This window comes from Salvelinus fontinalis, chromosome 2 (genome assembly GCF_029448725.1).
Source record: "Salvelinus fontinalis isolate EN_2023a chromosome 2, ASM2944872v1, whole genome shotgun sequence".
In the NCBI taxonomy this organism is placed as follows: domain Eukaryota; kingdom Metazoa; phylum Chordata; class Actinopteri; order Salmoniformes; family Salmonidae; genus Salvelinus; species Salvelinus fontinalis.
Window position 1 is genome coordinate 30,928,168 of NC_074666.1, and position 139,814 is coordinate 31,067,981.

General features: G+C 43.3%; 4 protein-coding genes and 1 pseudogene across 12 annotated transcripts; 2 read left to right on the forward strand and 3 right to left on the reverse strand.

Annotated features, from left to right (window-relative positions):
• Nucleotides 1–14,562: 14,562 nt before the first annotated feature.
• LOC129816471 (myotubularin-related protein 2-like) lies at nucleotides 14,563–26,630 on the reverse strand. Of its 6 annotated transcripts, none has more exons than XM_055871040.1 (17): nucleotides 26,374–26,463; nucleotides 23,123–23,267; nucleotides 22,451–22,556; nucleotides 22,312–22,335; nucleotides 22,125–22,185; nucleotides 21,953–22,047; nucleotides 21,736–21,840; nucleotides 21,397–21,501; nucleotides 21,214–21,297; nucleotides 20,992–21,141; nucleotides 20,682–20,870; nucleotides 17,774–17,959; nucleotides 17,426–17,632; nucleotides 17,073–17,165; nucleotides 16,778–16,891; nucleotides 16,405–16,581; nucleotides 14,563–16,059 (listed from the first exon to the last, which is right to left on the reverse strand). In XM_055871040.1, the coding sequence occupies exons 2-17, from the start codon at nucleotides 23,164–23,166 to the stop codon at nucleotides 15,895–15,897; spliced, it is 1,905 nt and encodes a 634-aa protein (XP_055727015.1). In that variant the 5' UTR covers nucleotides 23,167–23,267; nucleotides 26,374–26,463; the 3' UTR covers nucleotides 14,563–15,894. The 6 variants fall into 6 exon arrangements, with proteins under 6 accessions (XP_055727015.1, XP_055727024.1, XP_055727005.1 ...); XM_055871049.1 differs by lacking the exon at nucleotides 26,374–26,463 and adding an exon at nucleotides 26,155–26,367; XM_055871030.1 differs by lacking the exon at nucleotides 26,374–26,463 and adding an exon at nucleotides 23,442–26,142.
• Nucleotides 26,631–26,853: 223 nt separating this feature from the next.
• LOC129816519 (cGMP-dependent 3',5'-cyclic phosphodiesterase-like) lies at nucleotides 26,854–67,707 on the reverse strand. Its single transcript, XM_055871092.1, has 30 exons — nucleotides 67,495–67,707; nucleotides 57,009–57,072; nucleotides 45,546–45,635; nucleotides 45,213–45,304; nucleotides 44,979–45,088; nucleotides 44,767–44,816; nucleotides 44,479–44,538; nucleotides 44,224–44,377; nucleotides 44,033–44,085; nucleotides 43,852–43,926; nucleotides 43,710–43,751; nucleotides 43,530–43,598; nucleotides 43,274–43,404; nucleotides 43,039–43,150; nucleotides 38,512–38,551; nucleotides 38,352–38,415; nucleotides 34,558–34,639; nucleotides 34,253–34,427; nucleotides 33,619–33,731; nucleotides 33,365–33,442; nucleotides 33,121–33,243; nucleotides 32,837–33,030; nucleotides 32,649–32,736; nucleotides 30,275–30,322; nucleotides 29,912–29,986; nucleotides 29,712–29,811; nucleotides 29,497–29,609; nucleotides 29,308–29,346; nucleotides 29,073–29,179; nucleotides 26,854–28,909 (listed from the first exon to the last, which is right to left on the reverse strand). Exons 1-30 carry the CDS (start codon nucleotides 67,563–67,565, stop codon nucleotides 28,618–28,620), a joined length of 2,904 nt encoding a protein of 967 aa, XP_055727067.1. The 5' UTR covers nucleotides 67,566–67,707; the 3' UTR covers nucleotides 26,854–28,617.
• Nucleotides 67,708–68,455: 748 nt separating this feature from the next.
• LOC129816501 (arf-GAP with Rho-GAP domain, ANK repeat and PH domain-containing protein 1-like) lies at nucleotides 68,456–84,683 on the reverse strand. 4 transcript variants are annotated; one of them, XM_055871070.1, is made up of 29 exons: nucleotides 84,496–84,683; nucleotides 81,904–82,794; nucleotides 81,614–81,699; nucleotides 81,329–81,463; nucleotides 81,134–81,203; nucleotides 80,737–80,857; nucleotides 80,410–80,627; nucleotides 80,193–80,299; nucleotides 79,914–80,113; nucleotides 79,225–79,310; nucleotides 78,828–79,007; nucleotides 75,666–75,840; nucleotides 74,865–74,990; nucleotides 74,168–74,303; nucleotides 73,873–73,975; nucleotides 73,569–73,764; nucleotides 73,138–73,353; nucleotides 72,771–72,986; nucleotides 71,982–72,087; nucleotides 71,603–71,750; nucleotides 71,388–71,465; nucleotides 71,136–71,210; nucleotides 70,888–71,005; nucleotides 70,603–70,716; nucleotides 70,204–70,334; nucleotides 70,012–70,094; nucleotides 69,830–69,880; nucleotides 69,638–69,701; nucleotides 68,456–69,547 (listed from the first exon to the last, which is right to left on the reverse strand). In XM_055871070.1, exons 2-29 carry the CDS (start codon nucleotides 81,913–81,915, stop codon nucleotides 69,503–69,505), a joined length of 3,396 nt encoding a protein of 1,131 aa, XP_055727045.1. In that variant the 5' UTR covers nucleotides 81,916–82,794; nucleotides 84,496–84,683; the 3' UTR covers nucleotides 68,456–69,502. The 4 variants fall into 4 exon arrangements, 3 of the variants coding, with proteins under 3 accessions (XP_055727045.1, XP_055727036.1, XP_055727056.1); XM_055871061.1 differs by having other exon boundaries at nucleotides 70,204–70,337; XR_008753564.1 differs by lacking the exons at nucleotides 68,456–69,547; nucleotides 69,638–69,701 and having other exon boundaries at nucleotides 70,275–70,337.
• Nucleotides 84,684–107,350: 22,667 nt separating this feature from the next.
• LOC129866958 (DNA excision repair protein ERCC-6-like) lies at nucleotides 107,351–110,016 on the forward strand (annotated as a pseudogene).
• Nucleotides 110,017–115,250: 5,234 nt separating this feature from the next.
• On the forward strand, nucleotides 115,251–137,308 carry LOC129816538 (long-chain-fatty-acid--CoA ligase 4-like). The gene is made up of 15 exons (XM_055871113.1): nucleotides 115,251–115,354; nucleotides 121,187–121,740; nucleotides 122,015–122,192; nucleotides 122,313–122,422; nucleotides 128,440–128,578; nucleotides 128,881–129,031; nucleotides 129,350–129,473; nucleotides 129,586–129,657; nucleotides 130,909–131,048; nucleotides 131,758–131,930; nucleotides 133,510–133,584; nucleotides 133,945–134,133; nucleotides 134,365–134,479; nucleotides 134,656–134,813; nucleotides 134,981–137,308. Exons 2-15 carry the CDS (start codon nucleotides 121,390–121,392, stop codon nucleotides 135,136–135,138), a joined length of 2,133 nt encoding a protein of 710 aa, XP_055727088.1. The 5' UTR covers nucleotides 115,251–115,354; nucleotides 121,187–121,389; the 3' UTR covers nucleotides 135,139–137,308.
• The last annotated feature ends 2,506 nt before the right edge of the window (nucleotides 137,309–139,814 follow it).

Genomic DNA, 139,814 nt, shown 5'->3' on the forward strand with positions numbered 1-139,814 from the left:
GCGTAGGGCCTCATGAGGTTGGGTCTTAAAGGGAAGGCCTCGTTGCCGACGAAGACGTGGGGAACAGGTCCCAGGTATTTAGCTCCAGGGAGTGATGCAGGTGGTGGAATCTCCAGGGTGCCATCCTGAAGTGCCTGGCCGAAGGCAGAGTCCCGGAGGGTCCCACCATCACTTCCCTTGCCGTAAGCACCAACATCGGAAACAGATGGCATCTACTACAGCCAAGAGTATAACTGAATATGTACCCTTGTAGTTGTAGAATTGCGAACCTGAGCACGGTGGAGCCTGGATTACTACATGTTTCCCTTCAATGGAGCCAAGACAGTTGGGGAAATTCCACCTCTCCAGGAACTCGGCAGCGATGGCCCTCCCGTCTTCCTCCTTGGGGACAGGCATGTATTCACCAACCAGACAGTCTCAAATGGCTTGTGCCACAGAGGGGACAATGCCTGCCACCGAGGACCGTCCAACTCGGAAGCTGAATCCAATGGTGCTTTAGGAGTCCCCTGTCGCCAAGAATCTGTAATATAATTCAAAATAATTATCAATATTGTGTCTAACTTGAATTCCACCCACATATATCTACTCATATAGCTACCTCATTACTGTTTATTATGCTCTACTAATTATATTGTAATACTCATCAACCATCATTAACAATGCCTTGAAACAGTACAATTCAGTCAATGCCTATATCAATAAACTGTAGCCCAGGCCAACTCTACTCTTAGAAGAAATGGTACTATCTACTTAAAAGGGTTCTAAGGCTGTCCCCATAGGAGATCCCTTTTTGGTTCCAGGTTGTACCCCTTTTGGTTCAAGGTAGAACCCTATTGGGTTCCATGTATAACATTTCCCCCAAAGGGTTATACCTGGAACCAAAAATGGTTATCCTATGGGGAAAGCAGAAGGACACTTTTGGAACCTTTTTCTCTAAGAGTGTATGTGAGTCCAATAAGAATGTAATGAATGACTGTAACTGTCTTGAACAACAATGGGTCCTGGAGAAGACTAGCCTACCTTCATCAGGGCAGAAGGCACCTCAACTTTCTTATCATTTGGTAACATTGCATAATTAAAAAAGGATTATAAACCAACTTTGGGAAAAGTTATAGTCCTAATGAACATTCTGTAAAAGTACATCTGATGTCAAATAGGGACTATTAAGAGAGCCCTTTAGCTAGCTAGGTTGCACATAAAAACAATGTATCAATCAATTATGGTGTCAAAGGCTTTAAAAATGTACTAGAAGGTAGCTTACCGGAGACAAATCGCCAGGCGTTCAATTGGGCTGATGGACTCCCGGTAGTTGGTGTCCATCCGGGCGATCCTGGCTCCAACCATCTGGAGCAGGTGATCGAACTGGCTTCGGTCCAGACGAAAGTAACTTCGGAATTCCTCTCCAAACATTCGAAGCTCTTGAATGAGACGGTGGAACTCCCCTGGCTGCTTTCGGGACTTTAACCAACTCTGGAACCACACAGACCTGCGCATTCGGCGGGGCTGGTCCCGGCCCAACAGCACGATCAAGACCACCTTCCTCAACGTTGGTCTCATTGTTGAAAGAGCCTACTCTGCTATCTTGACTATTTATTGTTGCATTTCGCTCCAAAACTGCATTTGAGGGAAATTATATTATAGGCTCTCACAATTAATTTGTGGATGTCATTGAATAGATAATATACTTGGCAAATAAATGAATACAAAAATGTAAAGAAATTCTCCGGTCAAACTGTTTTTATTATGTTGTCCCACATTTTTTTTACTGGATATGTGTGCTACAAAAATTCACCATTCACATTTTGCTACTTTCTGTCAAGTCTACGCATATAATTTGAACGCACTGTAACACAGAACGCACTGTAACGCAATGCTGTAAGGCAAACGCAGCGTTCCATTGGAAATTTATGTACTTCTGGTGTGTCGAAACGCAAAACACATTCGGTGTGTTCGAAGCGTAAACCTGCTATGAAAAGTTTTGACAAAAGCTGTATCCCTTCTAGACAAAACCCTACCAAGCCCCCAACAACTGAATGTTCCGGTTTTCAGGGGAACTGGAAAAAGACCTTGTGACGCGTGTTCAGCTTTTGGACAAATTCATGGACACTAAAAATAGCTTTTTGGTCTTAATTTAAGGTTAGAATTATGCATAAACTTAGCAGCATGGTTATGGTTAGGTTTAAAATCAGATTTTAAGAAGATAAATCTTTGAAATAGGCAAGGTTTATGACTTGATGGTTGTGGTAACTAGTGACGGCCCATTAACAAGGCAACACTCCATCTTAACTCCACCTCCACATTTAATGGATTGGTTGAACAGTACACGAGAGAACCTCCTTGTTAAGACCAGTATGCAGGGGATCTAGTTTCAGGCGTTTCTTTTACGCCTCCTACGTTAGGTTAGAGTTACCTCAATTTGTATCACTTTGTGATAAGAGGAATTTGGAAACTAAGTAATTGGTATTTGGACATAAATTATAGACTTTATGGAACAAATCAAACATTTATTGTGGAACTGGGATTCCTGGGAGTGCATTCTGATGAAGATCATCAAAGGTAAGTGAATATTTATAATGCTATTCTGACATCTGTTGACTCCACAACATGGCGGATATCTTTATGGTTGTTTTAGGCTCTGAGCGCTGTACTCAGATTATAGCATGGTGTGCTTTTTCAGTAAAGTGGCTCTCTGCAAAATCACCAGATGTTTTGGAGGCAAAACATTACTGAACATAACGCGCCAATGTAAACTGAGATTTTTTTATATAAATATGAACTTTATAGAACAAAACATACATGTATTGTGTAACATGAAGTCCTATGAGTGTCATCTAATGAATATCATCAAAGGTTAGTGATTCATTTTATCTCTATTTATGCTTTTTGTGACTCCTCTCTTTGGCTGGAAAAATGGTTGTGTTTTTCTGTGAATAGGTGTTGACCTAACATAATGATATGTTGTGCTTTCATCGTAAAGCTTTTTTGAAATCGGACACTGTGGTGGGATTAACAACAAGTTTATCTTTAAAATGGTGTAAAATACTTGTATGTCTGAGGAATTTTAATTATGAGATTATTGTTGTTTTGAATTTGGCGCCACTTTCACTGGCTGTTGTCATATCGATCCCGTTAACGGGATCCCAGCCATAAAAAGTTAATGATTAACACCCTGGATAGGCAGCCATTGGGCACAGGCTTCATTAAGTACCTGACACAGAGCGTCACCCTCCAGATTGGAGTCTTCCACACAGAAACCATTCAACTCATGGAACTCTCATCCCCCAAACAGCCACTCCCCTGGCTTTGTCATCACAACACTGCCATCTCGTGGCGATAAGGTGAACTACTGTCCTGGTCTTCTACCTGCTTCACCAGTCGTCTCAGCCTACCCTGCAAAGCCACCATCATTGAGGACTCTGCCTCTGAAGTGGCACCCACCATACCATCTGAATACGCCCAGTACAGCAATCTCTTCAGCAAAATCAAGGCCTCCACTCTGCCACCACATCACCCAGGGGACTGTGCTATTGACTTACTCCCTGGAGTGTCCCCACCGAAGGGCCGTGTTTACCCCCTATCTATCCCAGAAAATGAGGCAATGGAGAACTACATTGATGAAGCACTCAAACGGTTTCATTTGTCCTTCTTCTTCCCCGGCTGCGTCCAGCTTCTTCTTCGTTGGAACTTTGAAATGACATAAATGAACAGAAGATAAAACATGATTAACATTTTCAGTTGATTTGTATGTTTGCACCTCCGAGACTTATGACCTCTGATTTATGATCACGCTATGCACACTAATTCCCACTCCTATTGTACTGATAGTGACATTTCAGCTGGAGCTTTTGACTTTATCAATTTCCTCTTTCGGGTTCCTACGAGAGTGATGGCACAATACTTGAAAAGCAAAAGGAAACACAAAACATAACAAGTATTAATAATGCGTTAAGCTATGCATAATTATATATGCAAAGAAAAAACGAAGTTTGATAACATGATTCCCACTCTCTATTAGCCTGACTCTATACCTTTGGGATACTGTTCTGCTGGGGTCCACAAAAATGAAGATCCTAAAAAAAAACTCCTCATGCTTTCACCCAATCTTCCCCCGTTAGCCACAGGTTACAAAAAGTGTTCTAACGCCATATAATTTTCACTTCGCTCACAATCTACTTCTTCCTCCATGGCCACCTGATATACACGTGCAATGGCCTTAATCAACTTTACCTCATCTTGAGGTAAATCAGCACTCTATATACGTTTCAACATCAATGCCTTCAGAAGGTGATATCCCAGCAAGGTAACTCCTGCTACCACTAACACTGCCCATGATGCATACTTCAAAATACTCCTCATTTGCACCGTTGTCCAGTTCCATGCAGTTACTATAGCATCCTTCACCACTACTACTGCTTCTTCAGTTACTGTCCCTACAGCGACTGCCGTGAGAATAGCTATTGCATTAAATCTGTCTTTTGCTCCTGATCTCCTGTTGCCTTTGTGGTTCACTGATAGATCTAGGACTGAATCTTTCAGATACTCCCTCCCAACTCATACCTGGTTTTCTAGCCACCAACATCTCCAATGACATTCTATGTTCAGCTAGTCGGTATCTGTGGATAATAGTTCCCTGTGCTCAGGTTAGGTACACATCTCTCATCTTGAGGCCAATCTCCACCCCACCCCTTTGTGAACACCCTCGTTACAGTGTAAACGTTGGGTCCCAACGGTCGATAAGCCGCAACCTTCTGACACTTTCCTGTTACCGTCACTCGGCCCCAATGCTGGTGGTTAGGAATGAGGGAGAGATTAGTGGCGTTGGAAGAGTATCCAACCTTACAAAACTCTGAGTCACATGTTTCTTAATCACACCCTGTGATGCTATTATTATAGTGAACTTCCCTTCCGGTGAGGTTGCTTCCTGTATTACAAGGATCTGTGGCTATTCTTTCAAGAGTTGAACCCTTCACTGAAAGTTGACAATGGTGTCTAAAATGACACTAGCTCTGCTACTCCCACCATGATCTGGGTATGCGTGACGTTCAACTTGTCTTCATAGTAGTCTCTATATTGTACATAGTTAGCTGTCCTTCCTCTACTAAGAGCTATCCCCTGTATCACTATACAGAGATGATTTTATTATTCCCCAGAGACTCTATTACCCAGTTCCTTAATTTATGAGCCACACAAATCTCCACACCAGTCATATTCCATTCCACTTTCCCAATTCCCTGTAACTTTATCGCTATGGTTTTTGGGACTCCTTAGAATGCACTGATGTCGGTCCTACCATGTCCCACACCACCTAGAAAACACATTGACTTGAACAGGGAAGAGAGAATAAATGTTTAATAATTTCATACACACTTGATGAGAATGATTGAGGCAAGGACCGTCCATCCGTTCTGTTCTATGCCAATGGGATGACAGTCTCCATGCCAGTCTTCTTCATCCTCATCCTCGGGTGTCAAAGCAAGATGCGAGCCTTGTAAGTAATTAATTGTACAGTATCATCCAGAAAGCCATATGTATTGATGAGCTTTAACATTAGGATTCTGATGACATGGTAAAACAAAACCCCTACTATCAATGTCCCCATCATGGTTAGCCCAAGCTAGTGGGTTCTCTGATAACCTCCCTCTCAGAGGACACTAAAAGACAAGTTTTTGGGGGAGGAAATCCTCCCTAGACTCAACAGATTCGAGCAGTGCACCCTCCCCTCACTTTGCGCTCTCTCTCCTTGCCTTTCCGAGTCATCCTTAGAACTATTGATATCTTATCCAATCCAAATTTAGAATGACAGTGCTTCACGTTGAGTCTATCACTCGAATTCAAGACCCTCAACTTAGTACGCACCGACACTAGCAGAATGTACATTTACAGATGGGAGAAAATGTATATACAGTATGTAGTACTCATATTACACCAGCATGACATTTTCTCATCACGGCCACCGTTTATCCCTGTCGCGTGTGGCATGTTAATGACAAATCGGTATCTCAATGCATTTCTAGTCTAAATTACTACAAATATCCCAGTGTGCAGACCCCCTCAATCGACCTGATACCCCAAATAAACAGTTTAAATCAATTTACAGGCAGTCTGGCGTCTCTTCATTTTCTTTATCGATAACGTTACAGTTCATCCTCACAGTGGCACACATGTAACTCGTGGATGTCCCTTGATAATGTCCCGATTTCAATATCTGGGAAATAAATCAGATTTTCCCAAGCAAACTAATCTCTCACCTGAGCCTCCACCATCATTCTGTACGATCCATTCTGTCCTGTCCATTTTCCGACCAGTACACCAGCAGCATGAGGAGTTTGGACGGGNATAGAAAGAGAGAGAGATAGAGATAGATAGAGGAGAACGAGAGAGAAGTAGAGATAAAGAGAGAGAGAGAGAGAGAGAGAGAGAGAGAGAGAGAGGTAGAGATAGAGGTAGAGATAGAGATAGAGATAGAAGTAGAGAGAGATAGGTAAAAATAGAGATAGAGATAGAGAGAGAGGTAGAGATAGAGATAGAGGTAGATATAGAGATAGAGCTAGAGGGAGAGGTAGAGGTAGAGATAACGCTAGAGAGAGAGGTAGGATAGAGAGAGAGGTAGAGAAAGAGATATAGATAGAGAGAGAAGTAGAGATAGAGATAGGGGTAGAGATAGAAAGAGAGAGAGATAGAGATACAGATAGATAGAGAGATAGAGATAGAGAGAGAGATAGAGGTAGAGATAGAAAGAGCGAGAGATATAGATAGAGAGAATGAGAGAGAGGTAGAGAGAGAGAGAGAAAAGAGACAGAGACAGAGAGAGAGAGAGAGAGGTAGAGGTAGAGGTAGAGGTAGAGGTAGAGATAGAGAGAGAGAGCTAAAGCTAGTTAGCGAAGTAGATATAGAGGTAGAGAGAGAGAGAGAGAGAGAGAGAGAGAGAGAGAGAGAGAGAGAGAGCAGACCAGAATAGTTTAGGGCATTTCTGATTCGGGAAATCCAGACAAACTATTCACCGTATGACAAATTATTACATAACCAATTTTCTTAATACAACATTTCTAAGACGAATGTCAAAGAGAATAACAACACACTGCTGAAACCATTTTGCAAATTGGCTTATACTCCCGTATCATATTGGCAACCTCACTGCAGAGTTACAGGGTCAGGGAGTTAGAGGGCTAACCATACAGCAGACCCAATCTGGTGAGATTAGTATTGAAACAAAGCCAAAAACAAAACAACACTTCTTCATATTATACTTAAATCTCATCCAATGTCTATGTGAAAATGCTGTTAATTGACTAAAGCTCAGCGTTCAACACCATAGTGCCCACAAAGCTCATACACTAAGCTAAGGACCCTGGGACTAAACACCTCCCTCTGCAACTGGATCCTGGACTTCCTGATGGGCTGCCCCTAAGTGGTAAGGGTAGGCAAAAAACACATCTGACACGCTGATCCTCAACACGGGGGCCCCTCAGGGGTGCGTGCTTAGTCCCCTTCTGTACTCCCTGTTTACACTCTCTCTCTACACTCGAAATATATAGATATTTTTTTTAACACAAAAAAAATGATTTTTTAAAAATCGGCCGATTAATCGGTATCAGCTTTTTTTGGTCCTTCAATCGTTATCGGCGTTGAAAAATCATAATCGGTCGACCTCTAATTGGTACATCAAAAATCTCTTCCCAATTATTTTGCTATCTGTACGGCACAGCCGTCAACATCCTGGTCCTCAAATTAAACTGGTATACTTTCCTATTTATGCTATTTTTATTCCTCCGACAGTTTTGATCCTTTATATTGGGAAGACAGACCAGTTCCCTACCTCCTCCCACTGCCACCTGGGGTAATGCTGTAATCAATTGGATGTACTCTTTGAGCAGACCTTCCCGTACAATTCTGATAACTCCATGAAGGACATAACTCTACTATTACAATATCATTTAAGAACAAAATACCCCTTTCAAACATCTTTCCCATAAATACAGGTATTTTATCAACCAGCACATTTGAGTTCAGCCATAATATTTGTTCTATCTTTTCAGGGGGATGTAATTTAAATCGTAGCCAGCTCTGCAATGCTTGTTTGAAAATGAGAGATACTTTGAAAGAAGTATCATTTTCAATTACCCGGACTATTTGCATTGACCTCAACCCCCCCACCCCTTTGTTTTTACACTGCTGCTACTCGCTGTTTATTATCTATGCATATTCACTTTACCCCTACTTACATGTACAAATTACCTTGACTAACCTGTACCCCTGCACATTGACTCAGTACCGGTACCCCCTGTATATAGCCTCATTATTGTTATTTAGTTACTTTTTTCCCCCACTTTCTTTTGTTTATTTAGTAAATATCTTAACTCTATTTTCTTAACTGCATTGATGGTTAAGGGCTTGTAAGTAAGCATTTCACGGTAAGGTACCCCCCTCTAAGGACGCCACATGGCGTTCCACTTGGGCTCATACTTGGTTGACCGGGCTGCAGGCGGTGGAACTCAATGATAAGTTCACTACTGTAAGGATGACGGTGTTGCCATCAGATGCGGGAAGACCAGTGACAAAGTCCAGGGATATGTGTGACCAGGACCGATGAGGAACAGGAATCGGTTGAAGGAGAGCAGCCAGAGCTTGCAGAGGAGTTTTATTCATGCAGGCGGCGACAAACGCGGAGAAGTCAGGGACCATGGTAGGCCACCAAAAGCGTTGTCGCACAACAGGCCAGGGTCCAACGAGAGCCCAGGTGGCAGGCAAGCCTGAAGGAGTGTGCCCACTCCAGGACCGAGGGGCGGAAAGCGTCATGAACAAACATCCGGTTATCTGCCCCCTCCCCCCGGGGTCTGGTTGGGAATGTTGCGCTTCACAGACCGGATTCTCTATTCCCCAGCTGAGTGCCGACAGGATAGTCTCGGGGTCCGAGGGAGTAGCCACGGGGCTACAGCGGTGTGAAAGTGCATCCGGTTTGACATTCTTGGATCCCGGGTGGTAGGAGAGGGAGAAGTTAAACCCACCTATCTTGCCTGGAATTGAGACGCTTGGCGGTGCGGAGATATTCCAGGTTCTTGTGATCAGTCCACACAATGAAAGGATGTTCCGCCCCCTCCAACCAGTGCCTCCACTCCTTCAATACCATCTTCACCGCGAGAAGCTCACGATTCCCCACATCGTAATTCCTCTCCGTGGCGTTAAGAAGATGGGAGAAGGCGGCGCAGGGATGCAGCGTGAGGTCCAGGGCATAATGCTGGGAAAGAACAGCCCCCAATCCGACATCTGAAGAATCGGCCTCCACCACGAACTGACGGGATGGGTCAGGATGAACTAATATGGGATCTGTGGTGAAGTGGTGCTTGAAATCCCGGAACGCTCGGTCAGCAGCTGGGGACCACGTGAACGAACCTTGGGAGAGGTAAGTGCAGACAGGGGGGAAGCCAGGGCGCTCTAACCCCGGGTTAAGCTGCATTTTTTTTTTTGAAAAACCCAGGAAGAGTTGCAGCTGCACTCCGGATATAGGTTGAGGCCAATCCACCACCATTCTCATCTTTCCGGGAGCCATCGGTACATTCCCAGCAGCGATGATGTAACCGAGAAAGGGGATGGTGGAGCGATGGAATTCACACTTTTCCCCTTTCACAAAAAGCTGGTTCTCCAGGAGGAGCTGGAGGACCTGTCGGACGTGGATCACGTGTTCTTGGGCTGAGCGGGAGAAAACAAGGATATCGTCGAGGTAGACAAACCTGTTCAACATGTTGCGGAGAACGTCATTAACCAGAGCCTTGGAACACAGCTGAAGCTTGGTTAGACCAAATGGCATGACCAGATATTCATAGTGAAGGCTGGCCGTGTTAAAGGCAGTCTTCCACTCCTCCCCTTTCTGTATCCGCACCACGTGGTAGGCGTTCCGCAGGTCCAACTTGGAGAAAATGGTGGCCCCCTGGAGCGGCGCCATGGCCAAGGCGATGAGTGGTAGTGGGTAGCGGTTCTTAACCGTGATGTCATTGAGGCCCCGGTAGTCAATGCACGGGCGCAGGGTTTTGTTCTTCTCCACAAAGAACCCTGCACCGGCGGGGCAGGCAGAAGGACAGATACACCCTGCAGCCAGGGAGTCCTCAATCTAGGTCTCCATTGCCTTGGTCTCCGGACACAATAGTGAAAACATTCGTCCCCGGGGTGGTGTGGTGCCCGGGAGAAGGTCGATCCCGCAGTCATAGAGTTGGTGCAGAGGAAGCGAAGTGGCCCGGGCCTTACTGAAAACCTCCCGGAGGTCCTGGTACTCTGTGGGAATGGAGGAGAGGTCCAGGGCAACTTCCAAGCCCACAGGAAGATGTCCCGGGAAGATGTCCCTTTTAATGGACATGCTATCTTCGAGCAGTCCAAGGGGAAGGAGGAGGGCTGCATCTCGAAGATGAGGGAACACTGAGCGAGAAACGCCCGACAGGTTCCCGACTCTCCAGCGAAGCGTTCCGAAGGAGGTAAGCGAGGTTCTTGGGAAGCCGGGGTGGCAGGGAGAGACGCGTTGCTGACAGCCAGAGTACTGAGGGGATGGGAGGTTACCGTCGTGGTAGGCTGCCTAACAGACAACCCGCAGAATTGCTCCAGCAATGTATCCAACGCGCAGTCATGGCGTTCGACCAAGGTCTGGAAACCTTCCATAAGGCCACGAAGCAACTCCTTGTGCCTTCCAAGGGTGGCTCCGGAGGAGACGGTGTTGCGGAGCTGTTCCGAGTCTGCTGGGTCAGTCATGGCCAGTTTGTACTATCAGACATTAGGATAAGACCCAGATGCAGACAGTTCGAAACAACAAATGTTTATTTATGAAACGGGGCAGGCAAACGACAGGTCAAGGGCAGGCAGAGGTCAGTAATCCAGGGCAGATTCCGTAAGGTATAGAACGGCAGGCAGGCTCAGGGTAGGCAGGGGTCAGTAATCTAGGGCAGTGTCAAGAGGTACAGAACGGCAGGCAGGGTCAGAACAGGCAGAATGGTCAAAACCGTGAGAACTAGAAAATAGAACTAAAACGAAACAGGAGTGCGGGAAACCACGCTAGTAGGCTTGACGAGACAAGACGAACTGGCAACAGAAACAGAGAACACAGGTATAAATGCACCAGGGATAATGGGGAAGATGGACGACACCTGGAGGGGGGTGGAGATAAGCACAAAGACAGGTGAAACAGATCAGAGTGTGACAGGCACGTGACAAACACAATTTGATTTGATGTCTCTAGCCTTTCTAGTGAGGGTCATCAGGCCCCACCAGAAAGTCAGAACTGTCATTCAACACCATTAAGTATTTTCTTTCCCTGTACTTCAGACTAGTTATATAAAAACATTTCTATCATTCTGCTTACCCGGTTTACATTGGTTTTTTCAGTATCCTTCTTATCAGGAGAATTTACATGGGTAACCACCACTAACAAATATTCATAAATGGTGTGTTGCATGTGCTGGTGTGTGTGGTAAAACGTAGTGCATAAACAAACAAATGGCCAGGCCTTACTTAATTGGGAGCTTCCTTTACGGCCGGATCCAGGTACCTTTATACTTTATAAAACTGCAGAATTTCACTAACTGCTCTCCCAAGACAATAGCATCGGGAAACATTTCAAAGAGAGAGATAGGGACATCCCATCCTCTCCTGGAAGAGAATGTGTACATTTTGCACTATGCTAAATCTTAAATCAGCAAAACAAAAGTTTTAATTACAGACAAAACAAAACATAACTTCTGGGAGCCCACTGTCCTCCCTCCACTCATCCCAACGTTTACGTACCCTTTATGTAGCCTGTACTACACTTAGACATGGAGACATTCCTCTCGCCACTGAGTCTAACGATTTACTCCCGTACATGACTGGTCTCTCTTTTCCCCATGATTGTGTCACCACTTCATTACAAAATTGGTAATTTTAGGTTTGGTAACCCCAATGCTGTCGCTTGACAGAATTGCTTTATCAAAACTCCACAAACAATTACTCACAATATTAACTCCACTCTAATTTTTTTGTGAGGACCCCTCCTTCCTTTAGTCAATTCTATTTCAGAATAAAGTGTCTCACGAGATTAAACAAAAACCAAGGTTTTTAGCCGTGCCAATTTTATCTTGTTACCTTTTAGAATCCATTCCCCTGTCATTTCGCATAGACTATAATTTTCCCTTCGCAAATTTCTCATCATAAGGAATCAGAGATATCTGAGCGCCGATATCTATTAGAAAGTTGTGATATGTGGCCTCCAACGGCCTCCTACATCCCCCTCCACATAGAAACCGTCAAACCACAATCGACCATAGAGGCCAGCCAGCCCTATGTGAAGTTTTCCTGCCCCGCTGCTTTAGAGAGAATTTGCTGCTGCTGTCTAGTGCGCCAAATGTCTGCATTGCAGCGTTCCCTCCAGAAGAAGCGGGTTGTTGGTTTCGGGGTAAACTTTGAACATTAAGATATTGAAGACATGATAGATCAGACTCATGGTGTATAAGGAGTGAAAGAGACTGGGTTTTATGTCAGGAGGTAATGGGTCTCTGTAGAAAGACAGATGGCTTTGGAATGTGTGGGGCAAACTGGAGGAGATCAAAGGATTGCTATAGGGGAAGTGGATGGACATCTGTGGATTAGGCGAAGGAGGGGTTGAGGTCTGGAGGTCAGGTCAGATCCCCTGAAGGGAGTAATAAGGGTTTATTATCCTAGTACCCTCTTCCTGTGGAACCATAAGATGTTAGGATTGGAGAGAAGGAGGAGTGTTCAAAGTGGAGTATATATACTTGTGATGGTGAGAACATGTTTTTGTCTGAATTACAACTGTAACAACCCTTTGGGAAGAATTAAACTTGGTTAAGCTTCTCTAGTGTCCGTGAGTTATTTACTCTGAAAAATGAAAACGTAACAGAGTGCAGTAGGCTCCAGTACACTCATTCTACCAATGACCGACGGTCCCACATTTAAAACAGGGATCTATCGCCCTACGCTTCTGTATTTTTTCGCTACTTTTCCTTCATCTTACTTGGGCCATTAAAACCACTGTTAGTGACTTTCACTGTAGCCGTATTAACCACTCGCACGGCTGCGAAGTGAGCGGAATTAGATTCTACTCTCAAGGCTGGCTGTACTATTTCATCCCAATGAGAATATTGGTCCACTACCCCCGCAATAGCCGTTTTGATAACAGGTTTCAAACTTGCCATCTAAGCAGAGGTACAAATAATTATATAAAAGGTACTCATATACCCAGCCCTTTCGATGCTGAGTACATCTTCAAATTTTGGTTCCATCGGATTTGCTTTTCTGTTGATAGAACGCTGAAATCAAAACACTGGTGTATTGAGATTCAGATTTATTTTCTGTCATTGTGCCAACTCACAATAGCATCTCTGAATTCTTTATTAGATTGGAATTTTCTGTCAGCAGGGAAATGCGGACCAATTTTATTCAGTTTGCAAACTTTTTCCCATATTCGAGCCGAATTGGTAGAATGCTTGTGCACTTTTTTAGCGCCTCTATGGCTTTGCTATAGTTTTCTTCTTCTATTCCCCCTTTTACAGGAGTTTCAGAAAACACGGGTGCCATTCTAATAGTGGCTACTTCTGCGCCTCTCTCGACGGTGTTTAGATTTCCTAATTCACTACTCTAACAATTTTCCAAGGTAGTGATACCCACTTCCCCTGAGAGTAGGTATGGTGTTTATACTTATTAATTGGTCACGGCAACTGATACCCTGTATTAAAACCAATACTGAAGCGTCTGCCAACTTACTACTGGACAATACGGTATAAATATCATTGTTAACGACACACATAATCAAAATGATTCAGTTGTCTTCCTATTTCCACATAATCTGTCACGGTTCCCCGCCCCAGTAGGGCATAAACCAACCTCTCTCCTTATTGATACTGCTAATACACTCAAATCATGTTCAAACAACGTTTGAATATCTTTTTGCTTCTCTAACCATAGATGAGGCTCTCCTCCAGAACTTGTAGGCAACCTTTTATCACCATCCATATTCCCACTCACAATGTTTTATCTTTAAGCACAGATATTCTCAGATATCTCCTATTCTCCACTGTATGCATTTCCTTCCTTTGTCCTTCTACATGGACTACTTCTCTACAACCTTTCATATTAGTACACAAGCATGACAATTTATCCATACACACACACTACTGCCTCCTGGCCACCGCGGCTACATTTACAGATCTCGCAGGGGGAACACCCCCACTAGGGACCTATCCTACACTAAGTTAGCGATTGATCTAGGGACCTATCCTAACGGAACCTACCTCAAACTATATATTTATATCCTTCTATTAGGCGGAGTCTCCTCCTTGCACATCTAGACAGCCAATACATCTTTGTTGCTAGGTAGGAACTTAGGTGGTGTGTGTAATAAAAACTCACTTCATCTGACCTGGGCCCAAATTCCTCACTAATCCACACCTATCCAACCAGGTGATTGCCTTTTCCCTCACTCATTAACTTTCCAGACCCCTAGTTTTTATCCACCCTCCATTGACCCCACCATATACATGTAATCATTAACTTCTAGTATAGCAAGTATTTCAAGCTAGAATCCAACAATACATATGCAGCATTTATTAAGAACCTGTGAGTTTGACCTTTCAAGAAGCACTTGGTTACATTTCATTTTAAAACCCTAACTAAACCATTAAATGCACATTATTGTCAATCCTGACTATCCATTTTCTGAGTGAGCAGTCTGCAACGTGATATTATCGCAGAAATCACCACAATATACACATAAGCAGATAACAGGGCCAAAGTTCTAACATACATTCATATAGCTACCCTCTAACACTATCCATCCTCCCTATACATGATGCACTGCACAGCATAACTCTAGCTAGACTTGTCTAGACTAGTCCATATCATAAAGATTTCCACCATCTTTGCTGTAGGAGTGAGGGATGGTATACAGTACACAGATCAGTCTTCGTGCTTATGGTTAACAATATTTAACTGAGTCAAGATGACCACTCATTGCAACAATTCAATGTATTAGATGATTAACTGGTCTTTGCAGTCAAAAAGCCCTCAAGTTATAACCTAATCAATTAGGAATGAGACTCAGAACTCAGTGTAAGCATATAAGTATATGGTGTACTGTAAACTATACACACAACCTACGAGACAGAAAATAATATGCAGTTAACTTGCTAATAAAAGGAATTCGACAGCTTAAAAACATCAACATACTGATCAGATGAAATGTCATACATAACTAACAATACACCCACCCATGCCCACATTGATTCATTCACACCTATTTGGTCAAAATGTGTCCATTCAGTAACTATCTTCTCAACTCCAAAACCATTAGTGGAGACAATTCTGACCTCAAACCCTATTTGGATTATGTCAAGTAGAAATAAACATACATTGTTTAAATAGCCTGCCCTTTTGGAATAATTCTCCACCCTGCTTTAACAATGGAGGAATTAATTGAGCTTTTACTTTTAGTGTGTTGCTTGTTTTATCCTATTAATCGATTAGTGTACTTATCACTTAGAATAAATGTAATACCTACATACAGTAAGCTGATGTGATATTTTATACTTATTTGATGATAATATGTTACAGTACTCTTGACCCTGGCAGCAGAGGTCAGTAGAGTGTAGTATGGCTGTAGCAAGGTGGTTGGAAACAAAGGCAGCTCTGTTTGGTGCAGCAGAAGGTTCTGACCATAGAGATATAAATTAATGGTCTTATTCTCATTCTACGGTTCTGACTCTATACGACCTCAGCTGTTGAGGTGGAGCAGCCAAAGGCCAATATGCGGTTTCTACAGACACTTGTTGGTTGCTTTGCTTCCTATAGGTGTTGGGCCTCTGTCCTCAGCCGTCTACTGTAAGCTTCCGGTCACCATCCCCCTGGGTTTTGTCTGTCTGCTTGTCAGACAAAGGTCTGAACTGGAGTGATGGAGCGGGTGGGAGAGCCCGCCCTCTCCGAGGATGAGGAGGCAGAGCGATTGTTCACCTCTCGCTGCAGCTCCTCCACCCTCTTCTGAAGCTCCGCCCGCTTTGCCAGCAGCTCCTTGTAGCGCTGGTGAACAGGCTCCTGGGAATAAGGTAGACAAACGGTAATGGTCAACACTAGAATATAACTATGCTATAACAAGCATACAAACAGCTATTTATATGAATGGAAATGTACATTTACCAGTGGAGGCTGCTGAGGGGAGGAAAGATCATAACAATGGCTGGAACGGAACAAATGGCATCAAACACAAGGAAACCATGCGTTTGATGCATTTGATACCATTCCGCTCGAGTCCGTCCTCCCCAATTAAGGTGCCACCAACCCCCTGTGACATTTAGTCATACTAATTATACCAGATAGCATAAATATTACTACCATTAACTTCCTTACTCCTGCTATGAAAGTGAGGTAGTTTTCACAGACCTGTGGCCTCATGCGAGGGTTCCAGCGGATGTAGTAGCCCACCCAGAGCTCCAGGTGGCGCATGCTGACCACTGGGAACAGCACATGGTTGGAATAGTTGACATACAGAGGGTTGGTGAACTCCTCTGGCTGGCTGTTGATGTAGGCCCACAGGGAAACTGTCTTCTTGGGCAGCTCCTGCAGAACAATACAATGTATGACATGTGGGTGTTAACATAAGCAAATCAAATATATCCCTTAGCATATTCCTATTAGCACTGTTAAACAACTGTATGAAATGTTATCCATGACAGACCATATTTAATTTAGTTTCACATTTCTGCATTGCACTCCATGCGTTTGTCGTTAATCTAACGCCATTGTTGGCACTCACCTCCTTCACCCTCTGCTGTTCACTATTACACATGAACGTCCCAAACAGGCAGCTGTACAGATGGTCCAGGATGGTGATCAGGAAGTATTCGTTGAACTCAAAGGCTGCAAGAAACTTAAGACGACAACAACAGTTAATTTACAATTCACACGTAATAAACACAATCCAAGGGGACGTTTGTAAAACATGACCCGTGTACTTTTTACTAGGGCCCAGAGCTTTTCCTGGTCAGGTCATATGGTTAGGAAAAACTCAGGGCCCTAATCCATCAGCACCAAACAGTGATGTCACTCACCTGGCGGGTCATCTGCCACACACAGTCTATGAACTGCAGGAAGACAGGCGAGCGGTCTGCGTCTGTGTGGTTCTTATCCCCATGACCGATCCTCTGGAAGGAGAAGAACAGGGAGTCATGTGACCATAATGGCTGAACAAAACACAAGAAACAGGAAAGGGTGAAGTTGTGCCATGGGCCATGGTTGACCCATGTGACCCGATTCAGGAAATGATGTAGCCATCCAGAGTTTTAAACCATTTCAACTTCTCTTACCACATTAGAATGTCCAAAGCATTTCCAAAATGTGGCCCAAGTATTGAGGCTTGGTATAAGGAACACAACACAGTGAGAGAGAGTAAAGGCTTATTTACCAGCTGGAAGCGGTGGCCGAAGCTCAGCCACTCTTTCTCCAGCAGCACCTGGAAGCCGCGGATGGTGCGGTAGTGTCCGTCCAGCATCAGCATGGCCAGGGAGGTGAGCTGGGCAGTACGGTCCCACCCATCACTGCAGTGAACAACCACTGACGTCTTCCCTGACTCCACCTTGTCTGCAATACGCAGCGCCCCAGCCAGGATCAGCTACGCAGGGCACAGACAGACAGGTTAACATGGGCTGGAACAGCATCCAAGACACACCTTCTCCCCATTTTCTGCTTCCACTCTAACTCTTTATGTACGAAACAAATAATCTCAACCTTGATTTATTTTCTCTCCCCTCACCTTGATGTGTTCCAGCCAATGAGTGGACTCAAGGTTGGAGAACCAATGGGACTCCTTGATGTTGGGATAGACTACCTCCTTCAACTTGCGCAGTGACTCCCTCATCACGTGGATGTTGTGGATGTCCAAGAACACCAATTCTGCATTCTGATAGGCATCCTCACTCTCATAGCCACCCCCTTTCATCTGAGGACAACACAGAGAATGTAGTCATCTCTTGTAATTTAACATTGTTACAGGTTTTTTTTCATTTATGTTTCAGAGTAGCGATGCTGTTAAGCAGCCAGTGAAGATACTGCGAGACACTGGGGCAGCCCAGTCCTTCATTTTGTTTTGCCTTTGTCTGACACTTCAGCAACTGGTTATAGTGTGTAGCACAAGGCAAGGAGATGGGTTGCATGGAAGCTCCTTTGTATAATGTGGAACTCGAGTCTGATCTTAATTCTGGTTCCGCTGTCGGTGTGAGGCCTAGCATACTGGTGAAGGGGGTCTCATTCATTTTGGGAAACGATCTGGCTGGAGAAGGTTGGGCTAAATCCTGTCATTTGTAAGGAACCCAGAGTAGAGGAACCTGATGGGTAATCAGAAAAGTACACTAGCGTGTTCCAGGCGTGTGCCGTTACACGTGCTATGTCTAAGAAAGTCACTGCGAGCAAGTCTAGTGTTGAGGAAGATGCCTGCAATCCCACCATGGTCGATCTGTAAAGATGTCTCCCTCTCCCCTCCTTTTTCTGAGATACGTCCAGAGGAGGAGTTTGATAAAGTTTGTGTGAGTTACTTTGACAGAGATGGTATTCTGGGGCCTCCCAGGTGGCGCAGTGGTCTAGGGCCCTGCATCGCAGTGCTAGCTGCGCCACCAGAGTCTCTGGGTTCGCGCCCAGGCTCTGTCGCAGCCGGCCGCGACCGGGAGGTCCGTGGGGCGACGCACAATTGGGCTAGCGTCGTCCGGGTTAGGGAGGGTAGGGATATCCTTGTCTTATCGTACTCCTGTGGCGGGCCGGGCGCAGTGCGCGCTAACCAAGGGGGCCAGGTGCACGGTGTTTCCTCCGACACATTGGTGCGGCTGGCTTCCGGGTTGGAGGCTCGCTGTGTTAAGAAGCAGTGCGGCTTGGTTGAGTTGTGATTCGGAGGACGCGTGGCTTTCGACCTTCGTCTCTCCCGAGCCCGTACGGGAGTTGTAGCGATGAGACAAGATAGTAATTACTAGCGATTGGATACCACGAAAATTGGGGAGAAAAGGGGATAAAAAAATAATTAAAAATTAAAAAAGAGATGGTATTCTAATGACGAAATGGCATTCTCGCGCTATTTCTGGGCAGGACGATTGGCCCAGTGCATCTCAAATTGTCATTCCAGTTACGCTTCGATAAGAGATACTGAGGTTGGCTCACAATGGTAGTATGGCAGGCCATCTTGGAGTCAAATGTATGACTGATACAGTATGACTGTATCTTGCGTAACTTCTTCTGGCCTGGTCTGAAACAGGATGCCGTGTCTTACAGTAAATCCTGTTATGTTTTCCAGCGGATGAGTGTACCAAACCAAGCTGTGGTGGTTGCACCTTTGCAGCCTATTCCTGCTTTTGACAAACCTTTCAGCAAGGTTCTGGTGGATTGTGTTGGTCCTTTGCCCAAAGCAAAGAGTGGTAACCAGTTTCTCTTAGCCATCACGTGTGCTGCCACTCGTTTCCCTGAGGCCATTCCACTGAGAAAAATCACGAGAGGAAAGTTACTATGGATATTACAGGAGTTTCCAATTGAAAATCAGACATGTCGGTGGTAAGGACAACTTGGTTGCTGATTGTCTTTCAAGGGTGGGCAGTCAATAAGTTTTGTGTTTTGCATTTAGCCAGTGTGTTGCCCTGGCTCACAATTTGTTTGACTGCACGTTTTGCTGTTTTGGAGATGAGTATTGTTTTGGTTGAGCTCGTTTCAGTGCGATGAGAGTATAAGAAACATACTTTATTTTACATGTTTCTCAAAACTTCTGCGTTTTATGCAACTATATAAAAATAATAACATTTAAAGGGGGGGTGTGTTTTGTCTTGTATTTAATTGTTGACAGTAGACACCATGATTATATTGGAAAAGGCGACGCATAAGTAGCAACGCATTTAAGTGAAATTAAAGTTGTTTTCTTTTGGTGGTGAACAAACTTGTCCAACAAAATATAGGATATATTTGTTGTCATAAGAAAGAAGGTGTTACAGGTTTTGGTTTTCCCATTTATGTATTGAGGTTGGACTTTTTGCCACGTATAGCGCGTTAGTACATAGGGTGCGCCGATTGGCGTCCTCTCGTTAGTCAGTATGTGTTAGTCAGTATGTGTATGTGTTACACATGTTCACCTGTGCTGGCCCAGATGCTATTTAAGTGGCTGGCCCAGTGTTCCAGTTGTCTTGAGAGATGTGGAGGATCAACACCTTTAGTTGGTGCACCCTATTTGATTTCTAGAAAAAAACATTCCTTTGTCTGATCTTCACTGTTTTCGTTTCACCTATATTTTTGCTTTGCTTCATGTCTAAGTTTGGTGTGGGTTTTAATTTTGTTTCCCTGTTCTTGGGCAAATTTAGTGGGCGCTCATGGTGGGTGTCTTAAGTTCCAGTTGTTGTTGCTAGTCAACTTCAGTGGACAACGCCATGAGTGTCTTTCAGAACCCCTCTTAAAACCCCACCTGTTTTGGTTGTTGTCAGTGACTTTATTGAATTTTTTTGGTTTTCTTGCTGGAGAACGTTCCCATATACCCTGAACGATAGTGAATAGTTTTCATACTTACAGAAGATCTGTGAGAGGAGATCAACATCAATTCCACAGCAAATAACGCTATCGGTTGAGCATTGAACTGTATTGGCATTGAGTATGGGAAACGCACTTCGCACTCATAAATATTATTATTACTAATAACATACCTTGTTGGCAGCAGCATTGACGCTAGGCCTGGCATCGAAGATGAAGAGCTTGTGGGACTGAGCGTTGGCATCCATGATGGTCTGGAGGTACTTCTCATCGTCTTTGCTGCGCTTGCCGTTGACCCCAACCATGGGCTGACTACAGCGGATCACTGTGGCCTGGCTCTCTGGGTGAATCCATGACAGCACCTGCACCGCACACAGCAGAGGCATTGGTATGGACAGGAACACAACACTGGACCACAAGTACTACATCAAGGTACTACTACAGAGGTACCGCAGACAGTGTAAAGTGTAAATATTAACTCACAGGTATCCTGCCCTTGGCTCTGAAGGCAGCCACTCTCTTCAACTCCTCATCTGGGATGTTAACAGGCACCACCAGGGTTGATGGGTAAGTGTCACACAGCTCGTAGTGATCATTCACTTTAGTTATCCTCCAGCTCTCGTTGGGTAAGCCCTACACACACCCCACCACAAGTGTATAAACAGCTTATAACCAGAGCCCAGATTTTCAGAATCTTTCAAATACCTGTCTTTTGTATTCCACTTGAGCATCATACACTTTCCAGCCATTTTCAGGATAGACCTGCCCATACACAAAGGCAAAGATTGTCTGTGGATGATAAACGGAAAAATAGTCAAGTCAGTTGGGTCTGTACATACAGCACACAGTAACATACCAGGGGTAGCAGAGACCTAGTGACTCACTCACCAGACCATTAGAAACAGGAAAGGCACATTTCATCAGGATTTCGAAAATGGACTTCCTGAGTGAATCCTCCATCTGCTTGTGTGCAAACCGCAGATTACGGATATCCTGAGGAGACCGGTCACTGTAACCACTGTCATTTACACTCAGAGAAAGAAGTACACTAGTGCAGTGATTGGAGTCACGTTTAAACAGATGTATCTGAATCAATCATGGTAATTTCATCAGGGCACAAGAGTATAAGAAAAATGCTTGTTCTCTTTGAGAGCGTCATAGATGATATATTAGGACAAACATCAGGTAAGGGATGTTCCAGGCATTTTTGTGGTGGTCACTGCTCACCTTGCAGACCAGCCCGTAGGAGACCTCACCACGGCTAGATGCACCTCCTATCTTCTCCACCCGGCTCACTACCCCCAGGGGCAAGTCCAGCACAAACGCTGGTTCCTAGGAGACATAGGAAATAATAAAAACAATGATTTGACATCCCGAAGGGTGGAATGGAGACAGATGGAAAGCTATTTTGACTGTTATATCAGTATAACAAAAGCCTACATACCCTGTCCATGCATTTGAAAAACAATCTGTAGTTGGTGACAGTCAATGTCCCCCTCACTGCACCGATGTAAGGACAGATGTAGGTGACATCTTTGGCTGTTAGAAAGTTTAAGCAGGTCATTACATTAAACTCAAAATAACCGATAGATGGCCACAAAAGGGGGGTGACATACCCATGTCTTGCACACTTTCCTTTGGTAGTAACTGTGGTTCTTCTTTTGAATCCCTGAGCACCTGTATATAAAACAAGATTCCATTGATAGGTAAAACATACAGAGAAGCCAATTGAAAATAGAAGTAGATTATTTTAATTAAAATGCCAACACAAATCTTTAAGGGAAGAGGGATTGAAGAATATACCTTGGCAACCGCTTTAGGTCTGCCCTGAAATCAATAGAAGAAAAGCAAGAGGGACAAAGGCAGACATGTTTTAGCTGTTACTGCTACATTAGTAGACCTAAATCTACGTAAAGTTGTAAGTGAAGAGCCATGTACCAACCCGTAGCTCTGGGGAAAACTCTGTTGAGATGGACACATTGTCAGAAGACATTGCAAAGGTGGGCTTGGCAGCGTGAGTGGACCAGTCAGAACGAGAGGTGGAGGTACTGTGAAGAGAATGGCAGAATACATGTTCTATATCTTAGGATACTGAGCAAAAATATCATACCTAGCCCAGGGGACTGGAGAATATATCCACTGTCTGTTAGACCCTCTGTTTTTCAGTGCCCTGGGCTACTTAAGTTTGCCCAGACTAGATGGCTGTGGAATCTGCCATTGTGTCTAGCTAACTACACTGAACAAAAATATAACCGCAACATATAAAATGTTGGTCCCATGTTTGATGAGCTGACATAAAAGATCCCAGAAATGTTCCATATGCACAACTTATTTAGTTGTATGCTGCGAACAATAAAAAGCCACTCAAATGTGTAGTTATCACAACACAACACCACAGATGTCTCAATTGGCATGCTGACTGCAGGAATGTCCACCAGACCTGTTGTGAGAATTGAATGTTCATTGCTCTACCATAAGCCACCTCTAATGTAATTTTAGAGAATTTGGCAGCATGTCCAACCGGCCTCAACCGCAGATCACGCGTAACCACACCAGCCCAGGACCACCACATGCAGTTCGGCGTCGTAACCGACTTCAGTTGGCAAATGCTCACCTTCGATGGCCACTGGCACGCTGGAGGAGAGGTGTGCTCTTCATGGATGAATCCCGGTTTCAACTGTACCGAGCAGTTTGCTGATGTCAACATTTTGAACAGAGTGCCCCATGGTGGCAGTGGGGTTTTGGTATGGGCAGGCAAACTACGGACAACAAACACAATTGCATTTTATCGATGGCAATTTGAATGCAGAGATACCGTGATGAGATCCTGAGGCCCATTGTCGTGCCATTAATCCACCGCCTTCACCTCATGTTTTAGCATAATAATGCACGGCCCCATGTCGCAAGGATCTGAACATGGCCTGCATACTCACCAGACATTTCACCCATTGAGCTTATTTGGGATGCTCTGGATCAACATCCACGACAGCGTGTTCCAGTTCCAGCAACTTTGCACAGCCATTGAAGAGTGGGACAACATTCCACAGGCCATAATCAACAGCCTAATCAATTCTGCGAAGGAGATGTCACGCTGCATGAGGCACATGGTCACACCAGATACTGACTGGTTTTCTGATCCACGCCCCTACCTTAAGGTATCTGTGAACAACAGATGCATATCTGTATTCCCAGGCATGTGAAATCCATAGATTAGGGCCTAATGAATTTATTTCAATTGACTAATTTCCATATATGAACTATAAAATCTTTGAAATTGTTGCGTTTATATTTTTGTTCAGTATAGTTAGTACTACTAGTAGAAAATAAGTCTACTTTCCAGTGGTGGAAAAAGTACAGAATTGTTATACTTGAGAAAAAGTAAAGATACCTTTTTTAATAGAAAATGACTCAAGTAAAAGTGAGTCACCCAGTAAAATACTACTTGTATTTTGGTTTTTGGTCAAAGTATTTGGTTTTAAACATACTTAAAGTATCAAAAGTAAATAATTGCTAAAATATACTTAAGTCTTGTAAAAAGTAAGTCACTTCAAATTCCCTATATAAAAATAAAAAAAATGGCACCATTTTTATTTTATTTTTTTTACAGATCGCCAGGGGCACACTCCAACAATTTACAAACATAGCATTTGTGTTTAGTGAGTCCGCCAGATCAGATGCAATAGGGATGACCAGGGATGTTCTTGATAATGCGTGATTGGACCATTTCTGTCCTGCTAGCCATTCAAAATGTAACAAGTACTTTTGGGTGTCAGGGAAAATGTATGGAGTAAAAAGTATGTTTTCTTTAGGAATGTAGTAAAGTAAAAGTTGTCAAATATACATAGTAAAGTACAGATACCCCCAAAAACTACTTAAGTAAAAATACTTTAAAGTACTACTTAAGTAGAGGAGAGGGAGGGAAATTGTCACTGTTCATACCTCCAACACTAGAGGCGCTATCTCAAATCAAATAGCTATTTTGTGTGACCATGTTCTATGGTGAATTTCCTGTGCACGAGTCTCATCTGTCCATTGATGGACTCAACTATGCCAAAGAAAATGGCATAATTATGCTGTCATTCCCACCCCATTGCTCTCATCGGCTTCAACCCTTAGACAGGTCTGTCTATGGGCCGCTAAAGAGGCACATCAACACCACGTGTGATGCCTGGATGAGGAACAATCCCGGGAAGACATTGCCACAATCCCAGGAATGTCATAAATTGGCAATCTTCTATCCTCTGGCTGCAACCCCCTTGAACATTCAGGCTGGCTTTAGGGTGGCTGGGGTACAACCTTACAACAGGGATGTATTTCTGGAAACCGAGTTTGCTCCATCCTACGTTACAGCCCCATTCAGAACCCTACCAGGACCAGCCCTGCCACGCCCCAGCAACATTCCAGCCCTGCCAGGCCCCAGCACTATTCCAGCCCTGCCAGGCCCCAGCACCAACCTCCCAGGCCCCAGCACCATTTCATCCCTGCCAGGCCCCAGCACTAACTTGCCAGGCCCAACACCATTCCAGCCCTGCTTAGCACGAGATCAGACACAGACCTGCCCAGTTCTTATGCTAGCACCAGCTCAACCTTGCCCAGCAATGCCATTGCTGACAGCGGACTACCAACTCCAGAGGACATCTGGCCATATCCAAAAGCTGGCCCCTGAAAACCAGCTTGCAAAGGAAGAAAACGGCACAAAACAGTAATTCAAGCAGCCACTAGAAATGGAAAAGAATAAGGCACAATCTAGCAAATGCTGTTTCTGAAGAAAGGGAAGCAAGGAGGGGGGATGAGTCAATCTGGATCTGCCAAAAAAATGGCATCTCAAAAAAGAAATCGTAGAAAAGTCATCATCAGATGAAGAGGAGTGCTTCTGCCTCATCTGTGTGGAGACATTTTCAAACAGCTTTCTAAAGGTGACTTGGGTGAAGTGTGTGAGATGCAGCAAATAGGCCCATGATGCTTCCACCTCAAGCCAGGCAATTTGTGTGCCAGAGCTGACTGAAGATGAGTGATTAATCAGATATGGATGTATGTCGTATAGCCTGTTACAAAACTGTGCATTAGTGTTTAAACACCACTTCTGTTAAGACTTGAGACATTTACGCAAGTTTTCTGCAGCATTCCATTCCAACAAGTACCGTGGATCCATGTGCATGCCAGAGAACTTTCGATTTGTAAAGTGGTCGTGCCACTTAATCTGTGTTCTGCCAGCATTGTTTTGATTTGAAAAGGCATGATTTGCCAGATTCTCTAGGCATGATTGTTTTTATTTTTGAATTCTTCAATGAAGTTGAATTTGGTTTTGAATTTGAAATTAAAATCAATATTCACAATTAACTAGTTGTGTTCTTATTTGTTGATAATCCAATATGACGATTTACCCGACGTAGTGTCAATTTACCCGCTGATTTGGCAAATTGTCACAAGTGCACACACTCTTTAACTGTCTACAACTCCGTACTGAAATAAGATATTTAGATGTAATGAATACAATATGTGCCCAAGAATTCCTCCTTTCATTTGGTATGACATTTATATCATTGTGATGCATTGTGCCCAGTAAATGTTAGACAGTGTGACAACATACATCGCTCTCCCCTACTTTACACCACTGCTGCTTTTTTGGGCAAACTGTTAAATTACCTTCTTGAGCTGCCTCCCATAGCGACTTTTGTAACCCTAATCCCAGTAAGGTTCAGATAATACTTAAACATCTTTCATTGAATTACAGTCGTATAATGACATACAGTATCTTCACTATCGAGAATGTTTCGACGCATTTTATACAGCGATAGGTAGCATAGTCAGTTATACAAGCACCTGTCAATCGACTACACAGGGAGCTAGATGTGCGAGCCCCACCTAGACAATGAATCAACACTCGGCTGCCTTGACGAGGATCGCTTCGAGCCTAGACTGTCGATGCTCCCGGTGTTCTCCATGGTAAATCTTGGTAAAGTTTAAGTATATTAATTATCAGGTTGAGGCGATAGGGCAGATATCTACATGCAACTGTTTTGATTCCGTCCTTGGTGAAAAGTAAATCCGAGGTACAGACAGGAAGCTGCCATCTTTTCCCAGAGTTCCTTGACCCTGTCCATAATAACGGGAGTGGTTTGTTTCACTTCTCGTTTGTTTGGAGCTATTTTTTAACAGTCCATCTATGGTTGGGGTTGCGCCCCCCGCAGCCATTACTGGTTATTACATGTAGCCCACCACATCAACACTATCAAGAGATAAATGCTCCAGTATTAGAGATTTTTGTTAAAGAGAAATATGGGGAGAGAAGATGAGGATTGAGAATGGACAAGTACTCAACACATTGTGTGCAAAACATTTTATTTGTGCACAGATATTAGGAACAAATATAAATATCCAGTGCATCATGTTAACATGTACATTCAAGAATTCACAGAATTATCTATATTTTTGGTATTTGGAAATTGAAAAAGGCAAACAGACACATCAACATAAGAACTTAATATAGTTAGCTGTTACAAAAACCAAAATGCATATTTCTACATGCCATTTCTACATGTCACAAATTCAAAAAGCAATGTCCAAATCAGATCAGATTTACACAAACTCTGAAAACAGTGTTTGGAGGGGATACAGGGGAGAAGAAACATGTTAAGAAAAATGTGTGCTATAAACTAGTAAATTGATAACTTAAAAAATATACACAGTAGGCCTACATTGTACATTCCAATCACCAACATTGTTATATATACACAATACCACAAAGTATATATATTAACAATGTTACAAACGGGTTGAAAATATGGTCCGTTATGGCATCCTGGCAAAATAAATAGTGGGGGTGTGCTTACCGGTAAAACGTGAGCCTATCACAATTAATACAACATGCCCCAAAAAACTATAGGTTATTACAGAAGTATTTAACATTACTGCATGTTTGCCACATCAAATTGTGGCTGCACAGTGCACTGTTGGGTTTTGGATGCTGAAATGATTTTGTGAGTGGACGTATGTGCGCGGGTAGCCTACAAGGAGCGTATTTGATGAAAACATCATGACTGGTTGTGTTCATGCCACATTAAACGGCATAGGCGGCGTGCCATAAGGCTAGGGGAAGCTTTCCCTAAAGTAAATTGAATTAAATTGCCGAAAGGATATGGCCTAATTAGCTTACTCCTGTCTATATATAAATAAAAGCATTTAAAATAGGCTATTACACCAGAAAGCATGATTTGGCCACAGAGGATTATTAGTTAAAAACAAACAACCTGTGGATTGTTTTCAATCGCATCGCCTACAGTCGGAAGGGTCCGACATTTGGACAGTGCAGGCTGCAAATAACAAAATAGATGATTGGGTTACTACTGTCAGTGAAAAGCAGAGACCCAACCAGGCATATCGCAATATTTAAAAATACAATCGCGGAAAAACTGTTTGGAAAGCAAATGGCTATTGCTGTAAAAAGATGACAATTAAAATATCTGTCTTTTAATTATCAAAAAATTCTTATGCTACTGTTCGCTCAATTAAGTTACCTTATTGGCACCAGCGGAGAACATCGGCCATATCCCGGTGTGTGCATATTCACTGTATTTGTCAATGGGTCAGTGCCACTTTTAGTTTTTATTGGTCTGTTTGTCAGTGTTAGCAGAGTAGGCTACCCTGTACTTTATGTAGGATTTAAAAAATGCTTGCTCGCACCTGGGTGTCCCATACCGGTAAAAATGTTAATCTACGTTCACCCCTGGTTTACAATGTACATGGTTCTATCTGATAACTCTCAATACCTGCCTTTAAAGATTCACACAAAATTCAAATGTCATTGTGAGAAACTCAAGGCAAAAGACAAATTATAATTTTGTAAAATGAGTTTATAGCCATCGTAATATTCTTCTCTCCAATTCTATGTAATCAATCATTTTCTGTGTCCCCCTGCTGTCTGCATTGTGTTCCACACCTGCTGCAATGTGAGAGAATTATAATTTAGATTGTTGTGCACAAATCAGCCACAACACTACATCCTGTAAAATAGGTGTCTTTGCAGGGGGAGGTAATAAAATAATGATTGAGCCACAATCCATTTTGGGTATGACATAATATAAAATCAAAATCACTTTGATGTAGGTGTTAGTTCTCCATGACTCTTGGTTGTCTTGCTGCGGCGTAAGGCTGTGCTGGAGGGCTACCATTGGTCTCATCGTCCATTTCCTGCTCTGTCTGTCTGTCCTGTCCTCCCTGTTCCGTCTGTCCGTTTTGCTCAACCTGTAGCTGCTCAAACTCTGCATCTAGGTAGTCCAGAGAATCGTTGCCGGGCCACCGCTTAATGTTGAGCTTGTGAGAGACCCTACCCCACTGTTCTCTGTTGCTAGCCACGGTTTCATACAGCTCTGCCGACCTGGGGAACAGGTCCTGGAGGAGTCTGTAGGAGGAAGTAGAGGAAAGCCGGGGGGGTATAGTCAGACAAGCTAAGGAGGGTCCACTAATATGCATTACAACAAAAAACAGTTCTCATCTCATTGTCTGAGAACAATTACACCCATCATCTCCCAGATTTTGGGGTTAGGGATCAGTCAGAGGCTCACTTATAAATGGGCATGGCTATGTGCTCCATGAAGCTTGTCTGCAGCTCTGGGATGTAGGCCTTCTCCCTGTCCATCATCTCACTGGGACGGTTCCCCATAGCCTTCTCCTGCAGCCACAAGCACAGGTACACACTCTCACACAGAGGAAATCGTAAAAGTCCCTGTACCACATGGAGACAGAAAACAATATGAGGCATACCATGTTGGGCATTCAATAAAAATATTCCATACATACCAGATCTCCTTGAGAAAAGAATTCCTTGTAAATAAGTCCCTGAAACAAAAACAGACATGCGTTTCATGTGAACATACTGCATGGAGGCCTACACCATCTTACTAAGACCAATAAAAGTGATCTAAATGTGATAAAGAAGGTAAAAACACCATTGGTTATTAAAGGAGTGAGATCTGAGTGGGTTCTTACTGCGATCTTCCAGGTGGTCTTCCAGTCCTTGGTCTGGTCAGAGAGGTCACAGGAGGTCATGATCAGGCACAGTAGCAGGTTATGGTGCTGAGGGTCTTTAGTGTTGTAGCCCACTGGAAGACACAACAGACAGTATGATTATAATAAGAAATGGAAGAGAAATGAAGTGCTATCTTTCATAAGACACTGAGACAGGATGTAGGGGGATAACTTACCGTCGGCCATTTTCTGCAGATCCTTCACGATCCGTAGGTGATGAGCCAAGTCTGTGGCTAGGATGATGTCCCTCATCAGGTCAAGCATCCTCTGGTAGTCCTGGCAATCAAAAAACAATGTGGAAACAGTCAAAATAGTATAACACCAACTAAAAAACCTTGAGAAAAGAGTACAGTCCTTACATTGCCTTTTGTTTTACCTTTCTAGATAACTTTTCAAAGATGTTGCAGCCCTGGGTGTTGAGTATGGCAATCGTCTGAGCAAAGTGGTGCCTCTGGAAATGAGAGCCAATTCAATGTCAGTGGTGAGGTTGCAATTATATTTCATATCCACTCGAGGGCAGAAACAACCCAGTGCACCATCGAGCCATGGTTTTGCCTAGGGAAAACCTAGTCAGCTGCACAACTGAATGCATTCAACGGAAATCTTTCGTCCACATTTAACACAAACCCGCTGAATCAGAGAGGTGCGGGTGGCTGCCTAATTGACATCCATGTCATCGCCTCCTAAGGATGAGGGACATGCATAATACCATTCTGATTCATTAAGTATTTGTGTTTACCTCCAGCACAGATCCCTCAGAACTATACAGGCCAGCCAACACAGATTTCTGGAAAAAAGAAGACAGAAGAGCGTGTTTGTGTAATATACTTTTCTGTGGCAGTTGGTATGATATACAGTGCATTTGGAAAGTATTCAGACTCCTTGACTTTTTCCATATTTTGTTACGTTACATCCTTACTCTAAAATGGATTAACAAACAAGTATCCCTCAATCTACAAACAATACCCCATAATGACAAAGCAAAAACAGGTTTTTAGAAATGTTTGCAAATGTATTAAAAAGCACCTTTGGCAGGGATCACAGCCTCAACTCTTCTTGTGTATGACACTACAAGCTTGGCACACCTGTATTTGGGGAGTTTCTCCCATTTCTTCTCTGCAGATCCTCAAGCTCTGTCAGGTTGGATGGGGAGGTTTGCTGCACAGCCATTTTCAGGTCTCGCAAGAGATGTTTGATCGGGATCAAGTCCGGGCTCTGGCTGGGCCACTCAAGGACATTCAGAGACTGGTCCCGAAGCCACTCCTGCATTGTCTTGGCTTTGTGCTTAGGGTCATTGTCCTGTTGGAAGGTGAATATATGCCTCAGTATGAGGTCCTGAGCGCTCTGGAGCAGGTTTTTATTAAGAATCTCTATAATTCACTGTTCATCTTTCCCTCGTTCCTAACTAGTCTCCCAGTCTCTTCCTCTGAAAAACATCCCCACAGCATGATGCTGCCACCACCATGCTTCACCGTAGGGATGGTGCCAGGTTTCCTCCAGATGTGACGCTTGGCAGTCAGGCAAAATAGTTCAATCCTGGTTTCATCAGACCAGAGAATCTTGTTTCTCGTGGTCAGAGAGTTGTTTAGGTGCCTTTTGGCAAACTCCAAGCGACCTATCGCACCTTTTACTGAGGAGTGGCTTCTGTTTGGCCGTTCTACCACAAAGGCCTGATTGGTGGAGTGCTGCAGCTGTAACAGTACTCTTCTTGCGTTGTGTACAATCAATCCTCGACACGAACTCCAACGTGTAGCACCAGTCATGGAGATTTATTCTGATAGGAACAGCACAAAATTGCACGTCATGCAATGCACGGCTCACCATCCAACTCTGCACTCACGCACGCTGGTTTGGTGCTTGTTCACTGGGCATGTAGTTACCAAAATAATACAATTACAATATACAATATAATATCTTTAACAATGTACCTGATAGGAACAGCACAAAATTGCACGTCATGCAATGCACGGCTCACCATCCAACTCTGCACTCACGCACTGTACAAAATATATGAACTCCCCCCACCAGACACAGTAAGTTGCTAGCTAGTACTTGCGGGAATTCTTTACAACCAAAATGCACAACCAATATTCTCTAAAAAACACTGCATCTTATGTGTGATGTTCGAATAACATTTACAAACAAATGTATATAAATTGTACATTTAAATCATCACTTGGGAGTATAAAAATCACTTTTGATGTACAGTGCTTTGCAACCAACAACTTACCGCTGGTTTGGTGCTTGTTCACTGGGACGATTCTAACTGAAACATCCTCCCTCGTAAGCAAGCTACGCAAACCAGCCAATAAGATGCCATGTTGAGTAGGTGAAGGCAAGACAAAACTAACACCAAAAACCCATTGGCTTAACAATAAAGTGGCAAGGGGAATCACCAATAAAACCCTGTTACACAGCGATGGTTGTCCTTCTGGAAGTTTCTCCCATCTCCACAGAGGAACTCTGGAGCTCTGTCAGTGACCATCGGGTTCTTGGTCACCTCCCTGACCAAGGCCCTTCTCCCCCGATTGCTCTGATTGGCCGGGCGGCCAGCTCTAGGAAGAGTCTTGGTGGTTCCACACTTCTTCCATTTAAGAATGATGGAGGCCACTGTGTTCTTGCGGACCTTCAATGCTGCAGAAATGTTGTGCCTCGACACAATCCTGTCTCGGAGCTCTACGGACAATTCCTTTGACCTCATGGCTCTGTTTTTGCTCTGGCATGCACTGTCAACTGTGGGGCTTTATATAGACAGGTGTGTGGCTTTCCAAATAAAGTCCAATCAATTGAATTTACCACAGATGGATCAATGGAAACCGGATGCACATGAGCTCAATTTCGTGTCTCATAGCAAAAGGTCTGAATACTGTAAATAAGGTATTCCTGTTTTTTATCTGGAATATATTTGCAAAAATTTCTAAACCTGTTTTCGCTTTGTCATTATGGGGTATTGTGTGTAAATTCAGGGGAAAAAAATGTTTTAATACATTTTAGAATAAGGCTGTAACATAACAAAATGTGGAAAAGGGGACGGGGTCTGAATTCTTTCCAAATGCACTGTAGATATACATACAGCACAGGATTCTGTGTGTTTCTGGTATGTGGGATCTTACCGATGCCACCTGGAAGGAGTTGTTGGTCCCTCTGTGGTCCAAGTCATGACACATGCAGGACACAAAAAGAGCAAACATCTCGATGTCTCTGAAACAAGAGAACGCTACGGTGTGAGTTTAGGTGTTCATGAGTGTGTTTCACTTTGCTGTAGCAAAGTTTGTAAATGCTTATCTCTGTGTGTTCATACTCTAGGTAGTTGGAGAGCTCCAGGTTCTTGCAGAGGAGGTAGCAAAAATGAGAGACTGAGAATGCGTGCATCCAGTTGTGATATGGGGGATCCCTGTAGCCTCTCTTCACCATCAGACAAAACCTGGCCAGCATGTGCATGTTGATCTTGTAGGTGTTTATGAAGCCCATGTCCTCAAACATGCTGATAATGGCCTGAAAGCAGGAGGCATGATCAAGAGACATGAGAAAAAATAAATTATACTACCAGTGTATTTCTCCAGAAGTGTGTGTTGATTGTCTCACCGTGGGTGTGCTGTCGTCTGACAGGGAGCGAGGTGTGTAGGTGAAGCTGGAGAAGCTGGGGTAGATTTCCCCTACAGGCTGGATTCCCACAGTCAGTAGCCGGGTCACTTCCTCCTCTGACACCTGGCAGACAGGTTCAAAGGTCAGGACATTAACTGCCAAACATTACAAACTGACTGGATCTGCATTCATAGGTTGAAGAGATTAGTTGAATAGGTTGAAGAGCTCTGATTGGATGCTTTACCATCATGTGGTACTTCATCATCTCATTAGCCAGCTGACTCCTAAACTGGGCTTCGTCGACCCTCTTATACAGGAGGGACTGGGGGAGGAACAGAGAGCACAGGAGTCATTCATCATGATGACAACATTGTTGTAGATGACACTAATGTGTCATCAACAATCTATCAATATCCTTACTCTATAGAAAAAAATATATGAGGTAATAATCAGTTGTAAGGTCTAAAGGATACGCAAAGGGGATGCCTGTGCACTCACATGAGCGATGCTGATGCCACAGTATATGGAGAAGGCTGTGGCCAAGTCCTCATCCAGACGGGTGAACCATGGTCCATTAGTCTTGTTGACCAGCTCAGCCACCCCAATCACTTCTGAATCCACAGAGAAAGAGAGGGAAAAAGAGAAAGATGATAGATGTATGTGTATAGATATAGATCAGAAATAGGGAGAGGGGTCGCGACCGGGAGGCTCATGGGGCGACGCACAATTGGCCCAGCGTCATCCGGGTTAGGAAGGTTTGGCCAGAAGGGATATCCTTGTCTCATGGTGCACTAGCGACTCCTGTGGCGGGCCGGGTGCAGTGCACGCTGACCAGGTAGCTAGGTGTACGGTGTTTCCTCCGACACATAGGTGCGGCTGGCTTCCGGGTTGGATGTGCGTTGTGTCAAGAAGCAGTGCTGCTTGGTTGGGTTGTGTTTCAGAGGACGCATGGCTCTCGACCTTCGCCTCTCCCGAGTCCATACGGGAGTTGCAGCGATGAGACTAGACAGTAACTACTACCAATTGGATACCACAAAATTGGGGAAAAAAGGGTAAAATAATACAAAAAGAAAAAAAGAAATAGAGAGAGGGGGAAATGGAGAGAGAAAGACAAAGAGAGACAGAGACAGACCTCCGTGTTCATCCTTTATTGGGAAGCAGAGGATGTTGCGTGTCCTGAAGCCTGTGCTGTCGTCCACGGCGCGGTAGAAGAGAGGGTGGGAGTAGGCATCTATGATGTTGAGGATCTTCCCTGTGGTGGCCACATGGCCTGCTATGCCCTGATCAGCAGGAATACGCAGCTCTGTCTGAGACGAGAAGAAAAAGGCAATTATACTATGGAAATAACATCCATTTACAATTAAATGTTATCTTTTACTAAACTTAAAGTCTGTGGATTAGGGCTTTGATGTGAGTGAGTTTAGGATAAAGACCCACTTCCTCATTGATAACCACTCCTCCATCAAACACCTTGGCAACCAGCTCATGACTGACACTGTCCAACAGGAACACAGAACAACTGGAGGAGAGAAAGATGGGCCATATTAATCAGTGATACTAAGGCTGTGCTCGAATACCCATACTAACATACTGTATACTACATACTTAATGAGTATATATACAGTCGTGGCCAAAAGTTTTGAGAATGACACAAATATTAATTTCCACAAATTTTGCTGCTTCAGTATCTTTAGATATTGTTGTCAGATGTTACTATGGAATACTGAAGTATAATTACAAGCAATTTATAAGTGTCAAAGGCTTTTATTGACAATTACATTGACAATTACATATTGATACAATATTTGCAGTGTTGACCCTTCTTTTTCAAGACCTCTGCAATCTGCCCTGGCATGCTGTCAATTCACTTCTGGGCCACATCCTGACTGATGGCAGCCCATTCTTGCATAATCAATGCTTGGAGTTTGTCAGAATTTGTGGGTTTTTGTTTGTCCACCCACCCCTTGAGGAATGACCACAAGTTCTGGGGAGTTTCCTGGCCATGGACCCAAAATATCAATGTTTTGTTCCCTGTGCCACTTAGTTATTGCTTTTGCCTTATGGTAAGGTGCTCCATCATGCTGGAAAAGGCATTGTTCGTCATCAAACTGTTCCTGGATGGTTGGGAGAAGTTTCTCTCTGGGGATGTGTTGGTACCATTCTTTATTCATGGCTGCTTTCTTAGGCAAAATTGTGAGTGAGCCCACTCCCTTGGCTGAGAAGCAACCCACACATGAATGGTCTCAGGATGCTTTACTGTTGGCATGACACAGGACTGATGGTAGCGCTCACCTTGTCTTCTCCGGACAAGCTTTTTTTCCGGATGCCCCAAACAATCAGGAAAGGGGATTCATCAGAGAAATGACTTTACCCCAGTCCTCAGCAGTCCAATCCCTGTACCTTTTACAGAATATCAGTCTGTCCCTGATGATTTTCCTGGAGAGAAGTAGCTTCTTTGCTGCCCTTCTTGACAACAGGCCATCCTCCAAAAGTCTTCGCCTCACTGTGTTTGCAGATGCACTCACACCTGCCTGCTGCCATTCCTGAGCAAGTTCTGTACTGATGGTGCACCGATCCCGCAGCTGAATCAACTTTAGGAGACGGTCCTGGCGCTTGCAGGACTTTCTTGAGCGCCCTGAAGCCTTCTTCACAACAATTGAACCGCTCTCCTTGAAGTTCTTGATGATCCGATAAATGGTTGATTTAGGTGCAATCTTACTGGCAGAAATATCCTTGCCTGTGAAGCCCTTTTTGTGCAAAGCAATGACGACGGAATGTGTTTCCTTGCAGGTAACCATGGCTGACAGAGGAAGGACAATGATTCCAAGCACCACCCTCTTTTTGAAGCTTCCAGTCTGTTATTCGAACTCAATCAGCATGACAGAGTGATCTCCAGCCTTGTCCTCGACAACACTCACACGAGAGAATCACTGACATGATGTCAGCTGGTCCTTTTGTGGCAGGGCTGAAATGCATTGGAAATGTTTTTTGGGGATTCAGTTCATTTGCATGACAACGAGGGACTTTGCAATTAATTGCAATTCATCTGATCACTCTTCATAACATTCTGGAGTATATGCAAATTGCAATCATACAAACTGAGGCATCAGACTTTATGAAAATTAATATTTGTGTCATTCTCAAAACTTTTGGCCACGACTGTTGTGGCGGATGAATCAGAATTAGTTGGGTAACATAGATAAATAATATGTTTTATTTACGTAATATGCTTATGTGAGATACTTGTCATTAGAATGTATCCGTTTGGACTATAGTGTTGGCAGTTGCACATTTTTCTAAGCTGGGCCTCAGTCATTTGGGGCCCAGAGAGGGGAGAGGTCAGGCTTGTCTTTTACATGTCTCTGGTGCTATGCAGAATATCAGAAAGGGAAGAGGACAGGATGGAACATTGTCTTCATATGTGAATGTATCTGTTAAACCATGTGAAAGGATGGTGTGATTAAGTGTGATTAAAGGGGAACCAATTACTTGTCTCCACAATGTCTGTGCGCAAGTCACTCCCCTCAGTGAGCATGTCCAGGAGTGGGGTCAAGAGGGGGTTTACTTGAGATGGGAGTATCTAGAGTTGACAATTGAGTTATGCCATTGGATAAGGTAATAGTTTTGTACTATGAAGTACCAGGAAGGAGATTAGAACCTCGTCTTAGAGACCAAACTGAACAATAATTTATAGCGAATGCTATCTGGCTATGGGATACTCCTCTCTCAAGTAAAAGTATTTCTTTGTGAACTGTTCCTAAGATCTGTGGTTCATCATGTAAGTTGAGAGGGGTGTATCTTGGCTATAAAAGATCTTTGCATTCTTGCGTAGGGACTCTCAGAATTCATTATAGACACTGAATTGATCTGAGAGTCAAAGGGCTATTGTAAAGCTCATATTATTAAAGATGAAGTTTAAGTATAACTCTGACTGGTGTGTGGTTTGTAACTCTCCTCATTTGGTAATACAGGAAATTGCCACGATACTATTAGATCATTTTAGTATACTGTAAGCGAACGGTATCATTTCAGTTGAGCGTACTAGAGCTTTGCTTGTCTACCGGAAATTGATGCTGTTGCTATGCAACCTGTTGCTAGCTTGTTAGTATAACAAATGACTAACTAAACATTTTATGATTTTGGTTGTGTGTAAATTCAATCTGGAGTGCCAGAGTGCGCTCTGGGCGTTCGTAAGTCTGTAGAGTGTTGTCAGATTGTCCATTCGTAAATTCAGAGCGTTTCGCTTTTGTAGCATTCAATGGTAGTCAAGCACCCAAGCTAACTGGCTAACGTTGGCTAACTACTTCCAGACACAAATGAGAACACCTCACTCTGACCATTTTACTCACTCCAGCACAGCTGGTTAAGCTGTTTTCATGTTATCCAGAGCGTTGGTGACTGTAACTGTACTGCTGGCAACAATATATATATTTTTTTAAATTCTTATTTACAATGACTGCCTTAATTCCGCTTTTTTTGCCGACGTTTACTGACACCGGCCATATTCAACGGGTGTTGAGCGTTAGTAAATTCATCAGTTATTCTGCGGGAGAGTGCTCTGAAATCTGAGTAGATTTCCAGAATGAACAATGTCCATTGAAACACACAATGACTCTACCACTTAGCTAAAAATGATGTAAATAATCAAGTCAATAAATATTGGGTGGTTAGTTAGATAGCATATAGTTAATATACTGCCTGGCAAGTTCAATGTATTAGTAGCCAACTAACGTTAGGTAACTGGCTAACATACCGATACATTCTGCTGTAATGCTATGCAGTTCATAAGGATAGCGTATCTAACAAATTGTCAAATTATTAGAAAAGTCATTACTTTATTACATTGCTCAACATTTTCTTAACATTTGTCATAATTAGTTAAATTAATGAATTTCTATCCACTCTCGTCCGACTTCTTTGCTTCGGCTGCATATTTTCCGCCATTTTCTTCAAATCTGAAAATGTTGTGAAGCCACGCCCATTTTCTGAAGAATTGTATTATGGACCCTAAAGCACGGAAATAGTGTCCAGTGCATTTATACTTCGTATTTTGGCGAATTTAGTACGGCATCCGGGAACTTTGGCATACTAACTATATCCATACAATGACCTATAAGCATACTATATACTCAATTCACGTCACAAATAGTGCGGTTAGTATGAGTATTCGAACACAGCTTTAGGCTTTTGTTACAATGCTTGTGATAGCCTTGTGGTAATACAGTACTTACATTTCTGCACTGGTGAGACTCCGTGCTTCTGCAACGATCTCTTTTAGCAGGACTGATACATCATCTGGAGACCGAGATATATAAATGTTGTTATAACAGCAAAAAATGATGCCTCACTGTGCTACTAAAACAAGGATAATAGGTAAAGTATAATACTTACCCAGGTGTGTGAAAAGGTTTTTGGCGACCTGAAGCAGTGCCTATATGAACACAGACAAACACAGGAAACAGTTGAGAAGACTAGAAGCGTATTTGTGGGCTAGCTAAAGATTCTCACCAAGTTAGGGATCGTGATGGACAAAGGGCAGTCACTCCGAGCAAGGCTCAGTAAATTGGGTGGTCAGTCCCTCAAAGTACTACTGAATTACTACATAAAACCTTGTCGCGCAGTAGTGACTATGTAGAGACTTGTAGGGATTGTAAAGTGAATGTGTAGTTTATGCATTACTCAAGATACACAAGTAGAGTTGTGTACTTTTCAGTAGGAAACAGTAGTGTTTCCAGTAGTAATCAGGTAGATTTTCACTACTTGATGTTAGTAGTAAATAAGTATCACAACACTACAGCCAGACTACACCGGCTTTTTGCGACCACAGAAGTACACAACACAAGAAGTAGTTGGTTGTTGTTATCTAGCTACTTTTTGACAATCCTGAATGTAATCATCTTGTCACGTTCTGACCTTAGTTCCTTTGTTTTGTCTTTTGTTTTCGTATGGTCAGGGCGTGAGTTGGGTGAGTTGTCTATGTTAGTTTTTCTATGATTTTCTATTTCTGTGTTTGGTCTGATATGGTTCTCAATCAGAGGAGACCTGAGCCAACTCCCCGTGCTTACCGTGGAGAGAGAGGGACCGGGCAGGCACCGTGTTATGCTGTGAGGCGCACGGTGTCCCCGTTGTGTGTGCATAGCCCGGTGCGGTACATTGCAGCGCCTCTTATCGGCCGGGCTAGAGTGGGCATCGAGCCAGGTGCCATGAAACCGGCTCTACGCATCTGGTCTCCAGTGCGTCTCCTCGGGCGGGGGTACATGGTACCAGCCCTACGCATGGTGTCTCCTGTACGTGTACATAGCCCAGTGCGGCTATGCACTGGCATGCACTGGCATGGCTATGGGGAGTATCCAGCCAGGTAGGGTTGGGCAGGCTCGGTGCTCGAGATCTGTAGTGCGCCTCACGGTCCGGTCTATCCGGTGCCTTCTCTAAGAACCAGCCTTCCTGTGGAAGCCCCACGCACCAGCCCTCCGGTGGCGGCGCCACGTACCAGGCCTCCAGTTCCAGCACCCCGCACTCGCTTTGAGGTGCGTGTTCCCAGCCCGGTACCACCAGTTCCGGCACCACGCACCAGGCCTACTGTGCGCCTCCAGGGTCCAGTATGCCCTGTTCCTGCTCCTCGCACTCGCCCAGTGGTGCGTGTCCCCAGCCCGGTACCACCAGTTCCGGCACCACGCACCAGGCCTACTGTGCGCCTCAGCAGGCCTGAGTCTCCCGTCTGTCCAGCGCCGCCTGAGCTGCCCGTCTGTCCAGTGCCGCCTGAGCTGCCCGTCTGTCCAGCGCCGCCTGAGCTGCCCGTCTGTCCAGCGCCGCCTGAGCTGCCCGTCTGTCCAGCGTCGCCTGAGCTGCCCGTCTGTCCAACGCCGCCTGAGCTGCCCGTCTGTCCAACGCCGCCTGAGCTGCCCGTCTGTCCTGAGCCGCCAGAGCCGCCCGTCTGTCCTGAGCCGCTAGAGCCGCCCATCTGTCCTGAGCCGCTAGAGCCGCCCGTCTGTCCTAAGCCGCTAGAGCCGCCCGTCTGTCCTGAGCCGCTGGAGCCGCCCGTCTGTCCTGAGCCGCAGGAGCCGCCGTCAGTCAGGAGCCGCCGGAGCCGTCCGTCAGTCAGGAGCCGCCGGAGCCGCCCGCCAGTTAGGAGCCGCCGGAGCCGCCCGCCAGTCAGGAGCTGCCGGAGCCGCCCGTCAGTCCGGAGCTGCCCTTCAGTCCTGAGCTACCCCTCAGTCCTGAGCTGTCCTTCAGTCCAGAGGCGTCCTTCAGTCCCATGGGCCCATTTATTAGAGTTCCCAGGCCAAGGTCGGCGGCGAGGGTTGCCGTTCCTAGGAGGCCACAGAAGCGGACTAAGACTATGGTGGAGTGGTGTCCACGTCCAGCGCCTGATGTCCACGTCCCCTATAGGTTCAGGTTTTGCGGCCGGAGTCCACACCTTGGTGGGGGGGGGGGGGGGGGGGGGGGGGGGGGTACTGTCATGTTCTGACCTTAGTTCCTTTGTTTTGTCTTTTGTTTTAGTATGGTCAGGGCGTGAGTTGGGTGGGTTGTCTATGTTAGTTTTTCTATGATTTTCTATTTCTGTGTTTGGCCTGATATGGTTCTCAATCAATCAGAGGCAGCTGTCAATCGTTGTCCTTGATTGGTTATTTTCAGTCTTTGTGTGTCTGCACCAGACAGAACTGTTTTCGGTTGTTTCTTTGTTATTTTGTTATTCAGTGTTTTGATGATTATTAAACATCATGAACACTTACCACGCTGCACCTTGGTCCTCACCTTCTTCCACCGACGACAGCCGTTCCACATCTTTCATTCTTCGTCATCCTGTCTTTCATAGCCCTTGTGCTGTCACCATATGTACGTTTAACTTTCCTTTATGTTTTATGAATACTTTCATGTAGTTGTTCAGCCATTTATATAACTTTTTACCACATCAAAAAGATTACTAGACAAAATGGTCTTAGCCATTAGCCATCATCCCAAACCATCTCAATTGGGTTGAGGTCGAGTGATTGTGGAGGGCAGGTTATCTGATGCAGCACTCCATCACTCTCCTTATTGGTCAAATAGCCCTTACATAGTCTGGAGGTGTGTTGGGTCATTGTCCTGTTGAAAAACAAATGATAGTCCCACTAAGCGCAAACCAGATGGGATGGCGTATCGCTGCAGAATGTTGTGGTAGCCATGCTGGTTAAGTGTGCCTTGAATTCTAAATAATCACCAGCAAAGCACCCCCACATCATCACACCACCTCCATGCTTCACGGTGGAAACTACACATGCAGAGATCATCTGTTCACCTATTCTGCGTCTCACAAAGACACTGCGGTTGGAACCAGAAATCTCAAATTTGGACTCATCAGACCAAAGAACAGATTTCCATTGGTCTAATGTCCATTGCTCGTGTTTCTTGGCCTAAGCAAGTCTCTTCTTATTATTGGTGTCCTTTAGTAGTGGTTTCTTTGCAGCAATTTGACCATGAAGGCCTGATTCATGCAGTGGCCGCTGAAAAGTTGATCTTGAGATGTCTGTTACTTGAACTCTGTGAAGCATTTATTTGGGCTGCAATTTCTGAGGCTGGTAACTCTAATGAACGTATCCTCTGCAGCAGAGGTAACTCTGGGTCTTCCTTTCCTGTGGCAGTCCTCATGAGAGCCAGTTTCATCATAGCGCTTGATGTTTTTTGCTACTGTACTTGAATAAACTTTTAAAGTTCTTGACATTTTCTGGATTGACTGACGTTCATGTCTTAAAGTAATTGACTGTCATTTATCTTTGCTTATTTGTGCTGTTCTTGCCATAATATGGACCGTAATAGGGCTATCTTCTGTATACCACCCCTACCTTGTCACAGTTAACTGATTGTCTCAAACGCATTAAGAAGGAAACTAATTCCACAGATTAACAAGGCACACCTGTTAATTGAAATCCATTCCAGGTGACTACTTCATGAAGCTTGTTGAGAGAATGCCAAGTGTGCAAAGCTGTCATCGAGGCAAAGGGTGGCTACTTTGAAGAATCTCAAATAGAAAATATATTTTGATTATGTTTAGCACCTTTTTTGGTTACTACTATGTGTTATTTCATAGTTTCAATATCTCTACTATTATTCTACAATGTAGAAAATAGTAAAAATAAAGGACAACCCTTGAATGAGTAGGTGTGTCTGAACTTTTGACTGGTACTGTAAATACTATGCATGCCAGTCTCTCTTGGCTAAGAGTTTAGGAGAGACTGACTGCATCCCTTATTTTATAATAAACGTGTTAAAGTCCAAATTGTTTGCATAGTCAACTTACACACAGCTCTGACACACACTTACCCCACCAGACATGCCACCAGGGGTCTTTTCACAGTCCCCAAATCCAGAACAAATTCAAGAAAGCATACCATTATTGCATGGAACTTCCTTCTATCTCATATTGCTCAAAATGAACAGCAAACCTGATTTTAAACTGATGAAGCAACATCTCACGACACAATGCCTCTCCCCTATTTGACCTAGATATGTTTTGTGTATGTATTGATATGAAGGCTATGTGTACCGTTTTTAAATTCATGTAGTTCTGTCCTTGAGCTGTTCTTGTTTATTAATGTTCTGTATTATGTCATGTTCCATGTTTTGTGTGGACCCCAGTAAAAGTAGCTGCTGCTTTCACAACAGCTAATGGGGATCCCAATAAAATACCAAATACCCAAAAGCTCAGTAGTTACATAGTCATTAATGAGGAATTATGTAGTGATTTGGGAAGGAATAATCTAGTGTTCTCCGGTAGTGAATTGTCCCAATTTACTACACAAATCACTACTGGTTTACTACACATCTCAATAGCAATCAAGTAGTAAAACAGTACATTTTGTGCAGATCTTGTGTAGTAGTGATGAGTAGTAATTCAGTAGTACTTTTCATGAGGGGTGCAGTCAGGTACCGTCTCCTTACCTGGCATTCATACTTGAGTCTCTGTTCCTTTTGGAAGGCCAATGTGCTGGTCAGTACTGAGGAAGTGTAGCAGAAACAGTGCTGCACTATGTGTTCATCCACTTCTGTGTGTCTGAAGAATGACAAGCGCACACACATTGTAAAGCAAGACACGAACCTATGCAGCTATGCATGCACGTACGCACACACTCAGACAGAAGTTTGCATGCTTATGCTAACACACACAGCTCTATACCTGTCTGCTCCTTTTTTGTTGAAGGCACAGGCAAGGGCCACAACCTTGGTGGTGGCCCGACACTCAACAGGAACACACAACATGGAGAGAACTTCAAATCCCAGAGTGCTGTTCAGCTGCTGGTGTTCCTCCTACAGTATCAGCCCAGAGAAGAGGGAAAAGGGGCAGAGATGTAGAGGACAGGACCATCAAACATATCCAAACGTACTACTGTTAACACTACAATACTGATCAGGGGACATTTCACTGTTCTTACTTGAGTGACATCTTGCAGGGAGATGCTCTTCCTCTTCTCCACAGCCTGACCAAGGTTGCCAAATGTCAGCTGGACCCCAGACAGACAGAGGGAGGGAGGGAGGGTCAGGCACACAGAGTGAGGGTCAGGGGTACAGGTGGTAATGTCAGAGGGATAGAAGGGCTGTGTTGTATAACTTACAGGGAAACTGATCTCCGCCTTCAGAACCTTGTCTCCAACTACCTGAGGAATAACAAAGACATCTAACAAACTTGTTTTTGTTTGAATTTTTGCACTTTTGCTTCATTTTAGAATATTGAATATTGTGTGTGTACATGTGTACCTGACAGAACAGCTGTTGGTTATCCTCTGATACCAGAAGTAAACAGCAGCACAATGAATGAGTCTGCTCTTCCAGCTGTGAAAACAACAATACAACCGATTCAGTCAAACAGTCACTCTGTGTATCAATCAAATGATCAACCAGCTTTTATAAATCAGTTTATTTCTGGTTCTGGACTCACATAACGGATTACTTTTAGTTGGAGGGTGGCAGCGTCCAGGTCATACAGCTCTCCTATAGTAGACAGTGAAAGAATCGACAAAGTCATTACACATAGTAATATATTCTTACCTACTATTGTCCAATAGACTCAACAATGATGTGTCTATAGACGGCAGAATACAAGTGCTGGGCCCCATCGCACTATCATACCACAAAGCCTCAGGATCTGATGGTCCAGTGCACTGTAGTCCACATCAGGTGTTGTCCTCCTGGTCAGGGATAGATATGATTTCCTGTTGCCCTCTAACCCCTGGGTAAGCCTTTGATCCTGCATGGCCTGGACTCTCTTACAGGCTACGGTGACCTGTGAGGAAAATCAGAGTTGTACCAGCAGTAGGCCTGCTGTCTCAGAATGTGATCGTATTAAAGGACTGGTGGGTCCGGAGAAGGACACTTCAGACTCACATGTCTCTCCAGGACATCAAGGCTTTGTTCCTGAGCTTTAGTGAGCTGTGTACAGCAAACCTTTCAGAATAGAGAAGACACCGTGTAAAAGGCAGTCATATTAAAGTGATATCTTTGATAATGTAAGGCAGCGCAATGAGAGGGTTATGAGGGCGGTAGGTAGCCTAGCAGTTAATAGTGTTAGGCCAGTAACAGAAAGGTTGCTGGTTCGAATCCCTGAGCCCACTAGGTGAAAAATCTACCGATGGGCCCTAGTCGCTAAATGTAAATGATGAGGAGCATGCTCACCAAGAGGAGGGCGGTAGTTACACTCTGGTCCAGGATTGGAATTATCAACACTGTGGTGGAGGTACAGAAGATGGATGGAAAAAGGATTGGGTGGAGAGGAGGAAAGTATTAGCCAGGAGGAGGACTGGGGACTGTTTTGAACTCTGTCGAATCTTTTAGAGTATAGTTGCTGTTGCTCACCCTGCAACACAGCCAGATACAAAAACACACACCTCTTTTGTCCTGCTGCAGTGGCTCTGTTAGTCTCTCTCTCTGTTGCTCCTGCAGCTCTGAGGAAGGAAGTCCTTCACACTGTACTCTCCTCTGCTGGACAACCACATCCCTTAGAAAGACAGAGATTTTATTGATTGAGGAACATCACAATGTCACTAGAGGGAAAATGAAGACTGAATTATCACGGTCTGAAGTACAGGTCAACTGGGCACCACATCAGCCCTGCCCATTACCTGAGTCTCCCCTCCTTCGGTAGCTCATGGGGTGGTTCTTCACACCACAAGCGTCCTGTCTCTGCATCTAATAGATAGACGTATACACTGTCCTATAATAGAGAGGGGGGAGGGGCAGCCTGTTAGAGGGGGGAGAAAATGTGGTTGTAAAAAATTTATTGAAACATTATTTGGTCAAACATGTACAAGTGGGTGGTCTTTGATCTGTTTTGTACCATTCACTCTGTTTCCTGTTTCTCTGTCAACCCTCCCCCAGGGAGAATACAGTATGTTGCTGAATAGGATGGAGACAGACCATATATATAAATCATGATGGAGACAGTAGATACACACCACTTCATAAAAGACAGTCTGGAGAGCCTCTCTGATGGCATCCTGCAGGGAAGAGGAGTCTGTGACTGAGGCCAGTTGGAGCAATGCATACTGGGAAATAAAAGAAGGGGATAGAATAATTAATACTGTGGTGACTTTGATGCACAGGATACACAGAGAAGAAGGAGGAGGAGGAATGGGCTCTGGATGTTACTCACACAGAGCTGCCTCTCCAGTAGCTCATATTCACTGGAGACACATGCACTGTAGAGTACAGCCAGACCGACCAGTGACACTTACAACACACTCACCATTACATCAATCAATGCAGTATATTAGGCCTTATCTCAAAGGATGTAGCTGGGTCAATTCTCTAACTGTCAAACTGTGACTGACAACCCAACACTCAGCCTCCAGAAATTGTTAGACATGATATAAAGTCAATTAATGTAGACTATGTTATATTCATTGCATTGCCAAAGGACATCCTGTGTTCCTTTATAATTTATCTAAATTATGGAAACTGGTTTTAATATTGTTTGATAGATTAATTTTTTTCAATGTCAACAGTTTAATGTTCACAGTGAATGCCCTGGAGAGGGGGCCTGTTTGATAATGCTTTGTATCAGCTCGCACACACATGTACACATGCTTACATACACACACTTGTCACACAGGCAACCTTCACTTGCCTTAGAGTATATTACAAACAGGTGTGGAGAAACAACTTCATCATACACAATGATACTCCTTAATCCCAGAAACCAGCGTGTGCACAGTTAAACATCAAAAAACTCAAAGCATTGTATTTGGGACAAATAATTCACTAAACCCTAAACCTCAACTACATCTTATAATAAATAATGTGGAAATGAAGCAAGTTGAGGTGACTAAACTGCTTGGAGAACCCTGTATTGTAAACTGTCATGGTCAAAACATGTTGATACAACAGTAGGTAACAATGGGAAAGGTCTCTCCATAATAAAGAGCTGTCCTGCCTTTTTAACAACACTATCAACAAGACAGGTCCTACAGGCCCTAGTTTTGTTGCACCTGGACTACTGTTCAGTCATATGGTCAGGGGCCACAAAGAAGGACCCTTGTAAAATTACAATTAGCTCAGAACAGGGCAGCACGGCTGGCCCTTAAATGTACATATGGAGCTAACATTAATAATATGCATGTCAATCTCTCATGGCTCAAAGTGGAGGAGAGATTGACTTCATCACTACTTGTGTAAGAAGTGTTGACATGCTGTGTGCACCGAGGTGTCTGTTTAAACGACTAGCACACAGCTCAGACACCCATGCATACCCCACAAGACATGCCACCAGAGGTCCCTTCACAGTCCCCAAGTCAAGAACAGACCACGGGAGGCGCACAGTACTACATAGAGCCATGGCTACATGGAACTCTATTTCACATCAGGTAACTGATGCAAGCAGTAGAATCACATTAGAAAAACAGATAAAAATACACCTTATGGAACAGTGGGGACTGTGAAGAGACACACACAGGTTCAGACACACGTACACATGATAAGACACGCACTCTACACACACATACACATGGATTTTGTATTGTAGATATGTGGTAGTAGAGCAGTGGCCTGAGGGAACACACTTCATGTGTTGTGGAAAGTGTTATGAAATGTAATGTCATGTAATATTTTAAATTGTATATAACTGCCTTAATGTTGCTGGACCCCAGGAGCTGCCTTGGCAACAGCTACTGTAATGGGGATCCTTAATAAATACAAATACAAGTACAAAAACGGCATCCCTTTTATAAAATGCGCTATGCTGATTGAGCTATGCTGCTGAACCTGATTCAGCAGTGTCTTGCTTGGCAACTTCTTTCAACACTATCACTTTTCTCAATAGCCCTTCGGAGGAGCAGAGCAAACATGACCTCGCCCTCTAGTGTCTGTGGAATGTACGTCATATAGGGTGTCTCAGGTAAATAACAGCACAGGAAGTAATAGTGTTCATGCTTGTATAGCAGCATCTGGTGTTGACCCTCTTTATCTTATAAGTGTGAGGAATTTCTGATGCAAATGCTACTGACGTTTGAGTTATTTTACAGGCAGCAACACGTACCTGTGCACTCCTAAACATTGTGAATAAGGGAGGAAAACACATGCACACAGATGCACATGCACACACCCAGGGTGAGTCAGACAAAGATCATCTGAACCACCCCCAGCACCCATTGCGTGTGGAGTCATGTGTCTGCTGGTTGAATTGATCTATGCTAAAGTTCACAGTAACCTTATGGAGAATATAAGCACCAAGTAATCACATCACCTGGAATCAATAGGATTCCTCCTACACTATATGGCAGGCCAATCTGCTTTACAATACACCCTCCCTAAGTCTGCCCTAGTTTTCTGTGTCCCAGTCTTGTTTCAGTGTGTCTCATTTATGTATCATAGCCTATTTCACACATCCCACACGAACAACTTCCTGACATGTGACCTATTTTCAGTACATTTCTATACACACAGTACCAAACATAAAGCAGATACAGAGAACAAAGGCCCAATGACGCCAAAGCAGGAAGACGTGTATGAATCCTATTATATACAATATAATCCTATTTCTCCACCAGAGTGGAGACTAATTGGACCAAACTTACAAGACACCTCGCTACTGTTTATAGGACCAAGTCTGAACACTGTCTAAAGATAAACACTAAGGTGGAATCATTTACTTTGTGTGCGTGGGTATGTGTGTATGTGTGTATGTGTGTGTGTGTGTGTGTGTGTGTGTGTGTGTGTGTGTGTGTGTGTGTGTGTGTGTGTGTGTGTGTGTGTGTGTGTGTGTGTGTGTGTGTGTGTGTGTGTGTGTGTGTGTGTGTGTGTGTGTATAAAATCAGGAAGGTAATGCTCACTCATTCGTTGCAGTAGGTCTTGCCTGCATGGTCTTGTTCAGTAATTTTCTCATCCAACACCTTTACCAGCCAACTCTGGCTCTAGAAATATGATCAGGCTTATGTTGAGATTTCCTTTCCCCCATCTTTTTCTTAAAGGATTTGAAGTGTGTTTGCCAGCAATGATACTGTTAGTATTGCTTATGAAATGACAGAGGAGAGACTTTCAATTCTGCTCAAACTCAGACAAAGACAGATGTCACCTTCAGGCTGGCCTGCCATAGCCCCAGGTCAAAGGTCAAATGTTAATAACCTCAGATGAGGCAGCTCAGGAGTTAAAGCAGCACTGTATTGTAAAGCAGATTGGCCTGGGAGTGACAAAGAAGGGTCTTGCTTGTTAAAATTGACAAAGTTGGGGGAAGGAAAGCACATGTGAGAGACGCAGCAAGATCAGAGAGAAAAAGAGTGAGAGAGGATTACGTACATAGCTATGATAACATCATTTCACAGTCATTTCAGTGCATTAAACCCATATCTGAATGCGTCACAAGGAGGGTAAATAGAGGGAAATTCACAGTATCACCGTCTGCCTACATAGGCTACTAGCTTCTTAATCTCATGCAAAGTTTCTGTAAACGCCATGTTTAGTTTAATACAGAGACCTCTTTCATCACATCAAGATAATGATAGTGGCACACAGACATGCCAAAACATCCACACCCTCCTCACAGGAGTGTCAACACTATTACTCTGACCTGTATTCATTTGCTTGGCAGATACACTTATCTCTGGAGTCAAACATCTGTCTTTTAACCTTTACCTATGACAGGTATCTCACTCACAATCTGCTATTTTCATCAGTTTATTACACATGGTGCTATCTGCTGCTAATATGGTACAGTGTGTTAGGGGGTGTTCAGACCTTTTGGTTCAGCATTAAGCTATTGGAGGACTGCCTGAAAACACTGTGACTGAGCAATCTGAGGGGTTCATATAGAAATGTACAGTGCATTCGGAAAGTATTCAGACGCCTTGACTTTCCCCCCCCCAAAATGACGTTACAGCCTTATTCTAAAATCTATTCAATAAAAAATGTTCCACATCAATCTACACACAATACCCCATAATGACAAAATGAAAACAGGTTTTTTGAAATTTTGGCAAATGTATTAAGTATAAAAAAACTGAAATACCTTATATAGGTAAGTATTCAGACCCTTTGCTATGAGACTCGAAATTGAACTCAGGGGCATCCTGCTTCCATTGATCATCATTGAGATGTTTCTACAAATTGATTGGAGTCTACCTGTGGTAAATTCAGTAGATTGGACATGATTTGGAAAGGCACACACCTGTCTATATAAGGTCCAACAGTTGACAGTGCATGTCAGAGCAAAAACCAAGCCATGAGGTCGATGGAATTGTCGGTAGAGCTCCGAGACAGGATTATGTCGAAGCACAGATCTGGGGAAGGGTACCAAAACATTTCTGCAGCATTGAAGGTCCCCAAGAACACAGTGGCCTCCATCATTCTTAAATGGAAGAAGTTTGGAACCACCAAGACTCTTCCTAGAGCTGGCCGCCCGGCCAAACAGAGCAATCGGGGGAGAAGGGACTTCGTCAGGGAGGTGACCAAGAACCCGATGGTCACTCTGACAGAGCTCCAGAGTTCCTCCAGAAGGACAACAATCTCTGCAGCACTCCATCAACCAGGCCTTTATGGTAGACTGGCCAGATGGAAGCCACTCCTTAGTAAAAGGCACGACAGCCTGCTTAGAGTTTTCCAAAAGGTGCCTAAAGGACTCTCAGCCCATAAACAAGATTCTCTGGTCTGATGAAACCAAGATTGAACTCTTTGGCCTGAATGCACCATCCCTACGGTGAAGCATGGTGAGGGCAGCATCATGCTGTGTGGATGTTTTTCAGCGACAAGGACTAGGAGACTAATCAGGATTGAGGGAAAGCTGAACATAGGAATGTAGAGAGAGATCCTTGATGAAAACCTGCTCCAGAGCGCTGAGGACCTCAGACTGGTGCGAAGGTTCACCTTCCAACAGGACAACGACCCTAAGCACACAGCCAAGTCAACACAGGAGTGGCTTCAGGCCAGAGCCCAGACTTGAACCCGATCAAACATCTCTGGAGAGGCCTGAAAAGGGCTGTGCAGTGACACAACCCATCCAACCCGACAGAGCTGGAGAGGATCTGCGGAGAAGAATGGGAGAAACTCCCCAAATACAGGTGTGCCAAGCTTGTAGGGTCATACCCAAGAAGACTCTAGGCTGTAATCGCTGCCAAAGGTGCTTCAACAAAGTACTGAGTAAAGGGTCTGAATACTTATGTAAATGTGATATTTCAGTTGTTGTTTTTTATATAAATTTGCTAATATAAAAATAAAAACTTTTTTTGCTTTCATTATGGGGTATTGTGTGTAGTTTGATGAATATTATATATTTTTTAATCCATTTTAGAATATGGCTGTAACGTAACAAAATTTGGAAAAAGTCAAGGGGTCTGAATACTTTCTGAATGCACAATTTGCCGGCACTCGACTTTGTCTCGGGCCAACCAACACCTGTGCCATTATATCCTCCAAACACAGCTTCTCTGGCATAATCACTTAAATATAGTATAGTAGTAAAAGTATAAGTAGCTTGTTTGAGTGGTTCTCAGCCTCATTCCATGTGAATAAGAGAGAAGATCATAAGAGAATATACCCTAGTACGGATGGATATAAATCAGTCATACTCCAGCTATGCAGATTTAGGAACTTCATCTAAACAGGAAAGTCTAAATCTATATAAACAATGTTGTCAAGGGCTTAATGGGATGACAGAAGAGAGACAAACACAGTGCCTCTCGCCCCCAGCCTCCACTGTAGTCAGACAAACACTGTTTGTTGGTATCATTAAACAACAGGTGGGTTAGATGCTAAATACCAAAGGTCTGAAGGATGGCCTGCTGATTCAGCTGTATATGAATCGGCCCAGATTGATTAGCAGCATGTTAGTTGTGGCCCAGAAATACCTTCCCTATTTTTACACAATTGCATGCGCACAGAGTGCGTCAGAGAGCTGACACTGACAGTAAAAAACACTGATTGACACCCTCACCCCAACTGTGCTTTGACAAGCTGCTCAACTGCCAACACCAGCCTTCCATCGGACCTGTCTCCATTTGCAAACAAGGCTCTGTTAGTTAGAGCTGAGCATCACCCACATTAAGAGGCACCCCACTGATAAGTGCTGTGGACAGACAGGAAACGCATCACAGAGTTCAGGGTTGTGCACCACTGTGGTATCACTAATGAGCAGACTCAACATGGGGTTCTATGGGCTTGACACTCAACAACATCCCTGATTATCTCTGAGGCTGAGCAGCCATGACGCCATGCATAGACACAGGCCTGCCTGCCTGTCTGTCAGTTAGCATGGAAGAGCAACTGAGACCGTCAGTCAGAGTACTCATGGGAGGATTACTGTGGACATAGTCAGCTGTTACAGAGCTGAGTGAGGAGAAGGGAAGTCAATGATATGAGTTCTACACTCTCCCAAACAAAGATTAATCCTGATTAATTAATTTAATCATTAATTAAGATTAATTAAGATTAATTAATTGCTCTGTTGACTTTCTGAGAGACTTCAAAAGAGAATCAATACACATTTGCCCTCAATACACATTTCAATTGATGATGTGGTTGGTGACACTTTGCTTCTTGAAAGTCCTTTAACTTGAAAACTTGACTGCTGACATACAACATATTTTGGGACTGTATCAACAACGGACTAATGAAAAAAATACTAAAGGAAAGTTTTGAGTGAATTTTCCCTTAAATATCAAGTCTAATGTGGGGTGGCCCTCATGTCATTGCTGCTGTACTAAGTATGCTGTTCTTCCTGGACAATGAGCTCTATCCTGTAGGGAGAGTAATTTTCAAAAAAGCTTAAAGATGGCGCTGACAGAGAGGGCTGCCTCGCTTCTAGTTTTTAGGAAACTTTGCAGTATTTAGCTTTTTTATATATTATTTCTAACATTTTTAGCCCAGAAAATGTTATGTGTTATTGCATACAGCCGGGAAGAACTATTGGATATCAGAGTGGCGGTACCTCACCAGCACTACCAGCATTACGACCAGGAATATGACTTTCCTGAAGCAGATCCTTTGTTCGCACCACCCAGGGCAATTTAACTGATTCCAGAGACTGGCCCAAAACAACACCAGTGAATGAGAGGTACTCGGAGCAGTCTTCTAGCCCGATTATGGAGGTGCGCAAACCACCCACCGCTTCCGAGTATATTACTCACTGTTCAGTCCCTAGATAATAAAGTTGATGAGTTCAGGGCAGGGGTTTCTTTCCAGAGAGACATCAGGGATTGTAAGAATACTCTGTTTTACGGAAACATAGCTCTCTCGGGATATACTGTCGGAGTCTGTCCAGCCATCTGGATTTTCAGTTCATCGCGCCGAGAGGAATAAACGTCTCTCTGGGAAGAAGAAGGGCGGGGGTGTAACGGTCGTCATAGTCGTTCTCCTCCTCAGACGGGGAGGAGCATGGATCGGACCAACACGCAGAGTGGGTAATGCTCATAATAATTTATTAAATCGAAACTGAACACTAACATGAAACAAAATAACAAAATGAATACAACCGACAACAGTCCCGTGTGGCACGAATACAAACACAGAAACAAACACCCACAACACACACGTGAAACCCAGGCTGCCTAAGTATGATTCTCAATCAGGGACAACGATTGACAGCTGCCTCTGATTGAGAATCATACCCGGCCGAACACAAACATCCCAACATAGAAAATCACACATAGACAAACCCACCCAACTCACGCCCTGACCAACTAAATAAATACAAGACAAAAGAAAACAGGTCAGGAACGTGACATGATTAACGACTCATGGTGTAATTGTGATAACATACAGCACAGGTGTCAAACTCATTCCACGGAGGGCCGAGTGTCTGCGGGTTTTCGCTCCTCCCTTGTACTTGATTGATGAATTAACATCACTAATTAGTTAGGAACTCCCCACACCTGGTTGTCTAGGGCTTTATTGAAAGGAAAAACCAAAAACCTGCAGACACTAGGCCCTCCGTGGAATGAGTTTGACACCCCTGACATACAGGAACTCAAGTACTTTTGTTCATCTGACCTAGAATACCTCACAATCAAATGCCGACCGTATTATCTCCCAAGAGAATTCTCTTAGATTATAGTCACAGCCGTGTATATCCCCCCTCAAGCCAATACCACGACGGCCCTCAAGGAACTTCACTGGGCTTTATGCAAACTGGAAACCATATATCCTGAGGCTGCATTTATTATAGCTGAGGATTTTAACAAAGCAAATTTGAGAAAAAGGATGCCTAAATTCTATCAGCATATTGACTGTAGTACTCGCGCTGCTAAAACACTCAACCACGCTGGTCTGACCAATCGGAATCCACGCTTCAGTGGAGACAGTGACTGAGTTTATCAGGAAGTGTATAGGAGATGTTGTAACCACTGTGACTATTAAAACCTAGTCTAACAAGAAACCGTGGATAGATGGCAGCATTTGCGCAAAACCGCTTTTAACCATGGCAAGGTGACTAGGAATATGGCAGAATGCAAACAGAGTAGTCATTCCCTCCGCAAGGCAATCAAACAGGTAAAACATCAGTATAGAGACAAAGTGGAGTCGCAATTCAACAGCTCAGACACGAGACGTACGTGGCAGGGTCTACAGACAATCACGGACTACAAAAGGAAAACCAGCCACGCGGACACCGACATCTTGCTTCCGGACAAGCTAAACACCTTCTTTGTCCCTTTGAGGATAACACAGTGCCACTGACGCAGCCCGCTATCAAGGACTGTGGGCTCTCCTTCTCCGTGGCCGAGGTGAGTAAGACATTTCAACTTGTTAACCCTTGCAGGGCTGCCGGCCCAGACGGCATCCTTAGCTGCTTCCTGGCTGGTGTGTTTACGGACATATTTACATCTGGCTGGAGTGTTTACGGACATATTCAATCTCTCCCTATCGCAGTCTGATGTCCCCACATGCTTCAAGATGTCAACCATTGTTCCTGTACCCAAGAATGCAACGGTAACTGAATGAAATGACTATCGCCCCGTAGCACTCACTTTCGTCATCATGAAGTGCTTTGAGAGGCTAGTCAAGGATCATATCACCTCTACCTTACCTGTCACCCTAGACTCGCTTCAATTTGCTTACCGCCCCAAAAGGTCCACAGACGATGCAATTGCCATCACACTGCACACTGCCTTATCCCATCTGGACAAGAGGAATACCTATGTAAAAATGCTGTTCATTGACTATAGCTCAGCATTCTACATCATAGTACCCTCCAAGCTTATCATTAAGCTTGAGGCCCTGGGTCTGAACCCCACCCTGTGCAATTGGACGAGCTGCATCAAACACTCAAACTGGACAGTTTTATCTCAATCTCTTCATTCAAAGACTCAATCACGGACACTCTTACTGACAGTTGTGGCTGCTTTGTGTGATGTATTGTTGTCTCTACCTTCTTGACCTTTGTGCTGTTGACTGTGCCCAATAATGTTTGTACCATGTTTTGTGCTGGTACCATGTTGTTGTTATGTTGTGTTGCTACCATTCTGTGTTGTTGTCACGCCTTGGCCTTAGTATTCTTTGTTTTCTTTATTATTTTAGTTAGGTCAGGGTGTGACATGGGGAATGTTTGTGTTTTGTCTCGTTTTGGGTGGTTATATGGAAAAGGGGGTGTTGGGTTTAGTGTATGGGTTTGTGTTGAGTGAATGTTTCTAGGTATGTTTATGGTTGAGTGAATGTTTCTAGGTATGTCTATGGTTGCCTGAGTGGTTCTCAATCAGAGACAGATGTCTTTCATTTGTCTCTGATTGGGAGCCATATTTTAGGCAGCCATAGGCATCATGTTTTGGTTGGGTCATTGTCTAGGTCTGTGTCTAGGTTACATGTTTGCATTTTGTTCGGTTATAGCTTCACGGTCGCCTTTTTGTTGTTTTGCTTCGTTCGTTCATCTCCTAAATAAAGAGAAGATGTATTTTTCACACGCTGCGCCTTGGTCCTCTCTCTCTCCCTTTGACGATCGTGGCAGTTGTCATGTGTTGCTGCCTTGCTATGTGGTTGTCTTAGGTCTCTCTTTATGTAGTGTTGTGTTGTCTCTCTTGTTGTGATGTGTGTTTTGTCCTATATTTACAGTTGAAGTCGGAAGTTTACATACACCTCAGCCAAATGCGTAAAAACCTAAAAACCTTGAACATGCCTATATATAGACAAGGACCTGTCCTCCAGCAGCTTTGGAGCCTGTGATTTGTGTGAGGGTCCAATGAGAATTTTTTGTGAATCCTCCTACAACGAAAATAGCATCAGAGGGCCAAAGGTCACTTGGCAGGGGATTCCAAAATAATAAATGTTCCGATTCTGTCTGGCTTACATCACAGGTGAGTGAAAATATGAAACATTATGTCAGTCCTGTGCAATGTTTCCACAATGTCTGTGTTGTTGGTCCATGTCCCACTGTTAACTTAGAATTCATGCGTGCTCTATCTCCCTCCTTTCATCACATAAACACACAGACAAAGACACAGATACACACATATACACTCCACGTTGCCATCAGTAAAGCATGAATTATTTGACCAGCCAACTAAACAGCACAGCCAATCCAGAAGCATCTACAAATCAGCTGAGAATTGAACATATAAATACTTCCAACTCCGAACATGAGGGAACCATCTCTCTCTCACAGTGATTTGCTCACTACTGCATGTCAAATGATTTCAGCTGAAATGTGACTGACAGCTGTCACTATGGTGTCCGATCATACAGTATCTCACAGACACATAAGCCAGTCCTATAGTTTTCAGAGTGCAGACACATGCAGTGGTGTAAAGTACTTAAGTAAAAATACTTGAAAGAACTACTTACGGTAAGTATTTTTTTGTGGTATCTGTACTTTATTTTACTATTTATATTTTTGACAACTTTTAGTGTTTTACTCCACTACATTCCTAAATAAATTAATATATGTTTTACTCCATACATTTTCTATGACACCCAAAAGTACTTGTTACATTTTGAATGCTTAGCAGGACGGGACAATGGTCCAATCCATGCACTTATCAAGAGAACATCCCTGGTCATCCGTACGACCTCTGATCGGGCGGACTCACTAAACACAAATGCTTCGTTTGTAAATTATGTTTGAGTGTTGGAGTGCGCCTCTGGCTATCCGTAAATTAAAAAAATAAGAAAATCGTGCTGCAGGTTTGCTTAATATAGTGAAATAATTGTTCTTTTTACTTTTGATACTTAAGTATATTTTAGCAATTGCATGTACTTTTGATACTTAAGTATATTTCAAACCAAATACTTTTAGACTTTAACTCAAGTGGTATTTTACTGGGTGACTTTCACTTTTACTTGAGTCATTTTCTATTAAGGTATCTTTACTTTTACTCAAGTTTGACAATGGGTACTTTTTCAGCTACTGGACACGTGGCAGGAGACAGTGTGAGGCTGGAACACTTTTTACTACTGTATGTCCTGGGGCTAGAAGAAGGAAGATGAGGGAAAGGAGAGCAGAGTCTTACCTGTACGGAGTTTGAATATGGCCCTCTTTCCTCCACCGGCGGGAACACCTGCCGTCCCCCTCCCCTGAAGAAGCGAAAGAGGGCAATAAGAACCCCCTGCAGCATACTGCCTACCTGTGTTTCTATAGCGCCCTCCTCTCCCTCTTTATCTCTTTCTTTATCTCTATGTTTCGTTTTCTATTTGTCTCTCTCTGTCTTTCAGCCACTAACCCTACGTCTCTATCAGTCTCCTTGGCTCTCTTCCTCTAATACTCTCCTGGTTGTCAGTGGAGACAGAGTCTCAGTACATAAACAAGCCTACCCATAACTACACATGCTCCAGGCTTCTCACTCTCTCTTTTCCCTCTCTCTTTCTCTCTCTCTCAAGGCTCTCTTCAAATCTCCTCCTCCCTAACTCTCTCTCTACTCTGCCCTGCCCCCCTTCTCTCTGGTCCTCTGTAGCTCAATTGGTAAATTATGGATCTTGCAATGCCAGGATAGTGGGTATGATTCCCGGGACCACCCACACGTACAAATGTTGGCATTCATGTCTGTAAGTTTCTTTGGATAAAAGTGTCTGGTAAAAGGAATATATATTACAGTACTGTGTGTGGTTATTATGTTGTGTGTGCCTGTATGTACATGTGCATGTGTGCATGTGTGTGGTTTGGGCAATCCAGTATCTGCACACTGGTATGGAAACTGAGTGTCTGTGAATATCTCTAATGCCATCTCCACCTGCTCCAGAAAAACTGCAGGGCTCCAAAAACAGATAGAGAAGCAAACACTAGTCTCTCTCTCACTCTCACTCTCACACTCACACTCACAGGGATATCGATCTAAGTGCCAACGAGTGAGAGATATTGTTTCAGCCCAGGGTCAGAGAGGCTGGCTCAGTGGGGGTGGGTGTTCCCTTTTTGCAAGCTCCGGTAACACAAGGCTTCATGGAGCAACATTCTATCACATGCACAAGCCTATCAACATATAATAGCACTGTCAGGTTGGTCTGTAGTGTACCGTACATAGCCTATGGTCATATTTATTTTGGTCATATTTATTTTTTCTGTTTTAGTTTTAATTAAATTAAGGGATTTATATTTGTATTACATTCTAATAATCCAGGAGGATGTTGTAACATTAATGTGACATGAATAATGGTGTTTGGTCCCGTGTAAACATCCCGTTGAAGAGTCATCTTTATTGACATAAAATCCATTTGACTCAGTCATATTAGCAACTAAACAGCCATGAAGTGATAGCATATGACTTTCCAGTTAAAAGGTTTTGTTATTGATAGGCTAAAGCTGAACACAGAACATCCGGGGAATAATATGCAACGCAATCTCCTTTGTATGATAATGAGAGCAAAGAACAAAGACCCTGATATCAGAACAGGCCTGTCCCCTGTCAAGAGTTCAAAGCTGCTGCATCTGCTAAAAAGCACAGCAAAGAAAACAACCATAAATACATCAGCATATGCATTTAGCATCATTGTGAAATAAGACACAGATAATAAGACAAAGGAAACTTCATAGGCTTGTGTGATTCTATTAGTTGTGAATAAAATAAACACAATCTCTCACAATCTCTCAAGCATAAAAACCTAATTATATCTGAATGATTTTTTAAATCGTGTACATAATTATACTTAATCAATTACCTCTGAATGAGAGCTGACTGGCAGAGAGTTAATAAAAAGATTCACTTGAGCATGTAATAGGCAATTTATTGACATGGCCAAACATGAGTTATACAAATGGTACAAATTATTATAAAAACTAGGAAAACTATTTTTTTTAAATGTTAAGACCTCAGTCCATTTTTTCCTTCATAAAGCCTTTAAAGATTCATGACACCAGAACACCACCGGGAAGATATTCCCTCTTTGGTTTCTAATCTAGTTCCATGATGGACCACTGAAAAAGTTTTTCTAAAACATTTTGTACCAGTAATTGGCATGCAAGTCTTCTCATTGCGAGAGCACCACTTCCATTAAATATAGACAAATTATTCAGTCTATGTCAGAAGGTAATTAAATGACAGACCAGTCAGCATGTCACGACTTCCACCGAAGGTGGCTCCTCTTCCTGTTCGGGCGGCGCTCGGCGGTCGTCGTCACCGGTCTACTAGCTGCCACCGATTCCCTTTTCTTTTTCTGTTGGTTATGTCTGTATTGGTTTCACCTGTTTCTTGTTTGGGGGTTGTTTCAGGGCTATTTAAGTATTCTATGTCCGCCTGCTTTTGTGCAGGCTTGTTCTCTGTTCTGTTTGTGGATGGTTGTGTTTTTGTTATTTCTTGGAGATTTTAGTGTCCTGTTTGGGTCGGTCACTATTTCGCCTGTTGTTTTTGGTGTGACCATTACTTACCGGAATAAATACGGTTTTCCCTAAACCTCTGCTCTCTGCGCCTGACTCCGCACCCACCACTCCTAGCTACGTGACACAGCAACATCTAAAGGTCTGCAAGATGGGAAGTGAGAAAAGCTGCTGTAAAATGTGAGATTCCATAATGAATGTAGAATTTTTGTGTCAAATATGCAGGTTCACATTTGTCACGAGTTTTGCCCTGGAGGCAGAACTGAGCAGTTTCCGCTCAATGGGCCAGCTGCAAAGTCAAAATTGGCTTTATTGTAAAAATGTATGAAAACAAAATGATATTTTTGGTCTTAATTTAAGGTTAGGGTTAGGTATTACCTCCCTAACCTTACTACATTTGCACACACTGTATATAGATTTTTCTATTGTGTTATTGACTGGACGTTTGTTTATCCCGTGTGTCACGATCGTCGTAACATGAAAGAGAAGAGGACCAAGGCGCAGCGTGAAGTGAATACATAATCTATTTATTTAAGCGACGTACTGAAGAACACTTAAACAAAACTACAAAACAACAAACGTGAAGCTATACAAAACAAATAAGTGCAGACACTGGCAACTTACACATAGACAATCACCCACAAATTACCTAATGACTATGGCTGCCTAAATATGGCTCCCAATCAGACAACGATAGACGGCTGTCTCTAATTGAGAACCAATCTAGGCAACCATAGACATACAATCCCCTAGACTAGACACTGCCCCATAAACATAAAAAAAACCTAGACAATACAAAACACATACATCCCCCATGTCACACCCTGACCTAACTAAAATAATAAAGAAAACAAAGATAACTAAGGCCAGGGCGTGACACCATGTGTAACTCTGTGTTGTTGTTTTTGTCACACTGCTTTGCTTTATCTTGGCCAGGTCGCAGTTGTAAATGAGATCTTGTTCTCAACTGGCCTATTTTTAATTTTTATTTTATTTCACCTTTATTTAACCAGGTAGGCAAATTGAGAACACGTTCTCATTTACAATTGCGACCTGGCCAAGATAAAGCAAAGCAGTTCGACACATACAACAACACATAGTTACACATGGAGTAAAACAAACATACAGTCAATAATACAGTGAAAAATAAGTCTATATACAATATGAGCAAGTGAGGTGAGATAAGGGAGGTGAAGGCAAACAAAATATATATATAAATAAATAAAAATATAAAAAGGCCATGGTGGCGAAGTAAATACAATATAGCAAGTAAAAAAAAGTAAAAAAAGTAGAGATAGTAGAGATAGAAAAAAGTAGAGATAGAAATAATGGGGTGCAAAGGAGCTAAATAAATAAATAAATAAATAAATACAGTAGGTAAAGAGGTAGTTGTTTGGGCTAAATTATAGATGGGCTATGTACAGGTGCAGTAATCTATGAGCTGCTCTGACAGCTGGTGCTTAAAGCTAGTGAGGGAGATAAGTGTTTCCAGTTTCAGAGATTTTTGTAGTTCGTTCCAGTCATTGGCAGCAGAGAACTGGAAGGAGAGGCGGCCAAAGGAAGAATTGGTTTTGGGGGTGACCAGAGAGATATACCTGCTGGAGCGCGTGCTACAGGTAGGTGCTGCTATGGTGACCAGCGAGCTGAGATAAGGGGGGACTTTACCTAGCAGGGTCTTGTAGATGACCTGGAGCCAGTGGGTTTGACGACGAGTATGAAGCGAGGGCCAGCCAAAGAGAGTGTACAGGTCGCAGTGGTGGGTAGTATATGGGGCTTTGGTGACAAAACGGATGGCACTGTGATAGACTGCATCCAATTTATTGAGTAGGGTTTTGGAGGCTATTTTGTAAATGACATCACCGAAGTCGAGGATTGGTAGGATGGTCAGTTTTACAAGGGTATGTTTGGCAGCATGAGTGAAGGATGCTTTGTTGCGGAATAGGAAGCCAATTCTAGATTTAACTTTGGATTGGAGATGTTTGATGTGAGTCTGGAAGGAGAGTTTACAGTCTAACCAGACACCTAGGTATTTGTAGTTGTCCACATATTCTAAGTCAGAGCCGTCCAGAGTAGTGATGTTGGACAGGCGGGCAGGTGCAGGCAGCGATCGGTTGAAGAGCATGCATTTAGTTTTACTTGTATTTAAGAGCAAATGGAGGCCACGGAAGGAGAGTTGTGAAGCTCGCCTGGAGGGTTGTTAACACAGTGTCAAAAGAAGGGCCAGAAGTATACAGAATAGTGTCGTCTGCGTAGAGATGGATCAGAGAATCACCAGCAGCAAGAGCGACATCATTGATGTATACAGAGAAGAGAGTCGGTCCAAGAATTGAACCCTGTGGCACCCCCATAGAGACTGCCAGAGGCCCGGACAACAGACCCTCCGATTTGACACACTGAACTCGATCAGAGAAGTAGTTGGTGAACCAGGCGAGGCAATCATTAGAGAAACCAAGGCTGTCGAGTCTGCCGATGAGGATGTGGTGATTGACAGAGTCAAAAGCCTTGGCCAGGTCAATGAATACGGCTGCACAGTATTGTTTCCTATCGATGGCGGTTAAGATATCGTTTATGACCTTGAGCGTGGCTGAGGTGCACCCATGGCCAGCTCTGAAACCAGATTGCATAGTGGAGAAGGTATGGTGGGATTCGAAATGGTCGGTAATCTGTTTGTTGACTTGGCTTTCGAAGACCTTAGAAAGGCAGGGTAGGATAGATATAGGTCTGTAGCTGTTAGGGTCAAGAGTGTCCCCCCCTTTGAAGAGGGGGATAACCGCAGTTGCTTTCCAATCTTTGGGAATCTCAGACGACACGAAAGAGAGGTTGAAGATGCTAGTAATAGGGGTGGCAACAATTTCAGCAGATAGTTTTAGAAAGAAAGGGTCCAGATTATCTAGCCCGGCTGATTTGTAAGGGTCCAGATTTTGCAGCTCTTTCAGAAAATCAGCTGACTGTATTTGGGAGAAAGAGAAATGGGGAAGGCTTGGGCGAGTAGCAGAGGGGAGGGCAGTGCTGTTGACCGGGGTAGGGGCAGCCAGGTGGAAAGCATGGCCAGCCGTAGAAAAATGCTTATTGAAATTCTCAATTATAGTGGATTTGTCGGTGGTGACAGTGTTTCCTATCTTCAGTGCAGTTGGAAGCTGGGAGGAGGTGTTCTTATTCTCCATGGACTTTACAGTGTCCCAGAACTTTTTTGAATTTGTGTTGCAGGAAGCAAATTTCTGCTTGAAAAAGCTAGCCTTGGCTTTTCTAACTGCCTGTGTATATTGGTTTCTAGCTTCCCTGAAAAGTTGCATATCACGGGGGCTGTTCGATGCTAATGCAGAACGCCATAGGATGTTTTTCTGTTGGTTAAGGGCAGTCAGGTCAGGAGAGAACCAAGGGCTATATCTGTTCCTGGTTCTAAATTTCTTGAATGGGGCATGCTTATTCAAGATGGTGAGGAAGGCATTTAAAAAAAATATCCAGGCATCCTCTACTGACGGGATGAGATCAATATCCTTCCAGGATACATCGGCCAGGTCGATCAGAAAGGCCTGCTCGCTGAAGTGTTTCAGGGAGCGTTTGATAGTGATGAGTGGAGGTCGTTTGACCGCTGACCCATTACGGATGCAGGCAATGAGGCAGTGATCGCTGAGATCTTGGTTGAAAACAGCAGAGGTGTATTTGGAGGGCAAGTTGGTTAGGATGATATCTATGAGGGTGCCCGTGTTTACGGAATTGGGGTGGTACCTGGTAGGTTCATTGATAATTTGTCACGTTCCTGACCTGTTTTCTGTTGTTTTGTATGTGTGTGATGGTCAGGGCGTGAGTTTTGGGTGGGCAGTCTATGTTTTCTGTTTCTATGTTGGTTTTGGGTTGCCTGGTATGGCTCTTAATTAGAGGCAGGTGTTTTGCGTTTTCCTCTAATTGAGAGTCATATTAAGGTAGGGTGTTCTCACTGTTTGTTTGTGGGTGATTGTCTCCTGTGTCAGTGTCTGTATGTTACGCCACACGGGACTGTTCCGGTTTTTGTTAGTTCGTTCGTTTTATGTAGTCTGTTTTCCTGGTTCATGCGTTCTTCACGTTGAATGTAAGTTCGTGTCCAGGTCTGTCTACATTCGTTTATTTGTTTTGTAATTATTCAAGAGTATTTCGTTTCGTGTTTTCCTGTCTTGTCATTAAAACATTATGTATTCATCACCCGCTGCGCCTTGGTCAACTCACTGTCCGAAAGACGACCGTTACATAATTTGTGTGAGATTGAGGGCATCAAGCTTAGATTGTAGGATGGCTGGGGTGTTAAGCATGTTCCAATTTAGGTCGCCTAGCAGCACGAGCTCAGAAGATAGATGGGGGGCAATCAGTTCACATATGGTGTCCAGAGCACAGCTGGGGGCAGAGGGTGGTCTATAGCAGGCGGCAACGGTGAGAGACTTGTTTTTAGAGAGGTGGATTTTTAAAAGTAGAAGTTCAAATTGTTTGGGAACAGACCTGGATAGTAAAACAGAACTCTGCAGGCAATCCTTGCAGTAGATTGCAACACCGCCCCCTTTGGCCGTTCTATCTTGTCTGAAAATCTTGTAGTTGGGGATGAAAATGTCAGAATTTTTGGTGGTCTTTCTAAGCCAGGATTCAGACACGGCTAAAACATCCGGGTTGGCAGAGTGAGCTAAAGCAGTGAACAAAACAAACTTAGGGAGGAGGCTTCTAATGTTAACATGCATGAAACCAAGGCTATTACGGTTACAGAAGTCATCAAAAGAGAGCGCCTGGGGAATAGGAGTGGAGCTAGGTACTGCAGGGCCTGGATTCACCTCTACATCACCAGAGGAACAGAGGAGGAGTAGGATAAGGGTACGGCTAAAAGCTATGAGAATTGGTCGTCTAGAGCATCTAGAACAGAGAGTAAAAGGACGTTTCTGGGGGCGATAAAATAGCTTCAAGGAATAATGTACAGACAAAGGTATGGTAGGATGTGAATACAGTGGAGGTAAACCTAGGTATTGAGTGATGATGAGAGAGATATTGTCTCTAGAAACATCATTGAAACCAGGTGATGTCATCGCATATGTGGGTGGTGGAAATGAAAGGTTGGATATGGTATAGTGAGCAGGGCTAGAGGCCCTACAGTGAAATAAGCCAATAAACACTAACCAGAACAGCAGTGGACAAGGCATATTTACATTAAGGAGAGGCATGCTTAATCGAGTGATCAATAAGGGTCCAGTGAGTAGAGGTTGGTTGGGGTCACGGCGATCCAGACAGCTGGCCGGGTAGATGGCTATCGGTAGCAAGATAGCATAGGATGGAGGTCTATTTTTAGACACCTCGTGCGTTTCCGTCGGTAGATTAGTGGGGTTCCGTGTCTTGTAGAGGGGATCAATCCAATTGGCAAAATAGATATAGTGACCCAAGAAAAAAAAAAAAAAATGTCCGAAATACTTATTAAGATAGCAGCCGATAAGACAGCTAACGATTAGCGGGCCCCAGGTGAGCGTTCAGGTAACGTCGCGACGGAGGTGCCAGTTGGATAACTCCCTCGGGCAGATAACGTCGGCAGTCAATCGTGAAGGCCCGGTGGGGCTCCGTATCTGCAGCAAAAAAAAAACGGGTCCGGATAGGTGACTGTAGCCCAGGAATGGCTGATGGAACTCCTCAGCTGGCTAGCTCCGGAATAATTTAAGTTTGCTCCGGGATTGACGTAAGCCAATAGTCACACGGTTTGCAGCTAGCTAGCTGCGAAATCAAGGTGCAAATGTCCAGAGCCTGCGGCTGAAATCCGGGGAAACTGAGAGAAAAAAAAGGCCCGGTATGCTCCGGTCCGAGTCGCGTTGCACAAAAGTGCCGGTAGATTATCGAGCTAAAGGAATAGCTGATGACCACAAAACGTGGGCAGCTGAAACACCAACGCTAGCCAGCAAGCCGGCTAACTTCTGGGCAGCTGTAACGGCTTTCCTCCTCCTCTTCATCAGAAGAGGAGGAGCAGGGATTGAACCAAAATGCAGCGGAGTTTGTAGACATGATTTATTAACGAAAAAAAACACGAACTCGACTAATACACTAACAAAACAAATAAACGGTGTAGACAGATCTGAACGATGGACTCACAATAACACACGAGAACGCACGAACAGGGAAAAAAGCCTACACATAAATGACACTGAACAAACAAACCGAAACCAGTCCCGTGTGGCGTAACAACATACACAAACACAAGAGACAATCACCCACAACGAACACTGTGAAAACACCTACCTAAATATGACTCTTAATTAGAGGAACGCCAAACACCTGCCTCTAATTAAGAGCCATACCTGGCAACCCATAAACCAACATAGAAACAGAAAACATAGAATGCCCACCCAAACTCACGTCCTGACCAACTAACACATAAAACAAACTAACAGAAATAGGTCAGGAACGTGACAGCAGCTTCAAATTAGCTTTCGGCTAGCTTTCGGCTAACTTCTGGTTAGCTTTCTGGCTAACTTCTGATTAGCCCCTGGTTAGCTTCACTGTGGATTTTCAGATTTGAGGTAAATAATACTTTTTTGTTGTAATTGGTGAGGCGGGTTGCAGGAAAGCTTTTGTAGTTGAGTTCTTGGATAATAAAAAAATATAAAAGATATGCGAAGAAGGTGTAAATATATATATACAGGACAAGACAGTACGAGGACAAAAATGACGTCTGAACTGCTAAGCCATCTTGGAATCTTGGTTAAATAAAGGTGAAATAAAAAAATGACAGTTAGCAGTGTGGTTAAGGTTAGGGTTAAAAACCGATTGTATGACTTTGTGGCTGTGCCGGCTAGTGATCACTCTGCAGAGCTGCCTCCAGTACATGAGTCATCTTAATAAATGCCAATCTGCGTCAAATATGAGCAGGTTATGGTAATGTGTGAAGCTTAATGGGGGTAGTGATGTAAGAACTGGGGGTGAATGGAGTGCATGGTTGTTACTAGGGTGACTGAGCCTCTTCAACAGCCCTGAGTTCCTAATGTAAAGCAATTACCCACACAGCCTCACAGCTAATGACAGACAGCTGAAAAATAAAAGGATATTAGAAAGCCCTTTTATTGAGCGAAAGGCACTTAGCCCCACAAGAGCACCAATAAAACTTTATGGGAGATTGAGAGTGGTGGGGGGTCTAATGTGCTGTAGCTACACACAACATGCCAGAAACCCAGTCCTAAACCCTTTATGTTACATCAAAATGACGATATAAACCTGAGAAAATTATAATGGGGTGGCAGGTAACCTAGTGGTTAGAGAGTTGGGCCAGTAACCGAAAGGTTGCTGGATCGAATCCCCGAGCTGACAAGGTAGAAATCTGTCGTTCTGCCCCTGAACAAGGCAGTTAACCAACTGTTCCCTGGTAGGTTGTCATTGTAAGTAAGAATTTGTTGTTAACTGGATTGCCAATAATAATAGAATGTGGGAAAAACATTGAAATTGGGAACAGCAGGTGTGTGTGATCTGGTGTGTAAACCTAACCTATGCTTTGTTTTTTATGAAAGGCAATGTGCTAGCATGTGCTAGCATGATGGTGAATGGAAGCAACGTTGTGAATGGAAGCAACGTTGTGTGGATGATTCATGTTGGTGCATGTTCTCATTTACCACAGGCACTTAATTTGCTTTAATAAACAATCAAAGTCTTGAACTGTTTTGATTTATGACAAAAATGGACTGTGATTGCCATTCAAATAGTCTAGACTCTAGATACAGCGGCAGTGTGAAGAGACTACCTACTACAGTGTTTTAGGCGAGCCATTTTTGCAAACACATCCATATCAAAGGCTACAATAAACAATTTACCGTCAGAGATCTAGGGTGTAGAAATAATCTACTTCTCTACCTCTTCAGACTTTTTTTTAATTTTGAAGGAGAAATGATCGAACACTGACAGGCCTTTTATTTCTATGCTTCTTCTACAGTAGAAGTGGATATATTACATCGGTAATGCTTTTGCTTTGAGCCACCGACCAAGTCAAAGAGGATTTCTAATGGCCACAGCATCCTGACCTCAGACATAAAAGGAACGGTGGGATAATGATTTTAAGAAACACAAAGTAAACTTTGAATGATATACAATGATATCAACATTTCTTTATCACAATCAGGTACTCAGATAATGATGTATAATCAGCATATTCTGTTGTACTTCAGACACAACCACCCAGCAACCCAGCGCATCAATATTTATACACTTACATCTCTGCTGTTGTCGATGGCTGGAACTGCTGACTACGGCACAAGAAGGAGTTTCCACATGCCTGGCCCATCGCTGTCACCTGTCAGTCACAGTCCCTAACAGCTGGAACAGGGCCCCGTCTTCACAGCTCTAACCCCAGTCCACCCTCTCAGTACAGCGGAATACTGTTATGGTGTCTATCTTAGCAGCAGCATCTCTGCAGCTCGTGGAGAGGAGATGGGTCGTTCCACAAAAAGAGTGGCATTTGCATCCCTTTGATATTTTAAGTAGAAATTGTGCACCAATATGTAGTGTTTATAGCTTGGTATATGAAATGAAAGGCCTTTTAAAGATGTACTCTCTAACTTTTGTATAATTTCAGCCAGTAGTTTTGAAAGTGGTGCTCATAGCCAAAAGTGGTCCTTGTTATTTTGTGTACTACGTCGTTCATTTCGTGTGATATGTTACAAATTTTGCAATTTGCATGAAATCATATGTATTTTGCAATTTTGTGTGATATGGTACAATAATTTGTGCAATATGTTACAAATGTGTTATGCTTATGATCCCTGAGTGCATCTTTAATATAGACAACATGAAGAATTCAATAAATCAAATGTTTTTATATGAATAAAGACTTGCTAAAGTTCTAAAAGTCAGCTTTTTGACAGGTCCTTCTCTGACATCTAGGAAGATTTTAACCAACTTAACACCAACATTCCTCCCAAGTTTTCACCATCATTGTAAAGCCCTAGTTATTTTCTTGCTTTGATAAAGTAATTTCAGAAGATAAAATAAATAATTATGTGATTAGTGATTCATTTACGTCTGTCCTTCATTTCAACCCTGCTACGTGAACTGAACTCTCATTTTAATATGGTGAAACTATTCCTTTAAACATGTTTTAATTACTTTTAAGAAACATTGAACATATAATAGTCAAATCATAGAGTAAAGTCAGGTGAGCTGGTTCTGCACTTTTTGGCCCTTTTCTGGTGTTTTGTGGTGGAAAACCAAGTGGGTTGTCCATAAAACTTCAACCCTGTTACCCAAAGATAGATAGGCTACACATTCTTTTCAAATATTTTAGTTGATGTTGTGAATATTGCATTCAACTGCCACTCCCTGTTGCATACAACAAGCTTCCATTCCCTCTGTCACAAGGGGATTTCTGGCTTTTTTTTATTTGAAATCATCAACCCTGTTACGGTCAAATCTGTTACTTTATTCGATTTTTTTATGAAGATGAACATGTGCTCTTCACAACAATGTTAAAATAAAATATATATTTTTTAAAGTTACACTTCTCAATATCCACCGACTTGGTGGAACGACCCAGATTTAGATACAGAGAGAGAGAGAAACCTCTGGGGCTTTGACCAGCCCGGCACTGGATCGATGCTGAATCTGCAATAGCAACCGGATCAGTCTCCTTTCCCTGCCCTGGCTGCTCTAAGGGTGCTGTCTAGCTAGCCTTACAACTCCGATTCCTTTTCGTGTTAAGGTACTGTTAAAGGATGAGCTAATGAAATTAATAAAAGTAATATAAACTGCACATCTTTGTGCAGTGGTCTTGAGTAGTGACAGCATAGAAATCCTACTCTCCAATCATTACTGACCACCACTGTTACCATAATGACATGAACAGAAAGCACTGTGTCTCATCTTAGATGGCTTTACGACAGCAGATCTCCAGCATGGTCATTATGTCCCCATAAAAGGGAACCTCAAAGTCAACATAGCGTTTAGATTATATTTCTCATGTGCCTCTAATATTATTGTTACTACTTTTTAGAAAGGGAGTTTGTTGTTATAGTGTAGTTCTATACTGCCTCCCCTATTATTACCCATAGCTGTGGGTTATAAATAGATTCAACCAAATATTGACAGAGAAAATATATACTTTGAGGTTATTGATGTACAGTGAAAGCGCATTTCTTTCCAGAAAAGACCTGAAGACTTGAAAACATCTCTAGTAGTAGATGGGATGGGAAGGCAGGATCAGGTTATTTCCCCTTCAGCCTCAGATCAGGAATCTAGCCTGGAAGCTGCTGGCCACAGATCACCATCATGCTATGAAAATGAATAAATACAAAAAAAAGTGATGAGAAAAGCTAAAGTAGAAAAAAAGCAGGACATTTTATTTCACAAAAAGATAATTACCTGGAGGCTCATAAAAGTGGCCAGCCACTCGATCAGCTCGTTCTTTGATTCACAGCACAGGTACCTGAGAAGATTGGTAGTGGGCGAGGGTGAGTTAGAGAAGGGCTAGATCTTTACCATGATCCTCAGCAGAGCTTAAGTGCTCTAATTACTACTGTTTAACGATCTTCAGTTGCTACCCAAGATACTCACCATTGCTGTATGTCTCGTACTGCCTTCTCACACAGTACAGTCATCCCCCAGCTAGAACACAAGATCATAGAGCCCATAAGAAAGGAGAGCAAGGGCATGATATGGACAGCTGATATGGACAAATGATTTGAAATGGGAGGTTGCTGGTTGAAGCCCCAAGTGGGACATTCAGAGATTCTCACCATGACGGTGGCTGTAACTTCCTCTTGATACCACAGTAGACCTTCAGAGCATGGACTGGACACTCCCTCTCAGGCTGAGAACTCTACAAGATGGGCAAACAAGGCTGTTGTTACACAAATACTGCATATACATTACAGGAGTCTCACACTGTCACAGAAAAACAACACACATCTCCTTCCATCCTCTCTTACCTTCACTTCTTTGTACAGTCTTAGAGACAAGCCACTGAGCACACAGAGGCGTCTGCTGAAGGTTCCCTTACCCCTTTGACCTTTCTCTTCACAGAACTTGGTCAGTCCGTTTCGGGACACATCTACCCTGCCTGCTGTGAAAGGGTACATCCAACTCATTTACTTTGTATACATTTTCTACCATATCATTAACACATCTCCTTCCCCCTTTTCATTGGACTTTCTCTTCAGTTATCAATGCTTTAAAATATATATATATATGCAATTGTATATATGCAATTGTGTAAGTATATTCATGGTATGTACAGGTCATTCAAAACTCTATGTAGTAAAGTTGAACTTTGTAGTCAATCCAAAACTGACTATGTAGTCATTCAAAACTCATTCAAAATACTGTACCTATGTAGGTAAGAATGGCCTCCATGTAGCAGTTCTTTTTGACCACCAGATGACAGTCTTTACCCAGAGAGAAATAGATAGTCAGTGCTCGCTCCTGATAGTGCAATGGACGCTCTGTTGGGGGAACCAGAGAAGACACCATATATTTTACCACTAGTTTACAGTTGAGCACCAGCTTTCATTATAACAATTTAAGATATTTCACACATTACCAACAGCTGTCCAACTCCTCAAACATTTAAGAAGAGACTTTGCAACTATAACTGAGGTGTTCTAAACCATTACCTATCTCCTGGTTGTCGTCGACCAGGAAGCAGCTCCAGTAGTCCCCCTGCTGTGGATGGATATTCCTGCGTCTCAGGACCTTACATACCAGCTCCTCAGCACTCACTTCCTGGGAGATCTGAGAGAGGGGAGCAGGCAGGGGAGCTTATGATTATCTGGGCACAAACAAATTGCAGAAGAACACCCTGTACTGTAGCCTATGGATTCTAGAGTCAAAGGTGAAAGGTGAGAGTGCACATGGAGCTGACCTGAACCAGCAGCTCAGAGCCCTCCTCCTTCCTCTCCAGGTAAACCCCACAGATGGTGAGAGGTGAGGGGCTTCCCTACAGAACAGTATGAAGAGAGAGACGCAGCAGGCCAACAGCCATCCTTAGTCCAGCAAATAGTAAGAGATAGATAGTATAGGTCAAGGAAGTCAGGATTTAATCATTTCAGTTGGGTGGCAAACAAATGCTGCAAGGGGTTCTGAAAATGTCATCATGCCATGGGTGTGTGCTCACCTCCTTTGTGTGTTCCTTCTGTGCTTTGATGACATGCGAGATCATGTCCAGCTGCCTCTGAAACTGCTCTGCATCCACCTGCCACACAGACAGACCATCTGATCATCCATCTGATCAGGCCATTTCATTTGTCTTCTTGTGACAACACAGTACATTTCTCTCTCTTTGTCTTCTATAAATCAGTGATGTCATCAGTGTGAGACAGACACACTCACATTGAAGATGTCTTGGTAGTTCTGGATGAGATCCTCTACCACCTGTCCTGCGCTGTTATCAGTGCCGTCCATCTGGAAGAGCGTGGGACCAAACACAATGGCCAGGTTGTGCATGTTCATCTGATTCTCATCTGCAAAGCACTGGACGCTTTGGGAACAAAATCGCCAGATTTGTACAACAGCGATGCATGTCTTGAACTTTCAAAGACAAATGAGTCAATTCCTTATATATAAACTGTATAGAAACTGTTTTTATTCTACTTATATGTGAATAAAGGACAAATGTCCTGTGGGAAAGAGGACAATTTTTCCAGAATGGAGGTAAAGAAATAAAAAGAGAGGGGAGGACAGACAGACAGAGGTAGAAATTGAGGCTCACCAGTAGAGGTGGTTGATGACAGCCCCCAGAGTGGCTCTGTTGACTCGGGGGAGGCTGTGGAGGAGGGCCTGGTACTGGGACACTCTCTCACTCATCTCACTGATAGCTGGTGGACATAGAAGAAGAACACCTACATATTACAGCACAGCACACAACTCCCTATCATGGGGCTACCACTGAGTATATTTACATGCACACAAATAATTCTATATTAAACTGATTATGGCAGAAGACCGAGTATGGAATTTGTCATGTAAACACCTTACTCTGCTTATCTTAATCGGTGTACGGTCATAATCAAAGTAAGCATACGTCGATTAAAACACCTTGTTTTCTGAGCCATCTGTAGAATTATTAGGACATGTAAACAGCTTAATTGGCGTTCCAGTGGTTTATTTTATCTGCGTATATGCAAGCACCTGGTAGTGCAAACCTCCTCTTATGCACGAGTGAAGTGAGTTCAGAAAAACGTATAAATAGTTTTTACTTACAAACTTTATATGACTGAACTCAGAATCAATTAGCCTTTGCAAAAATACCACGGTCACTGTGGTAGAACGTTCATTTTAATTGACGATTTTCTGCATTTATCAAAAGTCCCATCAGAAGCCGGATTTCAGATGTAAACGTTTTAAACAAACTATTATATTAACCTGACTTTCCACAATAATAACATTATTGTGTGCATGTAACCGTGCTCAATGATACGACTACCAAGACGACCAGTGAAAAGCACTGGTGTGGTCATTGTGGTCCACCAGTATTAGAATGAGGGTAGGCCAGACTCACTAGTGGTGTGGAGCCATGGCAGAGAGGCCTGATGGCCATTAAAAACCCCCTCTCCCACTTCCCTGAGGAACCTCTTCAGGACGTTTGCCACGTCATCCACCTGGCGCTCCTCTTCACTCAGACGGACCTGCCGGGCATCATGGCGGAGAAAGAACAGCAGGGCGGCGATCTTGGAGTTCACACCACACCTCCGATAGATGCCCTCTGACTTCAAACCTGGAAAGGAAATCTCCCATAAAAAAACCCATCAACACTGAACCATTAACACAGACTTACAAATACACTGATAGTGAAATGAGTGAAGCTAGTAAGAGTTTATCTTTTGTTAAGTATCTGTCCCGACCGATGCCATGCTAGGTCCACCCACCATGCTGTGTGATGTAGCTCATGCAGCGGTCCACGATGACAGGGACGTCTGTGTCAGTGAGCTGCTGCTGGTCCAGGGGGCCGTCTCCTCTCCCTGAGCCCTGTTGGAGCCCACTCAGCCAGCCCTGGAAGTCAGGCCTCCTGTCCCCCTCCACACGCAGGCTCCTGCCTCCGTCCACCAGCACCACAGCACCAGCACCAGCCTCCTGCTCCATGGCTAAAACAGGGACACAAAACAACATACAGTGTCATGACTCACACAATCAAACACTATCTACATCAGCATGTACGTCAACGTAGTAGCTGTTTTATTCTGTTGCAGCCAAAAAATATATCACTCTTACATCATTAGTACAACAACACACACTAAAAACTTCTCCGTCTACAGTACATCCTAATACCTCCACTGTGGCAGTTTCAGGAGTGACTCACAGAGCTCCTTTATTTTACGCAGGTCGATGTTCTCCACTCGATCTGCTCCTTGGAGGAGTAGGAGCAGTCTGGAGCCCCCCAGGGAGAACCAGCCCAGGAGGGGGCTATGGTGGCTCTGGCCCTCAGTGTAGCGCAACCGGCCCACCCTCTCAAAGGGCCAGCACACCAGGTCCTCTGCTGCAGAGGGGACCAGCGCCTGACATACAATAAGATAAGGCAGTACGTAGCTATATACACTAGCAAAACTACTAATTACCAGTCTATCATGATACTCAATTAAATCTAGTTTTAAAGAGGTGGTTACCTTGGCGATGGCCTTGATCCACCCTTTCACTTTGTCAGAGGAGTCTTCTCCAAATAGATAGACTCTCCCAGAGTCATGGTACAGCTCAAAGGAATGGGCATAACTGAGTCAGGAAAGGTACAGTGTGGTAAGAAATATATATATCAACATTTTACTAAAGCCTACACTGATAGGGTTTTATAAATTCCCAATTATACCTAAATGGTATAAATAACGGCATTTGCTACACCCTGGAAAAGTACATTTGATCTGCTCATGTCATTACTGATGGGGGTGAATGTGTTGCCTGTCTTACCCATGTTTCCCTGGGGGATTGACCAACAGACACAGGACATCACTCATCTTCAACCCGCCGCTCTGACTGGAGCTCTTCTCACTCTCATAGTAGCTGAAGTTACCTTGGTTCAGAGAGCACCATCGACGGCTAAAATCTAGAGAAAATCTATCAATTTAACTGATGGTAACTCTATTGGCATTAATAACACTTTCCTAAGAGGACTGTCCAAGTTGGTCATTATTTTACCTGACCAATAGACATTCAGATCTAAACAAGGTTGGGGAGTAACTGTAATCTGTTTACAAAAAACTGTAGCTGTAATCAGTTATATTACCAGCAAAAATATTGTAATCAGATTACATATACTTTTGAAAAACTAGATGATTACTTCTTAGATTACTTTAAAATTCAGAATGGATGTTTGCTAAATAAAATTATGACACCTTTCTATTTTCTCAATGAAAAAGGCACAAGTTTAAGTTCGTTCCACTAATAGTCAGACCACTATTATGACACCAAATGCGTTTGAAGGATCCTTTGTGTCTTCTTCTAATGCCTATTAAGGGAAAAGTAATCAGATTACGTTACTGAGTTTGGGTAACCCAAAAGTTATGTTACTGATTACAATATTGGATTGGTAACTAGTAACTGTAACAGATTACATTTAGAAAGTAACCAACCCAACCCTGGATTTAAAGCATGTCCAATCACCCACCTCCTTTTGCTTTGCACTCTGTTACTGGCCGTATTGAGGAAGCGGTCTTGAAGAGATAACCAGTGTGTGAGACGGGGAGAGCAGCCTCTAGGAGTGTGTGATCTCCAGCCCTAGACCCTGGCAGATCTAGAGAGGAAAGACATAGAACTACTGATGTCTCCTATACTGAACAAAACACAGTACAAGTTGAATGTAAAGTTGGAGATGAGGGTTCTCTTTCATATATTTTATTGGAGCTTTTCTTTTTTTATGTGCAAGACAACACAAAACATGCCACCTGGTGGCAGAAAAGCCACACAGCATCCATAAACAACAATTTCATACAATAGGAGACAAAACAACACCCACAAACAATTGACAACAAAAACATGGAGCAATAATAATGATAGAGTTGATTCGGGACCTTTACGACACCAGCTACGTTGTGGTCAAGAGCTTCGGTTGCGAAAACTAAATAAAATTAATCAAATGTATTTATAAAGCCCTTCTTACATCAGCTGATGTCACAAAGTGTAGTACAGAAACCCAGCCTAAAACCCCCAAAAAGCAAGCAATGCAGGTGTAGAAGCACGGTTGCTAAGAAAAACTCCATAGAAAGGCCAACACCTAGGAAGAAACCCAGAGAGGAAGCAGGCTTTGAGGGGTGGCCAGTCCTCTTCCGGCTGTGCCAGGTGGAGATTATAACAGAACATGGCCAAGATGAGGGGTGGCCAAAAATAGGTGCATTGTTCCAGACCTGTAAATGCACCCAGAAAAAAATATATAGAAATGGAGCAGAGGGTTGATTGAGGAGACTCCTACCTGTGTTGTGGTTGTGAGTTAAGAACTCCACCTGTAGTATCTGTCCATAGTGTTGGGCCACGGACACAGGGCTGGGCAGCTCTGGATCACCTGTATAACAGTTCACATCTGCTCCACAGAACACCAGAGACAGAGTCTCCAATACATCATCCGTCTGAACGGTACTGTACAGAGCCTGAGAGGTAGGCAAGGAGGAGGGAGAGGAAGAGAGAGAGGGAGAAAGAGATGAGAGACAGAGAAGAGAGAGAGGGAGAATCAGAGAGCAGAGAACACATGTCTGAACTTTTGAGAGTATGGGATGGAGAGAGAGACAAAGAGAGAGAGAAATATATACAGTTGAAGTCGGAAGTTTACATACACTTAGGTTGGAGTCATTAAAACTTGTTTTTCAACCACTTCATACATTTCTTGTCAACAAACTATAGTTTTGGGAAGTCGGTTAGGACATCTACTTTGTGCATGACACAAGTAATTTTTCCAACAATTGTTTACAGACAGATTATTTCACTTATAATTCACTGTATCACAATTCCAGTGGGTCAGAAGTTTACATACAGTAATTTGACTGTGCCTTTAAACAGCTTGGAAAATTTCAGAAAATGATGTCATGGCTTTATAAGCTTCTGATAGGCTAATTGACATAATTTGAGTCAATTGGAGGTGTACCTGTGGATGTATTTCAAGGCCTACCTTCAAACTCGGTGTCTATTTTCTTGACATCATGGGAAAATCAAAAGAAATCAGCCAAAACCACAGAAAAAAAACGTGTAGATTTCCACAAGTCTGGTTCATCCTTGGGAGCAATTTCCAAACGCCTGAAGGTACCAAGTTCATCTATACAAACAATAGTATGCAAGTATAAACACCATAGGACCACGCAGCCATCATACCACTCAGGAAGGAGAAAAGTTCTGTCTCCTAGAGCTGAATGTACTTTGGTGCGAAAAGTGCAAATCAATTCCAGAACAACAGCAAAGGACCTTGTGAAGATGCTGGAGGAAACAGGTACAAAAGTATCTATATCCACAGTAAAACGAGTCTTATATCGACATAACCTGAAAGGCGGCTCAGCAAGGAAGAAGCCACTGCTCCAAAACCGCCATAAAAAAGCCAGACTACGGTTTGCAACTGCATATGGGAACAAAGATCGTACTTTTTGGAGAAATGTCCTCTGGTCTGATGAAACAAAAATAGAACTGTTTGGCAATAATGACCATCGTTATGTTTGTAGGAAAAATGGAGAGGGCTGCAACCCGAAGAATACCATCCCAACCGTGAAGCACGGGGGTGGCAGCATCATGTTGTGGGGGTGCTTTGCTGTAGGAGGGTCTGGTGCACTTCACAAAATAGATGGCATCATGAGGGAGGATAATTATGTGGATATATTGAAGTAACATCTCAAGACATCAGTCAGGAAGTTAAAGCTTGGTCGCAAATGGGTCTTCCAAATAGACAATGACCCCAAGCATACTTCCAAAGTTGTGGCAAAATGGCTTAAGGACAACAAAGTCAAGGTATTGGAGTGGCCATCACAAAGCCCTGACCTCAATCCCATAAAAAAGTTGTGGGCAGAACTGAAAAAGCGTGTGCGAGCAAGGAGGCCTACAAACCTTACTCAGTTACACCAGCTGTGTCGAGAGGAATGGGCCAAAATTAACCCAACTTATTGTGGGAAGCTTGTGGAAGGCTACCCGAATCATTTGACCCAAGTTAAACAATTTAAAGGAAATGTTACCAAATACTAATTGAGTGTATATAAACTTCTGACCCACTGGGAATGTGATGAAAGAAATAAAAGCTGAAATAAATCATTCTCTCTACTATTACTCTGACATTTCACATTCTTAAAATAAAGTAGTGGTCAGAAACCTGGCCGGGTGGTGCCAGAATAACAACCTATCCCTCAACGTAACCAAGACTAAGGAGATTATTGTGGACTACAGAAAAAGGTGGACCGAGCACATCACCATTCTCATCGACGGGGCTGTAGTGGATGGAGCAGGTTGAGAGCTTCAAGTTCCTTGTTGTCCACATCAACAACAAACTAGAATGGTCCAAACACGCCAAGACAGTCGTGAAGATGGCACAACAAAGCCTATTCCCCCTCAGGAAACTAAAAAGATTTGTCATGGGTCCTGAGATCCTCCTAAGGTTCTACAGCTGCAATATCGAGAGCATCCTGACTGGTTGCATCACTGCCTGGTACGGCAATTGCTCGGCCTCCGACCGAAAGGCACTACAGAGGGTAGTACGTACGGCCCAGTACATCACTGGGGCTAAGCTGCCTGCCATCCAGGACCTCTACACCAGGCAGTGTCAGAGAAAGGCCCTAATAATTGTCAAAGACCCCAGCCACCCCAGTCATAGACTGTTCTCTCTACTACCGCATGGCAAGCGGTACCGGAGTGCCAAGTCTAGGACAAAAAGGCTTCTCAACAGTTTTTACCCCCAAGCCATAAGACTCCTGAACAGGTAATCAAATGGCTACCCGTACAATCTGCATTGTGTGCCCCCCCAATCCCTCTTTTTACGCTGCTGCTACTCTCTGTTTATCGTATATGCATAGTCACTTTAACTATACATTCATGTACATACTACCTCAATTGGCCCGACCAACCAGTGTTCCCGCACATTGGCTAACCGGGCTATCTGCATTGTGCCCTGCCACCCATCATCCGCCAACCCCTCTTTTACGCTACTGCTACTCTCTGTTCATCATATATGCATGGTCACTTTAACCATATCTACATGTACATACTACCTCAATCAGCCCAACTAACCGGTGTCTGTATGTAGCCTTGCTACTTTTATAGCCTCGCTACTGTATATAGCCTTGCTACTGTTATTTTTCACTGTCTTTTTACTGTTGTTTTTATTTCTTTACTTACCTATTGTTCACCTAATACCTTTTTTGCACTATTGGTAAGTAAGCATTTCACTGTAAGGTCTACCTGTTGTATTCAGCGCACGTGACAAATAAACTTTGATTTGATTTGATCCTAACTGACCTAAAACAGGGAATTTGTACCAGGATTAAATGTCAGGAATTGTGAAAAACTGAGTTTAAATGTATTTGGCTAAGGTGTACGTAAACTTCCGACTTCAACTGTATATAGGGAGAGGGAAAGAAAAGTGATATTTGACAGTATGTGTGTGTCTCACTTTGTTGAGGGCCTCCTGTTGGCCAAACAGAGCATGGTAGCGACGGTATTTCCCCTGACAGTACTTAGCAGAGACAAAGCGCTGGCGCTTCTCACTATCACTTGATGGGTGGAGCGCCTCGCTTGGTGGCATGTTAGCTGCCCAGAACAGGTTTACCCTGTTGTTACCTAACAGGAACACCTGGTAAACAGGGAGTGGCATTAGAACCTTGATCTGAAAGATATATTCCTTTATTGACAGTGTGAGCTATGAGAGAGTTCTTCTTTTCAAAGGAAAACATGTAAATTAGTGCAAATATACAAAAAGAGGAACCATAGTGTGAGGAACATAAACAGAGGAAGACCACATATGGGTGGTGAGGAGGAGGTTCCTAATAGAATACTCATTAGAAACCTACCTGAATAAGGTTATCAGTCCACACCTTTTCATCCATTCTCAGACTGCGAACTTTGGACACACTCTGGCCCAGACCCCTGTGCACGCCTAAACCACAGAGAGATGTCAGAATTTGATTTCAATGTCCTCTCCCAGGCACTGTTATCCAATGGAAATGTATGTACACTGTACCAATGTGGTACAACTTATTGACCTGAAATATTTGTTTATCAAATTATATTTTATGTGTCACATGCGCTGAATACAACGGGTGCAGACTTCACTGTGATAGGCTTGCTTACAATCTCTTCTCAACGATGCAGTTAAAAAATTAAAATAGTAACACAAGAGGAATAAAATACACAAGGATGGAGCTATATACAGAGAGTACCAGATCAATGTGCAGAAGTACAAGTTATTTGAGGTAGATATGTACATTAAGGCAGGGTAAAGTGACTAAGCAGCAGGATATATAATAATAAGAGTAAAATAAAGAACAGAGTAGCAGCAGGATATAATTAGCGTAGAAGTGTGTGTGTGTGTGTGTGTGCGAGCGTGTATGCGTATGTGTGTTTGTGTTATGTCGGTATGCGTGTGTGAAGGTAGTGTATGTGGATGTGTGTGTAATCTGATCACTATAGAAACTGATCAATGCTCTTGACCATTCACTCTCTGAGTTTGGACTGCCATCTAGGCAAGGTTCTTCCGTACCTGCACAGCACTTGCAAAGGACCACACAGAGGTTGACAGATGCCCAGTCTGGATGGGGGGCGCCACAGTCTGCACAGCGCTGGTTGGCCTCCACAGCCCAGATCTTCTGGGCCACCACATCGCTGGACAGAGAGCGACTGACACAGTCCTGCAGGGCCTCCACCCACTGATCCCTCTGCTGCGCCGACTCGGCCAGGAAACTAACCAAACAGAACAGGGGTCACAGAGGGTTCACTGTGGGATGACATTAAACGTTCATAGGTCAGAGGTCAGTCTCACCTGAATGTTCTGTAGAAGGTGGTGAGGTTGAAGGACCGTTTGTTTGTGCTCTTCACAGTACCCACATTCATCTCAATGTAGGTGATGCCAACACCCTGGCTGTGCTCCTGATGACAGAGAACATCACAGGTTTTTAAGGATAACTGACTCCAAAGGACTTACATGAACATTTTATTTTGTTTATTTCAGGACAAATGCATGCACCATGGATACACACCTCAGCGTTCCCGTAGAGGAAGACCCTGTCTGCACAGATGACTACATAGACCTTGGAGCGCAGTCCATTCATCTCCAGGTATCCTTGTTTACTAATGAGAGAGACTCCACTATCACGCTGTCCACTAGTAAAACTGAAGTTCATAAGGGACATCTCCATGCTGCTACGACGCTGCTGAATAGTTTCTTTCAGTACTGACACCCATTCCTCCCTGACAGCTGAAAAAACACACACACGCGCGCGCACACGCACACACACACAGATTGCACACACAAAGTATTCATATTTCCTCATTGTGATCATTGTTATTTTAGGCTGAACACTTACTGTTGTTTTCAGCACGGAACAAGAAAGTCCTGTTCCTTGTCACCACCTCAAACTTCTGCTCTCCAACGTTAAGCACTTCAGTGACAGACAGTATGGCTATGATCCGCTTTGAGTAGACCTCCTGAGGAAAAGGGAGAGAAGGAGTAATCCTTAAAGTAATCCTTCTGACCCCCCCCCCCCCTTAAAAGATTTAGATGCACTATTGTAAAGTGGCTGTTCCACTGGATATCTTAAGGTGAATGCACCAATTTGTAAGTCGCTCTGGATAAGAGCGTCTGCTAAATTACTTAAATGTAATGTAATGTAAATGAGTGAGAAGGGGAGGGTCTAATAAGTAAGGTACAGTATACACTCTGATCGGTGACACTATGTGTGGGTCTATGGAAGACGTCTGAACCTTCTCATTTTGAAAGTATCGCAGGTACTGTGCATCCAACATCACCCAACGCTTCTGGAAAATAAGGCTCCTGCAGATAAAACAGAGATTATTTACTCTCTAATGCATGCACACACACACACATGCATGAACAAACACACAAATGCATGCATGCATGTGCACACACGCACGCACGCACACACCTCTCTCTCTTACCCCTGAGGTGGGGTCTTGTCCAGCCAGCCCATCTTGATAACAGGAGTGTGGTGAAGATCAGAGTCTCCGAGGTCGTTTGATCGTGACAGTGTGCAGGCAAGATCGATACTATCTTCATCAACCGATGATGTTCTCCTGAGAACAGAGATACACACAAAAGTAGCAAGGAAATCACCTTATCTCATCACGTTTTCTCCAGTTTCTAGTCAAGTATAATATAACCAAAACATGCAATCAAAGGAATCACACACAACTCACATGCAAAACAGTTAAAAAGAAACACACCTGCTTGCTTCAATGTCCTCACACTCAACCTCCTCCACACTAAACTGACTGCGGAAGCAGTTCTGCATGGCTCGCAATGAATCGTCCTATGGTGCAGAATACAAAATTCTAACAATGTATCAAAATGTCATCTTTTATACTTCAATGACTTGTGTACAAAAATAACTCTGGCATGTGTACAATCACTAACAGAAACACCCATCAGTCAGTCACTCTAAACATCTGTAATCCCACAAAATAAGAGACAAATGTAGTACCTAAACATCCACACATACAGATGCATAACGTACCTGGTCTGCCATGACATCTGAGACGAATAACTGAAGCCAAAGAATTACAGTAAGTAAATAGTTTCTCTGTTATGTCGGGAAATGTACAGCTGCGTCACATGTTCCAATGAAAAACCACACAATCCAACAGAGAGTCAGACCTCACAACTGATACAGTACCTCATTCATGTTTTCTCAGAGTCTGAGAATAGTTCACATAGGTAAACTGACAGGGTTCGAGTAATAAATGGGCACTGTCATCTGGCCACCTGCTTGGGATGGCGAGCCCCATCCCTCTGACAATGTTCCTCTTATCACAGCAGGTATATACAGGAAGTGGGCTTAGTAAACTGCTGTCAGAGAGACTGATGTTCCTCATGAAACTGCAATCATCCTGAACAAACTAGCTGACATTTACAGCAGCTTCTCTAATGGCACAAGGCCACAGGCATATGAGTAAGGTATGATCATTTACATATTTACATATTCAGGCTGACCTGTACTGTATGTTCTGTATATTCTACAGTATAGTATAAGGAAAATTACTCATTGTAATTTTATGAAAAATAACACTCTTGTTTGAATAAATCTATTGATAAAAGTACATTTTCAACAGATAATCTCAGATATATCATAGAAGCAGATCAGAGAACACAGCAGACAGGTAAAGCATAGCAGCGAGAGACAATACCTGTAGCAATTGGGCTCTTGTAACTGCGCTGAGCTGCTACCTTAGGAAAGAAGATCTTGTAGACGCAGTGAAAGATATGCTCAGTAAAATCAATGTACTGGATTGACAATATATCTCTGAAAAAGTATTTTGCCTTTGCAATAGTGAAGTTTACACTCACCAACCTTAATAGTCTTCTTTCCCTCTTCTCTGGTGAGAGACAGATGTGAGAACATTCTTCTCTAGAGAGAGAGAGAGAGAGAGAGAGAGAGAGAGAGAGAGAGAGATCATTGCCCAATAGAGGGTCCCACAAAATATAATATGAGCCAGAGCATAGAGTCTATGTCCAGACTCAGAGATGGCAGCCTTTGTGTAGCCTTTGTGATCAGAATGCTTGAAATAAATATTGATGGTATCACAAATAAATATCACAAATAAGATTATTCTGTGCCCTGTCACGCAATAAAGTTATGTTTTAGTATGTAAAGGAAAGGCTGACCAGATGTTCAAAAGTCAAATCATCGTGTTTACCGGTAAACATTTGGCTAGATTAGCCAGCTAATAGTGGAAGTAAACAAACCATATAGTACACATATGGGAAGTACACTGATGTTACCTGAGAGGCGGACATTAACCAGGTTACCATCCAAACTTGTTATGCCTGTAAAGTACATGTTACAACAGGCCTGATTTGTCAGTACATTTCCAAATGTTGACTAAACTAAATATGCTAGAAAAGGTGGGATTTTTTCCTGCGCTCTAAAAATGAGGGTTCAACAAGAGTTCATCAAAGAACCTTAGGGTTCTTGGCACTGAAAATGGCCCCTAAAAGTTATTCCAAGAACCCCATAGGAGGTGGGGTTCATCGAGAAACCTCCTTAATTGGTGGGGGTTCTTGCAGGAACCTAACTGCCCAACTGAAACACTTGGATTTGAAAGGGCAGCAGGTGCAGTCACTTAACTGAAAAATGTAATGATCTCATCAATTTAAGTTAAGGTTTGTCCCTTGTATATTTTAAATTGATATTGTTTTATGATGATACCATTTATCTTTTCATATTTGTGCAAATCTTTCTGAAACAGAAAATGGACACAATTCAATGGATATGAATCAACAAAGAGGTAAGAATGTGTAGGCTATAAGAATATGTTGAAGGCTAGCTGTGTCGGGTGCACTGCACAAAACTGAACTGGAGGCATACAATATGGTATGTCAATATGCATTGGTGTGTTATGCTGATCACATGTACCTTCCTCCTCCCTTACCTCTTCAATTAATATTCCATAGGCCTCTACATTATGGACAAGGTACTGTATGTGTATGAAAACCATTATCAACACAATTTTTTCCCCCATTCACATTCACCTCAAATACCAAGGTATGAATTCTGTCGTGTGCATGTTTTGTTAATCATCTGTATAATTATATTTCAAATCAAATCAAAGTTTATTTGTCACGTGCGCTGAATACAACAGATGTAGACCTTACAGTGAAATGCTTGCTTACAGGCTCTAACCAATAGTGCAAAAAAGGTATTAGGTGAACAATAGGTAAGTAAAGAAATAAAACAACAGTAAAAAGACAGGCTATATACAGTAGCGAGGCTATATAAGTAGCGAGGCCACATACAGACACTGGTTAGTCAGGCTGATTGAGGTAGTATGTACATGTAGATATGGTTAAAGTGACCATGCATATATGATGAACAGAGAGTAGCAGTAGCGCAAAAGAGGGGTTGGCGGGTGGTGGGTGGGACACAATGCAGATAGCCCGGTTAGCCAATGTGCGGGAACACTGGTTGATCGGCCCAATTGAGGTAGTATGTACATGAATGTATAGTTAAAGTGACAATGCATATATGATAAACAGAGAGTAGCAGCAGCGTAAAAAGAGGGGTTGGGGGGGCACACAATGCAAATTGTCCGGGTAGCCATTTGATTACCTGTTCAGGAGTCGTATGGCTTGGGGGTAAAAACTGTTGAGAAGCCTTTTTGTCCTAGACTTGGCACTCCGGTACCGCTTGCCATGCGATAGTAGAGAAAACAGTCTATGACTGGGGTGGCTGGGCCTTCCTCTGACACTGCCTGGTGTAGAGGTCCTGGATGGCAGGCAGGTTAGCCCAAGTGATGTACTGGGCTGTACGTATGTCACGCCCTGGCCTTAGTATTCTTTGTTTTCTTTATTATTTTAGTTAGGTCAGGGTGTGACATGGGGAATGTTTATGTTTTGTTGGTTTTGGGTGTTTCTATGGTAAAGGGGTTATGGGGTGTAGTATATGGGTTTGTGTTGAGTTCAGATGTCTAGCGTTGTCTATGTATGTTTAGTTATCTAGGAGAGTCTATGGTTACCTGAATGAGTTCCCAATTAGAGACAGCTGATTTCGGTTGTCTCTGATTGGGAGCCTTATTTAGGGTAGCCATAGGCTCTCATTGGGGGTGAGTAATTGTCTATGTAGAACGTTTGTAGCCTGTGTGTGTATGTGCACAACGTTATTTAGCTTCACGGTCGTTTGTTGTTTTGTATAGTTTGTTAAAGTGTGTCGTGTTTATTGTTCGTTCATCTTCTTTAAATAAAAAGAGAAGATGTATCATTATTCCGCTGCATCTTGGTCCGTCTCTCCAGTACACGATCGTGACAGAATTACCCACCAAAGGATCAAGCAGCGTGAATTGGAGCAGTGGCCTGCTACACAGGATTATTGGAGTTGGGAGGAAATATTGGACGGAGAAGATCCATGGGCACAGCCGGGAGAATATCGCCGTCCCAAAGCTGAGCTGGAGGCAGCGAAAGCAGAGAGGCGGCGATATGAGGAGGCAGCACGGAAACAAGGCTGGAACCCCGTAAGTCAAACCCAAAAATTTCTTGGGGGAGGGCTCTCGGGTAGTTTAGTTGGGTCAGTCGGGAGACGTGAGCCAACTCCTCCTGCTTACCGTAAGGAGCCGGTGAGGGCGGATTTGGAAGTGAGCGACGCAGAGACAGTAAAGGAATTAATGGAGAAATTGGAGGAGAGAGTTATGAGGGATGTACTGGTTTGGTGCATGAGGCACGGCATCCGTCCGAATGAGCGTGTTGGTGAGTTAATGTCACCGGGAACAGCTCTCCATACTCGTCCTGAGGTGCGTGCTAGCCGTCTGGTTAAGACAGTGCCTACAGCACGCACAAAGCCTCCTGTGTGTCTCCAGAGTCCTGTGCGTCCTGTTACTGTTCCTCCACGTACTAGCCCTGTGGTGCGTGTCTCCAGCACATTACCACCAGTGCCTACACCACGCACCAAGCCTTCTGTGTGTCTCCAGAGTCCTGTACGCACTGTTCCTTCTCCCCGTACTCGTCCTGATGTGCGGGTTCCCAGCCCGATACCACCAGTGCCGGCACCACGCACTAGGCCTAATGTGCGTCTCCAGGGTCCAGTATGCCCTGTTCCTTCTCCCCGCACTAGCCCTGAGACGCGTGTCCCCAGTCCGGTACCACCAGTTCCGGCACCACGCACTAGGCCTAATGTGCGTCTCCAGGGTCCAGTATGCCCTGTTCCTTCTCCCCGCACTAGCCCTGAGATACGTGTCCCCAGCCCGGTGCCACCAGTCCCGGCACCACGCACCAGGCCTACAGTGCGCCTCAGCCGGCAGGAGTCTGCCGTCTGCACAGCGATGCCTGAACTGCCCGTCTGCCAAGCGCCATCTGAGCCATCCGTCTCCCCAGCGCCATCTGAGCCATCCGTCTCCCCAGCGCCATCTGAGCCATCCGTCTCCCCAGCGCCATCTGAGCCATCCGTCTGCCATGAGCCTGCAAAGCCGCCCGTCTGCCATGAGCCTGCAAAGCCGCCCGTCTGCCATGAGCCTACTGAGCCGTCCGCCAGACAGGAGCCGCTAGAGCCGCCAGCCAGACAGGAGCCGCTAGAGCCGTCCGTCAGACAGGATCTGCCAGAGCCGCAAACCAGACAGGATCTGCCAGAGCCGCCAACCAGACAGGATCTGCCAGAGCCGCCAACCAGACAGGATCTGCCAGAGCCGCCAACCAGACAGGATCTGCCAGAGCCGCCAATCAGACAGGATCTGCCAGATCAGTCAGCTAGCCTTGAGCAGCCAGATCCGTCAGCTAGCCATGAGCAGCCAGATCCGTCAGCTAGCCATGAGCAGCCAGATCCGTCAGCTAGCCATGAGCAGCCAGATCCGTCAGCCAGCCATGAGCAGCCAGATCCGTCAGCCAGCCATGAGCAGCCAGATCCGTCAGCCAGCCATGAGCAGCCAGATCCGTCAGCCAGCCATGAGCAGCCAGATCCGTCAGCCAGCCATGAGCAGCCAGATCCGTCAGCCAGCCATGAGCAGCCAGATCCGTTAGCCAGCCATGAGCAGCCAGATCCGTTAGCCAGCCATGAGCAGCCAGATCTGTCAGCCAGCCATGGGCCGTCCCTCAGTCCGGAGCTGCAGTCCCTCAGTCCGGAGCTGCAGTCCCTCAGTCCGGAGCTGCAGTCCCTCAGTCCGGAGCTGCAGTCCCTCAGTCCGGAGCTGCCATTCCTCAGTCCGGAGCTGCCATTCCTCAGTCCGGAGCTGCCCCTTACCCTGGTGCTGCCCCTTACCCTGGTGCTGCCCCTTACCCTGGTGCTGCCCCTTACCCTGGTGCTGCCCCTTACCCTGGTACTGCCCCTGACCCTGGTACTGCCCCTGACCCTGGTACTGGCCCTTAGTCCGGAGCCGCCCCTTAGTCCGGAACTGCCCCTTAATGCAATGGGGTTAATGTGGAGGGGGGTCATTTGGAGGAAGCCTAGGAGGTGGTTAGGGACTGTGGTGACGTGGGGACCACAACCTGAGCCGGAGCCGCCACCGTGGATGGAAGCCCACCCAGACCCTCCCCTAGACTGTGTAATGGTGCGCCCGGAGTTCGCACCTTAAGGGGGGGGTTATGTCACGCCCTGGCCTTAGTATTCTTTGTTTTCTTTATTATTTTAGTTAGGTCAGGGTGTGACATGGGGAATGTTTATGTTTTGTTGGTTTTGGGTGTTTCTATGGTAAAGGGGTTATGGGGTGTAGTATATGGGTTTGTGTTGAGTTCAGATGTCTAGCGTTGTCTATGTATGTTTAGTTATCTAGGAGAGTCTATGGTTACCTGAATGAGTTCCCAATTAGAGACAGCTGATTTCGGTTGTCTCTGATTGGGAGCCTTATTTAGGGTAGCCATAGGCTCTCATTGGGGGTGAGTAATTGTCTATGTAGAACGTTTGTAGCCTGTGTGTGTATGTGCACAACGTTATTTAGCTTCACGGTCGTTTGTTGTTTTGTATAGTTTGTTAAAGTGTGTCGTGTTAATTTTTCGTCATCCTAAAAAATAAAAGAAGATGGCTTATTTTCCTAAAGCTGCGTTTTGGTCCATCAATCCTCCACACGATCGTGACAACGTACTACCCTTTGTAGTGCCTTGCAGTCAGAGGACGAGCAATTGCCGTACCAGGCAGTGATGCAACCAGTCAGGATGCTCTCGATGTTATAGCTATAGAACCTTAGGAGGATCTCAGGACCCATGACAAATCTTTTTAGTTTCCTGAGGGGGAATAGGCTTTGTCGTGCCCTCTTCACGACTGTCTTGGTGTGTTTGGATCATTCTAGTTTGTTGTTGATGTGGACACCAAGGAACTTGACGCTCTCAACATGCTCCACTACAGCCCCGTCGATGAGCATGGGGGCGTGCTCGGTCCTCCTTTTCCTGTAGTCCACAATAATCTCCTTAGTCTTGGTTACGTTGAGGGATAGGTTGTTATTCTGGCACCACCCGGCCAGGTCTCTGACTTCCTCCCTATAGGCTGTCTCGTCGTTGTCGGTGATCAGGCCTCCCATTTTTGGAGGATTCCCAAACTTCACCCTCCCTACACCTCTGATGAATATAACAGGAAACCTGTTTGATCACCATGCACTGCAAAATCATTCTGGCTATGGATACGGAGAACATCAACATCAACACACCAAAGGATATACCCATTGGACATGGGGCTCTGCTGGGAGTTTACCTCATTTAGATTGTATTCAGATATTGTGTTATTGTTGTTATTGTTATGTGCATTATTCATTATAATTATAATAGGGAAGGGGGGGTTGTTCAAAAATTAATCCCAAAAGGTTCTTCAATGATCCATTAAAAGGGGTTATTTGAAGAACCAGTTCAAAGGGTTCTTCGAATAATTTATAGTTCCCCCACAGTTTCAATTTGAAGGATACACCAGTAACCTTTTCTTTTTAGTGTGTCTGTAAAATTAACTATTTGATAAATGGCAGTGGGAACACCTTAATTTGCAAATATTTATAAAATAACCGATCATAGCGAAGTAAATTTGGGAGTCACGTGATATGTTGTGTGGTCTTCCCACAGAGACTCGGGAAAACATGCAGTTTATTAGGCAACAGATTCGATACAAAGTGATTTTCGTAACAGGTTAGGAGAGCATTTTTGCTAACCCTAACCTCGTTAGTCACCACCTTTCAAAGTATGTTGCATCATGGGGATAAAATGTTCCGACTTGCATCTACATGTCGACTGCATGAACCTTACAAAAATCATGTGATCAAAGGACACTGGAGTTTGGAATGCAGTCGACTGCAAGTTTCTGCAGTTGCTCTTCACCAACTTCATCCTGCAGCCATCGCCTGCATTGTAGGATGCTCTATTGTCAACCAATCATTGTGTTTTTGTTTGACCCACAAAATGTGACTGAAACAGAAACCAACGGTGCTGCAATTCATGTACACAGTGGAAATGTTCAAATTAATGAATGTGATATTTGAGGTGCTCTCTCCCAACAATTGATTGTACAATGTACACACATATATTTCCTATTTGTGATTGTGTGATATGGGGGTTGGAGACATGTTTATTCCGACATTATAAAGCAAAACTTATAAACAATGGCAACACTGCCATGTTGCACTGCACTAAGCCTTGCTGTTGGAAAACCAGATCAGTGTCCAACTTTCGGCTACCGCAGATGCACCTCCCCGACTTTCGTCTACAGTTGGTTACTCAAAAGAGACCCATTTTTATGGAAACACGTTAGCCTGGGCAGCCTCTAGTAGGCGCTATGGATCTCCACTATCGTCTGGGATTAATATGCCCAGCTGGTAATTCACAATATGCCCAGCTGGTAATTCACTCGTGTCCCCCGGAAACCGGTTCGTACTTAAAACATTCTTCATTCCGGCTGCAAAGGCTTCAATTTTCTCCTTAACTCGATTTAATGGCGAGAAGGAATGGGAAAAAATACGGGACGAGACCCGTAATAACAAATGCACAATAACACATAGCACGAAAGCCGATACAACAGAGCACAGGTACTCACAAGACCAACGGACATGGGGACAACAATCGACAAGGACAATGGGGAACAGAGGGCACATATATACACATACTAATCAGGAGGAATGGGAACCAGGTGTGCGTAATGAGACAAGACAGTCCGGGGTTGTTGGTAATGAATCCAGTTCAGTGACGAGAGACTGGGACTTGTAGCGGCTCTGTGCAAAGGAAAGAAAACGTGTGGAGGGGCAATAGTCTAATAAAAAGCATGAGCTGGCGCACACCCAGAGAAAATGATTTAGTGTAGAGGTGCTGACTAACTGTAAGCTATAAAAAATAAATAGAGTCACACATGAATATGACTGTGGGAACAATGTCAAGGTTAAATGTTGTAATTGTGGGGGGACACAGTGCAGCATTTGGTGGATGCCAGGTGCAGAAAGAAGCTAGAGAGGCCCAAAGATATAAAATCACTCATAATGTCTCTTATGCAGAGGCTGCAAGGCAGATTGGTGGAACTATTAGGCAGAATGATGGAAATAATAGGGTTACTCCTGGAATAGCTGGACCTACTGTAGGACATATCTAGACACAGATACGAGACCTGTTCAGAAATCTTGCTCTCACAAATGTGTCGTTTCAAAGGACACCTTAATAGTTCATCAGATTGACTTTATAGCCTTCATTGAAAAGATGATCAACCTGACTGTGTTTGTGGAAAGAACAACTGCCAGGTTGAAGATCATTGTAGAAGTTTTTAGGAGTAACATATGTTACTGTCGCCATGATTGTTGATATGTTGACTCCTAATAATATTAATGATGGAATGTCTCAGTATGATGATAATTAGAGTTATGTTTTTTGATATCGTTCAGTGGAATGCCTAAGGCTTATTGCTAACGGTCAGGAGTTTAAGAAATGTGTAATAGATTGAGATCAAACCTGATGTGATATATGTTCAAGAAACATGGCTTAGACCACATCTTGATTGTATTATTCCTGGTTATTGCTCAATCAGATCTGATAGATCAATTGGACAGAGTGTTGGGTGTGCTACGTTCATAAGGGAAGGTCTTGTATATCGTAATATACCTGGAAATCTACAGTGCAGGTAGTAATATTGTATTTGATTTGATTAAGTTAGAGGTGAAAGAAATGCACACCTATTTAGCGAGGTGCTGGCTAGCGGAGTGGAACACTTAAAAAAATGAAGGAGAGCCGCACACTTTAAGAGCTCAGATGCAAAAATATTTATGTCCAACGTTTCGACAGACAAGCTGTCTTCAACAGGGTATAATGACAAACACTGCAGGATGACTCATTTATATAGTGTCAAAAGACACACAGGTGTCTGTAATCAGGCCGGGTGTGGCCTGATATCATTGGTTAATTCTCATATATTAAAATAACATACAAAAAACATAAATGGATAGCGTATGATCATAGATACAATTTGGTTACATAAGCCTACAAACATTTACAATAGCAAAATCACAATAATCACAAGAATGGCTTCAGATCAAAGTCTACGGTGAGACCGAAGGGAGCAAGGGTCTTTAAGTTGAAGATCCAGGCAGCCTCTCGTTTTAGCAATAAATTGTCGAGGTCACCCCCTCTCCTAGGGAGGGTGACATGTTCGATGCCAATATAACGTAGAGACGAAATCGAGTGGTTTTCTTCCAAAAAGTGGGCCGCAACTGGGTAAGTTGAGTTTTTGCACCTAATGGTGCTACAATGCTCCAAGATTCGTACTTTTAATTTGCGCTTTGTTTAACCCACATAATTTTTACCACAAGGACAAATTATAAAATAAATAACTGCCTTAGTGGAGCACGTGATAACACCTTTTGATTTGTGATCTGTTTCCCTGTTTGTGGGTGTTTGAAGGATCTGCATTTATAAGTGCCATTGCATTGAGCACAGCCATTACACTTGTAGTTTCCATCCAGTAGGGGCGCAAACACGTTGTGCAGGGAAATCTTGGGGTGGTAAATCCGAGTTACCAGTTGATCTCTGAGGTTTCTGCCCCGCGAGAATACGACCAAGGGAAGGTCCGAAAACACATTACCGAGACCATCATCAGATCTTAGAATGTGCCAATGTTTGAACGATTCCCTTAATGTTCAGAGCACTTTGACTAGCGGGTAGTTAGAATGCAAGAATGCTTATTATTGCGAGACTGACCTTGAAAAAGGTCATATTGTAACGGCTTTCGTTGGTGGAAGGAGAGGAGGACCAAAATGCAGCGTGGTACGTATCCATAATATAATTTAATCGAGAATGAATACAAAATACAAAAGAACAAGAGAATAAATGTAAACAGAAACAGTACCGTATGGTACAAACACTAACACAGGAAACAATCACCCACAAAACACAATAGAAAACAGGCTACCTAAATATGGCTCCCAATCAGAGACAACGACTGACACCTTCCTCTGATTGAGAACCATACTAGGCCAAACACATAGAAATATAACATACAGAACAAAACAAAGAAAAACAACATAGAATGCCCACCCCAACTCACGCCCTGACCGAACTAAGGTCAGAACGTGACAGTACCCCCCCCCCCCCCCCCCCCCCCCCCAAAGGTGCGGACTCCGGCCGCAAAACATGACCCTATAGGGGAGGGTCTGGGTGGGCATTTACTCCACCATAGTCTCAGCCCACTTATGTGGCACCTTAGGAGTGGCGACCCTCGCCACCGACTCCGGATTGGAGACCCTAGTAGAGGGCAGCACTGGACTGAGGGGCGCCTCTGGACTGAGGTGCGGCTCTGGCAGCTCTGGACTGGCGGGCGGCTCTGGCTGCTCCAGACTGGCGGGCGGCTCTGGCAGCTCCGGACTGGCGGGCGGCTCTGGCTTGGAGAGAGAACCTGGAGGGAGGAGACGGAGAGACAGCCTGGTGCGTGGGGCTGCCACAGGACCCACCAGGCTGGGGAGACCTACAGTAGCCCTGGTGCTTGGAGGCGGCACCGGAAGGACCGGGCTGTGGGGGAGCACTGGAGCTCTGGTGCGCAGCCTTGGCACCACTTCTCCAGGCTGGATGATCACTTTAGCCCGGAACCTCCGGAGAACAGGCACAGATTGAATCGGGCTGTGGGTGAGCACTGGAGATCCGGCACAATACACCCTGGCTGGATGCCCACACTCGCATGACACTTGCGGGGGGCTGGCCTATAGCGCACCGGGCTATGAGCGAGTACTGCCGTCACCGTGCGCTTAACCGCATAACACGGTGCCTGACCAGTAACGCGCTGCTTACGATAAGCACGAGGAGTGGGCTCAGATGTCCAACCTGACTCCGCCACACACCCCATGTGCCTCCCCCCAAAAATGTTTTGGGGCTGCCTCTCGTGCCGGTCGCGCTGCTGTGCTACCTCCTCATATCGCCGCCGCTCAGCTTTCGCTGCCTCCAGTTCTTTCTTGGGGCAGCGATATTCCCCAGCCTGTGCCCAGGGTCCCTTACCGTCTAGTATCTCCTCCCATGTCCGTGAGTCCAGAATCCTCTGCTCCTGTTTACCACGCTGCTTGGTCCTTGGTTGGTGGGTGATTCTGTAACGGCTTTCGTTGGTGGAAGGAGAGGAGGACCAAAATGCAGCGTGGTACATATCCGTAATATAATTTAATCGAGAATGAATACAAAAGAACAAGAGAATAAATGAAAACCGAAACAGTACCGTATGGTACTAACACAGGAAACAATCAACCACAAAACACAATAGAAAACAGGCTACCTAAATATGGCTCCCAATCAGAGACAACGCCTGACACCTGCCTCTGATTGAGAACCATACTAGGCCAAACACATAGAAATATAACATACAGAACAAAACAAGGAAAAAACAACATAGAATGCCCACCCCAACTCACGCCCTGACCAAACTAAATAAAGACATAAAAAAGGAACTAAGGTCAGAACGTGACACATATCTCACTTTGTTTAGAATTTTCTCAATGGCAGTATTAATCTGACCATTTTTGTACCCCCTCTCCTTGAATTTTCTTTGCGTCTCAGCCATATTTCTGTCAAAATCTGATAGTTTTTTTCAAATTCTTTTGATTCGACAGAATTGGCTGTAGGGCACTGTTTTTCAAGGGAAGTGGGTGACAACTATCAACCCTCAACAAACTGTTACGATCAGTAGGTTTCCTGTAAAGGTAAGTGTATTGAACATTATCTTCACACAAGATCAGAAGATCAAGAAAACTGATTTGACATGTATCAGATTGCATAGTAAATCTCAGATGCTCAGAACAGGAGTTAAGAAAAGAATGGTTGGCCCCCTGGAGCTGTTTTGGATCACCCCTCCACAGAACAAAAATATAATCAATATACCTTTTCCAAATAATGATAGGCAAGAAAACATTTTTACGAGGAATGAAAATAGACGGTTTCTCCATGTAACCCACATACAAATTAGCATAGTTAGGAGCCATGGGGGATCCCATAGCAGTACCCTTCGTCTGAATAAAGAAATCATTTAGAAACATGAAATAGTTATATGTGAGTACTATTTCAGCCAATGTTATAATGCATGCACTGGAACGTAGTTCATTAGGGTCACGTTGCAGAAGAAAATGTTCCATGGCTTCAATACCGCCCTCGTGTGGAATATCTGTGTATAACGACTCAACATCAAAAGTAACTAACAAAGTATTCTCTGGGAGAGGTTCAAGAGATTCAATAATAGAGATCATACTGCTGGTGTCCTTTACAAAGGAGGGGAGCTGTTCTGTGAGTGGTCTAATAAAAAAGTCAACAAAAGTCGATGGAGGGGCCGTTACTGCATCAATGCCCGCTATAATAGGACACCCTGGAGGTTTTGTAACATTCTTGTGTATTTTCGGCAAGGTATAAAAAGTGGCAATTTTAGGGTGTTGAATATTAAATTACAACACTTTTACAACCCTTGTTGTCAACTATCTGTAGCGATGTTTGATGAAATATCAGGAGAATAGGGCTCTAGAGAGATATGGTGCGGCGACTTTAATGCACATAGCAGTTTATGGGGAAGTAGACATACAGATGCTAATGGTACTATTGTGGAAGATATGATGGAAACAAGATCATTAGCATGTCTTAACGATGGATGTGTGTAGGGGGTGCGTACTGGCGGCAGAGAAGTCAGGCGCAGGAGAGCAAAAACTGATTTACAATGGCGCAGTTTGATAAACAAAACCACCGTAAACAGAACAATAAATCAACGGGTAAACAAAACCCGTTACACACCAGCATAACGTGCACAAGCACTACAATAAACAATTCCGGACAAGGACATGGGGAGAAAATAGGGTTAAATACACAACATGTAATGATGGAATTGAAACCAGGTGTGTGGGAAGACAAGACAAAACAAATGGAAAATGAAAGGTGGATCGGCAATGGCTAGAAGACCGGTGACGTCGGCCGCCGAACGCCGCCCGAACAAGGAGAGGGACCGACTTCGGCGGAAGTCGTGACAATGTGGTACAAGAGTTGATGTTGTTAGAGGGGTTACATCCTGCCTGAACCTTACAATGGCTTCTAACTCTATTGCATCTATGTGTGAATGTAATGTAATGAATGATTCTACAGTTGGAAGTGATCATTTCCTGATTTCGTGTACCATGAACTTTGATGTTGCTATTCCAGACAGGGTACCGTTCAGAAGATGGGGCTTTCATAAAGCAGACTGGGAAAAGTCTGGTGATCATTGCTCAAAGTCTGTTGGACAGTTGTCTATAGAAATGCCGGTTGATGTATGTGCTGCCTCTGTGACCTCTCGGATTTTGAGTGCTGCGAATTTATATGTACCAGTGAGTGAAGTGGGTGAGAAAAGGAAGGTGGTTACTTGGTGGACTGAAGGCTGTGCGAGAAAGAAATAGGGCTTGCATAGGAACCTGACTCCTGAGAATCTACTTGATTTCCAAAGGAACAGAGCTTTAGTATGTAAAGTCATTAACCTTTCTAGGACACGCGTTCTGCGCTGAAAAGGCAGCGCGCGAAATTAAAAAATATTTCTTAGAAATATTTAACTTTCACACATTAACAAGTCCAATACAGCAAATGAAAGATAAACATCTTGTTAATCTACCCATCGTGTCCGATTTTTTAAATGTTTTACAGCGAAAACACAACATATATTTATGTTAGCTCACCACCAAATCCAAAAAACACAGCCATTTTTCCCAGCAAAGATAGCTTTCACAAAACCCACAAATAGAGATAAAATTAATCACTAACCTTTGAACATCTTCATCAAATGACACTCATATGACATCATGTTACACAATACATTTATGTTTTGTTCGATAATGTGCATTTTTATATCCAAAAATCTCGGTTTACATTGGCGCCATGTTCAGAAATGCCTCCAAAATATCCGGAGTAATTACAGAGAGCCATGTCAAATAACAGAAATACTCATCATAAACTTTGATGAAAGATACATGTTTTACATATAATTAAAGATACACTGGTTCTTAATGCAACCGCTGTGTCAGATTTTTAAAAAACTTTTGTAAAAAGCACACCATGCAATAATCTCAGACGGCGCTCAGATAGAAACAACATTTCTCCGCCATGTTGGAGTCAACAGAAATACAAAATTACATCATAATTTTTCCCTTACCTTTGATGATCTTTCATCAGAATGCAGTGCCAGGAATCTTAGTTTCACAATAAATAGTTGTTTTTGTTCGTTAATGTCCATTACTTATGTCGAATTAGCAACTTTAGCTAGCATGTGTAGTACACGTGTCCAAACACTTGCGTAAGTGAACGCAAACGTCGGACGAAAACTTCAAAAAGTTATATTACAAGTCGAATAAACTGGTCAAACTTAGTTGAGAATCAATCTTCAGGATGTTGTTATCATATATATCCAATAACGTCCCACCAGAGCATTTCTTCATGTCTGTAAAAGTAATGGCACACATTGACATCCCATGTCTAGCGTGCGTGACCAGGAACTGGCAATCTGCCAGACCAGTGACTCAAATAGCTCCCATCTGGCCCCACATCACACTAGAGGCTTCATTCCACGTTCTACTGACTGTTGACATCTAGTGGAATGCGTATGAAGTGCAAACAGAATCTCAGACGATACAAAAATGAGGTTGAACAGGCTAGTAATAGGGGTTGCAACAATTTTGGCAGATAATTTTAGAAAGAGAGGGTCCAGATTGTCTAGCCCGGTTGATTTGTAGGGGTCCAGATTTTGCAGCTCTTTCAGAACATCAGCTATCTGGATTTGGGTGAAGGAGAAGTGGGGGAGGTTTGGGCGAGTTGCTGTGCGGAGCGCAGGGCTGTTGCCGGGGTAGGGATAGCCAGGTGGAAAGCATGGCCAGCAGCAGAAAAATGCTTATTGAAATTCTCAATTATTGCGGATTTATCGGTAGTGACAGTGTTTCCTAGCCTCAGTGCAGTGGGCAGCTGGCAGGAGGTGCTCTTATTCTCCATGGACTTTATAGTGTCCCAGAACTTTTTTGAGTTTGTACATTTACATTTACATTTAAGTCATTTAGCAGACGCTCTTATCCAGAGCGACTTACAAATTGGTGCATTCACCTAATGACATCCAGTGGAACAACCACTTTACAATAGTGCATCTAAATCTTTTAAGGGGGGGGGGGGGGGGGGGCAGAAGGATTGCTTTATCCTATCCTAGGTATTCCTTGAAGAGGTGGGGTTTCAGGTGTCTCCGGAAGGTGGTGATTGACTCCGCTGTCCTGGCGTCGTGAGGGAGTTTGTTCCACCATTGGGGTGCCAGAGCAGCGAACAGTTTTGACTGGGCTGAGCGGGAACTGTACTTCCTCAGTGGTAGGGAGGCGAGCAGGCCAGAGGTGGATGAACGCAGTGCCCTTGTTTGGGTGTAGGGCCTGATCAGAGCCTGAAGGTACTGAGGTGCCGTTCCCCTCACAGCTCCGTAGGCAAGCACCATGGTCTTGTAGCGGATGCGAGCTTCAACTGGAAGCCAGTGGAGAGAGCGGAGGAGCGGGGTGACGTGAGAGAACTTGGGAAGGTTGAACACCAGACGGGCTGCGGCGTTCTGGATGAGTTGTAGGGGTTTGATGGCACAGGCAGGGAGCCCAGCCAACAGCGAGTTGCAGTAATCCAGACGGGAGATGACAAGTGCCTGGATTAGGACCTGCGCCGCTTCCTGTGTGAGGCAGGGTCGTACTCTGCGGATGTTGTAGAGCATGAACCTACAGGAACGGGCCACCGCCTTGATGTTAGTTGAGAACGACAGGGTGTTGTCCAGGATCACGCCAAGGTTCTTAGCGCTCTGGGAGGAGGACACAATGGAGTTGTCAACCGTGATGGCGAGATCATGGAACGGGCAGTCCTTCCCCGGGAGGAAGAGCAGCTCCGTCTTGCCGAGGTTCAGCTTGAGGTGGTGATCCGTCATCCACACTGATATGTCTGCCAGACATGCAGAGATGCGATTCGCCACCTGGTCATCAGAAGGGGGAAAGGAGAAGATTAGTTGTGTGTCGTCTGCATAGCAATGATAGGAGAGACCATGTGAGGTTATGACAGAGCCAAGTGACTTGGTGTATAGCGAGAATAGGAGAGGGCCTAGAACAGAGCCCTGGGGGACACCAGTGGTGAGAGCGCGTGGTGAGGAGACAGATTCTCGCCACGCCACCTGGTAGGAGCGACCTGTCAGGTAGGACGCAATCCAAGCGTGGGCCGCGCCGGAGATGCCCAACTCGGAGAGGGTGGAGAGGAGGATCTGATGGTTCACAGTATCGAAGGCAGCCGATAGGTCTAGAAGGATGAGAGCAGAGGAAAGAGAGTTAGCTTTAGCAGTGCGGAGCGCCTCCGTGATACAGAGAAGAGCAGTCTCAGTTGAGTGACTAGTCTTGAAACCTGACTGATTTGGATCAAGAAGGTCATTCTGAGAGAGATAGCAGGAGAGCTGGCCAAGGACGGCACGTTCAAGAGTTTTGGAGAGAAAAGAAAGAAGGGATACTGGTCTGTAGTTGTTGACATCGGAGGGATCGAGTGTAGGTTTTTTCAGAAGGGGTGCAACTCTCGCTCTCTTGAAGACGGAAGGGACGTAGCCAGCGGTCAGGGATGAGTTGATGAGCGAGGTGAGGTAAGGGAGAAGGTCTCCGGAAATGGTCTGGAGAAGAGAGGAGGGGATAGGGTCAAGCGGGCAGGTTGTTGGGCGGCCGGCCGTCACAAGACGCGAGATTTCATCTGGAGAGAGAGGAGAGAAAGAGGTCAAAGCACAGGGTAGGGCAGTGTGAGCAGAACCAGCGGTGTCGTTTGACTTAGCAAACGAGGATCGGATGTCGTCGACCTTCTTTTCAAAATGGTTGACGAAGTCGTCTGCAGAGAGGGAGGAGGGGGGGGGGAGGGGGAGGAGGATTCAGGAGGGAGGAGAAGGTGGCAAAGAGCTTCCTAGGGTTAGAGGCAGATGCTTGGAATTTAGAGTGGTAGAAAGTGGCTTTAGCAGCAGAGAGAGAAGAGGAAAATGTAGAGAGGAGGGAGTGAAAGGATGCCAGGTCCGCAGGGAGGCGAGTTTTCCTCCATTTCCGCTCGGCTGCCCGGAGCCCTGTTCTGTGAGCTCGCAATGAGTCGTCGAGCCACGGAGCGGGAGGGGAGGACCGAGCCGGCCTGGAGGATAGGGGACATAGAGAGTCAAAGGATGCAGAAAGGGAGGAGAGGAGGGTTGAGGAGGCAGAATCAGGAGATAGGTTGGAGAAGGTTTGGGCAGAGGGAAGAGATGATAGGATGGAAGAGGAGAGAGTAGCGGGGGAGAGAGAGCGAAGGTTGGGACGGCGCGATACCATCCGAGTAGGGGCAGTGTGGGAAGTGTTGGATGAGAGCGAGAGGGAAAAGGATACAAGGTAGTGGTCGGAGACTTGGAGGGGAGTTGCAATGAGGTTAGTGGAAGAACAGCATCTAGTAAAGATGAGGTCAAGCGTATTGCCTGCCTTGTGAGTAGGGGGGGAAGGTGAGAGGGTGAGGTCAAAAGAGGAGAGGAGTGGAAAGAAGGAGGCGGAGAGGAATGAGTCAAAGGTAGACATGGGGAGGTTAAAGTCACCCAGAACTGTGAGAGGTGAGCCGTCCTCAGGAAAGGAGCTTATCAAGGCATCAAGCTCATTGATGAACTCTCCAAGGGAACCTGGAGGGCGATAAATGATAAGGATGTTAAGCTTGAAAGGGCTGGTAACTGTGACAGCATGGAATTCAAAGGAGGCGATAGACAGATGGGTAAGGGGAGAAAGAGAGAATGACCACTTGGGAGAGATGAGGATCCCGGTGCCACCACCCCGCTGACCAGAAGCTCTCGGGGTGTGCGAGAACACGTGGGCAGACGAAGAGAGAGCAGTAGGAGTAGCAGTGTTATCTGTGGTGAGCCATGTTTCCGTCAGTGCCAAGAAGTCGAGGGACTGGAGGGACGCATAGGCTGAGATGAGCTCTGCCTTGTTGGCCGCGGATCGGCAGTTCCAGAGGCTACCGGAGACCTGGAACTCCACGTGGGTCGTGCGGGCTGGGACCACCAGGTTAGGGTGGGCGCGGCCACGCGGTGTGAGGCGTTTGTATGGTCTGTGCAGAGAGGAGAGAACAGGGATAGACAGACACATATTTGACAGGCTACAGAAGAGGCTACGCTAAAGCAAAGGAGATTAGAATGACAAGTGGGCTACACGTCTCGAATGTTCAGAAAGTTAAGCTTACGTAGCAAAAAATCAATAAAATTAAAAATCTTATTGACTAAAATGATATAGTACTGCTGGCTGGTGAAGTAGCCTGGCTAGCAGTAGCTGCGTTGTTGAAAGTGAAGCTGGCTAGGTGACCTCGACAGTTTCTCTAAGTTTCTCTAAACTACACAATTATCATGGATACAAGGACAGCAAAGACAACTAGCTAACACTACGCTAATCAAGTCGTTCCGTTGTAATGTAAGTTTCTACAGTGCTGCTATTCGGTAGAAGTTGGCTAGCTAGCAGTGTTAGCTAGCAGTGTTGGCTAGGTAGGAGGACGGCAGCGCGGCAGGCGAAACTAGCTGGCTAGCTAACCGATAATTACTCAAAGTTACACAATTATCTTAGATACAAAGCTAGCAAAGAAAACTATGTAGCTAGCTAACACTACACAAAACAAGTCGTTCCGTTGTATTGTAATCGTTTCTACAATGCTCTTCGGTGGCAGTGTTGGCTACGTTGCGTTAATTTCGAACGAAAATAGCTCGCTAGCGAACCTCAATAACGACGCAATTATGTTTGATAAAGGACGGCTATGTAGCTAGCTAAGATCAAACAAATCAAACCGTTGTACTGTAATGAAAATGAAAATCAGACCGTTGTGCTATAATGAAATGTAGTGAAAAGTTATACTACTATTCGGTAGACGGTGGACGTTTGCTAGCTGCTGGGCAGATAGCAGTGGACAACGAGACGACGAAATACGATAATTACGCAGTTATCTTTGATACACAGACGGCTATGTAGCTAGTTAAGAAGAAATTGCTAAGGTTGGACAAATTAAATCGTTGTACTATAATGAAATGTAATGAAAAGTTATAAAAGTTATACTACCTGCAGAGCGAATGCAGAGCGAATGCAAATGCGACCGCTCGCCCCAAACCGGATGTTCTGGTGTACTACAGGATGCAAATTTCTGTTTGAAAAAGCTAGCCTTAGCTTTCCTAACTGCCTGTGTATATTGGTTTCTAACTTCCCTAGAAAAGTTGCATATCACGGGGACTATTCGATGCTAATGCTGAACGCCACAGGATGTTTTTGTGCTGGTCAAGGGCAGACAGGTCTGGGGGCTATATCTATTCCTAGTTCTTCATTTTTTGAATGGAGCATGCTTATTTAAGATGGTGAGGGAGGCACTTTTAAAGAATAACCAGGCATCCTCTACTGACGGGATGAGGTCAATGTCATTCCAGGATACATCGGCCAGGTCAATTAGAAAGGCCTGTTTGCAGAAGTGTTTTAGGGAGCATTTGACAGTGATGAGGGTGGTCGTTTGACCACAGACCCATTACAGATGCAGGCAACGAGGCAGTGATCGCTGAGATCTTGGTTGAAAACAGCAGAGGTGTATTTGGGGGTGCCCGTGTTTATGGATTTGGGGTTGTACCTGGTAGGTTCATTGATAATTTGTGTGAGATTGAGGGCATCAAGCTTAGATTGTAGGATGGCCGGGGTGTTAAGCATGTCCCAGTTTAGGTCACCTAGCAGCACGAGCTCAGAAGATAGATGGGGGGCAATCAATTCACATATGGTGTCCAGGGCACAGCTGGGGGCAGAGGGTGGTCTATAGCAAGTGGCAACGGTGAGAGACTTGTTTCTGGAAAGGTGAATTTTTAGAAGTAGAATTGTTTTGGTACAGACCTGGATAGAACTCTGCAGATAGACTGCAACACCGCCCCCTTTGGCAGTCATATCTTAGCGGGAAATGTTATAGTTAGGGATGGTCGATGAAACAGTGGAGCATGTGTTGTTATATTGTTGTAAGCATTTTGAAGAGAGGAAAAGATTGAAGTGTAGGGTCGTTGAGGTTGGACAGGGTTGGGGGTTTTGGAAAGGATTTCGGGGATGGGGGAGGGTCTATTAAAAATTAGTAGTGTAAGGACCGACGCCAGAGATGAGAAGCAGGTACGGGGAGTCAAACATTTAATCGGAACAGACATGGAACAAGACAGAAACAGCTTCAGCACACGGGTATACAAGGACATATGACAATAAATGCTGAAGCGGGGAACAGAGCAGGGGAACAGACAGATATAGGGGAGGTTATGACAGAGGTGATTGAGTCCAGGTGAGTCCAATAATTGTTGATACGCATGACGGGGGAAGGATGGTGTGCGTAATGATGGTGGCAGGAGTGTGTAATGCTGGGGAGCCTGGCACCCTTGAGCGCCAGGGTGGAAGAGCGGGAGCAGACGTGACAGTACTCCCCCCTCTAGGGGCGCCACCTGGCGTCCCACCTGGGCGAGCCTGACGGGCCGGCCGAGGCACAGGTGCTGGACAAGCCGGCTGGGGGAGTGAAATCCCAACGAATCGGCAGAGGCATGAGCCTGGCGAGCTGGCTGAGGCATAGGAGCCTGATGATCCAGATGAGGCATGGGAGCCCTATTATCCGGCGGAGGCGTAGCAGCCTGACGAGCCAGGTGGGCGTAAAAACTTGAAGATCCGGGTGAGGCCTGACGTGGGTATGGCACCTTCCGAGCCAACCGGGTTAAGAAACCTCTCAAGCCAGCTAGGGCATGACAGCCCGACGAGCTGGCTTAGGCACCACCAGTTCCATCGGTGGTGGCCCCAGGACACGACATCACCACCAACCGGAAAGCCAGCACTCCCCGATGCTTTGTTGGATCCCTGACGCGCGTGACAGGGGAAGGCAGGTGTGCGTAATGATGGTGGCAGGAGTGCGTAATGCTGGAAAGAGCAGGAGCAAATTACACATTTTTTGTTGTTTTGGATCTGTACTCCAGCACTTTGGATTTGAAATTATACAATGACTATGGGGTTAAAGTGCAGACTACCAGCTTTAAACTGAGGGTATTTTCATCTATATTGGGTGAACCATTTAAGAGTTACAACACTTTTGGTACATAGATCCCCTATTTTAGGTGACCAAAAGTATTGGGACAAATTCACTTATATGTGTATTAATGTAATAAAAAGTTAAGTATTTGGTCCCACATTCATAGCACACAATGACTAAATCAAGTTTGTGGCGCTACACATTTGTTGGATGCATTTTCTGTGTGATTTGATTCAGAGTGTTTAATAGTCACGTGTACAAGGTTGCAGGTGTGATTACAAGGTACAGTGAAAGTCTTAGGCTCCGAGCTCCAACATGCAGGACTATAAAAACAATATGAAAATGGTCATAAAAAAACAACAATAGAAATATCCATAGCACTATATACAATACCAGTCAAAAGTTTGGACACACCTACTCATTCAAGGGTTTTTATTTATTTGTACTATTTTCTACATTGTAGAATAATAAAGAAGACATCAAAACTATGAAATTACACATGGAATCGTGTAGTAACCAAAAAAGTGTTAAACAAATCAAAATATATTTTATATTTGAGATTATTCAAAGTAGCCACCCTTTGTCTTGATGACAGCTTTGAACACACTTGGCATTCTCTCAACCAGCTTCACCTGGAATGATTTTCCAAAGGTCTTGAAGGAGTTCCCACATATGGCTGCTTTTCCTTCACTCTGCGGTCCAACTCATTCCAAACCATCTCAATTGGGTTGAGGTCGGGAGATTGTGGGGGCCAGGCCATCTGATGCAGCACTCCATCACTCTCCTTCTTGGTCAAATAGCCCTTACACAGCCTGGAGGTGTGTTGGGTCATTGTCCTGTTGAAAAACAAATGATAGTCCCACTAAGCCCAAACCAGATGGGATTGCGTATTGCTGCAGAATGCTGTGGTATCCATACTGGTTAAGTGTGCCTTGAATTCTAAATAAATCATAGACAGTGTAACCAGCAAAGCACCCCCACACCATCACACCAGCTCCTACATGCTTCACAGAGATCATCCGTTCACCTTCTCTGAGTCTCACAAAGACACGGCGGTAGAAACCAAAAATCTCAAGTTTGGACTCATCAGACCAAAGGACAGATTTCCACCGGTCTAATGTCCATTGCTCGTGTTTCTTGGCCCAAGGAAGTCTCTTCTTCTTTTTGATGTCCTTTAGTAGTGAATTCCTTGCAGCAAATTGACCATGAAGGCCTGATTCACGCAGTATCCTCTGAACAGTTGATGTTGAGATGTGTCTGTTACTTGAACTCTGTGAAGCATTTATTTTATATATATATATTTTTTTTTTGCTCACTCGCATCAGTTTTCAAAAAATGAAATCCGTTATGCAGTTCATTAAATCTGAATAGCCTTACTGTAAAATTAAGTTATTTGTGTATTTATTTGTCAATGTCTTCAGAACACAATTCTGAAGAGTTTACACAAATATTACCTTCGTAGCTCTTATTGCTGGACTTTGAATGTGGAAAATCACCTCTAGTCAGCGTATTGATTTTTTTTGTATTGATTTTTGTATTGATTTTTTGTATTGATTTTTTTACATTCATATTGCACATTATAGCATTGCCTATGGATTGTGGATCCATGAAATGTGGTATCAGTCTTCTCAGTGACATTTCTTTTACAGATGCACCGCTTCACGTTTCTGGAAACAGTAAAAATAATAACTTAATCTAAATGAATCGATTCTTTTAAAACAATTATTTTTGATGAATCTTATGATTCGCTTGGCCATTGTAGTAGTTGGAGTTCGGTTCAATCGTGGTGAATCGAATCATGGGAATTAAAATAATAATTTGTGAATCACGAACAGTAAAAGGAAAAAAATATATTTGGGATTGTGTCATTAAGAACCAGTGTATCTTTAATTATATGTACAACATGTATCTTTCATCAAAGTTTTATGTTGAGTATTTCTGTATTTCACGTGGGTCTCTAATTACTCTGGCTATTTTGGAGGCATTTCTGAACATGGCGCCAATGTAAACCACGATTTGTGGCTATAAATATGCACATTATCGAACAAAAGATAAATGTATTGTATAACATGATGTCATATGAGTGTCATCTGATGAAGTTGTTCAAAGGTTAGTGATTCATTTGATCTCTATTTGTGGGTTTTGTGAAAGCTATCTTTGCTGTGAAAAAATGGCTGTTTTTTTTGGATATGGTGGTGAGCTAACATAAATATATGTTGTGTTTTCACTGTAAAACATTTGAAAAATCGGACATGTTGGCTGGATTCACAAGATGTTTATCTTTAATTATATGTTAAACATGTTTCTTTCATCTAGACACTGCCCCATAAACATACAAAACCCCTAAACAATACAAAACACATACATCCCCCGCTGAGGGGCGGCTCCGGACTGGCGTGCGGCTCTGGCAGCTCCTGACTGGCGGGCGGCTCTGGCGGCTCCTGACTGGCGGGCGGCTCTGGCGGCTCCTGACTGGCGGGCGGCTCTGGCGGCTCCTGACTGGCGGGCGGCTCTGGCGGCTCCTGACTGGCGGGCGGCTCTGGCGGCTCCTGACTGACGGACGGCTCTGGCGGCTCCTGACTGACAGCTCTAGCGGCTCAGGACAGACGGGCGGCTTTGACGGCTCAGGACAGACGGGCGGCTCTGGCGGCGCTGGGCAGACGGGCAGACCTCAAGGCTAGTGCGTGGAGCAGCAACATTGCGTACAGGGCTCTGGAGACGCACAGGAAGCCTGGTGCGTGGTGTTGGCACTGGTGGTACTGGGCTGGGGCGAGGAGGTAGCACCGGACCGTGAAGGCATACTGGAGCTCTTGAGCACCGAGCCTGCCCAACCTTATCTGGTTGAATACTCCCCTTAGCCCGGCCAGTGCGGCGAGGTGGAATAGCCCACACTGGGCTGTGCTGGCGAACCGGGGACACCATGCGTAAGGCTGGTGCCATGTACACCGGCCCGAGGAGACGCACTGGAGACCAAATGCGTTGAGCCGGCTTCATGGCACCTGGCTCGATGCACACTCTAGTCCGGCCGATACGAGGAGCTGGGATGTACCGCACTGGGCTATGCACACGTACAGGAGACACCATGCGCTCTTCCGCATAACACGGTGTCTGCCCGTACTCTCGCTCTCCACGGTAAGCACGGGGAGTTGGCGCAGGTTTCCTACCTGACTTCGCCACACTCCCCGAGAGCCCCCCCCCCAAGATTTTTTTGGGGCTGCCTCTCTGGCTTCCAGCCGCGTCCGTGCTGCCTCCTCATACCACCGCCTCTCGGCTTTAGCTGACTCCAGCTCTTCACGAGGGCGGCGATATTCTCCAGATTGTGCCCAGGGTCCTCCGCCGTCCAGAATTCCCTCCCAAGTCCATGAGTCCTGCGATCGCTGCTGCTGCCTTTTACCACGCTGCTTGGTCCTTTGTTGGTGGGTTATTCTGTCACGATCGTCGTAACGTGGAAGAGAGGAGGACCAAAGCGCAGCGTGGTTAGAATACATTCTTCTTTTAATGACACGAAAAGAACACTTGACAAACTAAACAAAACAATAAACGACGAACGTGAAGCTAAACAAACAATGAGCTAACATGCAACATAGACATAGACAATAACCCACGAACTACCCAATGAATATGGCTGCCAAAATATGGTTCCCAATTAGAGACAACGATAGACAGCTGTCTCTAATTGAGAACCAATCCAGGCAACCATAGACATACATACACCTAGACTAGACCCTGCCCCATAAACATACAAAACCCCTAGACAATACAAAACACATACATCCCATGTCACACCCTGACCTAACTAAAATAATAAAGAAAACAAAGATAACTAAGGCCAGGGCGTGACAGATAACTATCCTAAACAACAGTATACAAGGCATATTGATATTAGAGAGAGACATAAAGCGACGCATAAAGCAATCACAGCTGTTGATTGGGAGAGCTAGCTAAGACAACAACGGGTAAGACAACAACAGCTAATCAGCTAAGACAACAACAACAGGTAAATTGGCGATGAACGGGCAGAGAGGGTCAGTTAACTACACACAGGGCCTAAGTTTGAGGCTGGGGCCGACAGATAAACAAAAATAAACAAAATGGAGTACAGTGATTAATGAACAGTCCAGCAGGCATCAGCTATGTAGCCAAGTGATCATAGGGTCGAGTGAACAGCAATAGATGAAACAGGGAAGCCGCTAGGTAGTTGTTACTATGCTAGATTGGACAGAATGGAATGAACAGAATGGAGCAGATGTCCACTTGTGGTACAGTGGAGGAGAAAATCTACAGATGGCAGGTGTTCAAAGAGTCCTTGATCAGACAGACTGATTTTTACCGGGGGGGAAAAGTCCATTCCAGTACTTCAGCAAAGAAGATCTGAAAGAACTCTTCACGCTACAAGACACTCAATCCTCATCCACACAGATGCAGCTCCAGTCACCGCACTCGAGACAAAGACACACAGATCCAAAGTTGGATGAACACATCACCCACCTTCATTCCATGGAGAAGTTTGGAATCTCTGATCATGACCTCATGTTCTCACATGAAGTAGAAAACAACGATGATGACCCTGAGGATCAGGAAGCTCAAAAGCACATAGAGAACGGGGTGCAGAAAGCTCAGGAGCTGATGAAGGCTGAGTCTGAGTTGCATCAGCAGCTTGCTGAGAGCATTGAGTCTTACAGAGCCGGCATGGCTGTGGAAACCCTCTCAACACGATACAGTGGGGTCAACTGAGAAGAAGCCAATGGATGAAAAACCCAGTCCCTCCTCTCCTAAACATAACCACAACTTCAACAACTCCACTGCGTTGGTGGACAGTCTGGGTCTGGTGACAAGGAAGATATCCACAATCTGAGTAACAAATTAATTGATCTAGCTGTAGATGAAAGCATTGAGATTTTGGGACCCGCTGTGACAATTGCGACTGAGGAAAAGTTAATAAAGAGCAACCATCATTCTCCCATAGACAAGTCTCTTGAAGAGGTTTTATCGGATGGTGAGGCAATTGACACTTCTGTTCAAGGGGTTTTGGATGTGTCAAAAGAAAAGAAGGATGGTATTGTTGTAACGGGTGTCGTCGGAAGGAAGAGACCAAGGCGCAGCGTTCTTAGAGTTCCACATAATTTAATCACGAAGTGAAACTAAAACAGGACAAAACAATAACGAATACAACGACCAAACAGCTTCGATGTTCAAACTCCCTGCACACAAACAAAGAACAAGATCCCACACAGAAAGAGGGAAAAGGGCAGCCTAAGTATGATCCCAAATCAGAAACAACGATAGACAGCTGCCTCTGATTGGGAACCACACTCGGCCAGAAACAAAGAAATACAAAACCTAGAAATACAGAACATAGAATGCCCACCCAAATCACACCCTGACCAAAACAAAATAGAGACAAAAAAAGGATCTCTAAGGTCAGGGCGTGACAATTGTTGCCATGGAGCATGGTACAAGTCTGGGATATGATACCTCTGAAGTTGAATAAGACATACAGCAAAATGGAAATGGTTCCCAACAATGGATGAACTTGTCACTTCACCAAGACTCCACAATCAACCAGAAGATCTCACCTGTCAAATCCCTGAAGAATCAAAGACTTTCTATGCTACTACAGATCTCCAGTACAAGCATAGAAAGTTATGCAGAAACATCTCCAAAAGTGGATGCTGAACTTGAGTCTTTTGAAGGAAATTTCAATCTACAGTTATTGGACAGTGCTAGTGATATGTTTTCAGAGAAGTAATCCGAGTCTGTCGAAGGGAATTCAGGTTTCCAGCTAGAGATGGATGTCAACTTAAATTTAGATGATGAGCCCTCTGTGTCTGTGAATGGAGCTGTTGAACAGAATGGAGCAGATGTGCATGATGTCAACTCTCCTGTTTCTAAAGCAGACGACACTGTAGAGAACTCGTTCATTACTTCTGTCATGAAAAAGGAAAGAGCAGCTGTAATTTACGATAGTGCAGAGGATGATGTTGAGGAAGATGAAAGGCCTCATTTGATGAACACTGAATTGGATAAATCATTCAAAGGTATGGGATCCTCCACACCAAAAACAGTTAAATCTGGATCCAGTTCCTTTAAAGCCAGGAAAATATTTGGAGGGAATACCTCTGTGGCCTTAAGATGTTAATTTGTGGATTCAGTGATTGAGAATGTGGAAGAACTCAATGAGGACGTAGAAGCTGAGCTTTCACATGTGCACACTGATGATGCAAGTGAGGAAAGTGAGGTAACTGGATTTCGTGAGGCAAGGGAGGTGACTGGATCTCATGAGGAGTCTCTCACGGAAAAGGAAGAACCCACATGGGAAACCTTCAACACTGAGACCGAAGAGGAAGGTGGAAGTGGGTCAATGTATGTTGCTGAAAAATCTGAAATGGGAGAGGAAGATGAAAGTTCTTTGGAGGAATCTACAGGTGATCCTGAACTTGCTTCTGGTGAAAGAATGGACCAATGTGCCAGTGGCAAAGATGCCACATTGCAGACTGCGGAAGGTGTAAACAACAACGGTGATTCCCCGGCTGTGACAGAGGAAAAGTATAAAAATCTTGTGAAAAAGGGAAAACAATCTTACTCTGATGATGCCCTAAGCTTCTTTTTGAAAGCAATTGACATTAGAACTGGTGATCCTGAAATTCAGTTAATGACTATTCAACTGTACTGTCAGGCTCAGTGAGGTAATGAATTAGTGAAATATTATTTCTGAAAAGGTTGTTAACCCTGATTAGCTGTCACCTACACCAGGGTTTCCCAAACACGTTTTGTTTTTTGCCCTAGCATTACACAGCTGATTCAAATAGTCAACGCTTGATGATGAGTTTGTTATTTGAATCAGCTGTGTAGTGCTAGAGCAAAAACCAAAACGTGCACACGGTGGTGGGGGGGGGGGGGGGGGGGGGGGGGGCAGGACCGAGTTTGGGAAACCCAGACCTACATGGTTGAAAATGTCAATTTAGTTTATTTTTTAGGGTTTGTCTTGAAAAACAATGTTGAAACAAATGGTGAAAATAAATGTCTAGTTAAAAAATATTTGTACTGTGGTGGGCTAGCAACAACAATACCAAACCCTGTAAGGGGTTAGATTGTGACACAATGAAAAATCAGTCTGATTGGCAATTATTGGTAGTCCATTACTGAAGATGGCCACTTGATGGTGGACTAATGACTGGAAAAGTATTTCCCAGTTTGGCCAGAAGTACAGTGCCTTCAGAAAGTATTCACACCCCTTGCCAGGTTCCACATTTTGTTATGTTACAGCCTGAATTTTAAATGGATTAAATTGAGATTTTGTGTCACTGGCCTATACACAATACCCCATCATGTCAAAGTGGGATTATGGTTTTAGACATTTTTACAATTTTAATAAAAAATGAAAAGCTGAAATGGCTTGAGTCAATAAGTATTCAACCCCTTTATGGCAAGCCTAAATAAGTTCAGGAGTAAAAATTTGCTTAACAAGTCACATAAATTGCATGGACTCACTCTGTGTGCAATATTGTTCAACATGATTTTTGAATGATTACCTCATCTTTTTACCTCACACATATAATGAATTATCTGTAAATTCCCTCTTACACTTCAGTGTTGTGATGCAAAAATCCTAGCAAAATGCTTGGCGCATAGAATTAAAAAAGTATTGTCAGATATTATTCATCCTAATCAGACAGGTTTTTTACATGGACGATACATTGGAGATAATATAAGACAAGTACTGGAAACAATAGAATAATATGAAATATCGGTGACACCAGGCCTGGTTTTCATAGCTGATTTTGAAAAGGCTTTTGATAAAGTACGACTGGAATTTATATATAAATGCCTAGAATATTTCAATTTTGGGGAATCTCTTATAAAATGGGTAAAAGTTATGTATAGTAACCCTAGGTGTAAAATAGTAAATAATGGCTACAACTCAGAAAGTTTTAAACCATCTAGAGGAGTAAAACAAGGTTGTCCACTATCGGCATATCCATTTATTGCCATCGAAATGTTAGCTGTTAAAATTAGAGCAAACAATAATATTAAGGGATTAGAAATCCGTGGCTTAAAAACCAAGGTGTCATTGTACGCTGATGATTCATGTTTTCTTTTAAAACCACAATTAGAATCTCTCCACGGCCTCATAGAGGATCTAGATACTTTTGCTATCCTCTCTGGATTAAAACCAAATTATGATAAGTGACAATTTACGTCATGGATCACTAAAAAATTTACATTTTACATTACTGTGTAGTTTACCATTTAAATAGTCTGACGGAGATGTGGACATACTCTGTATACGAATCCCAAAAGAAGGAAATGATCTCACTCCAATGTTAAATTTTATTTGGAATGGCAAGCCAGGCAAAATTAAAAGGGCCTATTTATATAACGAATATTAATTTGGAGGGCAGAAATTATTACATATTAAAGCATTAGATCTCTCACTAAAGGCATCAGTCATACAAAAGTTATACTTAAATCCAAACTGGTTTTCTCGTAAATTGGTAGAATGTCTCATCCTATGTTCAAGAATGGCCTTTTTCCCTTTTTTCAGATTACACCTGCTCACTTTCGGTTGTTTGAAAAGGAAATAATCTCCAAAATATCGTAATTTTTTAAAACAAGCCTTAGAAAGTTGGTTGCAATTTCAGTTTCATCCACCTGAAAAGACAGAACAAATAATACAACAAATATTGTAGTTGAACTCAAATATACTAATAGATTTTTTTTTAAACGTATTTTTCGAATTATTTTTTATTTTTTAAAATAATTTTAGTGAATGATATCATAAATAGGACTGGTGGAGTTATGTGACACATGCAGCTAACATAGACATATGGAAATGTCTGCTCTACCCAAAATTACAACCAATTAATTGCAGCATTACCACAAAAATGGAAGAGGCAAGTAGAAGGGGAAAAAAGTAAGGAACTTGTATGTCGGCCCTGTATTAAAGAACATAAATGGTTAAAGAAAAGTGTGATAAATAAAAACACATACCAATTTCATTTAAGGACCAAAAAACTGACAGCTGTGCCATATAAATTGCAAAATAGTTGGGAAGAGATTTTCGATGTACCCATTCCATGGCACATGCTTTATGAATTGATACGCAAAACAACGCTGGATTCAAAACTTCAAATTTTTCAATTTAAATTACTATACAAAATTCTTGCAACCAATAGAATGTTATATATATGGGGGATACAATCTTCCCAGCTCTGCAGATTTTGCTGTGAGTAGGCAGAGTCATTAGATCATTTATTTTGGTATTGTCCATATGTAGCTCGTTTTTGGTCACAGGTCCAGGAATGGCTGAAGAGTTGCAACATTTGCCTAGAACTAACGCTGCAGATAGCAACACTGGATGATTTGAAAAGCCATAGTCAATCAATCAACAATATAATAATTATTTTATCAAAAATGTTCATTTTTAATGATTTTTATTTTTTATGTTCATTTTTACAATATGTAGAAGCTATGAGAATAGAAACGTTCAGTACAGTTGAAAAATAGAAAAATATATGACAATTGAAAAATATATGGCAAATAGAAATCCAAAATGGATGGTGTTGAGAGACAGATGGGAGGGGTTGAATGGAGCTGAAGGATGGGACTAATAACAAGATAACCAATGTAAAACATACGGGGTCTGTAAAATGTATATAGGTTCAGACATTTTGTGAAATAACACAGTTACAAATATAAATCAAACTGGATGGACATCAGAAATAGAGGAAGGACTAAAAACAAACAAAATATAACTATTGTAAAATAGATTGTTTCTGTAAAATCTGTATAAGATGTATAAACTGAAGGTAGAAGCCTAAGTGTTATTGTTTATTCGTTTACTCCAATTGGCGGAAGGGTGGTAGGGTTTAAGGGGAATAATAAAGGTATATTAAAAAATATATATATGTTTGTCTATATAGGTATGTGTATGTATATATGTGTATATGTATGCATATGTGTATGTGTATGTATATGGATATATATATTTACCCCCCCCCAAAAGATATGGAGGATTGGAAATGATGCAGACAATTACATTGATGGAAGCAACAATCTTTCCGCAATACTAAACTGATCCACCCCTTAACAAAAAAAAATCCATCAGTCGAGCAGTGAATTTCAAAGACAGATTCAACCACAAAGACCAGGGAGGTTTTCTCTGTCAAGTTGGTTGTTGATCATTGCTAGACAGACATTTTTATGTCTTGTCATAGATTTTCATGTCGATGTAAGTCAAAGCTGAAACTATGCCACTCAGGAACATTCAATGTCGTCTTGGTAAGCAACTCTTGTGTATATTTGGCCTTGAGTATTGGATTATTGTCCTGGTGAAAGGTGAATTTGTCTCCCTGTGTCGGTTGGAAAGCAGACTGAACCAGATTTTCCTCTAGGATTTTGCCTGTGTTTAGCTCTTTTCCGTTTCTTTTTATCTAAAAACCCCCCCCCTAATCTTTGCCGATGACGAGCATATCCATAAAATGCAGCCACCACCATACTTCAATATATGAAGAGCGCCGAGGGATATTCAATGTCATCTACCAATAGGTGCCCTTCTTTGCAAGGCGACAGAGCTTGACGAGTTTAAAAAGGAATAATGGAATATATTATCAAAGACTCCAGTCACCCAAATCATACAGTTCTCTCTGCTACCGTACCGCAAGTGTTACCGGAGCGCCAAGTCTACAGTAGGTCCAAAAGGCTCCTTAACAGCTTCTACCCCCAAGCCATACGACTGCTGAACTATTAATCAAATGGCCACCCGGACTATTTACATTGACTCCCCCCACCCCTTTGTTTATACACTGTTGCTATTCACTGTTTATTATCTATGCATAGTCACTTTACCCATACCTACATGTACATATTACCTCGACTAACCTGTACCAACACACATCGACTCATTACCGGTACCCCTTGTATATAGCCTCGTTATTGTTATTTGTGTTACTTTTTAGTTTATTTTTTACTTCAGTATATTTAGTAAATATTTTCTTACCTCTATTTCTTGAACTGCATTGTTGGTTAAGGGCTTGTAAGTAAGCATTTCACGGTAAGGTCTACCTACACTTGTTGTATTCGGCGAATGTGACAAATAACATTTGATTTGATTTGAAATTGTACAATCCAGGTGTGCAAAGCTCTTAGAGACTTGTCCAAAAAGACTCACAGCTGTAATCGCTGCCAAAAGTGATTCTAACATGTATTGACTCAGGGGTTTGAATACTTATCTAATCAACATATATTGTTTTATTTTTCATTAATCTATTTTTTATTTAATCGTTCTTCCACTTTGATATTAGAGTACTTTGGTGTAGATGAAAAAATAAAAAGGATGTAATCCTAATTTGTACACAACAAAAGGTGGAAAAAGTCGAGGCACTGAAGGCACTGTAATTGCCCAGAATGTATACAATTTATTTTGACCATTATCTTAGCACCACATGTAATGTTCCTATCACCATTTCTCACCCAAATTCTGCAGGTCATGCACTATACTGGTGCAACTCCAATCTTCTGACTGTATTTCATATTTCTTAAAGCAATTTAGACACACATTTTGGCTGTTTTCAAAGAATGTGGGAGATGAATCATACAAGCAGCTCTTTGTTATTTTTGCTATGTTGAACATTTAAAGGAGAGAAATAGCCTCCATTACCAGTGTTTTCACTGGTTGGGGATTTAACTCGCATCTATTTTTCATACAGTACAATGATGTGTTGCCTAGTCTATAGGGATCATGTATTAAATTATGATCCACATAATTCACAAGGGTAACCTACAGTCAGATGAGATTAATTACTTATAACTGGTTGATATTCGTATAAAGTGTGACAATATATTTTTTTCAATTTTTCAATGAAACTGTTGCATCAAATTAACATGGTCTTCAGACCATTCTCATTGGCTATGAGAGATGGACTCATATGACGTAAAGTTTCCGGGTTGTCGCCTCTCTGTTGCAGGTTACTTTCGGTCATTCATCCTTCTGGGAATGTCTCTCTCACTTCTCGGTTTTTGAGGTAAGATTAGATTGACTATAGCTAGCATACAAGCTAGCTAGGGAAATGGCTAAGTAAACTGTCAGATAATATATGTTATCATCATAGCTATCTTATTTACAAAAATGTGTCAATATTGAATATTCTTAATATCCAGTGTACTGAAGTAGTAAAAAACAGCTAACGTTAGCAATGCCAACTTAATTTCTGTCTTTGTTTATGATCTGGCCAGGCTACAAGCCTACAAGCTAGGCTACACGTCGTTTTTAATTTTAATAACCAACAGCGCCTATTAATATCAAATACTTAAAGCGCATAATGGGTGTATTCCACGGTGGGTCTCTGTTTTCAAACATCACATTACAGAACATTTGCGGAACGCCAGTCACCAAATTATATTCCTCGTTGTCCCTCTAATTTTCATAATGATACCACGAAGCTAGCTACAAAAAAGTCTTAATTTTGATATACCGGATTCTTTTTAGATATGTGAACAGCCTTACATTTGTTGGGAGAAATAGCACGACTATTATGTTTTTTCTTGAAGCTATGTCAACGGAGTTGACAGGTGCAGAGGTTACTTTTGGTCAGACAACGACATGGTCTCGCTCACTGGACCTTTATTTGATTTATTAATTTGATGTCCGTAAACTAAAAGGCATGTAACATTGCCTAATTGTAAAAAACGAATGAATGTTTGAGCAAACGATTTGATAGCCATGTGGGTTATATTACAGGTTTATACTAAAACGTTGGTGAATACTCGTTTCTGATTGGCTAGAATGGCATTCTAGAATAGACATTAAGTAAGGGATAATCGAGGGGCTATGCGTTCTCTGGAAAATAATGAACGACGTAGAATATGTGTTCCATATCACGCTAGCAGAGTGGAACTAACATTCCAGGGATTAGCATTTTTTTTTCCAGAGAAAGCATAGAGCCCCGAGTTGATTATCACTTTTATACTATTGCTATAATTGAACACATTTACCGCTAGAAATGGGTTCATTTGCTGGTAGAGATGTGTGCAACATCCACTGAAGTAGCTAGCAAGTTTACTAGATAGTGACAGTAGTCGCCTTGGTAACCAAGCAAACAGACTTGGTAGTTTTAGCTAACCAAACCATCGGTCCTAGCTTGCTATTATAAAAATCTAATTCAACAATGCCAATAATGTTTTCCATTCGACTTTTGTTTCAGAAGCAGCTCAAACATAGAACATGTAAGAACTATATCCATTGAATTCTACCGTGCAAATATACTGTGGGTTATAGAGAAATAATGCATGCTCTAGAATGCCCTTCAAGCCAATCAGAAATGACTATTCAACAATGCCATGGTATAATTAAGCAAAAAGGCCTGAGGGGGTGTGGTATATGGCTAATAAACCATGGCTAAGGGCTGTTCTTAGCCACGACGTAACGTGGAGCATATTGGTGAATACCACAAACCCCTGAGGTGCCTTATTGCTATTATAAACGGGTTACCAACGTCATTAGAACAGTAAAAATACATGTTTTTGTCATCCCTGTGGTATACGTTCTGATATACCACGGCTGTCAGCCGATCAGCATTCAGGGCTCGAACCACCCAGTTTCTAAAACCAGATAATGGGACAGTTAGAAAAGGTATTGGGTCAGTTGGAAACGTTGGCTAGCTAGCTCGCAAGGCATAAGCACGTCGCCATGAAACATAAAGAACGAACAACTGCAGTCACGTCCATAAATATCGAACTAATCTAACGAACGACTGTGTCGCGTCTCTAGCAACCAAAAATATGAGAAAGTATGAATTTGCTTCGAAAAATGAAAATATCAACGAACACTTTTGGTAAATGTTTGCTTTAGTATTGTTTTCTTTGGCAACTGTGGTATAAGCGGGATAAACACCTCCGTTCTGTACATTCTGTACATGGGGTGGCAGGTAGCCTAGTAGTTAGAGCATTGGGCCAGTAACCGAAAGGTTGCTAGATCGAATCCCCGAGCTGACAAGGTAAACATCTGTAGTTCTGCTCCTGAACAAGGCAGTTAACCCACCTCCGTCATTGTAAATAAGAATTTGTTCTTAACTGACTTGACTAGTTAAATAAAAACTAAAAACATTACCTAAGAAAAATTAACTCCGCAAAGTGGCACGTTGTCCATTATTTTCAAGGTAATGTCAGAGTTTATCCCTTGCTTATATATGGGTTATACATGTGCGGATTATATTATATATGGGTTGTACATGTATGGTTTATATTATATATGGGTTATGCATGTATGGGTCATATTATATATGGGTTATACATTAAAAAACATTTTTTTTACCAAGAATGTTCAATACCAGTCCTGATAACAGGATAGAAAACTAATGCCAAGGTCTGGTGAACACACTTCAAGTCAGTCATCACCCTGTTTTGTATTGATACGGTTCTTGTGTTACAATTTGTACAGATGAGGAGTTTGATGTACAGTGTAGGCTTGTTTCAAGGCTTGAGGTACAGTACAGGTTTGTGTTGTTCTTTTTCTGCCATCTGTTTTATAGACACAGCAGTAGCATTGAATATTCTATCTAACAATACAACCTTGCCATTAGTCTTGATCCCACATTTCATGCATAACACAGTATTCTTCATTGTGTTAAAGGTCATTGACCTCATGCTATGACATGCTTCTACGTGGGTAGTAGTATCCTGTCTGATGATGAGGCAGTGGACATGTTTTTCTTGAAACAGCTGAAAGGATTTCACTGTTGCTGATTTGAAAGCGTTAGAGCACATCAAGAAAAATAATCATGTGGCTTGGATAAACATGTCTGTCTCCTCATTTCTTGGAATAGATTAAACTGAATCTGTGAACACAATGTTGTGTCAGTCAGTGTCAGTCTATGTAATGTGTATCACTATGAGCAACCAGCTGTGTTTGCGTAACAGTTTTAATAGATGTGGTCTCTGGAAATATAATGCAAAAAGGGTTAGTCACAGTCAGCCCTGAGTACGTTGAGATGAATACTGTAGAGAGGAACCGTATCACTTCCTGTCCAATACACTCTCCTATTGGATGAGAGCAGTTGTGGGTGGAAGCAGGAGAATGTATGTTAGCTCTTTGTGAGTGTAGCTGAGTTAACGAAAAACCTTAGACAGGGAGTGAAGAATAAACATCTTGTGAAGAATAAACAATATCTGGACCAAGCTTTTTGTTCAAGGAAAGAGGAAGAAGTGTGTTTTGTTAGCGTACCTCAGAACAGTAGGTAAGGTAACCAATTTCTTCTCTTGTTCATTCTACCGAGAGGTTTGCACTGTTTCGATCTGCTCATCACTGGTATAGCGTTTTTCAGAAGTGTGTGCATGTGTTCATTTTCTAAAGCCATTCAGACCATCTCTGAATTACCTCTCTTTTCAGGGGTAAACAGTCATTCCTCTGACTAATGTTTTAGGCTCTCTGAAAATTATGATTTTGTTTAAAGAGCTGATATACCTGATAACGGATATCATTTCAATTAAGAGCAACGAAAGCGGTTGGAAGATTTTTTGGTGGGGGCATCATATCAAATGTAGAAATATAATATATTTAGAATGTAGATAATTTCTTCACGCTAAGGAAGATATACTGATGGAAGGAGGAATTTGAATTTGTCCTGGCTGATTCATTTTGGGGTTGTGATGCCTGGGCAGTAAATGGGATTAGGCCAGATCAGTGGCACATGAGCAGTATAAGCCACTCACAGGCAGCATCCTGTGTGCTAAAGCACTTGAGCCTTCATTACTGTCTGGAGGGATGTCAAGTCACACAAGCATTCACCATCAGGGTCATAGCAGATCATGATTCAAGCATGACGTGGCCTTTCTGTCATTTTACAAGTAATGATCCTGTCTAGACATGCTCAGCTGCTCGTTATAGTATCCGCAGCAAGATCAATTAGATAACATTTTTAATGGAATGTAGGTCTGATGTTTTGGGCACTTTTATTACAGTTTGAGTTGACCTGAAATGTTCCCCTTATCTCTGATGTCAAGATGCCCTCCATTAGACTACATTGTATTATAAGTGATTTGATATGGTTTTGTCAATGTTTTACTGGATAGTGGAATGGGATTTTTGTTTAGGCTTGGATGAAGTCCAGATTAAACTTTGGTGCCCTTTTTACCCTTTCCAGTGTGCTGGTTAGTGTTAGTTACCAAACTTTGCATCTTATATTTTACTGAGCAAGTCAGTTAAGAACAAATTCTTATTTTCAATGACAGCCTAGGAGCAGTGGGTTAACTGCCTTGTTCAGGGGCAGAACCATAGATTTTTACCTTGTCAGCTCGGGATTCGATCTTGCAACCTTTCGGTTACTAGTCCAACGCTCTAACCACTAGGCTACCTACCACATCTGCACTGTTCTTCAAGTAAATGTGTGCATAAAGTCCTTGTGCATACAGTTGGTTAGTTTGTTTAACTTTGTAATCATTGGTTTTTGTTTGACATACATTTTAAAGTGAAAAAAACAGAGTCTGCATCACTCTGTTACCATGGAATTGCCCTCTTGCCAGTTGCCACCTTGGAGAATCTTGCGCAAAGAAATAATGTGTTCTTTGACTTACATGGAAATGTCTCTGGTTTGCACAAGGAAGTCGTTTTCAGTGATGTCATGACTCCTGAATAGTTTTCAGTGAAGTCATTTGGGTTTGCCTTTTTCGTGGGAAAAGACTGGGTGATGCACATATGCCATGACAGTGATCGAGGTTAGAATGTAGACGTATGTCGAAACGGTTGCCAAGTGGCACCAGAAATGTGGCAATAGTAAGAAAGTAAAAGCCAAGTAACAAAATAAGACAGTAAATGACTACTTAAATGTTTTTTTTAATTTTTAATTACCTGTAAAAGGTTAAGTAAGATTTCATGTATGCTGTCTCTGTCATCTAACCTAATCTAACCTCACCTCTTTGGCTTCATAACCACTCTGCTGAACTCTGCTCTGCAGTCTTTGTATTTCAGTCTCTTTATTTATAACATTCTCAAGGGGTATTTTCCTAGGGTAGACCTACTGAGCTATTTATTAACAACTTGTGTTGCTCATTCGAATTATTCTACCTTATAAATGTTTCTGTCTTAACCAAGGCACCATCAATTGGCATAAATACATACAGATACTCTTTCAGATTTTTTAAACACAGACCTAACATTCTTTCAGTTCTAGGAAATGATTGCACACTGCAAGCATCAATTATAGATAAGATAAAAGGTTGTCAAATCTGAACTGAAGTGATGTTGACCAGACATGGGTCTAGATGTTTGTGTACAGCTGCAGCGGTCAGTGTAGTGCTCCAGTGAAACTCAGCTATTTTGTGCAGCAATATTTACCGGTGGTAAGGTATGTGTTAAATACCTTAGCTGCTTCTTGTTTGACCCCCCCCCCAAATAATAAAACACCTAGGTTCGGTGTGTTGCAATGTATGCTTTGACATGAAATGCATACAAGAAGCCTTCTTGAAAATGAATAAAGTCATTACTTTTGGCTAGTCTATAAATTAGATGTTGTATTATGCACAGTGCATGCTTGTGGCTACTGACTAGCTCCTAGCTATTCCTTCAATATGACTACTCTTGGTTAAGTTCTGGGTCTATATGTGTTAGAAATGAGTAGTTCACCTGTGTTTATTCAGCTTCTCCCAATCATGATACATCCAAATAGTCAGTGAAGAAAACCCGAACACTGGAACTACTGTTGCTCGTTATCCTACGCATTCCATCCCGCCGCGACAGATTCTTCGGTTTACGCGCACAAAAGATTACAAAAGATTACAATATGACTAACATACTTCTCTTTCTCCATGTATTTTCTTCTTCCCCTGTGCTCAACAATTCTGGACCAATCACCCTGCTATAGAGTTAGCATCACAGACCTCTTGTGTCAAGCCTTTCCATTGAACCGTCTGGGTGCATGTGCTGCTACCTGTCCAATCTGTAATTACCGCCACCTGCTTTGGCAACCTTTCCATGACCTGAGAGCTGAGCATTCTGAACTCTCCCTGAAGCAGACGCTTCTCCCTCAAGTCTCTTTTTCTCTCCACTTCTGCCTCACCTTCAACCATGAGGTTCAAAGTAGACATGCATTACATAGTGTTCTCGCCTGTGTACCTGTTGATGTGGCTGTACACGCTCATCACGTTTATCCCATGGTATTTCCTCACTGATGCTGGGAAGAAGAAAACCATGGCAAAGAGAGAGAAAGCCAAGTCCACCACAGGCAAAGCAGAGGGCCCCTATCGTTGTGTGGAGAACTTTGACAACCTGGCCCGGGAGGACTTTGAGGGAAAGGACACTCTAGACAAGCTGTTTGAGCATGCAGTGCAGCGCTTCGGCAACGCAGACTGCCTGGGCACCAGGGAGGTCCTAAATGAGGAGAACGAGATGCAACCCAGCGGCAAGATCTTTAAGAAGGTAGAGTGATCACACACACATCTCACCAGGAACCAATTATTGCAGTCAAGGTTCTGCCAAATAAGTTAGAAAAGTTATGCAACCTGAAGCAAGTTTGTGTAACTTCATATAACATCTAACATTCCTAGATTAAGTCCCTTCTTGTAGAGTTATTAAATCAAATGTCATAAATATATGACTTGACTCTCCAGTGGTATATTTACCCCTGTGAACTGAAGGCCCTTAGTAGAACCAACCCTAATGGACTGTTTCTGTTCTCTCTCCTCTGCTGCAGCTGATCCTGGGGGAGTACAGGTGGCTGTCCTATGACGAGGTGGACCAGATCATCAGTCATCTAGGTAGTGGACTGGCAGCCCTGGGCCAGCAGCCCAAGAGTACCATCGCCATCTTCTGTGAGACACGGGCAGAGTGGATGATCACTGCACAGGCCTGCTTCAGACGCAACTTTCCATGTAGGCACATAAAGTTCCACTAGTTTGCATTATAAAGATATTTCCTGTTAGGACAGCAATATTTGTGAAAACATTGTGTTGTGTGTGTGCATGTGAACAACATGTTTGGTTGTGTTGCAGTGGTCACTCTGTATGCCACCCTGGGGGAGGAGGCAGTGGCCTATGGCCTGAATGAGTGTGGGGCCACTCACCTGATCACCAGCACAGAGCTACTGGAGACTAAACTCAAGGTAGGAGTCATCAGGGGAAATGCATGGTTCAGATTCTAGCCGAACTACACACTGCTGTTCTCATATCCTCTATCTGTGGGAAAGAGAGCTATCTTTTTAGACAGGATGTGTACAATCACCTCTGTAGATCAAGGAGGAATTTAAAATTAGCCATGGGGTGTTTGTGTGTGAACTAAGGTGTCATTACTGAAAATGGCGCCGGAGAAGATGGCTGACGTTTTATGTGCTCCTAACCAACTGTGCTATTTTGTTCGTTTTTTTGCGTCGTTTGTAACTTATTTTTTACATAATATTGCTGCTACTGTCTCTTATGACTTAAAATAACTTCTGGATATCAGAACAGCGATTACACACCTCGAACTGGAATAAGCTTTTTTCTTTAACGAGTCCGACACGAAGGATATACTGCTTTCTCGGGAACGGGCCCAAATCCCTGTCATTTGCGTGAAGAAAATATGGAGAAAAGGGGGAGGTCAGGTTGCCTTCTGAGAATTCGTAGGCGAGCGAGTAAACCTTCACTGCCATCCGTTCTATTGGCCAACGTGCAATCATTGGAAAATAAAATCGATGACCTACGATTAAGATTATCCTACCAACGGGACATTAACTGTAATATCTTATGTTTCACCGAGTCGTGGCTGAACGACGACATGGATAAAATAAAGCTGACGGGATTTTCCATCCACCGACAGAACAGTGAAGCTACGTCTGGTGAGACGAAGGGTGGGGGTGTGTGTGTGTTTGTTAATAACAGCTGGTGCGCGATGTCTAATATTAAAGAAGTCTCGAGGTATTGCTCGCCTGAGGTAGAGTACCGTAATTTCCGGACTATAAGCCGCTACTTTTTCCCACGTTTTGAACCTTGCGGTTTATACAATGACGCGGCTAATTTATGGATTTTTCCCGCTTTCACAAGATTCATGCCGCCAAAAAACTGAGCACCGTCACATAATGTGAAGTAAATCGAGCACGCTCAAACTTCCCATAATTCTGATTACTGTAGTCATTTTGTCACCCTCATCATGGCAAAGACACGGAGAAATTGTCACGTTCCTGACCTGTTTTTCATTTTTCTTGTATTTATTTGGTTGGTCAGGGCGTGAGTTGGGGTGGGTTGTCCATGTGTTATTTTTCTATGTCGGGTTGTTTGTGTTTGGCCGGGTATGATTCTCAATCAGAGGCAGCTGTAAATCGTTGTCCCTGATTGAGAATCATACTTTTTGTATCTCGTGTTGTATCTCGTGTCTGTATTCGGGTCGTTTCTCTTTTGTCATTTTGTTTCGCTTGTGTTCCGTTTATTTGGTTAATAAATAATCATGGACACAAACCACTCCGCATATTGGTCTGATCCTTCTCGCCTCTCCTCCTCGTCCGAGGAGGAGGATTACGCCGACCGTTACAGAAATGCATATGATGCAGCTTTCAATTTGAAGGCGATCGATCTGGCTGTTGGAAAAGGAAATAGAGCTGCTGCACGGGAGCTTGGCCTTAATGAGTCGATGATAAGACGTTGGAAACAGCAGCGTGAGAAACTGACTCAGTGCAAAAAGACAACAAAAGCTTTCAGAGGAAAGAAAAGCAGATGGCCCGAACTAGAAAATGAGGCTTGGATGACAAGTGGGGAGAAATCCTTCACTAAAACGGGCCGCATGCGAAGAGCAACTTATGGTCAAGTCTGCCAGTGGGTCCTGACAGCGTGGAGCATTGTCAAAAAAAATAAAAAAATCCACTATCATCAACGGATTTCGAAAGGCTGGACTGCTGCGTATTGCAGAGGGCAGCATGAGCTCAGCGGGGAATTTGCCTCCGGATGAAAGTGACGAGAGCGACAATGAAAACGATCCAACATCGGATGAAGCAATTCTGAGGCTATTCAACTCCGACACCAAAGGAGATGACTTCAGTGGTTTCAGTGCACAGGAGGAAGATGGTGACCAATGACTTTCTTGGTAGGCTACTGTTTACTGGTATTTTAAAAAATTTGTTACAAGCCGTGTTTCGTTAAAGCCTATTTATTTTTGTTACAAGCCGTGTTTCGTTTAAAAAGCCTATTTATTTTTGTTACAAGCCGTGTTTCCTTTAAAGGCTATGTAAAGTTCATTTGTTTCAATGTACCGGTAGGCACCTGCGGCTTATAGACATGTGCGGCTTATTTATGTACAAAATACATATATTTTTTAAATTCAGTGGGTGCGGCTTATATTCAGGTGCGCTTAATAGTCCAGCAATTACGGTACCTTACGATAAGCTGTAGACCACACTATCTACCAAGAGAGTTGTCATCTATATTATTCGTAGCTGTCTATTTACCACCACAAACCTAAGACCGCACTCAACCAACTCTATAAGGCCATAAGCAAACAAGAAAATGCTCATTCAGAAGTGGCGCTCCTAGTGGTCGGGGACTTTAATGCAGGAAAACTTAAATCCGTTTTACCTAATTTCTACCAGCATGTCATGTGAAACCCAGAGGGGAAAAAACTCTAGACCACCTTTACTCCACACACAGAGATGCATACAAAGCTCTCTCCTGCCCTCCATTTGGCAAATCTGACCATAATTCTATCCTCCTGATTCCTGCTTAAAAGCAAAAATTAAAGCAGGAAGTATCAGTGACTCGCTCAATACGGAAGTGGTCAGATGACGCGGATGCTACGCTATAGGACTGTTTTGCTAGCACAGACTGGAATATGTTCCGGGATTCATCCAATGGCATTGAGGGGTATACCACCTCAGTCACCAGCTTCATCAATAACTGCATTGATGACCTCGTCCCCACAGTGACCGTACGTACATATCCCAACCAGAAGCCATGGATTACAGGCAACATCCACATCGAGCTAAAGGAGCAGGACACTAATCCGGACACTTATAAGAAATCCCGCTATGCCCTCAGACGAACCATCAAACAAGCAAAGTGTCAATACAGGATTAAGATTGAATCCTACTACACCTGTTCTCACGCTCATTGGATGTGGCAGGGCTCGAAAACTATTACGGACTACGAATTGAAACCCAGAAGCAAGCTGCCCAGTGACGCGAGCCTACCAGACTAGCTAAATGCCTTTTTATGCTCGCTTCGAGGCAAGCAACACTGAAGCATGCACGAGAGCACCAGCTGTTCTGGACTACTGTGTGATAACGCTCTCGGTAGCCGATGAGAGCAAGACCTTTAAACAGGACCTGTACTCAAAGCATGCGCGGACCAACTGGCAAGTGTCTTCACTGACATTTTCAACCTCTCCCTGACTGAGTCTGTAATACCTACATGTTTCAAGCAGACCATAATAGTCCCTGTGCCCAAGGAAGAGAAGGTAACCTGCCTAAATGATTACCGCCCCGAAGCACTCACGTCGGTAGCCATGAAGTGCTTTGAAAGGCTGTTCATGGCTCACATCAACAGCACCCTCCCGAATACCCTAGAGCCACTCCAATTCGCATACCGCCCCAACAGATCCACAGATGACGCAATCTCAATCGTACTCCACACTGCCCTTTCCCACCTGGACAAAAGGAACACCTATGTCAAATCAAATAAAAATGTAATGGTCACATACACATGGTTAGCAGATGTTAATGCGGGTGTAGCGATAGGCAAGATGCAGTAGATGGTATAGAGTGCAGTATATACAGTGGGGAGAACAAGTATTGGATACACTGCCGATTTTGCAGGTTTTCCTACTTACAAAGCATGTAGAGGTCTGTAATTTTTATCATAGGTACACTTCAACTGTGAGAGACGGAATCTAAAACAAAAATCCAGAAAATAACATTGTAGGATTTTTAAGTAATTAATTTGCATTCCGTCTCTCACAGTTGGTTTGTACCTGATACAAATTACAGACCTCTACATGCTTTGTAAGTAGGAAAACCTGCAAAATCGGCAGTGTATCAAATACTTGTTCTCTCCACTGTACATATGAGATGAGTAATGTAGGGTATGTAACATTATATAAAGGGGCATTGTTTAAAGTGACTAGTGATACATTTATTACATCCAATTTGTAATTATTAACATTTAACATTTTTTAACATTTAAGTCATTTAGCAGACGCTCTTATCCAGAGCGACTTACAAGTACATACATTCATACTTTTTTTTGTACTGGCCCCCCGTGGGAATCGAACCCACAATCCTGGCGTTGCAAGCGCCATGCTCTACCAACTGAGCTACACGGGACTTAAACACTTTAATTATTAAAGTGGCTAGAGATTTGAGTCAGTATGTTGGCAGCGGCCACTCAATGTTAGTGATGGCAGTTTAACAGTCTGATGGCCTTGAGATAGAAGCTGTTTTTCAGTCTCTCGGTCCCAGCTTTGATGCACCTGTACTGACCTCGCCTTTTGGATGATAGCGGGGTGAACAGGCAGTGGCTCGGGTGGTTGATGTCCTTGATGATCTTTTTGGCCTTCCTGTGACATCGGATGGTGTAGATGTCCTGGAGGGCAAGAGAATGCTGTTCATTGACTACAGCTCAGCGTTCAACATCATAGTGCCCACGAAGCTCATCACAAAGCTAAGGATCCTGGGATTAAACACCTCCCTCTGCAACTGGATCCCGGACTTCCTGACAGGCCACCCCCAGGTGGTAAGGTTAGGCAACATCACGTCTGCCACTCTGGTCCTCAACAATGGAGTGTGTACTTAGTCCCCTCCTGTACTCCCTGTTCACCCACGACTCCGTTGCCAAACACGACTCCAACACCATCATTAAGTTTGCTGACGACAGCCTATAGGGAGGTGGTCAGAGACCTGGCAGTGTGGCGCCAAGACAACAACCTCTCCCTCAATGTGAGGAAGACAAAGGAGCTGATCGTGGACTACAGGAAAAGGCGGGCCGAACAGGCCCCCATTAACATCGACGGGGCTGTAGTGGAGCGGGTCGAGAGTTTCAAGTTCCTTGGTGTCCACATCACCAACAAACTATCATGGTCCAAATACACCAAGACAGTCATGAAGAGGGCACCTCAGGAGACAGAAACGATTTGGCATGGGTACCCAGATCGTCAAAAAGTTCTACAGCTGCACCATTTTGAGCATCCTGACCGGTTGCATCACTGCCTGGTATGGCAACTGCTCGGCATCTGACCGTAAGGCGCTACTGAGGGTAGTGTGTACGGCCCAGTACATCACTGTGGCCAAGCTTCCTGCCATTCAGGACATATATAATAGGCGGTGTCAGAGGAAAGCCCAGAAAATTGTCAGAGACTCCAGTCACCCAAGTCATAGGCTGTTTTCCCTGCTATCGCACGGCAAGCGGTACCGGAATGCCTAGTCTAGGACCAAAAGGCTCCTTAACAGCTTCTACCCCCAAGCCATAAGACTGCTGAACAATTAATCAAATGGCCACCAGACTATTTACACTGACACCCCCCCATTTATTTGTTACACTGCTGCTACTCGCTGTTTTTTATTTGGGCTCCAGAGAGGCACAGCAGTCTAAGGCACTGCATCTCAGTGTTAGAGGCATCACTACAGACACCCTGGTTTGAATCTGGACTGTATCACAACCGGCAGTGATTGGGAGTCCCATAGGGCGGTGCACAATTGGCCCAGCGTCGTCCGGGTTTGGCCGGTGTAGGCAGTCATTATAAATAAGAATTTGTTTCACATCTATGCATAGTGACTTTACCCCTACCTACATGTACAAATTATCCTCGACTGACCTGTAACCCTGCACACTGACACGGTACCGGTACCCCCTGTATATTTCCTCTTTATTGTGTTTTTTTATTTAATTTTTTACTTTAGTTTATTTGGTAAATATTTGATTAACTCTTCTTGAACCGCACTATTCATTAAGGGCTTGTAAGTAAGCATTTCGTTACCGTGAAATGCTTACTTACAAGCCCTTAACCTACAGTGCAGTCGACACAGCGCATGTGACAAACAAAGTTTGATTTGAAAAACAAATACTGATGTCATTGAAACTTGAATGAATCCTAAAGGCAATTAGGACACGAGAGCTGATATTATTCATGTCTAGACAATGATGTGTCTTCCTGTGTCTTTGACAGAGTATTTTGCCAGAAATGCATAACCTGAAGCACGTTATCTATGTGGACAACAAGAGCATCAGAAGGACGGGTTACCCAGAGGGCATTCAGATCCACAGCATGCAGGCAGTACAAGAGCTGGGATCCAAACCTGACAACTGTACGTGGAAACATCAACAAAACTATGCATGTACAAAACACACAGGTCACACTGTTGGGTCACTCTGTTAAGTCACCCTGTTATGTCAAACAGTGTTTGCTCTGAAACGTAAGTTTACATATGGCTCAGATGGCATTGTAGCGATGGTAAAATGTCTAAGCAGCTAGTGAAGTATAATATGCACAAATGCTGGCAGTTTAGTTTAGTCCCACAATGTAGTAAAGAATGTTTGTACTGTCCTGAACTGTACCATTTATTTTCTAAGCATTATTAAGTGACGTGTCCCCCTGTGCTCCTGGCAGTGAGTATAGCTGTGCAGCGGCCCCAGCCCACAGACCTGGCTGTGGTCATGTACACCAGCGGCTCCACAGGACAACCCAAAGGAGTCATGATCATCCACAGCAATCTTATTGCTGGCATGACGGGCCAGTGTGAGAGGATCCCAGGCCTGGGGTGAGCAGAGCACTCTATCACAGGGCTTCTAGTATCTAACCACCATTTAACTAGGCTGGTCAGGTTTCTGCATCTGACATGGGGACGCAATGTTTTAAAGACAGCAGACAAACAGTGTAATGTGCTCATGATAACCATGCCTAAACTTATTTACTCATGCGATCTTCCTCCTTAACTTGATAATTAGACAGTATTGTCAAAGTGCATAACCACTTCCTTATTTTTGTATAATGTTGTGCATGGTTACAGACATGGAAGATGTTCTCTCATCTTCATATTGCTTACAGTAATGTGTGATGTGTTTGTGCCCATGTGCAGGCCGAAGGATACCTACATTGGCTACCTGCCTCTAGCTCATGTGCTGGAGATGACTGCTGAGATCTCATGTATGACTTACGGCTGCAGAATTGGCTACTCTTCCCCACAAACACTCTCTGACCAGGTAATAGACTCAGTAGTTTGATATAAAGAGATATCTTTTCTTATGGATTTGTTTTATTTTAAGGCAAAGTGGGCAACAATCTAATGTTATTTTTATTGCTTCTCTTTTGCAGTCAACAAAAATCAAGAAAGGCAGTAATGGAGACTGCTCTGTGTTGAGGCCTACTCTGATGGCAGCTGTTCCGGTAAGAACGAACATCCTTCCTTAATCTTTTTGTTTATCACTGATTTGTTAGTGTTTTATAAAATAGGGATGTGCATTTGAATATCTGATTGGACGTAGTATTCTAATACTTGTGTGAGTGTAATGTTTTGCTCCCGAAAAATTATAGGCCAATTTTAACCTGACTCTAACACTGAAAAGGGTTTTTCTAAATGAAATGTAAATATCCATGTGACTTTGTTACATACAAGGATAGACCATGTAATTTCAAGTTATTAATTTAATAAAACAAATCTTTCAATGTAGTTATGATGGCACCCCATAAAAAGACCTGTAGCCCATCAGTTGCCTTCACGTAGCTTGTTGGCCAATCAAAGCGGCAAAGAGGTTCAATGTGTAGCACGTGTAGTGAAAGTTCACTAATGCAATGCAAGATGGAATGAATTACTGAATTACAAGTTAGTGAAATAAGAAGGTGTAGGCTACAATGAGCAACCAACAGGTAGTTTGTTGTTGTTTTATCTGAATGGGGTTGTGCAGCATGTGGACTCCATTAGCTTAGCTAGCTTCTCTAGGCTTCTCCCAGCCCTTGTTCATGACTCTGCTCTATTACATTACACATAAGTCATTGGACGAAGGCGTCTTCTGTACGGGGGAGTTTTGTTAAGAGCCCTGACGCTCGGTCTGAACATTAACACACATCGCATGAGGTACGGTTTTGGAAGCATAAGGACCTTATTTCATGTCAGCAAGAAATCTTTTTCAAAAAACAGAAAGTTTAAATTAATACACACCTTTTATTGTGCTAGGCTACTCCAGTCAAGACAGATTGTCTTGTTATATGGGATGACAAATAACATTGTGGCTGCTACAAATAAATGTTAGCTAGTCTTGACTGTAGCCGAGTTGCCTTGGTGTCTTTCTCTCTCTCTCTGTCTGCTCGCTACACACACCACCGCATTTAACCTCAACGGCTGTATTTCAAATATCCACATATCCGACAAAAATGTATGATACTATTTGAATAGTGACATTATTTCAAACCCACATCCGTACTATAAGGCTGGTTTCTTTACAGATTTTTATAGGTCAGGTTTAGAGGACATCCTCGAACAGGTGATGCTGATTCTTTGAGGTTCTTTGATAACTATCCTGCAGCTTTGATTTCCTCTGTAAAGAAAGTGGAAGCAGACATATGGATAAGGTAAAAAGAAAAACCGTCAAACTGATGTGTGAAGTTGATGTTTTCTGTTTATTGTATCTTATCTGTCAGGAAATAATGGACCGCATCTACAAGAATGTGATGAACAAGGTGCAGGAGATGAGCTATGTGCAGAGGACACTGTTTAAACTGGGCTACAACTACAAACTGGAACAGATCAAAATGGGCTATGATGCCCCTCTCTGCAACTTGTGAGTATATTGTATGTGAGGACACAAACACATATACACATACCAGCATGTTCCCAGCTGATGTACACAATCCTGTTACATGCACATGGCTATCTATAGAGATAAAATCCTTGATACAAGGTCAGTGCATAAAGACATAAACATTGATTCATGTCAGTACATAAAAACAAACATTTCCAACATGCCATTACAGTACTTGGAAGTAAGAGATATAGCTAGGCCTTATCAAACTACATGGGTTTTTCAAAGCTGTATAGATTTGTCCTCTGGAATCTATATATTTTAAATGTACGCTTGTATTTTGACTGGTTTTGGTTCCCCCTTGTTGGCAACAATATTTTCTTGTCTACCAGACAAGACGCGTTTCCTTTCCCCATTTCTTGGTATCAGCATGACCGAGACATTGGCCTCTAGTCAACCTCTCAACTTTTTTAGTTTTTGTTGCCAATTTTACTCTATCGGATTCTAATAAATAGGCTACAAGTGTGTCACTTCCACTGCAAGTCTAATGTGCCCTAGTTCTGAGATGGCAGAGAACAATGACAGGATCAGAATCTGTATACATCATCATAACATGCAACAACCTGCATCATTACAAGCTGCTTATCAGGGATCAGACAGTGAAACTGTATCAGTAAGCATGGACCAATTGGCATCTTGATAAACTAGTAAGTAGTAATACGTACATTTCTCTCCTCTGCTCCATCAGGCTGCTGTTTAAGAAGGTGAAGGCTCAGCTGGGAGGGAACATCAGGATGATGCTGTCAGGAGGGGCGCCCTTGTCCTCCGCCACACAGCGATTCATGAACATCTGCTTCTGCTGCCCTGTGGGACAGGGCTACGGCCTCACAGAGACCTGCGGAGCAGGTACCATCACAGAGGGTGAGTCATGGCAAGGCACAGCCACGGACTACTACTGCTGGGGTCCTTTGCTAATGATATTCACCCTGGAAGTGGTATCATTACCAAGTGCACCCTTGGTTCCTTCACTAGCAGAGTAGTAGTAGTGTGTAGGGAATGGTGGGAGCTCTGTCATTTGAGAATTTTCACCATTGTGTTTTTTTGGGGAAATTATACCTATGCATTCTATGGTAAATTTTGGCTTTAGCCAAGACAAGGTCTTTGAGAAAATGCTACTGCTCAGGCTTTTATATATGTTAAGGTGCCCTGAGGGTTTCATGTCTTTAAACACACATGCTTTCAGAGATAGATGTCTTTGTTCAAGTCCCAACCTGTGAAACGTTCTGTGGTACTGGGATCGTGGATGACAAAGGAATGACAGCTATACTAAATACAACTGTTTTGCTTCAATCGGCTTTGCTGTATAGGTACGCAGGTATCAGTCATTTTTCAGTGCATTGTAAATGTGGAAGGATATGCTTGTGTGACGCTACGCAGCAGTATACGAGTGTGAAATAAATGGCCAAATGATGCCAAATAACCACCGGGGACGATTTTATAAGGCCATATTATTTAAGAGGACCTCAGGACAGGGTTCTCAGTTTCGTTTAACACTCTTGCAAGGCAGAGGATAATGTACAAGTTCTTAGTTTAAAAACAAATAACATTATTTTATAACAAATCAATGTTTGCAAACATTTGATTTTCCTCATAGCTCAAAGCAGTGAATGAACTAAATATAACAGTGTTATAATTGTGATTCTCCCACCACACTGTTTTTTGTCTCCGGTCAATCTGAAGGACAAGTGTGTTAGCTGTTTATTCACCTGCCCGCAGTTGCTAATAACACATTCGCAACCGCCCAACTATATGTGATAAAGTGAAAATCTGTGGCCCGCTGCATTATGTTAGGCCATGTGAGAGGTTATAGACTTAGCCTACAGTCAGTGTTGAGATTTCAGTTACTATTCCATTTAACCTATCTGAACACTACAGTTCCCATCTTGTGACTGTCTAATTTGTATAGCTCTTCACAATCATCACACAACATAGCCGCTATTGTCAACCTCTTCTACCACTTCACCAAATCTTTCCCAAACATTACAGTTCTGGCCCTCCCTTAATGTTTTTAATTAAACTCTGACATTGTTCTTTTTGCCTCCGTGGATCGACGTACATTTTTTCTGCCCGTCTTCCCTGAAGCATTTGGTGATTGGCGTGTGTAGGCTAATGTTAGACCCTAAAGCTTAGGCTTTTGTACCCTTGTCTAAAGCCAGATAAAAAGTAACCAAAGAAAAACCTTAATGTAGCCTATTCTATCGATATGAATTACACAATTGTATATTTGAGTCAACCCGCACATCACTAACGTGTGTATCTTGCTCTTTGCCTTAGAAGTGCATGAGCGTAAGCACTGACGCTTATTCTTTAATGAGAAAACCTTGAATATTCCCAGACTGGTTTTTAGTAGGCCGGGTTGCAGCCTACTACTGGCATCAGATATTAAACTCTACATGGGACTATTTTATTTATTTTGTGAATGTGTGTTTCCTCTCTCCAGTGGCAGACTACAGCACTGGGAGAGTAGGAGCCCCCCTCATCTGCTGTGAGGTCAAACTACGAGACTGGGTTGAGGGTAAGTAATAAAACCTATGGACACACATACACAAACTTATTTGTGAATATTTTTGATAAAGTGTACTGTGCTGTTGAGGAGAGCTTGCAAGTAAGCATTTCATTGTATCAGTTACACCATGTATCATGTGCTCATGACAAATACATGTTGATTATGACACACCTATAGTATGTGTATCACAGATGGCTTGGACATCCTCGTTTTGTAGCTGCCCAATTTGCCTCCTTTGCGTGTTGTTACTGTATTTTCATGTGGCTCTCATGGGCCAATTTAGCTTCCATGTGGTTAGTTTTTTTCTGGTCCAAACAATACTCTATACAGCTATTCTCTCCGACCATGCCTCACTCTTATATTCCCAAGGTGGATACACCAGCCAGGACCAGCCCCACCCCCGTGGAGAGATCATGATTGGTGGGCCCAACGTTACCATGGGTTACTATAAGAGTGAGCACCTGAACAATGACTTCTGGGTGGATGAGCAGGGCCAGAGGTGGTTCTGTACCGGGGACGTGGGGGAGATTCACCCTGATGGCTGTCTGCAGATAGTGGGTGAGTGGCTGAGAGTTGGAGAACGCCTGAATAATAACACCAATGTGCACTGAGCACTGATCAGCTACCTCTTCAACACTTTATGACCATGAGGCAATACTGTCATAAACAATTCAAATGGATGTAAACAGTGCTACCTGCCATAACCTCTCAGGAGAAGATGTAGACAACACTATGCTGACATACTTTAGTGTTCTCACTGACCCTCTCTGCTCTGTTTGTTCCATGTAGACCGTAAGAAGGACCTGGTCAAACTGCAGGCTGGAGAATACGTGTCCTTGGGGAAAGTGGAGTCTGCTCTGAAAAACTGCCCCCTTATTGAAAACATTTGTGCATATGCAAACAGGTATCTCTTCTGTCTGCTTTACTATATACCATACACTTCTTTACATAGGACAGAACGCTATTACATTGACACCACATGCATTTGTGGTTATTCTACATGTATCACCCTGAAAACATATTTAATGTTCATGCTCATGTCTAGTATGTATCTTTAAAAAAATGTTCTCTTGCTTTTAGTGACCAGAACTATGTGATAAGCTTTGTGGTACCGAACCAGAAGCAGCTGACAATTCTGGCCAATAAGAACGGCATCAGTGTCGCCTGGGAGGAGATCTGTAACCACCCGGCCATGGAGAAAGAGGTCTTGAAGGCCATCAAAGAGGTGGCTACCTCAAGTAAGGCTGACACTTACTCTATGACACATATCCTGTTAACTTGATTAACCAGATGGATAATAACCTAGAATTATAAGACACATCATTTTAGTGTGTGACAATAGAGGGCTTTGTTCAGGCCATGTTTATCCCTTTTATATTAACCATTGTGTTTTCCTCCCCATCAGTCAAACTGCAGCGTTTTGAGATCCCAGTGAAAGTGCGTCTGAGCCCAGAGCCCTGGACCCCTGAGACTGGCCTGGTGACGGACGCATTCAAACTGAAGAGGAAGGAGCTGAAGAACCACTTCCAGACTGATATCGAGAGAATGTACGGAGGGAAGTAGAGCCACTATCTGATCTAACCTAAGAACGGTTTCCTGACAACTTTCACCAGTGAAATGAGTGTGTGCGTGTCTGAATGTGTGTGTATGCTTGCGTGCGAGTGCATATGCTTCAACGCACGTGTGAAACTCAATCCACGGCGGGCTGAGTGTCTGCGGGATTTCACTCATCCCTTGTACTTTATTGATGAAATAAGGTCACTAATTAGTAAGGAACTCACCTCACCTGGTTGTCTGTCTTAATTGAATGGAAAAATCTAAAACCTGCAGATACTTTGCTCTCTATGGAATGAGTTTGACACCCTGCTTCAAAGCATTATGTCTGTGAACTGTAGAATTGTCTTTCCACGTCATCTCTTTTGTCACATTATGAATGTCAGTCCATAAAGTTCAGCACAGAAGGATCAGCTGGTTAGTTATGGCTATTTGTGTTGGAGATCGCACAGCGTTGTGTAAAACGCCAAAACGCCAAGTCTTGTATTTGCATATTGTAATTTGCCTTTGGGATTTATTATGACATGTCCGTAAATACTACTATTTTTGTGTCTAATTGAGGTAGGAGTCATAATGGCCTTTTCTCAATGAGATTTGCTCAACTCCTGAGTCGTCTCTTCTCTGGCCTCCTTTTGAAAAAGGTCAACATAATTGATGAAAACATTTTTGCTGCTCCCTAATGAGCAAGCCCCCACAGTGCTGCTGTATAAATTGTTTGCTTGTTCTGTACATAGGATCACATTACTGCCACGCAACTGCCGAGCCCTCACAATCCTTTAGGCTATTGCACATAGATCAAATCTGAGTGTAACTTTGTCCATTTCTGTCACCTGTGCTTGTATCATTTATGTTTTCATGTTTTGAACCTGCTCATGACATTGTTATAGTAACACAACCCAACCCAAGTATGTCACAGATTTTTCAGATACTAGGTAAATGGTTAATGTCATACTTGCTGTGTTACAGCATGGATTATCATTTTTATTTGAGCAAAAATTAAGATAGTCCTTTAGGCTTCTTTTTTCATGCTGATCTCTTCCTACAACTCTGTTGTATACTGTACAATATTTATAGACTTAGATAATGTTTCAAGTCATATTTATAATGTACTGTAATAGTTCTACATTTCTGACCTATGGATATGCCAACTTAATAGCCTATACTCTTAAATAATTTGACATTTTGTGACATACAGATATGAAATACTCAATATAATTCAATGCAATTTTTTCATTATATGATGTTGAAAATACTATTGAGTTGCATGTGTAAAGAACTTATATTTAAAATATTTTATATGTATATTAAGGTCATGTTAAACGTTGAACCATTTTACATTTTTTGGATGAATTTGTACTGTTGAACTGTTTAAAGGTCACAATTGTGCTTCTTGAAACTTTGTGTGGAACCTTAATGAAAATGCTGTGTATCGGCAAGTTTGCTCTATCATTCGGAAGCTGTTTAACGTGGCATATAATGCAGTAGAAGAGAATTGATGGGGTCGTGACAACTGAAACGTGCAAATCAATGCTAAAAATAATATTCCAGGATGCATTGCATTCATCACATATAATACAATTTAACGATTTTGCAAATTTCTTCAATGGCCAACACATTGGGATGAAACACTGTTCATATTAGCCATGATACCACTCCAATCCATTGAGTCCTATCACGGCTATGTTCCAATAGGATTGAGAAAGGTAAAAAAAAATGTTTGTGAAGGTTTTATTATTCTTATACTCAGGGTTCCATGCACCAAGAATGCGACTGCAGTAGTATTTATTTTGAGACCAACCTTTAATCTTATTATGTTAATTGTGAAGCACTTAGGTTCTGTTTACAATGGCAGCCCAATTGTGATATTTTTTCCACTAATGGTCTTTTGACCAATCACATCAGATCTTTTCACATCAGAGCTTTTTCAGAGCTGATTGGATTAATCAAAATACCAATTAGTTAAAACAATTTCAGAATTGGGCTGCCTGTGTAAATGCAGCCTTCTTCTCTCTCCATTTATATTGATGTTTTGTTAATTTGTATTATTTATTCAAATCTGTTCATATGTGAATGAAACGATGTGTTATAGGGTTGGGCAATGTGTACCTTCTGGTTATGTCATTTGAAAGTACATATTCTTTTTATATGAACATATTAAAGCTTTCTGCCCATTGTAAAATGTTTATTACTTGAATAATTGTCAGTCATAAATATCAATATAAAGTATTGTTCAATGATTTATAATTAGGTTCACTAGTTTAAATCTACCCCATTCGTTCATAGCGCTGTCAAGAAAGATGCATTCTAACTATCCTTGGGGCAAGCTTTGCAAATCTTTCAAGCAAGGAGAATGACAGAATTTCAACCAAGCCCAAGGTATGAGGTGATTCTAATGCCTCTCATAAATTCAGTAGGTAGTGTAGGGCTAACAGCAAACTCAAATGTGGCATTGCTCCGCTCAGACACGGCTGTTTATTAAAGTGCATCATGGCAGGTAACATAGTGCCTAGTGAAGGTCTACACAGCTTGAACAGTCTTCAACATTTTCTGCCTTCAAATGAAATCTAAATCTATTTTGATGTTTTTTTCCTACAGATCTACACAACCTACTCCACATTTACAAAGTGAAAGTTGTAGAACCTTTTGCCATATCTATAACTCATATTTTTATGGGAATTTGGTTGGGTCGCCCAAAAAGTTACATATTTAATTGAAAGCAAGTCTAAGAAGTGGTAGATCTGTTCTATGTGCACTATTTCTATGCTTCCCGTTCTTAAGTTTAGTTTTTGCATCTGCTTTCTTTTGCACACCAGCTTCAAGCACAATTTTTTGGGGTTATGGAAAATATATTTCACAGCAGTTTAGATGGTACAATATTTCTCTTCAATATACTTGCTTGTTTTGTCACAAACTTAAATAGTTGAACTATTAGAATTTTAGCCACCAGGAAATGGCAGAATGAATCTTTTTAATGGTCTTGTTGCAAACAGAATTGATGATTTGGAGTGGATTTTTTTTAAACACGGGCTTCCTTCTTTTCACTTTGTCAAACAGGCCAGTAATGTGAAGTGAATGCAATGTTGTTGATCCCTTTGTATTTTCCACTATTGTGGTGGCGGCATAGGGTGTGAAGAAATACGCAATCAATACATCCCTATTTTTTTTTGATTTTGAAAATTATTCCAAAAAATTCTTGCACTTCAAAAATGCAGAATAGGTTGTGTAAATTGGTAAAAAAATGGTTTAGACCCTTTCTTCTTTAAGGTTGCTGCCCCTATCATTGCCAAGCCCATCTCCAACATTTTTAACCGTTCTCTCCTTTCTGGGGAGGTTCCCATTGCTTGGAAGGCAGCCACAGTTCGTCCTTTATTTAAAGGGGAGATTAAGCTGATCCTAACTGTTATAGGCCTATTTCTATTTTGCCCTGTTTATCAAAAGTGATTAAATTCAGATGGATGTTATAAAATGCAAATCAGTTCAAGTCCTTTTCTAAAAAGAATTGACAGTGACCCTATCTCTGCAGTTGTATTTATCATCGGACATACTTGTGGTAATAGGCTGTAGATTTTAATGTACACATTGACACATCTTCTCTCATCACAGATACAGCAGCTATCCTGTATGATGAACGGACTAAGAAACCATGCATGAGGTTTCTAAAGACTGGTAAAGACGACAATTAAAGATACAAGGAACATGTCATGTGAATTAAAGACCCTTACGATTTATCTGTGTAATACTTATATTTTTGTCCTTTGCATCAGGCCAGTGTGTGTTCGGCAACAACTGCAGATTCTCTCACATGTCAGAGGGACATGGAGATCAAGCTGATCCTAACTGTTATAGGCCTATTTCTATTTTGACCTGTTTATCAAAAGTGTTGGGAAAAACTTTCTTGATGTCTATAGTATTCTCTCGGGTATGCAATCTGGTTTCCGCTCAGGTTATGGATGTGTCACTGCAACCTTAAGGGTCCTCAATAATGTCACCATTGCCCTTGATTCTAAGCTATATTGTGCTGCTATTTTTATTGACTTGGCCCAAACTTTTGATACGGTAGACCATTCCATTTTTGTGTATTGGTGTCTCTGAGGGGTCTTTGGCCTGGTTTGCTAACTACCTCTCTCAAAGAGTGCAGTGTATAAAATCAGAAGATCTGCTGTCTCAGCCACTGTCTGTCACCAAGGGAGTACCCCAAGGCTCAATCCTAGGCCCCACGCTCTTCTCAATTTACATCAACAACATAGCTCAGGCAGTAGGAAGCGCTCTCATCCATTTATATGCAGATGATACAGTCTTATACTCAGCTGGCCCCTCCCCGGATTTTGTGGTAAATGCTCTACAATAAAGCTTTCTTAGTGTCCAACAAGCTTTCTCTACCCTTAACCTTGTTCTGAACACATCCAAAACAAAGGTCATGTGGTTTGGCCCTTCTTCCCACAGGTGTTATTACTACCGCTGAGGATTTACAGCTTGAGGTAGTCACCTCATACAAGTACTTGGGAGTATGGCTAGACGATGCACTGTCCTTCTCTCAGCACATATCGAAGCTGCAGGCTAAAGTTAAATCTAGACTTGGTTTCCTCTATCGTAATCGCTCCTCTTTCACCCCAGCTGCCAAACTAACCCTGATTCAGATGACCATCCTACCCATACTAGATTACGGAGACATCATTTATAGATCG

Excerpts from the sequence above, each read along its gene's own strand:
- LOC129816471 (XM_055871006.1), bottom strand. The coding sequence starts at position 26,453 with ATGGAGAACACCGGGAGCATCGACAGTCTAGGCTCGAAGCGATCCTCG. Across the intron at positions 17,960-20,681 it reads TCAATGCTGCTGCCAACAAG|ATGAAAGGGGGTGGCTATGA; the intron begins GTATGTTATTAG and ends TGTTGTCCTCAG. Across the intron at positions 16,582-16,777 it reads AACAGCAGAGGGTGAAGGAG|GAGCTGCCCAAGAAGACAGT; the intron begins GTGAGTGCCAAC and ends ATTGTTCTGCAG.
- LOC129816538 (XM_055871113.1), top strand. The coding sequence starts at position 121,390 with ATGAGGTTCAAAGTAGACATGCATTACATAGTGTTCTCGCCTGTGTAC. Across the intron at positions 129,032-129,349 it reads GAGAGGATCCCAGGCCTGGG|GCCGAAGGATACCTACATTG; the intron begins GTGAGCAGAGCA and ends GCCCATGTGCAG. Across the intron at positions 134,134-134,364 it reads TGGCTGTCTGCAGATAGTGG|ACCGTAAGAAGGACCTGGTC; the intron begins GTGAGTGGCTGA and ends TGTTCCATGTAG.
- LOC129816501 (XM_055871061.1), bottom strand. Across the intron at positions 80,858-81,133 it reads GATACTTTCAAAATGAGAAG|GAGGTCTACTCAAAGCGGAT; the intron begins GTTCAGACGTCT and ends CCTTTTCCTCAG. Across the intron at positions 79,008-79,224 it reads GGACTGATAACCTTATTCAG|GTGTTCCTGTTAGGTAACAA; the intron begins GTAGGTTTCTAA and ends CCTGTTTACCAG.
- LOC129816519 (XM_055871092.1), bottom strand. The coding sequence starts at position 67,565 with ATGGGCCAGGCATGTGGAAACTCCTTCTTGTGCCGTAGTCAGCAGTTC. Across the intron at positions 44,539-44,766 it reads TAACTACCGCCCTCCTCTTG|GTTTGCTGTACACAGCTCAC; the intron begins GTGAGCATGCTC and ends CTATTCTGAAAG. Across the intron at positions 33,443-33,618 it reads GTGGCATCAGCATCGCTCAT|TCCCTCCTGTATAAGAGGGT; the intron begins GTGAGTGCACAG and ends TTCCTCCCCCAG.